General features: G+C 51.7%; 42 protein-coding genes and 1 non-coding gene across 43 annotated transcripts; 21 read left to right on the forward strand and 22 right to left on the reverse strand.

The window, feature by feature from the left end:
• Window positions 1-4,482: 4,482 nt before the first annotated feature.
• Window positions 4,483-5,834, reverse strand: SODALDRAFT_326688 (hypothetical protein). Its single transcript, XM_028610230.1, has 2 exons — window positions 5,559-5,834; window positions 4,483-5,401 (listed from the first exon to the last, which is right to left on the reverse strand). The coding sequence occupies exons 1-2, from the start codon at window positions 5,669-5,671 to the stop codon at window positions 4,942-4,944; spliced, it is 573 nt and encodes a 190-aa protein (XP_028470331.1). The 5' UTR covers window positions 5,672-5,834; the 3' UTR covers window positions 4,483-4,941.
• SODALDRAFT_326690 (hypothetical protein) lies at window positions 5,817-6,336 on the reverse strand. Its single transcript, XM_028610231.1, has one exon. It carries the CDS (start codon window positions 6,318-6,320, stop codon window positions 6,165-6,167), a length of 156 nt encoding a protein of 51 aa, XP_028470332.1. The 5' UTR covers window positions 6,321-6,336; the 3' UTR covers window positions 5,817-6,164.
• Window positions 6,337-10,681: 4,345 nt separating this feature from the next.
• SODALDRAFT_17600 (hypothetical protein) lies at window positions 10,682-11,082 on the reverse strand. Its single transcript, XM_028607025.1, has one exon. The coding sequence runs from the start codon at window positions 10,989-10,991 to the stop codon at window positions 10,761-10,763; it is 231 nt and encodes a 76-aa protein (XP_028470333.1). The 5' UTR covers window positions 10,992-11,082; the 3' UTR covers window positions 10,682-10,760.
• Window positions 11,083-11,174: 92 nt separating this feature from the next.
• Window positions 11,175-13,513, reverse strand: SODALDRAFT_319185 (FAD dependent oxidoreductase; the record flags this gene model as incomplete). The annotated part of the gene is made up of 3 exons (XM_028609436.1): window positions 11,175-12,639; window positions 13,139-13,184; window positions 13,501-13,513. 3 exons carry the CDS (start codon window positions 13,511-13,513, stop codon window positions 11,175-11,177), a joined length of 1,524 nt encoding a protein of 507 aa, XP_028470334.1.
• A 668-nt stretch (window positions 13,514-14,181) lies between these two features.
• SODALDRAFT_354686 (hypothetical protein) lies at window positions 14,182-16,430 on the forward strand (the record flags this gene model as incomplete). Its single annotated transcript, XM_028613752.1, has 9 exons — window positions 14,182-14,238; window positions 14,346-14,409; window positions 14,509-14,566; window positions 14,657-14,734; window positions 14,800-14,865; window positions 14,970-15,019; window positions 15,086-15,142; window positions 15,263-15,791; window positions 16,340-16,430. 9 exons carry the CDS (start codon window positions 14,182-14,184, stop codon window positions 16,428-16,430), a joined length of 1,050 nt encoding a protein of 349 aa, XP_028470335.1.
• A 248-nt stretch (window positions 16,431-16,678) lies between these two features.
• Window positions 16,679-18,338, forward strand: SODALDRAFT_326692 (FAD dependent oxidoreductase). The gene has a single exon (XM_028610232.1). The coding sequence runs from the start codon at window positions 16,875-16,877 to the stop codon at window positions 18,093-18,095; it is 1,221 nt and encodes a 406-aa protein (XP_028470336.1). The 5' UTR covers window positions 16,679-16,874; the 3' UTR covers window positions 18,096-18,338.
• Window positions 18,339-18,377: 39 nt separating this feature from the next.
• On the reverse strand, window positions 18,378-19,258 carry SODALDRAFT_266628 (PEBP-like protein; the record flags this gene model as incomplete). Its single annotated transcript, XM_028607498.1, has 3 exons — window positions 18,378-18,415; window positions 18,477-19,024; window positions 19,122-19,258. The coding sequence occupies 3 exons, from the start codon at window positions 19,256-19,258 to the stop codon at window positions 18,378-18,380; spliced, it is 723 nt and encodes a 240-aa protein (XP_028470337.1).
• Window positions 19,259-19,412: 154 nt separating this feature from the next.
• Window positions 19,413-23,938, forward strand: SODALDRAFT_354689 (hypothetical protein; the record flags this gene model as incomplete). The annotated part of the gene is made up of 21 exons (XM_028613753.1): window positions 19,413-19,529; window positions 19,843-19,959; window positions 20,154-20,277; window positions 20,325-20,369; window positions 20,472-20,535; window positions 20,895-20,939; window positions 21,071-21,262; window positions 21,298-21,492; window positions 21,522-21,658; window positions 21,750-21,874; window positions 21,993-22,018; window positions 22,139-22,231; window positions 22,316-22,353; window positions 22,439-22,455; window positions 22,583-22,681; window positions 22,746-22,912; window positions 23,000-23,098; window positions 23,179-23,239; window positions 23,319-23,399; window positions 23,469-23,543; window positions 23,861-23,938. The coding sequence occupies 21 exons, from the start codon at window positions 19,413-19,415 to the stop codon at window positions 23,936-23,938; spliced, it is 1,995 nt and encodes a 664-aa protein (XP_028470338.1).
• A 5,931-nt stretch (window positions 23,939-29,869) lies between these two features.
• On the forward strand, window positions 29,870-31,633 carry SODALDRAFT_326696 (hypothetical protein). Its single transcript, XM_028610233.1, has one exon. The coding sequence runs from the start codon at window positions 30,355-30,357 to the stop codon at window positions 31,588-31,590; it is 1,236 nt and encodes a 411-aa protein (XP_028470339.1). The 5' UTR covers window positions 29,870-30,354; the 3' UTR covers window positions 31,591-31,633.
• A 3,942-nt stretch (window positions 31,634-35,575) lies between these two features.
• SODALDRAFT_326697 (CMP/dCMP deaminase) lies at window positions 35,576-37,038 on the reverse strand. The gene has a single exon (XM_028610234.1). The coding sequence runs from the start codon at window positions 36,618-36,620 to the stop codon at window positions 35,958-35,960; it is 663 nt and encodes a 220-aa protein (XP_028470340.1). The 5' UTR covers window positions 36,621-37,038; the 3' UTR covers window positions 35,576-35,957.
• Window positions 37,039-38,027: 989 nt separating this feature from the next.
• On the forward strand, window positions 38,028-39,191 carry SODALDRAFT_303916 (hypothetical protein; the record flags this gene model as incomplete). Its single annotated transcript, XM_028608962.1, has 1 exon — window positions 38,028-39,191. One exon carries the CDS (start codon window positions 38,028-38,030, stop codon window positions 39,189-39,191), a length of 1,164 nt encoding a protein of 387 aa, XP_028470341.1.
• Window positions 39,192-39,881: 690 nt separating this feature from the next.
• Window positions 39,882-41,561, forward strand: SODALDRAFT_319191 (hypothetical protein; the record flags this gene model as incomplete). Its single annotated transcript, XM_028609437.1, has 4 exons — window positions 39,882-39,957; window positions 40,018-40,567; window positions 40,634-40,709; window positions 40,782-41,561. The coding sequence occupies 4 exons, from the start codon at window positions 39,882-39,884 to the stop codon at window positions 41,559-41,561; spliced, it is 1,482 nt and encodes a 493-aa protein (XP_028470342.1).
• Window positions 41,562-42,099: 538 nt separating this feature from the next.
• Window positions 42,100-44,770, forward strand: SODALDRAFT_336233 (C6 zinc finger domain-containing protein; the record flags this gene model as incomplete). Its single annotated transcript, XM_028612575.1, has 11 exons — window positions 42,100-42,182; window positions 42,262-42,307; window positions 42,376-42,520; window positions 42,598-42,805; window positions 42,862-43,420; window positions 43,488-43,526; window positions 43,582-43,650; window positions 43,718-43,977; window positions 44,056-44,403; window positions 44,455-44,663; window positions 44,724-44,770. 11 exons carry the CDS (start codon window positions 42,100-42,102, stop codon window positions 44,768-44,770), a joined length of 2,013 nt encoding a protein of 670 aa, XP_028470343.1.
• Window positions 44,771-45,215: 445 nt separating this feature from the next.
• Window positions 45,216-47,030, reverse strand: SODALDRAFT_374852 (hypothetical protein; the record flags this gene model as incomplete). Its single annotated transcript, XM_028614706.1, has 2 exons — window positions 45,216-46,889; window positions 46,998-47,030. The coding sequence occupies 2 exons, from the start codon at window positions 47,028-47,030 to the stop codon at window positions 45,651-45,653; spliced, it is 1,272 nt and encodes a 423-aa protein (XP_028470344.1). The 3' UTR covers window positions 45,216-45,650.
• Window positions 47,031-47,210: 180 nt separating this feature from the next.
• SODALDRAFT_326699 (hypothetical protein) lies at window positions 47,211-48,938 on the reverse strand. Its single transcript, XM_028610235.1, has 3 exons — window positions 48,455-48,938; window positions 48,057-48,327; window positions 47,211-47,958 (listed from the first exon to the last, which is right to left on the reverse strand). Exons 1-3 carry the CDS (start codon window positions 48,555-48,557, stop codon window positions 47,427-47,429), a joined length of 906 nt encoding a protein of 301 aa, XP_028470345.1. The 5' UTR covers window positions 48,558-48,938; the 3' UTR covers window positions 47,211-47,426.
• A 277-nt stretch (window positions 48,939-49,215) lies between these two features.
• On the reverse strand, window positions 49,216-49,718 carry SODALDRAFT_326700 (hypothetical protein). The gene has a single exon (XM_028610236.1). The coding sequence runs from the start codon at window positions 49,524-49,526 to the stop codon at window positions 49,341-49,343; it is 186 nt and encodes a 61-aa protein (XP_028470346.1). The 5' UTR covers window positions 49,527-49,718; the 3' UTR covers window positions 49,216-49,340.
• A 1,639-nt stretch (window positions 49,719-51,357) lies between these two features.
• Window positions 51,358-53,704, reverse strand: SODALDRAFT_326701 (HET-domain-containing protein). The gene is made up of 2 exons (XM_028610237.1): window positions 53,215-53,704; window positions 51,358-53,146 (listed from the first exon to the last, which is right to left on the reverse strand). The coding sequence occupies exons 1-2, from the start codon at window positions 53,573-53,575 to the stop codon at window positions 51,429-51,431; spliced, it is 2,079 nt and encodes a 692-aa protein (XP_028470347.1). The 5' UTR covers window positions 53,576-53,704; the 3' UTR covers window positions 51,358-51,428.
• A 598-nt stretch (window positions 53,705-54,302) lies between these two features.
• On the reverse strand, window positions 54,303-56,803 carry SODALDRAFT_326702 (hypothetical protein). Its single transcript, XM_028610238.1, has 4 exons — window positions 56,215-56,803; window positions 55,885-56,108; window positions 55,556-55,781; window positions 54,303-55,461 (listed from the first exon to the last, which is right to left on the reverse strand). Exons 1-4 carry the CDS (start codon window positions 56,539-56,541, stop codon window positions 54,667-54,669), a joined length of 1,572 nt encoding a protein of 523 aa, XP_028470348.1. The 5' UTR covers window positions 56,542-56,803; the 3' UTR covers window positions 54,303-54,666.
• Window positions 56,804-57,350: 547 nt separating this feature from the next.
• On the forward strand, window positions 57,351-58,727 carry SODALDRAFT_287884 (methyltransferase type 11). Its single transcript, XM_028608583.1, has 2 exons — window positions 57,351-57,470; window positions 57,530-58,727. Exon 2 carries the CDS (start codon window positions 57,691-57,693, stop codon window positions 58,597-58,599), a length of 909 nt encoding a protein of 302 aa, XP_028470349.1. The 5' UTR covers window positions 57,351-57,470; window positions 57,530-57,690; the 3' UTR covers window positions 58,600-58,727.
• A 1,251-nt stretch (window positions 58,728-59,978) lies between these two features.
• Window positions 59,979-61,258, forward strand: SODALDRAFT_326703 (endonuclease/exonuclease/phosphatase family protein). The gene has a single exon (XM_028610239.1). The coding sequence runs from the start codon at window positions 60,137-60,139 to the stop codon at window positions 61,109-61,111; it is 975 nt and encodes a 324-aa protein (XP_028470350.1). The 5' UTR covers window positions 59,979-60,136; the 3' UTR covers window positions 61,112-61,258.
• An 85-nt stretch (window positions 61,259-61,343) lies between these two features.
• Window positions 61,344-64,943, reverse strand: SODALDRAFT_319199 (serine endopeptidase; the record flags this gene model as incomplete). Its single annotated transcript, XM_028609438.1, has 12 exons — window positions 61,344-61,446; window positions 61,590-61,849; window positions 61,935-62,022; window positions 62,095-62,197; window positions 62,251-62,366; window positions 62,439-63,733; window positions 63,807-63,863; window positions 63,936-63,993; window positions 64,066-64,162; window positions 64,227-64,290; window positions 64,359-64,697; window positions 64,797-64,943. 12 exons carry the CDS (start codon window positions 64,941-64,943, stop codon window positions 61,344-61,346), a joined length of 2,727 nt encoding a protein of 908 aa, XP_028470351.1.
• A 2,511-nt stretch (window positions 64,944-67,454) lies between these two features.
• SODALDRAFT_18086 (hypothetical protein) lies at window positions 67,455-68,117 on the forward strand. Its single transcript, XM_028607051.1, has one exon. It carries the CDS (start codon window positions 67,604-67,606, stop codon window positions 67,979-67,981), a length of 378 nt encoding a protein of 125 aa, XP_028470352.1. The 5' UTR covers window positions 67,455-67,603; the 3' UTR covers window positions 67,982-68,117.
• A 136-nt stretch (window positions 68,118-68,253) lies between these two features.
• On the forward strand, window positions 68,254-69,528 carry SODALDRAFT_267866 (hypothetical protein; the record flags this gene model as incomplete). The annotated part of the gene is made up of 2 exons (XM_028607573.1): window positions 68,254-68,688; window positions 68,821-69,528. The coding sequence occupies 2 exons, from the start codon at window positions 68,254-68,256 to the stop codon at window positions 69,526-69,528; spliced, it is 1,143 nt and encodes a 380-aa protein (XP_028470353.1).
• A 2,714-nt stretch (window positions 69,529-72,242) lies between these two features.
• On the reverse strand, window positions 72,243-72,885 carry SODALDRAFT_18100 (hypothetical protein). Its single transcript, XM_028607057.1, has 3 exons — window positions 72,712-72,885; window positions 72,429-72,617; window positions 72,243-72,348 (listed from the first exon to the last, which is right to left on the reverse strand). The coding sequence occupies exons 2-3, from the start codon at window positions 72,605-72,607 to the stop codon at window positions 72,288-72,290; spliced, it is 240 nt and encodes a 79-aa protein (XP_028470354.1). The 5' UTR covers window positions 72,608-72,617; window positions 72,712-72,885; the 3' UTR covers window positions 72,243-72,287.
• Window positions 72,850-74,817, reverse strand: SODALDRAFT_18092 (transcription factor tfb2). The gene is made up of 3 exons (XM_028607054.1): window positions 74,569-74,817; window positions 74,362-74,449; window positions 72,850-74,249 (listed from the first exon to the last, which is right to left on the reverse strand). Exons 1-3 carry the CDS (start codon window positions 74,699-74,701, stop codon window positions 72,998-73,000), a joined length of 1,473 nt encoding a protein of 490 aa, XP_028470355.1. The 5' UTR covers window positions 74,702-74,817; the 3' UTR covers window positions 72,850-72,997.
• Window positions 74,818-75,011: 194 nt separating this feature from the next.
• Window positions 75,012-76,436, forward strand: SODALDRAFT_326709 (thioesterase superfamily protein). Its single transcript, XM_028610240.1, has 8 exons — window positions 75,012-75,257; window positions 75,337-75,377; window positions 75,441-75,456; window positions 75,518-75,583; window positions 75,661-75,775; window positions 75,850-75,915; window positions 76,026-76,104; window positions 76,186-76,436. Exons 1-8 carry the CDS (start codon window positions 75,219-75,221, stop codon window positions 76,256-76,258), a joined length of 495 nt encoding a protein of 164 aa, XP_028470356.1. The 5' UTR covers window positions 75,012-75,218; the 3' UTR covers window positions 76,259-76,436.
• SODALDRAFT_18184 (hypothetical protein) lies at window positions 76,180-78,049 on the reverse strand. Its single transcript, XM_028607062.1, has 3 exons — window positions 77,910-78,049; window positions 77,186-77,633; window positions 76,180-77,047 (listed from the first exon to the last, which is right to left on the reverse strand). The coding sequence occupies exons 1-3, from the start codon at window positions 77,915-77,917 to the stop codon at window positions 76,487-76,489; spliced, it is 1,017 nt and encodes a 338-aa protein (XP_028470357.1). The 5' UTR covers window positions 77,918-78,049; the 3' UTR covers window positions 76,180-76,486.
• A 1,609-nt stretch (window positions 78,050-79,658) lies between these two features.
• Window positions 79,659-81,417, forward strand: SODALDRAFT_354708 (hypothetical protein; the record flags this gene model as incomplete). Its single annotated transcript, XM_028613754.1, has 9 exons — window positions 79,659-79,681; window positions 79,780-79,945; window positions 80,015-80,052; window positions 80,157-80,284; window positions 80,384-80,416; window positions 80,510-80,577; window positions 80,862-80,997; window positions 81,091-81,167; window positions 81,256-81,417. The coding sequence occupies 9 exons, from the start codon at window positions 79,659-79,661 to the stop codon at window positions 81,415-81,417; spliced, it is 831 nt and encodes a 276-aa protein (XP_028470358.1).
• Window positions 81,418-81,605: 188 nt separating this feature from the next.
• Window positions 81,606-83,410, forward strand: SODALDRAFT_319205 (hypothetical protein; the record flags this gene model as incomplete). Its single annotated transcript, XM_028609439.1, has 3 exons — window positions 81,606-82,517; window positions 82,600-82,681; window positions 82,869-83,410. 3 exons carry the CDS (start codon window positions 81,606-81,608, stop codon window positions 83,408-83,410), a joined length of 1,536 nt encoding a protein of 511 aa, XP_028470359.1.
• Window positions 83,411-83,948: 538 nt separating this feature from the next.
• SODALDRAFT_341929 (putative N,O-diacetyl muramidase) lies at window positions 83,949-85,022 on the reverse strand. The gene is made up of 2 exons (XM_028613056.1): window positions 84,776-85,022; window positions 83,949-84,665 (listed from the first exon to the last, which is right to left on the reverse strand). Exons 1-2 carry the CDS (start codon window positions 84,920-84,922, stop codon window positions 84,132-84,134), a joined length of 681 nt encoding a protein of 226 aa, XP_028470360.1. The 5' UTR covers window positions 84,923-85,022; the 3' UTR covers window positions 83,949-84,131.
• A 1,015-nt stretch (window positions 85,023-86,037) lies between these two features.
• Window positions 86,038-88,370, reverse strand: SODALDRAFT_319207 (copper amine oxidase; the record flags this gene model as incomplete). Its single annotated transcript, XM_028609440.1, has 4 exons — window positions 86,038-86,456; window positions 86,560-87,040; window positions 87,115-88,002; window positions 88,065-88,370. 4 exons carry the CDS (start codon window positions 88,368-88,370, stop codon window positions 86,038-86,040), a joined length of 2,094 nt encoding a protein of 697 aa, XP_028470361.1.
• A 1,096-nt stretch (window positions 88,371-89,466) lies between these two features.
• Window positions 89,467-90,892, forward strand: SODALDRAFT_303950 (hypothetical protein; the record flags this gene model as incomplete). The annotated part of the gene is made up of 2 exons (XM_028608963.1): window positions 89,467-90,259; window positions 90,323-90,892. Exons 1-2 carry the CDS (start codon window positions 89,840-89,842, stop codon window positions 90,890-90,892), a joined length of 990 nt encoding a protein of 329 aa, XP_028470362.1. The 5' UTR covers window positions 89,467-89,839.
• A 382-nt stretch (window positions 90,893-91,274) lies between these two features.
• Window positions 91,275-93,528, reverse strand: SODALDRAFT_354714 (hypothetical protein; the record flags this gene model as incomplete). The annotated part of the gene is made up of 6 exons (XM_028613755.1): window positions 91,275-92,428; window positions 92,507-92,611; window positions 92,729-92,812; window positions 92,865-92,959; window positions 93,347-93,389; window positions 93,495-93,528. The coding sequence occupies 6 exons, from the start codon at window positions 93,526-93,528 to the stop codon at window positions 91,275-91,277; spliced, it is 1,515 nt and encodes a 504-aa protein (XP_028470363.1).
• Window positions 93,529-93,774: 246 nt separating this feature from the next.
• Window positions 93,775-95,252, forward strand: SODALDRAFT_354715 (hypothetical protein; the record flags this gene model as incomplete). The annotated part of the gene is made up of 9 exons (XM_028613756.1): window positions 93,775-93,806; window positions 93,878-93,976; window positions 94,090-94,215; window positions 94,341-94,415; window positions 94,569-94,577; window positions 94,711-94,746; window positions 94,822-94,837; window positions 94,941-95,146; window positions 95,222-95,252. The coding sequence occupies 9 exons, from the start codon at window positions 93,775-93,777 to the stop codon at window positions 95,250-95,252; spliced, it is 630 nt and encodes a 209-aa protein (XP_028470364.1).
• On the forward strand, window positions 94,776-94,858 carry SODALDRAFT_t7. Its single transcript has one exon. It is a non-coding gene; the product is annotated as a tRNA-Glu (tRNA).
• A 111-nt stretch (window positions 95,253-95,363) lies between the features above and the next one.
• On the reverse strand, window positions 95,364-96,575 carry SODALDRAFT_319210 (hypothetical protein; the record flags this gene model as incomplete). Its single annotated transcript, XM_028609441.1, has 1 exon — window positions 95,364-96,575. One exon carries the CDS (start codon window positions 96,573-96,575, stop codon window positions 95,364-95,366), a length of 1,212 nt encoding a protein of 403 aa, XP_028470365.1.
• Window positions 96,576-98,470: 1,895 nt separating this feature from the next.
• SODALDRAFT_391760 (MFS general substrate transporter) lies at window positions 98,471-100,509 on the forward strand (the record flags this gene model as incomplete). The annotated part of the gene is made up of 6 exons (XM_028615249.1): window positions 98,471-98,694; window positions 98,766-98,820; window positions 98,886-98,982; window positions 99,065-99,649; window positions 99,756-100,139; window positions 100,225-100,509. The coding sequence occupies 6 exons, from the start codon at window positions 98,471-98,473 to the stop codon at window positions 100,401-100,403; spliced, it is 1,524 nt and encodes a 507-aa protein (XP_028470366.1). The 3' UTR covers window positions 100,404-100,509.
• Window positions 100,510-101,365: 856 nt separating this feature from the next.
• SODALDRAFT_326716 (hypothetical protein) lies at window positions 101,366-103,378 on the forward strand. Its single transcript, XM_028610241.1, has 3 exons — window positions 101,366-101,844; window positions 101,920-102,069; window positions 102,157-103,378. The coding sequence occupies exons 1-3, from the start codon at window positions 101,816-101,818 to the stop codon at window positions 103,145-103,147; spliced, it is 1,170 nt and encodes a 389-aa protein (XP_028470367.1). The 5' UTR covers window positions 101,366-101,815; the 3' UTR covers window positions 103,148-103,378.
• Window positions 103,379-103,419: 41 nt separating this feature from the next.
• SODALDRAFT_303961 (mitochondrial genome maintenance MGM101) lies at window positions 103,420-104,400 on the reverse strand. Its single transcript, XM_028608964.1, has 2 exons — window positions 103,833-104,400; window positions 103,420-103,731 (listed from the first exon to the last, which is right to left on the reverse strand). Exons 1-2 carry the CDS (start codon window positions 104,390-104,392, stop codon window positions 103,467-103,469), a joined length of 825 nt encoding a protein of 274 aa, XP_028470368.1. The 5' UTR covers window positions 104,393-104,400; the 3' UTR covers window positions 103,420-103,466.
• A 272-nt stretch (window positions 104,401-104,672) lies between these two features.
• On the reverse strand, window positions 104,673-105,319 carry SODALDRAFT_326718 (hypothetical protein). The gene is made up of 4 exons (XM_028610242.1): window positions 105,198-105,319; window positions 105,064-105,095; window positions 104,901-104,965; window positions 104,673-104,813 (listed from the first exon to the last, which is right to left on the reverse strand). The coding sequence occupies exons 1-4, from the start codon at window positions 105,263-105,265 to the stop codon at window positions 104,745-104,747; spliced, it is 234 nt and encodes a 77-aa protein (XP_028470369.1). The 5' UTR covers window positions 105,266-105,319; the 3' UTR covers window positions 104,673-104,744.
• A 443-nt stretch (window positions 105,320-105,762) lies between these two features.
• On the forward strand, window positions 105,763-108,363 carry SODALDRAFT_336250 (biotin-protein ligase; the record flags this gene model as incomplete). Its single annotated transcript, XM_028612576.1, has 5 exons — window positions 105,763-105,799; window positions 105,874-106,519; window positions 106,606-107,211; window positions 107,357-107,628; window positions 107,855-108,363. 5 exons carry the CDS (start codon window positions 105,763-105,765, stop codon window positions 108,361-108,363), a joined length of 2,070 nt encoding a protein of 689 aa, XP_028470370.1.
• A 70-nt stretch (window positions 108,364-108,433) lies between these two features.
• On the reverse strand, window positions 108,434-109,858 carry SODALDRAFT_374873 (hypothetical protein; the record flags this gene model as incomplete). Its single annotated transcript, XM_028614707.1, has 8 exons — window positions 109,756-109,858; window positions 109,650-109,672; window positions 109,442-109,533; window positions 109,249-109,337; window positions 109,037-109,164; window positions 108,857-108,904; window positions 108,768-108,786; window positions 108,434-108,675 (listed from the first exon to the last, which is right to left on the reverse strand). Exons 1-8 carry the CDS (start codon window positions 109,826-109,828, stop codon window positions 108,434-108,436), a joined length of 714 nt encoding a protein of 237 aa, XP_028470371.1. The 5' UTR covers window positions 109,829-109,858.
• A 1,951-nt stretch (window positions 109,859-111,809) lies between these two features.
• Window positions 111,810-113,582, forward strand: SODALDRAFT_266803 (hypothetical protein; the record flags this gene model as incomplete). Its single annotated transcript, XM_028607511.1, has 3 exons — window positions 111,810-112,004; window positions 112,134-112,756; window positions 112,850-113,582. Coding segments are annotated over 3 exons (1,551 nt in total), but the record flags the coding sequence as incomplete, so codon positions are not given.
• Window positions 113,583-129,836: the final 16,254 nt, after the last annotated feature.

A 129,836-nucleotide genomic window follows, 5' to 3' on the forward strand; every position in this document is an offset into this window, starting at 1 on the left:
TTCCCGTAACGACTTATAAAAGAGGTCCTCTTATTAGGCTTCTATAATATTATGCTTAAGACTGGGTAATAACGTTATTATATCTTCGTAAGGGGCAGGGATAGTATTAGAGATAGCGTAAACGGGCCTAACCGTAAACTTTTACGTAAACGCTTCTACTAGCTTTTATCCCTCTACGCGAAGGTTAAGACTTCCTGCTATATACTAGGGCTTCCTCGAGAGGCTATCTATAGGGTTACTAATACCCGGTCGGTATCGGATAATAAAGTCGTAGACTACTAATTCCTTAAGCTATCGGGCGTACTAGGCCTTAACCTTAGGTTTTTTAAGAAGGTAGGGGTGGTTTAAGTAGTCCGTTAGCACCTCTATAGGGGTTTACACGTAGGCGATATAGTATCTTTATTATCGAAAAGCTTCTATAATAGCTATAAGCTTTATATCCGAGGTAAAGTAGTTTAACTTAGGACCTTATAGCTTCCTAGAGAAGAATACTATAGGTCTTTACTATTAGTCTACGTTAAGTTAACTAATAACTATACTTAGGGCGAAACTCGATACGTCCGGCTTAATCCGGATTAATAATATCGGGTTAGAATATCGAAGAATAGGCGTTTCCTGAAATTTCTAGTATAATAGCCGAAAAGTATCCCGCTCCCTAAAGGTTAATACGAAGACCCTTACTCTTCCCCCGTCTTTTAATAGGTTAGTTAGTAGTGCTATAATCTTAGAGTAGGACTTAATAAACCGCCGGTAAAAACCCGTGAATCCTAAGAAAACCTGGATTTTCTTAATCGTGTCTAGCTTTTCCTAATCCCGAATAGCTTCTACCCGCTTAGGGTCTATAAAGACATTATAAGGATTATAGATAAACCCAAGGAACTCTACCTCTTAAATTTTAAAGATATATTTCTTCGGATTAGCGTATAGGGACTATTCTTATAGCTGTTATAGGATACTCCGTATATATCGCCGATATAATACCACGTCTAAGCTATAGATTAGGATATTATCTAGGTAAATAATATAAATAGTATCTATAAGTCCTCGTAAAGACTTATTAATATACTATTAGAAAGAGGCAGGCGTGTTATAAAGACTAAAAGACATTATTAAATACTTATAATAACCGTACTTAGTCCGAAATACGGTTTTCTATTTATCGCCTTCTCGGATCCGTAGCCGGTAATAAGCGTCCTTAAGGTCTAACTTTATATAGATCGTCGAATAGGATAGGCGGTCTAAAATCTTATAAATTAGTGGGAGTAGCGTACGGTCCTTCTTAATTACCTTATTGAGTCCTTAGTAGTCTATATATAGTCTTAGCTTTCCACCCTTCTTTAGGATAAAAAGAATAGGGGCGCTTATTAGACTAGATAAAGGCCGGATCTATTATTTCTCCGAAGTATCTTTAATATACTCCCTTAAGACTACGAGTTCCTCCTCGGCTAAGGCGTAGATAGGACTAAAGGGGGGCGATTTACCATCGTTAAGTTTAATTACGTAGTCCTACATATAGTACGGTAGAAGATATCTAGCTTCGATTATATTAAAAACGTTAGTAAAATCTCGGTATAGTTTAGGGAGGGTATCCTTATTAAAGGGTTTAGGGGAATTCTGGGTATCCTCTTAGTAGTCTTAAGGAGGGTCTTAGGTAGCGGTTATAATCTATCCTAGACGCGTGGGATAGACGGCTATAGTAGTCTATGCTATTAAAGGGATTACCGTGGTAGCGCGGTTAATAGCCTTCCGTAGTTAACGGGTCGTGGTAGTAAGGGCTAATTTAGACTTTTAAAGGCGGAAAGTCTATATCTTATCCTTTTAGTAGATACTAGGACTATAGGACTAAAGCTATAGGAGACTAAGGATAGCCTAGGTGCTATTAGGATCTAAATCTATAACGTGGAATATAATAGTTTTGGCTTAGGTCCTCCCCTAACTATCTATAATCTAGTAGATTAATTTTACTATACTATAAGTCTTTACCTGCTAACCTAGTACTAACCAGGAGATATCCTTAGTAGGTCCTAAGGGTTTATAACCGGGTAAAAGGCTAGCGCGGTTAATAACATCTAAGTCCGAACCTAAGTCTATATAAGTATAGCAGGAGGTCTATTCGTTATCTTATTATACACCGCCGTATTATAACCTGAGTTATACCTTTAAAGGGCCCTAAGAAAGAGGTGCCGATATAGATAGCGCGCGTTCCTACTAGGAGGGTTCCTCGGAAGGTATAACCTATACTTAACCTACTATTATGCTTCTTTTAGGATCCACTAGTATAGTATTAGTACTAGGCGTCTTATTATCAGTCTACGGCCTATTAGTATTCTAATTCGTCTTCCTAGGGTCCTTTAAATATAAGGAGCGATAATAGCCTTTCTCGTGATAGTAAAAATACTTGATTTCCTTAATAGGGGGTAGTAGGCTAGTCCTAGGGTTTTTCGGGGGTTTATCCGATATATCCTCGTTTTATCCTTTAATACCCTTAGTGTTATTCTGGTTACGACTATAAGAAGGGCTTAATTATCTTTTCCGCTTATCGTTACGCTTAGCCCGCTAATAGGCAGGTAAGGAAGAGCGAGGCTAGTTATTATCCTTAGTATCCTGAATTAAGGTAACCTAGGCTTAGCCGGCGGCTATATAAAGCTTTTTAACTAACTTCGGTAATCCTCTAGCACGGATCCGGTCTTTAAGGGGCTTTTATAATTTATTAAGAATTAACTATATACGAATTTTATCGTTAAGAATAATAGGAACTTCTATAAAAAGCCTATTTATAAAGTCTAGGAATCTATTATAGGATTAGTCTAGTTTTTACAGTATACGGTCGGAGAATAGTTATTCCGTGATAGATATTTCCCGGGTATTATCGTTAACTAATAGAGTAACGAGGAACTTTTTTATATCTTCCTAAATAGCTCCTCCTTCACGATTTATATATCCGAAGGTAGTCCTTTAATACTAACGCTATAGTGACTTAGTAGTCTATAGGAGACTATTAGAGGAGTAGAAGATTTTAGGTAGTTTAGTACGAAAATAATTAGGGTTTATAGCGATCCGGGACTCGATATCTTTAACGAATATAAGATATCCGTTATAAGATACTCTATCCTACTTAGGGATATCCACGTTAATTTTAATTACCTTATTACCCTATACGGGTATACTTAAAGAGGACCGGGAGGGCTCCTAGGAAATTATGGGGGTAACGGTATTAGGGTCGATACCGCTACGTAGAAGTTCGAGTCGGCGTTTTTTCTTCTTTCTCTTAGAACGTAGTTTAAAATAACGGGTCTTTATTATAAGTTCGGTATTTTAGAGGTCTATTATAAGGAGACTCTAAAGATCTAAATAAGTATATCGTGTTACACGGTAGTCCCTTTATAATTTAGGATTAAGAGTATTAGGGTTAGGGGTATTATCGGAGTAAGGGGGGGTAAAAGTGAAGAGGATTCTTCGTCGTTCTTATCTATAGGTCCTATAGGTGGGGGAACTAGCGGATTAAGGCGTTAAGGTATAGTGGTCTCTTAGTATTCTCCTAGGGACTAATCGTTATAATTCCTATTAGTCGTTATACCCGTGTAGAAGGGGAGAATGAATAAAATGTTATAGATATACTATAAGGAGTAATAGGCGACTACTAAACGATATAAGATTACCTAAGGACTAGTAAGAACTAAAAAGGGGGTATCGTGATAAGATTATTCGTTAAGTCCTTCCGAGACTCTCGGAACTATAGAAGGCACTCCCCTCTTTATACCTACCTAAGGTCTTCTAACTAAGTGGGTAGTAAAAGGCCTCCTTAGGACTAAGTTAGGCGTAAGCTGGTTCTTAAGCTAACTAGCTTACTAGATCTAAGCCGACTTCTAAGCTAACTAGCTTATTTAACCTCGACACGTTATATCTTTAACGGTCTAACCTGACTACGATCCCCCTATCTATATATAAGTCTAGTGCTAGTCCTATAGCAACGTATAAGCACTGTATATTCTGATAGCCGTATACCCGTTATATTTACCGGTTATAAATAGCTTTAATCGCCTAACTAACGTTTTAGGGCGATTAGGGGGTATATCGAATAGACTATAGTCTTTTCGGTTACGTAACGGGCCGGATTACTAAGAGTATAATCCGGGTAGACACCTACAGAATTTTCACCACTAATATTACGGTGGCAGGAATTCTCTGACGGTCTAACACAGTTATAATTATACACAAGTGCCTCAATCAATTTGACCGTTTTAGTGACGATTTTGACTACCCTTTATCTGACAATGCCCACCCGAGGCTCGTGCCAATGCGACATCTTCTAGGTATCAATCAACAACCTCATAATTATACGAGCGCGTTATTTCAGAACCCGGTATTGGACCTTACCGTGGCCCATTGCAGACATACGCCGCCACAATTTTCGGTCACTGTTTATTCGAGATAGGTTTATATTCACAGGCCGCCTTCGACAAGTAGCCATCTTTACATACAACCTCCCTCTTAACGACCACTAAGTTCCCGACGGTGTTATAAAAAGTACCATTTCCATACAAGACTCGACTTGTCAACAAAGATATCATGTTCAATAAGGTAAAATATCCCCCATCGCCGTACCGTTGTGATCATTCCGTCATATGCTCATAAAGCACAAGACGCTGATAGCTGATGCCGTCCCTGTGTTGCTTCCAGAGAGGGCAAAAGCCATTCCTCGTAAATCTTGCCATTCCGGCATTTTCCAGTCCCATATATTATGTAAGGGCATACAAAAATAGAGCCGTTGTTTATATCCCCATCTTGCAGTTTGTTATTTTAATTCATCTCCCTCGTGGGAAGGTCCCCGATAACGGCGAGTGGGCGACAAGGAATAAGACAACAACCCGATGAAAAAACGCCGTGACACCTGCACCATACCATTTCGGCATCCCCCGCGGATACAAGGTGGGCCCGTCCTCACCGGAGCGGCTTCCGCCCATAGACGGTCAGGAAATTCATGTAAGCATGGTGCCGCGGATTGCGAACGTGGTCGCGCACGGTGACGAGCAGCATCTCGATCTGCGGACGGGTCCAGCCAATGGCGGCCAGCGGGCGGGCGCTGAGCCCCCAGATGCCGCCAATGAGCGATTCGGCCAGCAAGCCGCCGCAGACGCGGCGGCGTTCGTCGGCGGCCCAGGCACCGACGGGACACTTGCGGGACAGCTCCTCGACGGCTTCGAAGCCGGCGGCGCGCATCTCCGCGGTGGCGTAGGAGATGCCGCGCAGGTCCGACCCCCCGCGCACGCGGAGCCCCGCTGCCACGGCGTCGAGCCAGGCGCGCAGGGCGTAGTCGTTGCCCGGCGGCACGGTGCCGTCGTCGCAGCGGACCTTGGTTTCGACTTCCTGGACTTCGAAGTAGCCACCCGGTTTGAGGTGTCTGTGGCATGCGGCGGTTAGGGCTATTGGGTGCACAGCGCCAAGAAGAGAAAATCGATGGAGAGTAAGAGGTGGGAGGGAGGAAAGAGATAGTGTGTGTGTGTGAAAAGAAATGGAAAGAAGAAAAGAAAAAAGAAAAAAAAAGGGGAAAAACTCACTCGTATGCCCTTCGGAACAGCTCAGGCATATTTCGAACGGAGTGAAGGGTGTGTCGGAGGTGGATAAAGTCAAACTTATTCCCATCCAAGTTCCACCCTTGCTCGTGTTCCATGTCGTCGACGAAGTAGCGCACATTGGGAGGCACTTCGCCCGACTGAATGGGTGACAGATCGATTCCCTCGAAGGAAGACAGCGGATACCTGTCTGCCACTGCACGGGGAGGACAGAGATGAGTGGTTAGTAAGTGTAAAGTGATTTCTTGGCGTGGATTGATGCGTGTGGCGTTGTGGCAACTTCGGTAAGAGGAGGATAGTTGGGAAGTTAAAGGTGGGATGGGGATGCTGCAGGAAAAAGGGGGTGGGATTGGAACGGGGAGTTGGAACGGGGAGCGACCCAACGGGGTGGAATGGTACCTACATTGTTCGCACCAGATCCCAATACCGGTTGCTAGAGTTGGGACACAAAATCAACAGTTAGCCGGTGCCGCTCCGTCGGGATTTCCTGGGGGTGGGTTTTTTCTTTCTTTCTTTCTTTTTTTTTTTTCCTTTTTTTTCTTTTTCTTTTCCGGGTTATCGAGGACGGGAAAACGTAGAAGTAACGTCCAGTTATGGGACAGTATAAATCCGCGCGGCCAACAAAAAGAGGGATGCAAATTCTTCCCACATACCTAGGTCAAGCACTTGGCCTCCCATCTCCAACTGCTTCTCCACCGGGGCGAGGAAGTGCCGCCCTTCCCAGAAAAGAATACTGAGCTCGTGCATGATAACGTCGCGCTCCTGCTCGGCCTCGTCGTTTGGAAAGGCGTACAGGCCCGGCCGGTAGCCGTGGTACCGCAGGCCGTACTCATAATTATGCTGGCGGACGCTCGGGGTGAGGCTCTCCGTGTCGGCTCCATGGTCGTGGTCGACATGGGAGGCGAAGGCGGCGGCGGCAGCTGCTTCCAGGGCCGAGGGCGAGGCTGCCAAAATGTGCGAGGTGTCAGAGCTGGCCCCGGCGGACGCGGACCCCGACGTGGGCGATGTGGCCTCAACCCGACGCCGCTTCTCGGGCGATTCCTGGCGCGCCATGTTTGCTGTACAGATGTCGGTGGGAAATGGGTAAGCCGAGGTGTCAGGGACCCCTTGGTCTGACTGAGAATACATGGACTGGCTACTTCTGCCTGTGCAGGCAGAGTCGGGTGTTGTGGTTGAGTTCATCTTTGCGGGACCAGGCGTGGTCAGTCAGTTCATTGATCGTCTGGGACACCTGTGCCAGTTTGCCAACAGAGCATCATGAAATGATGGGCAGTGTGCTTTTTGTTGGCCTGGGTTGCGTGGGGTAAGAGCGAGGCCAACTGGTCAACTGATCCGGCCCCAGCCCAGCGACGTGTATAGTCGTGCTATGCACTCAAGCTTGCACTGGGGAGTCGTGTGTGAGAGGCAGTTGAGTTGCAGGCAGTGGGTGCTAATGATGTGTGCATCCACCCATCTACCCACGAAGTTGTTTTAAAACACTTTGTGGAAAATCCAAATCGACGTGCGCCACTGTGACTGGAGCGTATAAGAGTCAGGCAACGAAACCAGGGACCTGAAATGGAGTCAGTCGTATGCAATGATGAACTGTAAGGAGAAGGAGGGAAAAAAAAGTTCGCATTGGGGAAATGAAGAGCCGATAGACAATGGGGTCGAGGACGGGTCGAGGATCGAATGGGTCGAACCAGAGTGAACCAAGCTACAGTATGTGGGGAATAGGTATCCTTAACGTAAGGTAGCCTAGTCTCGTCCTGGTTTCTCCTTTGCCTTCGTTCCCGAGGGGATGGTTGAGGGCACTCCGCACTATATGATACCTACCGAAGATGCTGGATCAAATCAGTGGGGGGTCAAAGGAGGACTTACAGACAAGCCTGGCTTTTTCCGGTCCTTTCTTCCCTTTTTTCCCCCTTTGCTCCCCTTGTTTTCTTTTTTTTTTTTTTTTTGTCTTCTTCTTGACCCATCATCGTCCTGCAGGGTGGGAGTATGTGGGGAGTGAGTACCTTGGTGATGTGGCGCTTTTAGACGACCCCCCCTACCCGTCTCGCTGGTCCCCTTAACCCCTCCTGGCCGAGACGGCACTGGAGGCACCTGCGCTTTTGGCTACCTTACCGTACGTATGTGGACTAATTAGTGCGTTACCACCAAGGACCCATACAGACGGTGATAAGCAAGTAATTACGTCGTGCCCCGGATCGGCAACGTTGCGAACTCCGCTGTGGAGACTACCGCAAGTCTACCTTAAGGTACCTAAGTCTCCCGGCCAGCCTACCAAGGCGACGGCGCCATCTGGCTTATCCTTGGGACGCGTTGACTTTTTGGTACCGTATATGACGAAGCTTTGGGACAAAACAAGACGACCGACCAGCCGGCCTCATGGGGTGGGGGAGGACCCAAGAGAAAGGAACGATGGCGCCTGAACCGACGGACTGACGATTGACGATTGGGTGCTTCGGGTTGGGATTGTTACCCGACTGCATGCATGCTGAGGAGGAAAGTACTCCGCACTTCCTTAAGTCCGAAATACCTTGTATGTACAGGGCACCTATGCAGATGTCGGAAACGTTGAGGTAGCTCGAGACTGTGCCCCACGTCTCGATCGCTCATTGGATTTATACTCTCGATCCGTACTTTGCCGCGTATTTTATAGGAATAGATACAAAAGCATATCTCGCCACGAGGCTAACGTTAGGATAATTGAAGCTATTGCCGGATTCACGATACACGATATTTTTAACCGAAACACTTAGTGCTAGTGGATAGGCAGGGAAGAGCTTAAGGCAGCTAGCTGTCGACGCTGCTTGGGAGGTAACTCGTAGTTGATAGGAGCTTTTGAGAGTTTGGTTCGAACGATTCCTGACCGAGAGATAGGGGAAAACACAGGTTTTCGTTATATTCGGATACATCTATACTCACTAGGGTCCCCTGTTATCCTCAGCCACTTATTCTCGTTTGTATACGACCTAACGTTTCTGACCGCCATAGGTGTACAAAGTAATCAGTATGGCAACCGGACGCTGAGACAACAAGGACATGGGGGTCGTCCGTTGGTGGGGGGGTAGGGAAAGAGAGAAAATGCTGTTGGCTGATAGGTGGGACCAGCTTTCGGGATGGATGCAACCAGCTAGGCCTACCTAAATGCCGTAAATGCCCTGAATGCCTATCCATACAGTGGTGTTGTTCACCCAGCGAACCATACTAACTAAGTATACTATACCGCTTCCGGGGAAATATAGAAAGACGCGAATAAGAAGGTCGTGGCGAAGTAAATTTGTCAGGCTCCTAAGATGGTTATGTCCTAATTATTAATGCACGGAAATAATAAATAGAGGACGTTGTGTACGTCGTGTGTACGTTGGAATCGCGACGGTAGTGACGAAATGAGAAAAGAGGAGCCCTCCCTCCCTTGCATGCGAGGAGGAGCACCACACGGAGAGAGAAATATATGGAAAGTTAGGAGACCGCGCTGTTCATCGGGGGAGCTTCAGGCCTCCCGAGACTGTTCCAGGCTGTTGGGACGTCGATTATTACGAAGTTACTTCTTGTCGCTCTTGCGATCCATAAGGGTCCTCCCTTGCCGCCCTGCCCGAGTAAATGGTGCGAGTAGACAGGCACCTTGGGGAGGTGAAATATCCAAACGGTACGCGGGAGGAAAAGTGAAGGAAACAAAAAAAAAAAAAAAAAAAAAAAAAGGAGCAAAAAAGAAAAAGCCCGTTAAAACGGATCCCGGTATCTTGGCTTACCTTACCCGGTAATTACACTACTGCCCCCCTGCCCGCTGGCCAGCCCCGAGACAGCAACAGACCCTGGTCACTGGGTCACTGCCTTACCTTGTACCTTCTGAGTACCTATCCGTACTTCGTACCGCGAAATCTGCAAGCGGTTTCCAAGAAATAAGATTCTTCTACAAAGTCTTAGCTTACCTTAGACACGGTCGCTCATGGAGGGGGCCGATCAATATGTAATCTATGGATAAGCTTCATACAACGTACCTAACCTACGTGGGGTTTCCGCCGACATTATCGCCGACGGCTGATGAAAACCTCAGTGATCTCATGAGGTCTCGTCTCTCCGTTGACCCGGTTGACCCAGGAGCGAAATTTTGTCTGTGAGCGGGAGCGACAGTCCCGGTGGGATCGCCAGCGGTACCACCCACTGTATGCTTCGGGATATCTGGGAAAAGCATATTGCATGCATGCTGAGCCCCGCAAAGTCACCGGTCACCGTTCATTGTCGGAGAAAACCTAGGTCTACGTCCATGGGCCGTGAACTGAACCGAACGGGCCAACGCCATCACGGGAGAAAATGTGAGAATATGACGCTGATCGTCGAGGTCCCATTGTATGCCGCGGGCGCATCTGCAGGTCAATTCTCCCACTTACCCACCTGCCCAGAACGACGGGGGAGGGTTCAGACCCGTGTGAATAAAATCATTCCTGGGCGGGGAATCCCCCTCAAAAAACCCCCGTCCGGCAAAGTAAAGAAGGGGAAACCATCCTGCTGCAGCATTTATTATTATCGGTCCCAACGGGCGTTGATAGCTGGACAAGACGAATGAGTTCCCGACCATGCATGCATACGAAACAGTTTCCCCTCTTGATCGACTGGGTTGCCCGACCACGTCTTGTCGATGCGATACAAAACGAGTTGCCCAATTGGGATTACATGGTTTTCGACTACTTCGTGGCCTCGTGGCCTCGTGGCCTCGAAGGGGGAGGAGGGAAGAGAGGGAGGGAAAAAAACCCCCCCCGTGAAGGAAGGGGGGGAAACCTCCATCCCGTGCCGTTCCCAGAGGAGATCAAGTCAAAAACGGCCCGGTTATTCGGTTTGTATGAGCGTATTTCCCTGCCACTTCCCCGGCGTACTTAATTGGATGATACCATACCTACGTCGTCTGGCCGCAACCGGCCGTCCCAGAGAGCCCCAGGACAGCCTCCACAGGGACAGACCCAATGGTTTGCTGCAGGCTGGCGTAGGTGCAGCAATGCGTCGAGACAACAGGATGCGTGGATTGCATGTGTCCCGCATGCTGTAAAATTGCTTGCCCGGATGAGAGGAGCAATACGTTGTATGTCGCCATGATATGAAGGATGTGGCGGAACAAGACGGGGAATTCCCCCGGTCAGACATGGATTAGACATGGATTAGGAGCCCGTTGGTGGTGTCAAAAGACATCCCCGCCCATGCATTCATTCATGGCTTGCATTCCGTCTTTTTGTTCCGTGATATTATCGGATCCGAAGCCATCCCGGACCAAACCCGTAGGCCCGTGAATAGACTCTGCATCCACCCCTGCCATGGAGCAGCGAGGGGTTGGGCCGAAGAAAGTGCGACAAGAAGCGATAGTTGTGACACGAATCCGACCCAGCACCGCGGCGTAGGGTGTCCGGGGCCGCTGGTCCGGTTCTCGTGGCAGACCATCATCTGGTTGGGTAGTCCGACAGGCTGGTTCAGCTAGAGGGGGGGGCCAGAGCCCAGACCGGAATGACGGAACCGACAAATCGTGCGTACTTTTGGCGGTTTGGGCGTGCCAGGTGGAATTAATAATCGTGCGGGTGTGAAGGTTACTACCAAGTTGTCTCAAAGGAGAGTCCAGACGACACACCGCTACTCCTCTCTCATTTCATGTCTCGGGCCTGTGCGAGAACCGACTGGCGTATGCTGGACCCCGTCGAATCGTCTCAGCAAACGCTCCTCGCTCACTCGAAAAGCGCTCGGAAACCAAGCCCTCAGCTCCTCGCCATCGCGACCCGCCATCATTTCCGTGAGCGCCTTGCCGCATAGCCAGCACAAGACCATCCCATGGCCCTGGAAACCGGCAGAAACCCATAGACCCGGCCGGGCGGGCATCTCGCCAACGAAGGGGAAGCCGTCAGGGCTGAATCCCATGATGCCAGTCCACTCACTGCGGATACGCCCGTCCGGGTGGTCCTTTCCCCACTTGGACCCGAAGTAGCGAGGCGTGGTTCCGTGCAGATAGTGGCTGATGATAGGATTCAACTCCGAGTCATCAGTTGTGCCATACTCGTCGAGGCCCAAGTCGGGTGCTTTCACCAGCCCCCCGCCCATAACGATGTCGCCAGCGTGGCTGGTTCGCTCTGCCTTGGGCACCATGTACTCGTACCCATCCCGGTAAATGAAGCTGTACGTCGCCTGCAATCCCTCCTTCGGCATACCGGACCCAGGACGGTGGGCTGTGATCTGGCCCCTCAAGGGGACAATGACGCCCTGGAACCGGGGCTCCACTGCGGCGGTGTACCCGTTGGTGGCCAGAACCACTTCCTTCGCGACGATAGAGCCGCGTGGGGTCTCAACCACCCATCGATGCCCCTCATCGTCCGCTTCCTCCATGGCGGATATCCGCGTTGCGGGCGTGAATGTCTGCAGGTTGAGGCCTCTCTCTAGACACAGCTTTAGCACGCCAATGGTAAATCGGTAAGCCGAAATGCTTCCCGCTTCGTATTCCACGCCGCCGCAGACTTCGCCTTCTCCGAGATGGAACCGCTCACGAAGCTCCTCCGGGGTATGGAACGCGTAGCGAGACGCGTCCTCCCCCGGCATGGCTTTCGTCATGGCTTCAGCCGCTTTATGGGCGTGCGCCCACTGGTCCGGGTCGTAGATAGCGTCGACGGTCCCGCAGGACCGGCTCTCGCAATCGATGCCGTGATCCCTGGCAAAGGAGTGGACGGCTCGAATGTTGGCCAGCTCCATCCGCGCTATCTGGCAGGCCGCCTCCGTGCTCCCGAGTGCATCGGCGTGGGCAAGGAAGGAGCGGTAGGACGCCGCTTTGGTATGACCACCGTTCCGGCCCGTGGCGCCAGAGCATGCCTCCCTGGCCTCGAGCATGACGACGCGGCTGGGTTCGTGGGTTTGGTCAGCGACGCGCTGCGGCGTGGCGTGGTTCACTAGCCCGGCATTGTGGCTTTCTTGGTCCGCTGGCTCCACTCGACTAAGAAGATTCCACGCAGCGGCAGCGCCTGTAATTCCGCTTCCGACGATGACGATGTCGGTCGCAGCTGGCAGCTCTGGCGACTGGAACTCGGCGATGTCGGCCGGTGGGGTCTGCCAGAGACTGCGAGTCGGGTTAGGACAAGGTAACGAGACCGGGAGCCGTGCTCGTCGGTCCATATATGAGGACTTTAGATAAAGAGGCTCCGAGGAAATACTCGTTCAACGCCCCACTTATAATCGGCAAGTCCAAACGAACGTAACTAATAAGGTAGTGATTATTATAACTTCGTATTTCCTTGAAGGTTTCAGCCAAAGGAGCCACCGAGTACCTAATACCCGAGATTCAGTGAATTGGTTGCCTAAGGTACGTAATATTCGTACAGCGCCATTCACGCGTAACGAATCGTTTGTTCCCGATTAGGGGCAGTGCTGACAGCTGCCACAGCTGCTGTCAGATGCCACCACACACGTATCGCCGGCATGTTCGATGTGCGTTGTTACCAGGGTCCAGTATAACGTGCTCACGGTGCTCTTTCAAGTTTAAACGAGCCGGCAACGCGCTAGGAAACGTAGGAGCAGGGTCCTATTCTAGTAGTATGATTGAGTTCGCTCGTAGCTACCTACGCAGCACAGGGAGTTCCGCATCCCCTGTACCGTACTTGATATCTATTGACTGCATCAGGGCAGCGTTTCACGACCTATTTACCATACTTATTACTGAACTCAATCAAGGCTGAGTGGTATAGAAGCCCGTTACTGCTTTGATGATATTCGGGTCCCTGAGGTTGCTTATGAATGCGGATACGCTAACACAACGTCTTTCGTCATATACGCGACTTCTACTTCAGTTGCAACTCCAGTCTCTAATTATTCCAGTGATTGCAGTCCTCAACTCCTACATGTCAGTTAAGGTAGGGTAAAGAAATGGTCATCGAAAATACAAAGCTGCATATTCTAAGGTAGATAGTAATTTTATTCGTACCTATTAGCGGCATTTTATGATATTCCTATGTAAAATCTTAGAGCAGATCCCTACGCAGAACTACCGGCACAAAGTATAGAAGACGGAAGAGGCCTAAGGAATCTGAGCATGCACGTTTCGTAGAGGAATACGTACCGTGTAGCTAGCAGGAATGGCCCAAAATTGACAGACAATGCTTCATGTGAGAATGTAGGATCTTTTCGTCTTCCAAGTTCCACAAACAGTATACAGTCGGCACCAAAGCCAAAAGGACTGGGCCGTTCTTCACGATGTCACGATGCGATCGTGTAAAGTACCGTAGAGCGCCACGGTATATAGCAGCGAGTAGACGGTACACCGTACCTCCTTGAGTCCTTCCTTCCCTTCGCCTGGCAGATACTATCCGTGGCATACCCAATTGCCCATTCATACGTAACCTAACACTGCAGGATGGACTGTAGCTTACGTGTTGCTTTTGGTCCCATTTATGTCTCTTGTATTTGGCGTTGTTAGGGTATCTGATATATGATGGAACCAATGATTCCTTATGCTGTGAGGGTGTCTCGGTAAGACTTTCCCGAGTGATTTCCCGCTAGGAGGGGGTGGAATGAATGTACGCTCCGGGCGACTCTCTCGTGCGGTCTCTTAGGCCCCTTAGGCCTTCACTTGCCAAGTTACCCTACTGTGTCTAGGGAGATCCGGATGACAAATAAGGATGCTGTAATCAGACACGCGGCGGCCAACACGCCATACAGCATCGTGAACTCTGATAGTCTGACTGCTACCTTAGGAACTTAGTGCTGTCTCGCCCCGGACCCTGTCCCACAGCGCTCTAGTCTTTGGTACTCTCGACTCCCGTCCCCTAGTACTCTCACCCCATAGATTCATACGGCCCCTCATCAGGCAGTGTAAAGCCCCACTGCCTTCGAGGTCAGAAACCACTAATGACGAGACGGCGAGGGAAGACAGACCTTGTTCGGGTCCAATAACAGCATTCTTCTAGTAAAAATGTGCCTGCTTGTTGCACAGGTCTCCGGCTCGCACACACCCCGCCTCCCGGGTTGTTATGCATCGGGAATCGGATCGCGTATCACGCAACCGGTTCCCATACGCCTCGAAGTTTAACTGCCGGGGTCATATCAGTATCGTATAATATACACGGCAAAACCTGTACTAGTCCCCGAGATATCAATACACAAGGGCACTCGACGGCACCGGATAATCCGATGCGTTCAGTCCATGCACCCCGTAAGCTGTATGAAACTCGAATTCCATGAATTTCCATCCACGTATTAGACTCGAAGCCACGATACCCACCAGACCTTGGGGAAAGGGTTCAGACAACACTTATGCCGGCACGAAGAGCACCCGGGACGAAGGGGGTGTGTAAGATTGGCACGAAGTAAGCACGCAAGCCGACGCCATACAATTACCCCGGCCCCCATGTCAAAGCCACCTAGATGAAGGCCAAACCCGTGTCCGGCCTGTAGCCTGAAGAGGGATTCCGGCTTTGCGAGGCCCGAACCACTGGAGCCGATCTGTTCTCCTGGATAAACTATATGAGAAGGCCCTCTCCATCGTAGAGCGCTTGATCTTTTCTTCCCAGCAGCCAACCTCGTTTGGACACTTCCGCTGCAGTCAGTCACCAGGCGCAATCCACATAGTCAGACTCTTTTGATCTCTTGCTCCACGGCCAGAGAGAGCCAAGTCAATCAATCACTTGAACTGGTTAGCTGTCTTCCCACGGACACACACTCTCTCTCTTTACTCCCATATTCCCCAGACCCATTCCTTCTCAACAAAATGTTATCCGACGGTCATTTCACCCCTGACTCCGCTTCTTCCACTGCAGAGTTCAGCCAGCCCCAAAAAGAACGAACAAAGACAACGATCCAATCGCACAAAATGGCCGCGAAAGTCGAGGCATTAGGCTACCTGGCTCCTGGTCCCTGCGTGAGGTGCACCTACACGAACAAGAGCCACTTGTGCTTCCAAGACCCAACCAGGCCCAATACCGCTTGCAGTCGGTGCAAGAAGTTGAAGGAGGGTTGTTCCTTCACCAAACGCAAGGCAATCCCGAGGTCACCACGGCTGCCAGCGTCCTCGCATAACATCACGATGTTCACGAAAGGGGAAAAACATGACGTGAGCTCGTCGCCGCAAGAGCCGTCGTCGCAAGAGGCCTGGCCTAACATCCGGTTTACCCCCATCAATAAGAACTGGCTTGGGATTAATCGAGATATCCAGAGGAAGGAGAATCGGAGAGCGAAAAGGGAAATCCAAAAACGCATAGTGGAACGGACGTCGATTGGGTTTTTGCTTAATTAATATGGATCAGACGGATAGGAGGGGTTATTATCGAGTATTGTTATTGGTACTTTTATAATGCCGGTTTACTTAGCTGCTTGAGCGTTTCCCTTTTAATTGTATTGCCCCCAAGCGAATTCTATCTCTAACAGTAAGGTACTTTAATGGGTTGTGAACTTGTGATAATGTGGGTGTTGTTTTGGTTGAGTGGCGACTGCCTTTGGTGTCCTTATTTTCGACTGACTACTATGTCGACATCTCCCATCATCACACTGCTATTATGAACGTAACTGCCCACTCTGTGATTCCGGGCGATTCTAAACGTCGTTGATATTGATAATCGTAACTTGGCCGCTTACGGGGAAAGACTGAAGATTGCTGCCGCGCATGGTGGCGCGGGGACTGAGTTGAGGCGTAGAGTTTTATTTCAACTTTATCATATGTTTGTTCTACTCCAGTTGTCATAAAGTTCAGAAATGAGATTCGAAAGTTGAACCGTCTCCTCTATCAACTCTACTACTCTTGTTCCACCATACACCACAGCAACCCTCAGGCTTCAGCCCGGCCTCGGCCCTCAATACCAGTTTATCTGGGGCCTGTTCTGGACGGTTGTTAGACAGAGGATGAGCAATATCAAGGCATGACTTGACATCAAGTTTGGGACTCGATTAGGTGCTTAGGTAAGTAAGGTAGCTTAACGATGAGTGGGTTGGGTCGGTAAACAAGTTGACGTGACGTAATCATATTGATTCTAAGAGCCAATCAATATACCAGATTTGATCTTATCAGATTCCAGCTACGCCCCACATATCCGCAAATCCTTGTCAACGGGTAATTATTTGCGGGGCTGAAAACAACTCCCCTCCCCCTCTTCTTCCATTATCAGTGTCGAAAGAAGCACCAAACAACGGATTTGCTCGACGTCGGCGCAGTCACCCCATAGCCATGGTCGACACGGTTTGGGGCAATGTGCGGCCCCACGCATGACATCAAAGGCGTGGGCATAATCGAACCACCACAGGTCCACAGCTCACGAGTCACAGCTACTTACTCTACATCGGAGCGAGTCAGGTTACAGGTAGTGCACCATGTCAGCCGAAGCATCCGTTCTGATCATCGGAGCCGGCATCGTCGGCTCCGCCTTAGCACACTTCCTGTCGTCGTCCAGCAAGAAGCGATCCATCACCGTAGTGGACCGCTCCATCGACACGCTTGTCGGATCAACCGGCCATGCCCCGGGCTTCATCGGCCAGTACATCGACTCCGAAGTCCTCACACACTTGGCCAGGGACTCTGTTGCCGAGTATCTCAAGGTCCCCGGTTGTTTCAGCACCGTCGGTGGGCTCGAAGTCGCGTTCGGCAGTGAAGGGATACGCCGGCTCGAACCACGATGCGAGCTTGCTAGGAAGCGTGGCCTCTCTGCGGAGATTATTACCGTCAATGACGCGGCCGAGCTGGCACCGCAGCTTGTCAAACCCTCGGACTCGGACGCCGCCTTGCATTTCCCCGCGGACGGGACGGCGGATGCTCCTGCCATTACCAACTATTACCGAGACGAGGCGAGGAAGGCGGGCGTACGCTTTCTCCAGGCAGAGGCCAAGAGGCTCTGTATCGACGAAGGAAAAGTGACCGGTGTCGAGGTCGAGGTCGGGGACGACTCCCGCCTCCAACATCTTGTCGCGGATCGCGTCAGCTTGGCGACGGGCATATGGGCGCAGGAACTTGGGGCGGCTTTGGGATTCCCCCTACCCGTAGTGCCCGTTGGCCATCCGTACATGTACGGTCGAGTCCGGGGTCCGCTCCTCCGTCGGCTGCCGTTTGTTCGGTGGCCCGAGCACCATGCCTACGTTCGGGACCACGGGACATTCTACGGAATCGGAACGTACGACCACCGGCCGCTGCATTACAAGCCCATCGACGGCAGTGCGATTGGGAATTGGGTGGGGGATTTCCAGCCGGCTCTGGACGCCGCGACGACGTTGTTTCCAGATCCGACCCGGGAGGAATTCCCAGGCGCGGTTCGCGCGGACAAGATCAACGGCATCTTCTCCATGACGCCTGACAATGTGCCGCTGGCTGGAGAGGTCTCATCGGTGAAGGGACTGTATGTAGCTGTGGCCGTCTGGGTTACTCATGCCTCCGGCACGGCGAAGTTTATTTCCAAGTTGATCGAGGGAGAAGAGATTGATACGCGACTGCGCGAGGCGTTAGATCCTGAACGTTTCAAGGGGAACTCCCTCCCGGATCTGGAGCGGCAGAGCTTGAGAGGGTACAATGATATTTACAAGACAGAGGAGAACGGGCCTTGATCTGGTTTTATAAAACCGACGCTCTTGAGCCTTGCCTGCCGTCCATCCACGTTTTCTTATCTCGTCCTCGGTCCCTTACACTGCAAACTGGAGCCAATTTCTTGTGTCAAATGAGTTTGTTGCTGTCCTTCATGGGTCCTTATATTATTCTGCCCTTCTTTGCCATTGGCCCATCGACTACCAACTTATAAGCCCTATGTCCAAACCCAGCCGGCCCAGCTATCGCTTTCCAGTATTATAAACCACGCATATCAAAACACCTTGCTCCTCCCTGGTGCAGACTCACTGTTTTTCGTTCTGCGCGTAGATGAAGTTCGCCGCTGTAATCAGAGCATCAGTCTCACCTTTGATCGTTAGAGGACCTTGCAGAATTGGACCTACCGATCGGAAGAAGTCCATTGGTGTCGGCCCAGTCTTTGACCCCATGCCCTGCCTTATCACCGCCCCAGTGCTTCCGGGCGCCGGGTTTCGACAAGTCAAGGGGCTCACTGGTCCCGTTCGCCGGAACAAAGACGAGGAAAACATAGCGATGCTTGCCTGTTTCAGGAGGCGGGGATGGCGGCTTGTACGACATCACGTCCTTCAGGTCGGCGAGGGGGAGGGACGAGGAACTGGCAGACGAGGGAGGCACAAGGCCAGACGCGATCCAGTGGCAGAACTCGGACCATTTCGGATCATCTCGCGAGGGAGCATCGGGGTCGGTCAGGGTTAGAACGTAGGTCATGCCTGGGCGTAGGATGCTCGCAGTTCTGGAGTCCCCTTCTGGATCGGCCCTTTCGAGGCGAGCTGTCGGGGAGGACTGGAGATGCGAGGGATCCAGGGTATTTCCTAGGGACGCCGCATCTTTCGAACCTCCCCATTCGACTGATAAGCCCATAATGGGCTTGAATACGTCGATGACCGTGGGAATGATTTCGGCGTCGAAGAGGCTGTAAGGGTGTAACCATGTAAGTCAGGTGTAGGGTCACGGGGGAAGTGCACTTGCTAATCTTGACTCTTCAGTTCGTAAAAAAGAGCGGGACTTACCGCTTCTGGACCTCGACCATGTCGTTGTTCTTAGAGGACATGATGTGCTGATCTGAGGGAAAGAGTGAAGCAACAATAATGGGCGCGAGGGTTAGTAGGGCAAGGAGGACCAGGAGCCTCTGAACAGTGCCCTTCATGGTGTAATTATATCCAAAGAATCTGGTCTCGGAAAGCAGTTAATATGAACAGACCTCTTTTCTCAAATGGATCTTGGATGAGGGAAGTCATGAGCCGGGAAATGAGTGAAGAGTTCAATGGTGGAAAGCCTCGTGCCTACTCGCAGGGTCCATGATGTCACGACTTGCGGGTTGCATGGAGCCATGGACCTTGAGGGACTCCAGCACCATCTCCAACAAGCTTACATCACCAATTCACACCGAACACAAAATATTTCATGCCAAGCTAGCAGTGGCCTTCGGGGAAAGAACTTTAAAGTTCGATTCTGATTCCCAGTCTTACAGGTAAGGTAAGGTAGGTAAGGTAGTTCCATCTGTCTTCCTTTGCGTGTGTACGATAAAGTACATTTACTCAAGGATGCATTCGTACTTAAGGCAATGTAAAGTATGGGTACTACCTAGGTACTTACTTGCAGGATAAAAGAGACTTTGTTCTTGGACTACGTGCCTCCTCATACACTTCCTAGGAGAAAGCTTTATAAGTTTGAAAGTCATCTTATTCACATTCCAACAACTCTCTGAAACTTGAAAGCGTATGAACCCAGACAGACCTCTGCGGGTTTGCCTTGCCTTTGACCCTCTATTTGCAACACAACGCTGCCTGTACCGCCACTTCAGACTCACCATCACCAAGCTCTCTCAAGTTTCAACGCTACTCTCATGTTGAAACAGTCCAGCTTAACATTACTATAAACCTTTTGGATGACCTGTAAGTGTTTGCCTACCAATAAGGCTAAGGTTCTTCAGACACTGCATTCTTTCACTTGTCCATCCTCAAACCCCTTTTCAAACTTAATCTCCCACTCGATACATTTAGGTTATTGTTTTCGGTCTTTCTGGCGAACGACATTTCCAGGGGTTGAGCGTTGAAGACCAAGCTGAGACTACATCATATTACGCTGCCTGGTGGTCAGAGCCCGGTATAGGTCTCGGATCAGCACATCAGGCGACACAGATCCAGTTAATAAACGGCGCTGCGTGTATGATAGCATATGTTTGCGTTCTAATGCCAGCCTTCCGTGATGAGCCAAAGTCATTTTCTCCCAATCCATGGTCGAAGGGGAGATCACTGGTCTCTGAGATTTCCAGGCATCTTCGGTCTTCTAATTCAAACCATGAAACCCCAGTGCCCAGAAGAGATGACTGTTGATTTGCCGCCACGGGCTGTGACTAGCTGATACAGACAGATACAAGCCTACCCAAGAGCACTACCTCGGAGCAGACAACCATGTTCCCTGGTTTGGGGGGAGACTATAGTTAGCTGTACCGCAGTCGTGCTGCATTTCTACTTCTCAAGCCGTAACCCTGGGCTTATAAGCTACGGGGCACCAGGCTTCCGAATCGACACCGAGTCGGATTCTATCAGTTCTTTCTATGAGCTCCACCGAACGAATAGAAGTCAGTCCAGTCGTACTAGACTACAGTCTACGGGCCGGTAATCAACACTGACCCATTTGTGACTTCATTGAGTATTGGTTCCAGTCTATGATTAGAAGCAGTCTAACTTGACAGTTTGAATAGTGGTTCCGGAAGCAGAACCCTCGCAGTTCTGTCGCGATCAACGTTGTAATTTGAAGTTGTTTTATCCATGTTACAGTATGGTTGTCTCCGGCGGACTCCAGAAGCACTCAACTGCTGAGAGGTCAGTTGACGGAGCAATATCAAGTGCCCCATGTCAGCCAGATTATCGATATCTCTAGATAGGATGAAGCACGCTCCCATTCACTGCCATCAATAATAACCTAGCGCTGTTGTCACTGATGAGTACACAAGACCAAAGAACCAAGCGACCCCCCCGGGGGGAGGGGTGGAAATGTCACGCCGTCTGAACCTTTCACTTACCAAGTTCGCCGAAGTCGGCAACCTTGCCGGCTTCTCTGGGATCCAGAGTCATATTGATGGTCTCCTCCTCTTTGCCCAAAATCGAATGGAGCTATGTGGTTACTTCACACAAACAAACCCTGTGTATTGGAGGGACAAACATGTGTCAATATTCCAAGTTCCACCGAAAAAGTCACTGGTGTCATCCATGCCCGCGGATCGAAGTCGTGCAGACAAGACAATAGCGAGGCCTCCATAACCCAACTGGAAGCTCAGGGTGAGATGACTTCAGTGGCAAATGAATCAAGCGCCAGTGCATGGACAGACGGGAATGCCCTCCAAAGAAGCAGCCCGGGACAGGCAGAGGACCGCTTGTAGGCGGAGCGGCACCGCTTTGACACAGCCCCCGATCCCAGCCGATCCCAGCCCGCTCGCCGTTGACTGGGCTTCTATGTCTACGTGGGCTTGAGTCACTTGGCTACCTGATGCCAGACAAGTCGCGGCCGCCCAGTCAGGAGACGAGCAATACGAAGCTGCAGAGTACTAAGTAGGCCAAGTCAGGATTTCCCAAGCGACCAACGTCTCGTAAATAGGTGCCTTGGTTATCTTCCCGTCTTTATCACGGCCCAAGACAACGCCATGGAAAGTCATCAGGCTTCCTTTATGCCCACTACCCCCCTTGGCCCCCGGGTGAAGGATAGGAACATCAGTCATACAAATCAGATGCTCGATTTCGTTATCCATGAGCGGAGGAGGGTGAGTCACCACACCCTCGTGTACCGTCGAGTGTACAGACGAGGTAATAATCTGTCCAGCCTTTCCAAAGGCAGTCCCAGTCGCTTTGTCCGTAGCTCTCTTCAACCGACATGAATAGTACCCCGAGTTCATTCTGTCAAATCCGTGCAATAAAAGTCGTGCCACCAAGGAGGGAGGGGTAGAGGTGCGAAAAAGAGAAACAGGAACTGGAGGGGTAGGGCCAATTCGCGATTATTCGTTCCCCTTGATGCCCGACGACCGTAGCCACATCGACCACATCGACCACCTCGCCAAACCAGCTGCAAGCTGCATGTTTAATGAGAAAGTCATGCAAGCTGCTGCACTCATGCGTCACTCGTTGAGATAATGATTTTGAGTAAAATGGCAAGGAGGAGGGTGTAGATGTAGATATGCAGAGTTGTTGAGAACCGTTCTTTGAAGGTCGTTCGAGAAGACACAGCCGGAGATAAGGTCGAGAGGTCCATGGGTCGAGTCACATGATGGGGCGACATGTTCGGTTTTGGACTCGTGAAACGATGATGGAAGCATCACGTGCTTACACAGCCACGATCATCACCCCGGTACGTGGCTTTAGGTGGCTTGCTCTCACCTTCGTTGGGGTTACCTTTTGTGTTACGGTTGGTGATAGGTAGGGCTATTTTTCTCGAGGACAAGCGCTTCCGAGCCTTGCAAGACCCGCACCGACAGCGGATCAACAAGATGCGCAATCGGAACAAGCCCTTACCTCGAGACTCTGGTCTTTTCCAAGGCGGTGATAGCTTCTTCGTCCTGGAGACGCCCTGTTGTGTGTTTAGTTTCAGCATATAGCTCAGCTACCAGGGTATTTCGTGACTACCATTTGCTGGAATAGCGCGCCGGATGCCTGGAGAGACTCAACAGCCCCATCAGGGCACGGCGCTCGTCCAGCCCTATCCTGCGAGCTGCCTGTTTTGCAGTCTACGGAACCCACGGAGACCAACCCAATAGGCTGGGCTCATATGCATCGCTCCTCGCAAAAGAGAAGAGAGAGGCGTGTGCGTGAAGGTGAAGCGGTGACGGGAGTTTATCGGTCAGTAGGCGTGTGTCCAACGCGACCCAGAGGCGTGTAACTGAGAAATGCGAAAGGGTGGACGGGAGGGCAGAGGAAGAGGAGGCCCGCATTGTCGGCCGCCGGGTCCTCCGCTGTGACCTTTTCCATTATCAATCGCTTGCGCCCGCTCGTCGGTGAAAGTGTCTGCGGTGTCAACTCTGCTTGATGTGTTGGCGATGATGCTCTCCCACCAACTCCTCGACCTCGTTGGTAGGACTCGAGCTTTTGCGATAAGACGGTCCCAGCCGGCCGATCAGCAAACAAGTCAAGAGCCTGTGAGGCCGGACCATGATGATAACCAGAAAAAAAAAATCGAACTTGAGCTTTGAAGATATTGTGTGGTTTGTCTGGCAGGGTTTGGTCCCTCGTCCCGAATGGGGCGAGCGGGTTAGAGCCAATAGCTGTGTGCTCTTTAAGTGTCCGAAGATGCCATATGTGCGCCATGCCTGCCGCCATTGTACTCCGTAGCACGCAGGCTGCAGGCTTGGACGATGTGCGTTGCAGGTTTCCCTGTCGACGCCTCTGCTGCCCAGAAACCGGGCCGAAGCCGGCCCTGACAAGAAGGATTTGGTGTCCGGGGTTTGTCATCGTAGTGGTCTTTTCTGCCCGTGAATATACTGCTCGGGCCGCCTCTCCTGCTCCCTATTCCCGTACCCTTAGTCTGGATACTTATTTGAGGGCTCAACTACGCTGCATTTTGAAGGACACATCCGTTTCGGTTCCCATTGCAGAGAGAAATTCGATGTCAAGTCTCCCCTTTTGTCCCGTTATGCTCTGTTTTGAGGTATGTATGTGTGTGTGTGTGTGTGTGTGTGCCCATGGGCGCATGCAAAGCTTTACTTCACTGAGCCCTAGCGTCCTGGTGTCATCTAATCCCTGCGATAAATTTGGACGAGGGTGTGCCTCGTCTCAAGTTGCAACTCACACACGCCCACCCGTACATGGCAGCATGCACGCTGCAGACCGCAGGATAAGCCGGGCGGACATTTTGATAGTGTAAAGAAAGAAGCAGGACCCCTCCTCCGGCTGCAGGTGCATTCTCGCCCAGGAAGACCGGCTATGCGACTGGATAGCTTTGGGTTAAAAAAAGGATCGTGGTGGTAGGAGTGAGTCGATGAATTTAAAACAAAAAATCAAAATCGAGTCGGTGAGACGATGGAACCGGCCCTAAAGAAAAGAAACAAAGGTGATCTTCGTGACAAAACAGCGAAAGATGGACCACAGAATGTCATATTTGTCTTGGCTGAAAATCCTCTTCCAGTAGTTAATGCCGTGATAGGCACATTTATAACAATCAAGACCCAACGAGAAGGTGCCAACGCAGTTGTAAACGCCAAAGCGTATCGTCGTCCGAGTTGAAGGAACCATGGGGATGGATCATCAGGAAAGAGATTACTCTGTGCTATCACCACCATCACCATTACGACCACTATCGGTAGGCATCAGCCATCTCCCGTTCCTTTCTTCCTCTCATCTGCAACGACATCACTGCGCAGGACCATAAGCCAAACCGCGTTGCGCTTGTGCGTTACACGTGGATCCCATTACCAATGATACAACAGCTTCCCCTCCTATTTTGGTGAAATCCACGAAATATAGCAACAACCACGACGAATAGTGATCTGGTCGCTAAATGCTGAATAGTCTCAAACCTGCCGTGCGACGTGTTCAAGATTCTACCACAGGGACCAATAGGCGTCGACAGAGAGTCGCTGAGGTCGTCCGATTCGCCCGCAACTCCCCTAGGGTGTGTCGACCAAAGATTGGCGTTGGACAGCGATGCAGCATGGCATTGGGACGAAATGTCGTCCCCCTGGAAATTACTCGCCATTAATTATCATTTCCCTTCTCTGGCAAACTCCCGCCAAATCCATGTGATGTGAGTCATAATAGCGATAACGCCTTCTCCTCGGGTTTCGGTGCGAGGACAGAAAGTGGTCGGGGCACTGAGATAGAGCGAGGCTGGAGACCTTGAGTGAGAGGTAATTTCGGCGAAGATTTTTTTTCCCTCGTTTGCCATCCAGAAGGAGAAACAGAAACACAAAAAAAAGAAAAAGAGGGAAGGAAAGACAAAGGGAGCAATATGGCCGACGGAAAAGAAAAGCGCTGGCGATATTCCGTACCGTGCGTGTGTGGACAGGGGATAGGAAACAAGCCACTCCTGGCCTTCCGTCCTGAGGGATTCTGGAAAAGACTTGGAGCGTTCCGTCTGGGATCCACTTAAAAGGTCGGAAGGCTGGAGCAGGGTGACGCCATCATTCCAGAGTCTACAGGGATAAGGGGGTGAAAGTACGAAGGCCTCGAAATTATTTTGGCCGTCCAATTTCTTTTCTGAAGGAGGGCTCCCGGTCTGGTCCACAAGGGGGTGGTGTATCGCTATCGAATATCAGACACGGTAGCAGGAACAGGAGTCGTGCCAGCAGTGGATTCAGGGACCCGAAAACAGTCTGACTACCTCTCACCCGTACTGTACGGCTGGTAAAGACCTGGTGGGCAATGGAGAGAAAGAAGGCCTGGAGAAACACTCCGGTCCGCCCGCTGAAGGGCTGTGTCTTCAAAACTTATGTACCGACAGCGTCCCTCGGTGTACCATAATCTCTTTCCACCGATGCTGACCGAGGCGTGTGCCAATAATGACGAAGTATTCTGTAGAAACATAATAGGCAAGACCGCGGATGCAGATGCATGACAGGGTGCCGGGCAAAGACCACATCTGTCCGACCTGTTCCAGCAATGTTCTGTACGAAACGCGCGCAGTGCCGGTAGGTGCAGAGTTGCCTAGGGCTGGTGAAGGTTAGCGGCGCTCTCGAGCTTGTTAGTGCATGCATTAGGTAGCTTCCTCTATACTTTATACTCCTGTGGCTGGTTGTCATTTCAACTCTTGGGAAACTATAATTCCGTGGCTGGGAAATGAAATACAGACACAGTATTGGGGGGTTTTTTTTTTTTTTTTTTAAGAACACCAGACGGAAATGAGGAAAAGGTATAGATCTCTCGCATTTCCGCTTCCTCAAATTCAATACTCGCCTCGTCTACTCCATAGAGCTACTATACCAACCATACAAGTTCTTCACAAAGCAATGTCTTATAAAGCAGAGGGTTCGGTCGTTGCACAAGGGCAGAAAGTAGCAGGGCAGAGAGTGACGGCCGGTGTGCAAGACTGTATTCGCGACTATCTCATTCGTACAGGATGTAGGGCCTCTACTAATCTCAAAGACACCCCGCTCTTCGGGCCTCGCAGAACAGTGTATGCTGGGAGAAGCCTGAAAACGTCGTCGAGGGACTGGGGCGAGGCTTCTTAGACGGGTCGATAATGCTACTAACGACAAGGGTGTACCGGTGACCAAGTTAAAGGTCGCCAACTTCGTTGGTACGATCAATAAGAGGTCCACGGGGCCACACACAAGCAATGTATCGCAGAATCTTCGTTACAACGCCGTTATGGCTTTGATGCTGTTAACGTCAACCCCATTCGACACCACAAAATAAGAGGTGTTAAGCTCTGGTGGTCGATTGACCCGCCCCCGCCCCCGCCCCCACGACGATGGACCGTTGGCGTCTGCGAAGTACAGGTATACGACGCTCCACAAATCCTAGTTGGTACAGCAGCATGGCATGTGGCCGACCATCACAAACCCCAGCTGATTTAAACCAAGTATGGTAAAGCTACCCGGCGAGATGGGACGAAGGCAAACACAGCTAAGGGCTCTAATTATCAGGAGCAAAGGTATCGTGGCATGAGGTGTACCGAGTCAACAACAGTAACCTCCTGAAATCCCCCTGGCGCCTGCTTCTGTTGCCAAAAGCAAAGAGTACTAAGTGATAAAACTTGTGTCAACGATAGACAAACAGAACTAGAAACATCAATTTGGGACAGGACGGAAAGCCTACTATCTTCTTTCTACTGCGGTTCTCGTACGTTTCGTGAGGAGAAGATTGGATTGCTGGTGCTCAGGTACGTATCTGGGGCCCATGTGACTACTTTTGAAAGGGTCCTTAGCGGTTAGCGTGCGTAAGGTAGCCGCTGCAAGTACCCCAGGTTATTCCGTCACCATGCACAAGCGTCCTTGTGATTGACGAACTCCTCCAATCAGTCTGTGAAAGAGACAGACCTGGCCTTAGGGATATTGAGATGTGTGCTCTTCCACGAAATGGGATGTAAGCATGCAATATCACCTAGGGACGTATGATTCGACTTTCATGAAGTCCTCCTGTCACGCTCTTTGACAAGCCTTCAGAGCTTTGGTTGCATGATAACAGGCAGAGCCCGGTGCCTGGTCCACGATGCAGGCTCTAGAAGGCGCAACTACGGTATAGGAACCGTATCAAAGTTTGTACGATCGCATGTCACAATATCGTAGTCGTTCATGCAACTCTGGGCACAGTAGCGGCGCTGAGTGACAGGAATCAGTGCCGCAGCAACTCACGTGGCAGAGACGAAGTGGCAAAGTGTAGTACGTACCTATGTACCTGATCTATCGAAGGGGGGCGGGAAGCGGCTAGTCGTCCATGACCCCCCCTCAGATTCGGACCGTGCCTCTGCCGCCGTAAAGAATACAAACGTACGTTGTATGTACGATGTCGCCGAATCATGCTGGAAGAACAAGGTATGTACGTACGTAGGTACGTACGTACGCATGTACGGCCTGGCCCCTACCTTAGGTATCTGATACCGGCAGCGAAATGGGGGAACGCCGAACGTCTCGTGAAGAAGATCATCATGGGCGCCGCCCATACTTACCTACCCCTTCCACACCCTGCTATCATCCATCCTATATCATGATCATGTCAGTCAATCACGTCGTCACACTTTCCTAATTCCATGCTTGTTCAGGCCGACGCTTTACATAAACCCCTCATCCCCTCCTTCTCCACCAACCATCCCCCTCCCGCTGCGCGCTGCGCTACGTATGCGCCCTCTCTGAACATTTACTCCGTTCCTTATTTTGCTTCATAAACGTGTAGGTATTCCGCGTATTAATTACTGTCCTTCATTCTTGAGCATCGCCCGGGCCACCCAAATCCCTACCCCGCCACCGTGACATCTGCGAAGTACGTGTACGTCGGCGTCAAGTTGAACTGAAATCGCTCTCCCGTCGTCCCCTGCGTGCGTGCGTACGTAGGTATAAGGTGGACGTCTCATGCCGTCCCTACTGATAATTACCAGCCGCATCGGGTTTTCTACTCTTGTAGCACGGCACAGAAACGTGAGGATCCGGATTTTGCATGGTTGGTGGTGTGAATTAGGGCAAGGGATCTGAAGGTGGTACCTCCGGGACCCATTCGCATGCCCTCTCGAAAAGTACCTCACGGAGGATCGCAGGCCGCTTTTTACACGAACCTGGTGTTGTGCGTGCAAACAAGAGTTTGTTCTCCCGTTGGTGGATAAGAGGCGACAAGGATTCGTAAGAGCACAACTCGGGCGACCTTCGTTCTCTCATTTCATAGGAACTCTCGTCGAGACGAAGCAATTCGCAGGAACCGACCCAAATAGAAACCCCCTCTCTCCTCCCGCCCTCCCACTCTGCTGTCCGTGGACAAGGCAGCGCAGATATCGTGCCACTGCCTTCATCTCTTGTCGCCGTGCCGAGTTTGAATCATATTCCGCATATTACTCTCTCCGAGTCCACGAAATCCCTTGCATGCCTGGGCCTCAATTCCGTCGGCGCCAGCTGATTGGGTTTAGGTGACGCTTTTGCGACCCAGGGAGGGCATTTCTTGCAATTGCAATCGATATGCCCCCTGTCCAGGGCCGTGTGATTGCGGCAATCAGAAGCGTCGCTCGTCCTTGGAGAAAATTTTTCAAGCGGCACTGGGACGTGAGATCCCGCTCTGGTGATGTTGGGGCCCGTGTGCTCCTCGAGGCACCTTATTACAATCTCGCTTATCCCCTGGGACCCGGAGTTTTCGGTGGACCAACCTTCACCGGGGGAAACCCCCCTTGTCCACCCAGCCGCCCCTCGTGTTGCAGTTGGGAAAGCCGAGGGGTTGGCAACGGATAAAGGAACGAAATAAAGGAACGAAATCTCGCAAGACCGCTCAGTTCATTCTTGATGACGGGAATCCTCTTCCGACTTTTTGTGTTATCTGGGTCAAAATTAAAAGGTAATATTTGATGAATTGACGCACGCAGCCTTTCCCGACTCCGGGGGAAAAGATGACCAACTTGTGCGCGTATTTCACATTCCTATCGTAGACAGGGGAGCCACACCTCCAAAACGCACCGGCCAAGTGCTGCCCATTCCCCTCATTGGAACTACAGTACCTAATTTCGGCGAGTCAGCTCGCATTATTCATATGATATTACACCACCACGCAGACCGACGAGCGTAAGGAATAGGATTCGTACGTCGTAGGAAGCTGAATGTCAATGTCTAATCCACTGGCATCTCGCCCTCCGTTTTAGAGAATCTTCTGGCACCGTGTGGCTGAATCGGCAGAGGCTTACGAAAACTCTTCCTATCGGGTCTGTACGAACCGTTGTAGACGTTCCACCGTAAAGGGGGGAATATGTTGATACGTTCACCCCACCTTGTCTCCGGGTAGACGGGAGCTATCCGTACACATTGCAGCAAACCTGGCCGGCCGAGTAGGTGTTCAGGACGAAGTACCTAGGACCCAGGCCTGCAGTCACCCCTCCACCCCTCTGGCCGCCTCCATTAGGCTGTGCTCCGTCTGTTTTTGCCTTGGCCCCTTGCCCCTGGTCTCCCTTGGCGTTCCCTTCACACCCCTTGTTCGCACACCCATGTTAGGCAAGACAAATTTCTCTTCCTGCCACACCCCACCCCCCATCAGGAGGCGCTGTGCATCGGTCCGGCACCCACAAATCTGGCGACAATATTAAAAGGCCTCGCCCTCACAGAACCCCCCCCCCAACTTTTACTCTTCTTTCGCATAATTTTTGGCTTCTGCCAACCCAACAACCTCTTCCCAATTTTACATCGCACCAACTGCTAATCGCTTCGCGCGTTAGCCCAGACAGGCAAAGCAGAAACAGAAGAAGACGGAAAAGAAAAAGGGAAGCATCATCGTGTTGGCCGCTTTCCCGAAGCATCCAGCACCTTCCAGCATCATCGAGGAGATTTTCGGCCTCGTTTGGTGCCCACCTTAATCCTTCCAACCCCGGAGGATATCGACACAAAAATACATCTGGACATGTCCGGCAACAGACCACAGTTTTTGATCCCTCCTTTCTCAGACCACATACCAAGGTGACAGGTGTCACTATTCTAACGCGCCTCGACATCGGCGCGACTGGACTGGACTCGAAAGCCACCACATAAATAACACGACGTTTTGGGGAGAAGTCGGGCGAGATTTTTCGCGGGTGTCGAGGGACATCGCAAGAGATTAGGAAGAAAGAAAGACGACGAAAGAGGATAAAGAGAAGATGGCCTATTCGCCGTACACCAGTTCGACTCCCGGCGACGAGTATTACTACGGCCGGGAACGTTTCCAGTCCGCCACACCAACACCATCGCCCCGGGCATCGCACTCCTACTACGCCCAACAACAAGCCACACCACAACGACCAGCGACCCGGGCACATTTCCGCAACGCCAGCACTGGCTTCAACGAGTACAGTCCTCGTCCCCCGACGGCGTCGCCTCGGTACACGAGCGATGGCTACTATGCCACGGCCAATGTGAGTAGTGGTCATCATTCGCGCAAGCCTTCGTGGTCCACTCCGACACGTCCCAGGGACGAGCGCCGGCGTTCCTTCGTCTACGTCCGGTCCTCCACCCCCCATGGAGATTCCGATGAAGACGAGATTATCGAGGTCGACGGTCGGACCTACATCATCCCGGCAAAGTCGCGTCAGGCGGGGGGCAGGACGTACCTCGAAGATTCTTATTTACACGCCTCTCGTGGACGTTCCACTGATTTCCACTCGTACCCGCAGGGCGGCTACACGTTCCAAGACCGCGACGCTGCCTACGAACAACCTCAGCCTCGCCCCAGAGCAACCCCCACCACCCACGCCCGGCGATCGTCGGCCACCGTCCCCCAGCGACCTGCCACGGCACGTCCCACCAGCTCCCACACCGCCAAGAAGACTGCTGCCCCAGCACCAGCCAAGGCAACAGAGGCTGACGCCAAGCGACACCGCATCCCTCCCGGCTATTCGCTCAAGAACTGGGACCCGGCTGAGGACCCCATTCTCCTCTTGGGCAGTGTTTTCGATGCCAACTCCCTGGGCAAGTGGATTTACGACTGGACCGTCTACCGTCATGGACCATCTACTCCCATTGCGGAGGTGGCTGGCGATCTCTGGCTGCTTCTCATCCAGCTGTCCGGCAAGGTGAAGCGTGCCGAGGAATGTGTCGAACGAGTTCGCTCCAAAGAGAACCGGGAGATCATGGAGGACTTTATCGACTCCGGCGAACGCCTCCAGGACAAACTTCGCAAGCTTCTCAAGGCCTGTGAGCAGCCCATGCTCAAGGCTGCGAGCACCAAGAAGGGTGGCTCCCAACTCGGCAAGAACGCCGGTGTCGAGTTCGTCGAGACCCTTTTCGGTCGAGAGCGGGAATTGGACAAGACGGAGCGGTTCATGCAGGGTGTCCGTCTCTTCAACCTCCGTTTCGACGCTAACTGTGAGGACATTATCCGGAATCCCACTAAATGATGAGCCCGGTTCATTTCACCTTTTTTTTTTTTTTGTCTTTGCCTTTGCCAAGGTATGGCCCAGGGATTTCAATGTCGACCCATTGCCCTCTTGTCCGAGGAAAACACTGCCCCAAGGACCGGCCTTCAAACCCGCCATTACATCCATCTGAGTATTACCAACAGAGACCAGGGGACCGATTTGTACCATTAGGACTATTTTCCGGATTTACCCAGGGATTTTTATTTCATCGTCGTCGCGTGGGGCTTTTCAGGGTTCTCTCTCTTTTACCTATAAACATTAATCATGCGCAAGCTACCATACACCGGGGGCCCTTTTCTTTTGGAGGAATTTCCTTTATGATACCCGGCCGTCCGTTGCAGAGCCCCACGGATTCAAGGAGGAGGGTGCGTGAAAGCAGGAGAGCTACCGTCGATATACGAGGCCATGGAATTCAGTCTTCCCAGCGATTTTTTATCATTTGCGAGGCGCCAGTCCACAAAAAGTACAGGGCACGGAAAAATGGGAGGCCAGGATTTTGATTTATCTATTATTCTCTTTTCCTTTGTTTCTGATTTCAGCGAAGATATCAAGGGTTGTTTTACATCGCGGCCATCAGGTTCTCGGTTTTACCTAGTACAGCTACCATCGCAAGATGACCATTTGCGAAAGAAGGCACAAGAGTCAACGTTCGTTGACCCGGCCTTGGAACACTTTCTTATTTTTCCTTTGTTTTTTTTTTCTTCCTCTTTTACTACTCGCACGGGTGGCGTTGTCAAAGACCTTCTTCTTCTGACTTGATGAATCGAGTCCGACAGGAGGTTGGGGGCAGATTTGTGCTGGCATGGATATACCCTTCCTGAGCTCTTGGTTTTGTTATCGCGGGGTAGACGCAAGAGGGTGCGTGTTAGAAAGACACATGATAGATAGAAGGACAATATACATTCTTACTCCGAACACCACAGTCATCCCAGTCGCATGCCTTTCCGCGTTCGTTTACGCTTCTGGTCAATAATCAAAATGCGCATCGTTCTCTCTATGCGCACACCCTACTTCCTAAGTAGAGATGTGGTTGTTTACTTGTTCGTAGTGACGGCTTCGGGCGCAAAGCGGGATGATCTACCACACAGTAGTGGCAACTTTCCTGCTTGTGAAGGGTCCGTCTCGTGTGATGATGCGTGATGAGGGGTTTGGGTGGGCTGACAGGGAGCTGCTGCATTCCCGCGGTACCATGTCACGCGGTATTCTGCATGACTTCATGGACAAGGGGGCTCACTGCTTGGCGAGGAGGGTTCCCCGATACCTAAGCGGTTGGGGTTCCATGTGATGTGACAGGAATCGTTGGATCATTATAATGAAACAATAAATCCCAGATGGGATGACTTGCAATCTTCATTGTGTATGTAGTTACGCGATGTTACATGCCCCCCAAAGGATCGGAGGAGAAGGGGTGAAGGAGTGGTGGGTTCAAGTCCTGATCGCGACGTGAAGTCCCGGGGGCTCACATAAACTTCCATTGGTCAGAGGCTCTAGCAGAAGATAGACAAATGATAGTCCTAGCTTTTTACTTCAACTTGCAGTGGATGGTGTGCGAGACAAACCTTCGAAAGCAAGATTGTCGAGGAACAGAATGTTTCACCGAGACTCACCGAACCCCACCTCTGTCGTACGGCGTACGGACACTTCGCTCAGGTTCACCCGAGTTGTCTGAGGGTACGGTACCTAGGCAATGGGCATAACTCCGTACTGCATATGTCAGGGGCGTGTGCATAAATGTCAAAAAAGGAAGAAAAAAGCAATAATAATCTCATCTTTGCTGCGTCTTACCGAGTCGCACAGAAAACGATAATTCTGAACGATCTGAGAACCAAAAATATTGGATTCTCGGACTCGTATCTCTTGCTATGACCAGAAACAAGGGAAAAGTAGACCGACACTAATTTATCGCTCGTCCCATTTTGGTCGTTACATCCATTGCCCCATTTGTCTCTTCCCGCCTTCCTATCAAAAACCGGGTTGAACATGGAAGACCGTACGTACAGTACCATGCAGTTGTATCCATATGCTTTTTCGGCCCTTGGTGATGACGGAAATGGGGGAATACAGTAGATACCTTAGGTAGTATTGAGAACAAAGGATAAATTCTAAAAAGGGGACCTGTACTCAGCCGAGTACGGTTACTGCATATGCATGTCTTGGCCATTGGTTCCGAAATGCCCAGCTTTTGGAACATTCTTGTTGTGGCTGGGAGTTTGCTTCTTTTCTGTTTTAGTGCGTCGCTGTTTTTGGACTCGAGGGAAAAGGGAAAGCAAGCCTGAAAGGGGTTGGGGGGGCGTAGGAAATCAGTCACCCATCCGATGTGACATTCAAGTCAAGATGCCGTACAGGGTTCATGGTAAAGACATTCGGGCGTGTTCTTACGCCTATATTCCTTCCATCCTGTCATTATGTATCTCGCATGATCTTCGACTACCGTAGGGTGTGGTAGTGGGAACCTGGGTGCGAAGGAATGACGGGATGGGGAGGTGATGGAAAGCCCCCGGCGCTTATTTCGGCCTCCTCAACGGCTTCCCGTTCCAATGGGTTGCACACCACCAGCCACAATCTAAGGCTCTACCCGACCAGCTTCCCGTCGACCACCTTTTTAGCAAGACATGGCTATGACAATCTCGGAATGTCTAGGACGGTTCCGTCGACGATACGGGGTGGAACAAAGATATCATCTATCTGTACACCCTCCATGATGAGGTACGAGCCCTATGATCTGTGAGTGTGTAATCAGTCTGAAAGATCTGACGGGCGCTTCAATGACCAATGGGCTGATAGGGTTCGACAGTTGACCGCATCCCTTACTCCTACGTGTGGACAAAGGATTTTTTTCTCTTTTTTCTTTTTTAATAAAAAAAAAGAAGAAGAAGAAGAACAAGAGGAAAGGACAGCTGAGTCGGTCACAGACATAATAGAGACGAGGAGACGAAATGGCACGCACGGGTACTCTGTATGGTTGGTATCCCAGTGCGGGCTATTCAAGTGTGTGGTAGGTAAAGTATTAAGGGTTTGGATAGCGGTGGCACATAGCTAAAGGTATACGCGATGCCGAGAAATCAAGAAAAAGCTACGAAAAAGCTACGATCTATATGATGATCAGAAGGGGTTGGTTAGGTTATTGGTAACGGCAAGTCATCGCGATGATGGAAACACAGGCGAAAAAAACCGAGAGTTGAAAATATTGGTACGACCAGCCATTAATGTCCTCATAGGTAGTAAAGCCAGGTATTGTATGGACTCCGCGGTTCGCACTCCCTCCGCGATAACGAAAGAGCCGACAGCCTCGCTCGGTCTTCAAAGTGCACTTCGAGGGTTAAACGCACAGATGTAGTTAGGATCCGAAGGGAATTTTGGGGGATTCATCCACCAACAACCGTCTGACGCATCCAGAAAGCCACTTAAGACCCGGGAGGCAAAGGTAGAAGAAACCGAAGCTCGATTTTATCCAGATGATTGGGAGGTTTGGAGAGAGAAGGGGTTTATGGATGACTTGTATCTGGATACCAAGGGAGGATTTGGGGGACCAGGGGCAGTGTCCGTGCAATGGAGGGGTAAGCATGCGGGAACGGGAACAGGACATATGTACCTAACTACCTTATGGCAGAATATTCCGTACATATATATACTTGGTTGAAAGAGGGAAGCGTGAAGTGTGGCCGGTGAATGCAGTGCGATGATTGAGATGCCACCATCACACCTTCAAAAGGTATGCATCCCACGGAAGGAAGAAGCGTCTCCTCCTTTCCAGGAATAGGTAGACAGATTGATGACGTGACGCTGATCGGATGAGGGGCTGACCTGTTTGCGGTTGCCGATTCGCGTCACAAGGCAGCTTAGTAGTTGTCAGACATCTACCTAAAGGTAGGTGGTAGTAGAACCCATAACAGCAGGGAATGCATCTGGAGTGGTGTGGTACTTGCTGAAAATAGACATCGTGAATCTTCAAAGCAGGTTGGCGTAGTTACATCTCTGCTCGGTCATTGTAGGATGGGAACCATAGGATAAAATGCGATATTATTTAGGGAGGGAATGGCGCAGGGACGAAGGCCAATGCTCGTTGCACACCTGCTGCTTTCGTGTTACCCCTAACTCTTCAGTCCCTTCGCCCGACATGCGATCCCGCGTGCGCATCCTGGCAGTGATCGTCACATCGCACGCAGATTCGCCGACGGAAAGGTACGCTAGATGGTAGTCTATCATCACAACTCCCGAGCCATCCAGGCCTACATACGCGGGCTGCTGTTTCCAGCTTGCATCCCACGCCTTCCCATGTACACACCCCCTCCCCAACCGCATCGTCAACACAGTGCGCTCCTCTTCCCGTAGAGAAAATTTGGGGCCTACTTCCACACACTAGAGCTTTCGACGCCCTTGGCCTTGCCTTCCTGATATACTTCGCTTAAACCATCGTAGAGTCCCTTGACTCTCTCTACCTCGGCCCGCCAGCGCTCGCGCGCCACGGGGTCCTGCACGGCCTCCACCAGCTCACCGAGGCTGCGGGCCTGGAAGAACTTGTTGTCGCGGTTATACAATGCGCGGCGCTCGAGAGCGTCGTCAGCCTCGCCCTCGGCGCGGACTCGGAAAACGGACTCGAGGATGTCGATGTCGTACGGGATCGCGAAGCGGTCGCGGCTGTCCTCGTATGTGAAGAGGAAGTACACCTCCCGGAAACCCGACCACGCGATGCCGCTCAGGCAGAGACTGCAGGGCTCGTGGGTGGCGAAGAAGACGCAGTCCCCTCGGGGGTCCGGCCGGTTGGTGGGGTCCGGGAAGAAGGAGGTGTAGAATTTTTGGATGCAGTTGATCTCGCCGTGGAGGAGGGGCGATGCGCGTTCGTCGTTCGTCGCTACCGTGTACGGTTTGAGGGACGCCGAGGAGAGGATGGCTGCGCCGAAGACCTTGCTTCCCGAGCTGACGCCGGCGTGGGTAAGGGGGATAATGTCGGATTCGGTGGTGCCGAGGAGGGCACCGAGCAGGTCTTCGGGAGGGTGAGAGGGGGCCATTGCGATTATTCGGTCGTTCATCAACAAGGCGGTCGGTTTCCTTCTGGACGATTGGTCGTCAGGTATCACGTCGTTCGATTCGATTGTTTCTTCGCGTGGCAGGATTAAGATTCGGGCAATGAAGATAGGACCCTCGGATCTAGCATGTTACGTCGACAATCCCTGGGGACCATCGCCGCTATCGCTGCCATCGCTGGTATCGGAGCTGTCCGCGTCTTCGATAAAGCGCCGTTGCCCGCCGGTTGCGGAGACTTCCGACGTGGATCGATTGCGTTGTTAGTCGCAATCGCTGGGAAACGGACGATAGTGAGATACGACTAATCGGGTCGAGTGCTTGTGTTTTGAGTGATTAGTCGTACCTCACTATCGACCGTTTGACCAGTTGCGAAAGAGAGAAAGAGGAAGAAATACCAGCGAGGAAGACAACGAGGGAAGATTGGGTTGCTCGATGCTCGAAACGACAGCTCGGACCCACGTCAAAAACTTGATGACTAACCTACCATAATTCGGCTCGGGGTCATCGTTGCAAAAACTCCCGTGGTAGCACTAGTTTACTGGTGACCGACTACCTTATTATTAGGCCCCGTTCGACAATTTCATAAACTTGGTGAAATCTCACCACGATTTTTGTGAAAGTGATAACGCTACTAAGGCGCTATTTTAACGCCGTCGCTTAGCCTCGATATATCTGTTTATGCAGAAATAAGGGAGCTATATCGGAGAACTATTAAGCCGATTCCGTAATGCAGGATTAAGTCTTTCGTATGTAAAAGACACTACTTTTTGCTAGTGTAGAATATCGTGAATACTACTACGTATATCGATATAGCGGCCCTGGGTTCTATTAGTATAGAGGATATTATAGAAGGGTTACTTAGTGATATACTTAATAGTTCCGTTATCTTAAGTAGCGATAGTATCGTTGTTAGCCTTACTACCTATACCTAGGGCCTTATTACTACGTAATTACGGCGCGGGTAATTATAGACCCTATCTTAGTAAAAAAAACACTAAGTTATTAGCGTGTTTTTGCTTTACTAAGCCCTCCTATATAAAAATCCTACTAACATAGTAAAATCTACAAGCTAATAGGCCCCTGCTTAGCGTGGTACCTGGATAATAGGGGGATAATAGAGGAATGCATAAAAAATGCAGTTACACTAAAATAATTATACAAAAGGGGTTCTTATGCTATCGGTGGGTCATGAGTTATGCATTTTTTCGCCAACTTAGTGGGATTTACCAAGTTAGTGAGATTGTCGAACGGGGCCTTAGTAAGCGACTGAGATATTTCGTATTTCCACTGCCTAATTGTGGATTCCATCGCCTGCGATCCGGTTAGACCCCCTCTCAATCGACAGTGGTCGCGTCCGATGGATTATATCGATCCCTGACTATGGTACCGAAATGCATTACATCCGCTTCCTTCGCCCACCCTCGCTCTCGCACACCCGGGGCGATGTGTCAGCCGTGAGCATATCCTTCACCATAACTACCGATCTAGGTGATTCATTCCTCAGTCCTGAGGACCCCATCAAGCTCAAAGCTGGCATATATGAGGCGGCAGCCGACGCGGGCGGCCGGAAACCAGGCCCCGCCGACATCAAGGCTTCCCGAATCCTTGAATGGCACCCGGGTACCAGAGTCCTCAAGTCAGACCTCAATCTTCCCAAGACATCCGTCTCTCTTCGCGTGTTTGTCTTCCCAACCGCTCAGTCATGGGCCGGTAGCACTTGGGACGTTGTCAACTCCCTGAACCATGCCGATTCTGGCAGAATCATGCCCGCATGGGCCGACGTCCATAGCCCGGGAACGGATTCTCCACACGTCTCTGTCCGCCGTCTTCGCATCGGCAGAGAGGACTCGTTGATGTGTCTTGACCTTGAGGAGGACATCGGAGAGAGTATTGCCCGCCATATCTGGGACGCAGGTTTGGTCGCAGCCTCGCTTCTCCTCCACAACGAAGCCCCCCCCGTGAAAGATCCATGCCTGCCCAGGTTGCGGCAGCGCCTCGCCTCTGGCCAGCCGCTGAACGTCCTCGAACTCGGATGTGGAGTCGGCATTCTCGGCCTCGCCATGGCATCTTCCCTATCCAAATCTGCACGGCCGCGGTCCCTCGTCCTCCTGACCGACCTACCTGATGCGCAGGAAAGGGCATTGGCCAATATCTCTCGCAGATTTCTGCCGTCGTCCCCGGGAACTACCTGTCCGACGGAATTCGAGAGTCTAGATTGGGAAGAGGGACGGCAGGGCACATTTGGTCCCCGAGTCCGCTCTCGCCCCTGGCCACTTATCGTGTTGAGCGATTGCACCTACAACGTCGACATGCTGCCGGCTCTCGTGGGGACGCTCTCTGCACTGCATCAAGCCAACACGACATGGCGGGACGTCCTGGGCAGTTCGTCAACGACGTGGGTTCTTCTGGCGACGAAGCCGCGTCATTCTTCGGAGGAGGTCTTGCACGGCCTCATGGCGAGCCAGGGCTGGTCCGTTATTGAGAAAGAGGCCTTGCCGCTTCCTGTCATTGGCCAAGACATGGTGTCTGTCGAACTCTATGTTTTGGAACGGTGATCAGGCAGGTCCAACACACCAATGGTTGTCCATCTCGATTCCTGTAGGCTGGTGCACGCATGCGGGCTCATGCATCTCTGCAATCTTCGGTGTCAGAACTACGTCGGGTTGGTCTGAAGGATGATTGGGGTATTATGGCACGGATTGGCCAAGTTTCCATCCTCATCTTTCCCGACCAGATATGCAGGCTGACCTCAAACTGCACATCTCACGATTCGTCCTTTATCCTAAGCTACTCGCCAGCTGCTTGAATTATCGCCGGCATCGCCATTATCGCTGCGGGCATTATCAGATCTGGTAGGTAAGTAGTGCAGGGGAAGAAAGAGCTCAATGCGTGTTCTTCAAGCTCCCTCACTCTCCAACCTATTACACATAGGTGATTGTGCCATGGACGTAACACAGCGTCTGCCTCTCGATGCCATTCATCAGCACGCTGCATGTGGTCGGCCTCCGGCATATGTACCCCACTTGCGAACCAGGATCACACGGAATTTGCGATTCGCCATCCTTTGGTTGCCTACCTACGCATACCACCATTTCGCAAACGGGGCATTGAATGTTCAAGAGAGATAAGAAGGGCAAGATCCCCCTTCCATGGCAGCGCTCCGCTTCTGCAGACAAGGCCTTTGAAAGATCGCGACTCGAGGGACACACGACGTTCGACAGACAGATACCTACTTGTCACACATCATGCCTAGAGTTTCCAATCATGCTATATCCGAGGCACAGGAGGCCAAAATCAGGGAACTGGGACAGAAACTGGACAGTGCACGGAGATACAACGCCACTCTTATGACGAATTTTTGACTGAGATTCGCCCATCGAGTAGCAGTCGACAGTGATACCGAGCCACTATATACGCTTTTTGGCAAGCTCCAAAAGCACTTGGAGACATTTGAGAAGGAACACAGCGAACTTTTGAAGGGTTTTAAGGACAAGGAAAAGGACCTGCACAGCGTAAGACAAGAGATTGCCGAGCTCCAAAATCGGTTAAGGGTGTTTGAAAAGTTCAACACCGAGCTTCACAAGAGTTTTAACGAGAAGGAGGGGGAGCTGCGCAGGGTAGGACAAGAAAAAGTCGAGCTCCAAAGTCGCTTAGGGCGGGTTGAAAAGACCAACAACGAGCTCCAGAAGAGTCTTTTCGAGAAGGAGAGGGAGCTGCACAGGGTAGGACAAGAAGAAGTCCAGCTCCAAAGCCGCTTAGGGGGGTTTGAAAAGACCAACAACGAGCTCCAGAAGAGTCTTACGGAGGCTAGGAAAGTGTCTGAGCTGAACCATGCGAAGCTCGATGTGTCGCAGTCCGCGCTCAAAAGATTGCAGAATGACGTGGGTGAGGGACGGCTGCAGGCTTTCAATGATGACGATAGGGAAGAACTGTGAGTTTGGTGGAAACACTCTCGACTCTCGAGACACCTGGAAAGATACTGACCAGTGACTACTAGACGGAATGATTTCGAGGCGTTGTCCAAGGATTGTGAAGACGTGGTCTCTCTGTTTCTCCCTCGCACAGGCAAGGTGGTAAGTTCAGTCCAACTAAATCTGTCTCCGGGTTGCTAGCCTTGTCCTAACAAACATAACATCTCTGTCCAGTTGTACGATCCTCGCGACTTTTTGACGCACCCAGTTACCGAGAAGATCCCCTTGCCTCCCATTCAGAACGGGAATATCCAACTGGATTCAAGTACATATCCGAGTACCACACATTTGTACCGCGCTGCTGTCCGAGTTCGCCTCGTGGACGCTCTGATCAAATTCGTCTTCTGCTCGTTTTACATCCCCGAAAGCGTCAAGCAGTCTGCTGAGAATGTGCTCAGCCACCTCTCTGGACGAGGCGGACGATCCATGGTCATATTCCGATGTCTGATTCTCGGATTGACTGGCACTGATAGTTCCGTCCGGGATTCTGTGGTGGAGCGGGCTTTGGACAGCATCTATGGATGGTTGTTACCTCTGGTAGCGCCAACACACATTGCCGACTTGAAGGACAGGGTCCGGGTGTTATTCCAGAGGGCATTTGAGATCTGGTGCCGTGCACAGATATCCAAAGACCACATATCGACCGAGTCCCTATCTTCGGAGCCCAATTTTTACGGCGAGAATCCGCCTCGGGAATGGGACGAGCTTGGCAGAAACACACAGAGCCGAACCGGTTTGACTCGGAAGCCCTCACCAACTGCAGGCCCTATTATTGCTACGCTTTTTCCACGGATAGTCGATGACGCCGGTGCAATTTTCCACCCAGGAATTGGCCTTTGGTACGATCAAGCTGTGGGTCACACGGCAAGCAATGAGATCAACGTCGCCTCTGCGTCCCAACGGTTCCAGCAGTATTACTGCTCTGGGTTCCGAATTTCACCCGCGAAGACATAGGGTCTTTTTTATCGGAACTGGAATGTGAGATGGTTGGCGACGAAGCGCGTATCCGAGTCTGTGGAACTTCTTAGTACCTAATGAATACAGGACGGAGCGCGAGATCATGTGATGTAACATGTGACTGGTTTCTTTTTTTGGTCGTCCGAATTAGTAGATGGTAGATGATGAGTAATCCACACACCATGCCCTGTCGGGACCTGCGTCGTATCATCTGCTACTTCTTCTCTGAACTCACCAACAGCAAGGCCATGTCCCTCTCTTATGCAGCAGTGTCCGTCGCTTACCTACTTGATTCTTGAACATTTCCTTGGCATCTCTCGAAACTCACTTCGACGCCTCGCATTTTCACTACAAGCTTTCCCGGAGACGAGTGAAGCTCGCGTGACTTCTAGGCCGCTGCGTTGCTACTCACTCACATCCCTTGGCCCGTTGCGAGTCGCGACGACCCACGACACAAGCGCGGCGTCGGAAGGCCTAGACACAACGCACCCCGGTAGTATCAGCACGAAATAGAATGACGAATCCCATAACGGAGATGGCGGCGCAGTCGGCTGCTGCACCAGGCGTAAGGAGGAAGAAGTTCGCAACCCCGCCTGTGAAGAATGCGTGCCTCGCATGGTATGTTTTGTCTTTTCAAACCGCAAGACCGAGCCTCTGGTGCTCACGTTTTTTTTTACCAGTTAATAACATACTATAGTCGAGCATCTCGTACTCGCTGCGATGGTGGTCAGCCATGTGCCAATGTATGAGCAAGTCGGTCGTCTCCTCAAGGCTAGAGTTGTTCATACCGACTGACACAGACCTTGGGTAGTGTCGTATCAGGAACCGGCAGTGTCTGTACAAGCCCAGCAGGAGAGGAGGTGCCCGAGTACGGAACAAAGCAAAAGCAGGAGATACGGCACAGCAACAACCGAGCATCTCTCCGACTTCTGCGGACGAGGAAGTGCACCAGCATCGTGGGCTCCACCTCCCAGTCAAACGGCTTCGGTCGGTCCATCAGCATCCGGCTAACATTTTTTTTTCTTCACCGCAGCCATTTCTCTGCAGGACTACGTCGACCCTGGGGCAGGTCTGAAGCAGCTCCAGGATATCTTCCCAGACAGCGACTTCATCTTCGACGACTTGTTCATGCCGGGCGTTTCAAGTACAATTGCCAATGGCGACGGTTTTCCCCACGCTTCTCTCGGGTTCGATAATCTTCCAATTTCCACAGTGAGAACATACAAGAGCGACCATGCGATGTAAGTCTCACTTTGGTTTGGGTGCCGGCCAAGTTCTCGTGCTCACTTTACCCAAGACTCGATGCCTACTACGTCTTTATCCACCCCTACTTCCCCATTCTGCCACCTCCGACAAGCATACCCACGGACCAAGCAGTCCCGAAGCTCCAGACAGACACAGACCGCTTCGAGCACAGCTTTGCTCTTTCAAGACCCATCAGTCTGGCCATATCAGCCATACTGGCTCTCATCCCGTGTGCCAACGACCCGAACCCTGCAGCTCGAGAAAGCCTACTCTTTCGGCGAAAGTATGCTCAGTATCTTGCGCAGTGTACCATCGAGGCCATTGAGGACGAAAATGAGATCCTCGAGTCCTCCGTTGCGCCTCACGAAGCCCTAAACAGGTTACCAAGCGAGAAGGTCCGCGACCCATTTCACTCGGCTGTTCCGGCTGAGCTGGAGAGCATTGTCGCCTTGGACATACTCAGCATATACGAGTATGCTCAGCGCGGTAATATCAGAAAGATGCAGGCTAGGGCGGGCCAAGCCCTCCTATCAGCTATGGAGTTGTCTCTGCATTGCTCTACTGAAGAAGATGAGTACACAGAAGCCAGAAGCAGAGTTTGGTGGATGACAGTTGGTCTTGCCTTGCCCCCCTAGAGGTGTCATGAATCGCGGACTTTGGAACTGACGGGCCTTAAAGTACATCTGTGCCAGTCAAAGCGCCATCGTCGCCAGCGTTGTGAGTCTTGTTTTACACTCGGGTGAAATGACGTCTTGCGCTTACGCTGCCGTAGGAACCAAGTTTCGTCGCCCTCGCACCGAGCTTCACCGCCAAATACCCGACATTAGCATCCGATCCAGAGGTATTTTGATGCCCAACTCCTACGGAGTTCAGGCCGCTCCCAGTACACCACTGCTAACGGGTAATAGGGATTCGGGATCCTCATTCAAGCCCAGCAAGCCATCCTCAAGGCGACTCAATTTGTCCGATGCCTCAAGAAGACTCTCGCCGATCAGGGCGACATGAATCACATCTACGAACGAATGCATGAGCTGGAACTTTCCCTGGAGCCGCTGACCAACAGGGCCGATAGCTGGATACTACCCTCTTCTATCGGATCACCTGTTGACCCGACAGAAGAGGTGGTTTCACGTGCCATTCGGTGTATCGCTCGAATCAAGCTGAACAGGTAGCTGCTTTGACCGTGCCGCATCTAGTTCGTTGACCGCGGCATATTCACAGCGGAATCACTGACGTCCATTTATAGTGCCAGAATCAAATGCCACCGATATTGCGCCTTCTCCGACGCCCCGGTGTTCAGCGGGAAGCACTGCGACCTCGAAGGCAAATCGGATGGAGCCGGTGGTGCTCCTGAGCTGCAACATTGGCCGTCATGTGCGTGCAGCGCCTTGTCTGCGCAAGCCATGTGTACGTCTTCCGATGCGAATTCTGCATCACCGCACTCGCACCTATCACCGCATTCCGATGTTCTACCCGGAACCGGCATTGGTTTTCCTTTCACGAGCCATCAATCTGCGCAGATCTGTCTCAGAGCGGCCCTCAACATTGCCCAATCGTTTGATGATATCCCGTATCCCAACCCTTCCGGTCAGCTGTGTCTTGCTCCTTGATTGCTGGGTCCGACGTCGGACATTGTGGCGTCGAGGACCATGCCGTCTTTCGCCTGCTGCGCAATGCAATCTGCTTACGCACTACTCATGGTGCACGAGAAGACGAAGACAATGTATCCGCAGAGTGGAATGGGCGGGCCCATGGTGCAGAGCCTGCTAGCACGGCTTCAGAGCGGACTGACGTCCGTTTCTGCCGCGTTGGAGAACTACGCTATGGCTTTTGAGGCGCTGGGGGGGATGCGAGGTGAGCCTCGCCAGACTCGCCTTTGAAACGGGCCGTATCTGTGACTGACAAGAATGACAGACCAAATCCGCGGGGCAATTTCGCCGACAATGGTATTTGCGACCTGATCTCCTTCGGTCTGAAAAACCAAATCGAACGGACATAGTCTCCCGCCTGCGATCCCATTCTACACACCACAAGCATGCGTCCCAACGATGGAGTTAACGGGCCGATGACCACAACTCAATCCTACTATTCACAGCCGCAGCAACTGGATAACAAGGATGGCTTTGCAAGCTGAGGAAGGCCCTCGCGACGTCCCCACCCACCCGAATATCCCGAATACAGATTCCACCATTCTCGAAGACAGCGCAAAGACACCGGGAACGTCCCAGCAGAATCGCCTGGAAATATCTGCTCCAACCAGGACCGCCGATCGTCCCAGGAAAGGTCGCCATGGATCACGTCAACAGCTTGCGTGCAGCATGCAGTGACACTCTAGGAGACGATTTCTGTGTGGCCTCGGTGGAGGATCAAGTCCATGGCGCATCGTCAGGCTGCATCACGAGGTCTCTGAATGCTACCAGACTATAAGGGCTTGGGAAGAGATTTTGCGGGAGATGTGCAACCAGAATGGCACAAGTATAAGAAAGGGGTGAAAGGTAAGTGGAAATGGGTGAGGAGCAATTGCGCTACGGTCAGCCTTTATACTAATAACCAAGACTCAGAGCAGGCTAGGGGAATACGTGATCCCGCGGTGGACTGTACGCTTGCTACCGGTCCCTTTATACCGTACCGCATCATTAAACGCGAACTTAGTCCTAGTTCGTCTCATAAGCCTAGATTGCAATGATGAGTGTTTCCTTTCAGTCCCTTGAGGCCCGCGGCTCTTGATATCAGATTCGGTGATTTTAATCAATGTTGAGATGTGCAGCTTCTCTCGCAAGGCTTACGGGTTGACACACTGACACAGACATACAGATATACCGACAACCCATGTTGATCGTATCAAGACACTGGTACTCTGGTGTTACTCCTCCTCCCGGCCCATCGGTTCCAAAACAGTTCCACATCGTCCGACGCGTCGCGTTGCACCCGGCCAGACGCCCACACGTTCCCCAAACGGTCGACAGCGTCGAGCCACGCAGTCATGGAGGCTTCCCTCTCGGGATCGCCGGGGAAGTGGGCGAGGAAATCGCCGCGACGGGCATGGTAGTCCCGCAGCTTCAGCGCCTGCTGGGCCTCCCCGTCGCCGGCGTAGCCGCGGGCGGAGGACGGGCCGCTGGGGTCGGCGTAGGCGTTGAACCAGGTCTGGGGCACCTCGAGGGCGCGGGCGCGGAAGCGCGGGTCCTCGGCGATGAGGATCTCCATGGCGGTCTGGTCGAGGTAGTCGAGATCGACGGTGGGGCGGAGGAAGCGGAAGCCCAGGACGGCGGTGAAGAGGTTGACGGACCAGGTGCTCACGCGGAGGAGGAAGACGCCGTTGTTGAGGCCCAGCATGTCGTTTGTGTATAGCAGGTGGGGGAGGCCGTCGTTTTCCGCTTCGGCGTCGTCGTCGTCGTCATGTAGCTCTGGAGGGAGAAAAGTGGAAATGGGCCGGCAGTGGTCAAGGATGATGGTGTCGGCGTCGGCCCAGAGGATCCAGTCCAGCCTTTCGGGTTTGGGTTTCGCCATTTCGGAGAGGAGGACGGAGAGGACCAGGGCGGGTTTGTTCCAGTAGATCTCCAGCCGATTGGCGAGGGTATCGGGTGCGCCTTTGGGGGCCTGGATGGTCGGGGCGCAGAGGAGGTGGAGGTTGGTCTCGTGGACGAGGGCGTGGACGAGGTGCGTCTGGATGGCTTTTTGGTAGTAGGCTTTCGGGTCGCCCCATTGGGTTGTCAGTGTTGCCACGCGGGGGCGGGGTCCTCGATCGGTGGTAGCGTCGCTGGCAGGAAGGAGAGCAGAAAAGGGAGAAGAGGCGCGGCAGGATTCGCGGATGGAGGAGGCCTTGTTTAGCAGGGCGGAGCGGGATGCCGAGGGGGGAAGGCACGGTCCTTGGCCGTGGAAGTGGAGGTTGTGGAGGGAAACGGGGGAGTCTGATGCGACAGTTGATCGGGATGCGCCATGACTATGGGTTGAAGCTCGATTGAAGGGCCAGCGGATGTGGGTTAGGATGAAAAGCAAAATAAGGACGGCAAGGAGCTTGCAGGCGACGTGTCGGATGAGCGAAGGTCGTGGCATGGCGACAGCCGACAGGGGGATTTGATTCTGGATAAGTGGTCGGGTGTCATGTTGGTTGGTAAGAGAAGAAGAGTCTGTTGTTATATGAAAAGATGAACAATTGGAAGGATCTTAGTTCCCAGTGTGGTTCTTGACTGGCGGATGATGTTCTAACAGGAGCCTTGGCATTCTGCATTTGGTTGTGAATAAGGGGTCGGTGAGTCGTGAGATCCACCGGTCAGCTTTCTTCACCGAACGGCTGTCGCCAGCTGTATTACCTTTCAGGTTCGTTCATGCTTCTCTCCACCTTGGAGTGAAGTCCAAGAACAAGTCATATGAGGATGTATTCCTTCGGGGATTTTTTTGTAAGGGAGATTAATCCAAGGAGGAGGGACTGGTGGACATAATAAGGGATTCAAGTTCCAGATGAAATTACAAACTCCAAGCCCAGAAACAAGAGAAAAGTAGCTTTGATCAAAATACCCCTGAATCCTGAATCCTGAAGACAAGCGATATGCGGCGATGTCCAACTCATACCCAAAGAAAATCACAACAAAGGGCGGTTGAACTTGATTATTTCACACTTTATGATGCAGCCTCCGCTTGCTCCGTGCGAGATACTTCGACCCTGGGTGTCTCCTCAGCCTTCAACGTCATGCCCCCGACCCCCTTGGCCAACCCACTAAAGGGACAGACGCCACCCGATGTCGACGACGGCCTTGGTAACCTGGAAGGAGAAGTGGGCGGGCTACCGCTACCACGATGCCCTGCCTCCCCTGTCTCGTTTGACTTTTTCCGATCTGGCGTCGTCATCTCATCGAGCTCTTCAAGGATCTTTTTGCCGTGGAGATACCCTTCCTCCTCGACGACCACCTCCTCAACACCGGCCGTAACGAACTCGGCCCCGTCCTGAACGTGCCATTTTGCCATGAGGTCGTTTTGGATCCATATGACTTTGCCGAGGGCCTTGACGAGGGCGATCTTGCGCTGGAGCTGCAGTCGCGGGTGTGCTAGGATGGCTTCGGTCATGATGTCTTGGATGAAGCCTAAACATATGCCCAGGTGGACGTATTCAATGTGGAGGGGATGTGCTCTTCCTAGGCCAACATGCATCATACTGTTCGGGAGCTCGTTGTCAACTTGGAAAACGAAAGCAGAATATTGAGAGGGGTGGAGGATAAGACGAAGGGAGCACAGGATGTTGGATGTACGCACCCTACTTTGTCGAGGTATTCCCAAAACTCCATGCGGCTGGGGTCCGAGCAGAGTTTGTTAAGATAGGCGCGAAGGAACTTCTTGCGGTGGAGGATCTGTGGGCTGTCTTCGTCGGGTTGTTCGTCCATGGGACCTTCGAAGCTCGTGGATCGCGTCGTGAAGGCGCGGGCTGTGATGTCGTATTGGAGAAGTTTTTTGTATACAATGTTGACCACAGCGGGGATGAGTGCTCTGACATATTTGGCGCCGGTTATGAGGGCTTCAATGTCTCCTGCAGACCAGGTTTATTAGTTGAGAGATGTAAGATGGTCAAGGATCATGGGGCGTCCCGGAACGATGGAAAAAAGGGGGGGGAAGGGGAAGGGGGCCCTTTCAAGTAGAGAACAAGAACCACGTACTGCTGCTGAAATCTATAAAAGAATGGAGATACCGAATGCGGGCTTCGAGATCTGTGTAGAGATCTTCCCGACTAATGTGCGTTATATGGCGATGGTTCTTCATTTCAGCCCTTGGTGTCCACGATTCCAGTGTGGTCTGCTATTACTGTATTGCCTAGTGGAGGAATTCCGACGATGGAGATTCTGTCTAGGTAAGTTTCGAGAAATTTTTTCAAAGAAAACCTAGAGAAAGGGAAGTCGACAATTCGAGCGTTCGATGGTTTGCCTTGCAGTACGTCGAAGAACAGGGTGTTACGGGGGGAGGACGGTCAGGAGTCCAGGACGGAGCTTCGAGGTGGACTGGTGGAGGAGTATTTGAGGTTCTAACTTCTGATCCTCCCCCTCGTCCGACGACGTCATATGAACTTGGGAAATCAACCATCAAGCCATTGGAGTTAAGGTGAGCTGATGCTGAAGCTCAATCGCGTCGCGCTGTGCTGTGACTGAAGACTGAAGCAACGTTCGATGATGGCCTGATGGTGGGGCCAGGGCCCGGGTGCGGGTGCCAGGGTCAAGCTTCCAGCGTTGCGGTCCCGGCGACACCCGATCCGATCAGGAGGACAATGGATAAGCTGCATACATGTTCTTGTGCATATATGTTCTTGGAGGGGCTCATGGTTGACCGTGCTGTCTTTCTTTTCTTCTTCTTTTTCTTCTTCTTTTCTCTTCCCATTGTATATCCTCATCTCTTGGGCTACTTTCCTAACTGAAGCTTAACATGTCTTGGACTCAGGGGCTAGCCTAGCAATGAACACAGCTGGTCAGAGAGGCAGAGCCCCAGCCAACCCACGTTGCTCACAAGAGCCTCTTCATTTCAGATCCCACCGAATGTTTCCCCAGAACTCACCTAGCGTCCTTCCGTCTTCTGTTTCGCCATGCGTTTCTTGGACGGAGGTGTATTGTCATCTGGAATGCTCTGCGGCCCCGCGGAAAGGCCTGGGTTCTGGACCTTCCTGTATTCCTTTCTATGACCATGGCTAGCGTTGAATCCAGTCCAAGGTCCGATATTTACGTGGGGTTGCTGCGTTGGCATAACTTGAGCTTGGGGATCTCTCGGCGGCAAGGCATGCGCCCTAGGCGTTGGACCTAGACCACGCCGTCCTCCCCGTCCACGCCAAGTCGAACCCCTAAACGAGGTTCCGGACTGCTCAGACCAGGAATGGGGTTGAGCCGGAGATGCAGCATCAGTCCCATAGTTCCATTGCCGTTTATGATTTCCCTGCCAACCTTGTCCCTGTGTGTTTGTATTTCTATCGTGCGTAGTTGCAGGAAACTCCGGAGCCGGCTCTGGTCGCATCGATGTATGAGAGGATCCGTAAGTTCAAATTGCTTCACAGCCTCGGCGGCGTGGGCAAGGGTGGTCGCGGCTTGCTCTGCCTTGATCTTCTCTTCCGTAAGGGCTCGAATCGTCCGCTCGTGCTCGGCCAGTAGGCTCCTGAGATGATGCATTTCTTCCTCTCGCTGAGCAAGTTGTTCCTTGCACCTCTGCAGCTCATGGTGCAATCCCTCCGATCTTAGATGAGTGATCTCTCGGGAGAGCTTCACATTGTGACTGCTACTGATGTTTCTGCTGCGCCGCATGCGCTCTTTCTCCTTATCGTGTTCATCTCGCTCCTCCTTCAAAGCAACGTTCTGTTGCCGAAGCACCTGGTTGACGATCTGCATCCGCGCAGAGTCGAAAACCTTCCACTTGCAATTTTTGAAAGGACCGTCACACTCGGCTGTGCAGCAGTTGATGATATTGCGTCCTCCATTTGTAACCTTGATCCAACGAGGCCGAAAACCGCTGTCGTGACCATTGCTATTGTTGTTGTTCGTAATATAAGCAGGAGGGCCAACCTCGCCTTCCAGGATGGTCCCGTGGACGCGCAAGACCGCGTAATAACCCAACCGGCACGGGTATTGGAGCTCTTGCCAGCCTTGGAGATAATGGTGATGGCAATAATGTCGACAATGGAATCCTCTTGACGGATTACGTCGAGGATGAACTTCCACATCTCTGTGTTGACGCGCAGTGTGCTGCCTGGACCAGTAAATATGGTGAGGTATCCGTTGACTGTCTCAAAAGTACGAGCTGGGAACTCGAAGTTGTCGGCAAGATCCTCTATCACAGCGCCCCAAGTGCCCCAGCACTCGGATGTGATGGCGAGAGGCATTTCGGATACAGCTAGAGACCGGTCGGTATGGTTATCATCTATAACGTAAGAAATCGGGAAGCAGTAAGAGACTTGAAGTATGGGAATGGTGCATCCTTACCTAGTCAGGCGATTGGAAAAGTAAATGTGCAGAAAAGATAGGATAATTTCGTGAAGGTAGTTGGAAAGGTAGGTGCGGGCTTCGCCCTGGGGGCTGTGGGTTTATGTTCTGCAGTTTCCCGGGCCGTATATGTGTGGTTTCTTGTGAGGCTTGCTTTGTTACTCTGCTTGATGTAACAGGAACAGGCGCATCCCTCTTTGTTTCTTGAATAGATAATAGTGTATTAAATTGATTACATCAATAACGTCTTGCGTTATATCAAATATGAGTATGGGTAAGTTAAGGAGTAATAGAACTAGTAATGTCAGTTGATAGTAATATTAGTTAGCCAGGTCTTAGTTATCACATAATACATGTCGCTCTTGACTAAAATTGATTCATCAGATACTATCATACTGCGAAAAGTTTCGATTTTCGAAACTACCTCGTATAGCATAAGCATAGTCTTATAATTAATAGAAATGGTTATCTTAAGCTTGAAATTTATCGCATTTGAGACACCTAGACTTCGCATTTGTACCAGGAATATAGGATAAACTAGAAGTTTAAAACAGCCGGGCTTGATTTGCAGTACAAACGAAACTATATACATGGCATACTTACACAAAGGAAATGCTACTAGACTTACTCTTGTCTAGTCTGATTAACTACGGCTCGATAAGTTGCAACTTCGCCTATATTAAATAACAAAAAACTCCTCAACCTCGCCTCCTTCAAAGTGAGAAGTGGTAATAGACCCCTCGCAATAGAAGAATCCTACTCTCTGATAGCGGCTTGGAGGTTCCCCTCGGGTATGGCCTAGAATGATGCCTCGCAGTCGTGGCTTTTCAAGATAAACCCACTCAATCAGGGGAAGACAGAAAAGCCTACCATCCCATTCGTGCGCTAGCCTTGCAACACGTCTCGTCGTGTCTAGAACGGCGTTGTCTAGCACGTCCACGGCAGAGGTGTCAAGGCTCGACACCACAGGCCAGTTGTCACTTGTGAACTCGTCCAGGCTGGCCCCCGTCGTGTCATCATCTCCGTCAGTGACTCTGTTCTCATCTTCGGCGGACCCTTTGATGTAGCCGTAATCGCCACCCTCATCCGGAACAGTCAGAAATTGTTCTCTGATTTTGACCGGAAACAAGCGGCCCCTGAGTTGTAAATAACCCCCCCTCAAATCTCCAGTAGGACTCGGACCTGCCTTGACGGATTTAAACTCGAGGACTTCACAAACGTGGACGGTGTTGCTTCCATCTGCATCGTGGGTGTTGTGTTGAAACGTCACGTCGCCTTCGACGGACGCCCAGGACCACGATGGTGCTCTGTACTGGGATGGCCGGTACACCTTAGGGCGACTCAAGTACGGAAAGGTATCCCAACAGAGAGACTGGGGCAGCTGAGATCGCCAATGGCCTGCAACGTACTCGTCGTCCCCCAAGTTGGGCTGGAAATAGCTGGCAAGACCCGCCATCGCGATCATCTTGTCCGAGAAAACGGTAAGTCGGCAGCTCATGTACTTCTCCACGAGATTGTACCAGAGACGATGATAATAGGAAGCCCCGTAACCCGAGCCTCCTACCCCCTGTAGCCCTTCTCTGTGCAGTTCCTCGCGCGTTTGGTCGTCACGTACTGTGTGACGCAACCTCTCTGGAACCCCGTTCGGCCACGATTCGCTGTACATTGTCTCGCGGCATTCCCACCAGATCTGGGAGCGGGTTAGACTTAGCGTGCGTGAAGATAAGTAATACTCTTGAATAACCCAGGAGCGGCGGCGTAGTGGAGAATGTGCGATTTCATCTTGGTAGAGATCCATGCTCGCTAGAACATATTGCACTTTCGGAATGCCGTTCCAGGTCGGGTTGACTCGGATATGCTGTATACCAGCGGGATCCCTCCGCCGGAAACTGGCTTCAGAATTCTCCGAAGCGGCACTTGCGGCTATTGTGAGCGAGGCACTGTTGTACACGTCCTTCATGGTGGCCGCTTCGGCTCGCCAGTCGTCCAGAGAGTCCTGGATGATGCAAAGCGAGTCAATCCAGATGTACCTAAAGCCGAACCTCATAGCAACTTCAATGCCCTCTTTGTAGCTCCGAGGCAACTCGTCGATGTCGATGCTGGTTTCCAGCCGGGCCTTGTTTTCTTCGAGGAGCTTGAGGGTTTCGGCGCGGCCCCAGCAGTGGGAGAACGCTACATAAGGCCCCGATGGTCTTCTGTTGTTACAGTCGAGAACCCGAAGGGTGCTGTGGTCGATGATCTCAACGAGTCTTGTTGGGTAAAAAGTGGGATTCCGTGATTCTGAGCATTTTGCATGACCGCTCCGACATTTCTCGAGCCATTGTTTGGCTAGAGACCACATCCGAGGGTCCTGAGGGCTTGAAGGAGGCTCATATTGTATGTCTGCAACCGCAGGATCTGAAAGATGTTGATTAGAAATGAAAACTTCAGCTCGTTTCTGTCTGCTCTCCAACAGTTCAGCCTACCCGTCGCTGGAATAAGGGTGAAAGCCCATGCCGGAGGCGAGCTCGGTATATCCGGGTCTCTTATATCTGCCCCCGATTTGGGCAGCCGGACATGTCCTTTCTCATCGACATCCTGACACCGTTCAGGCAAATCAGTTAAATCGTTCTCGGTGTCGATTATCTCGTCGTCTTCGTCCATCGCATCTATAGTCAACCGAAACCAAGGGCAAGTCGAACTCGAATCATGGTGACTCTCCGCGTCTTGTAGGGGCGAGAGATACCACACTGCTTCCAGTGATTCACTGGACTCAAGGTGCCCAAATCCCAGGCTCTGGGTGATGACTTTGCACAGCCGACACCCTTCAGCCGCCGCCGCAAGCATATCATTCTTGGACTGGTGATGAGGCCGAGGTTCCCGAAGCACCTTCTCGCCTATGAATATGCCCCGGCACACTTGGCAGAGTTGGGCTTCCATGACTTCGCTGGAGGCATTCAGATCGTATGTGGAACATGGGGGGAAACGAAACAGTGGCAAGGTAGACAAGTCAGGCTATGCCCCTCTTCTCCTTAAAAAGCAGCGAGAAATCTCCTGCGGGTACCAAGACAGAAGCCAATCAAAAACACGACTTGTTTCAGTCGATATAAATAGCATAAAATAGTCTGCGACTCTGCTCTCAACTTGGAGTAGTCTGATGATCTGATCATTGATGCCTGGAGCCTCACCTGAGTTACCTCAGTATGCCGGGTCCCCGGAAAGAGACAGTCCAAGTTAAGTTCGTTGAAACTTTCGGCCGATAGTAATATAATGTATAAGGTAAATAAGTGGTTATAGTCTGATGGTTCTTATCAGGTGCCCCTGCCTAGGAGGTAGAGGCCGGGGCCAGGCCAGGACCATATCAGGACCACGACAGGTTCCTATACTAAGATAGCCGTTACTACCCTAGGCCGATACCGCCGCCCGGAGCCGTAGGCTAGACTAGGGCGTAGGTATCTATTCACGATATCCGTTTAACTATACCGGCAAGGGTATAGGAGCTTAAGAGCTAGAGTAATATATCCTTCTCAGTAAAGAGGGCGAGCGATTATTCTGACTTTCTAGGGAGTCGGGAGTCGGGACTACCTATATTTATACTAGTTATAACTACCACTTAATCCACGCCTACTCCCTACCCTCTCGCTACTACCTTTCCACTCCTCGTGACTACCCACTTAATAGTTCTCTATACAGAATTGGTTCGCTAGCTAATTGGCTCTCTAGCTCGTAATAGAGCGAGAATGGCCTTTCATATTGATTCCGAGATGTTCATGGGTAACTTATTCAATTGAGTGCTGCAAGTCTTGGCTGAGCTCATCGGTATTCATTTTGCTCTGTTGGAATACCCCTGCGGTAGGTAGACAAGGAAGATCTAAACATCCCAAAGGTCTAACAACCGTCTTATCGTACTGCAAACTGGTGAATTAATCATCATAACATTAGAAGAAAGGGATAAAGCGCTCATGGCCAAGGTACACAGCCTCGGGTTGTTGTCTAAGGGCGATGAAGTCCTCGGCGTAGAAGTAAAGGCGGCAAAAGATATACAGAAAGGTCGGTATGAGGAAGGGTACCATCCATCGAAGCGGTACCTCCATATCGGGGTCCTGGTCAAGCGAGATATTCCTCCAGCGGGCAACCCACGTTGTGAACCCGGTCTTCGCACGCCTCAGGGGCTTGACCGCCCCTGTCTTCGCACGGAGGGCTCCAAGGCCATTGAGGGTAACGTCGTCCTGCACCAGCTGTGACTCCAAGTCGGAAGACGAAGAGAGCTCCGTATGGTTCTGCGTCGCGCCAGAGTTGACGTCGCTTTGACTCTTTACCAGGCCCCCCACTGTCCGGAGGCTGATGAGCCTCTCGCCCCTGCCGCGAAGTGAACCGAACATGAAGTAGACGGTGCCAAGGAGAGAGTAGGCGGCGTGGAAGATGCTGCAGGCCCGCCAGGCCCACATCTCCCCTTCGGAGGGGAAGTGCATGTCCCAGCCGGCGAGGAAGGCAAGACTGAACGGGATTTGGATGAGGAGACCAAAAGGAATGATCCAGCCCTCTGGAGCAATCCAAGTATCGGAGGGGAAGCGGTCCCAGGGGACGGTCCTGACCTCGCGACTGAAGAACGGCACGCCGACAATGTGCGTCAGACGTGAATAGTACTGCCAGTGCTTGTCTATGTGGAAGTTACGGCGTGAGATGAAATCAAGTGGGGTCCGGTACCACTTGATCGGTAGGTTAGGGTGAGTCTGTTGAATGAAAGAAACTCAATATTAGCCGAGTTGAGTTGCCTTGCAAAGAATCAAAGATGAACTCAGGGAGGAATTGAGGCTTCGGTCTCACCTTGTGTCGAGCACAGTCTCGAATAAAAGCGACTGTTCGCCCTTCCCTCGTCTCAAGGATTTCTGCGTTTGCGATGGATGGCTTGAAATACCAGACTGCCGAAGTCGCGACCATGACGCAGGCAAATGTCAAGGCCGTCAACTCCAGGGTAGTAATGGGGTGGCCGTTGGCGATGCGGTGGAACTCCGTGGCACTAAACCAGATAACTTGCCATAGGACAAGGATTCTGAAGGGAACACAGAACATTAGAACGAAAGAGGACGAGGAATCGTTACGAGTCTGACACTAGTTGTAGGCGCCGGGTGCGCAGGTGACCATCATGTGCTTACCTGGAGAGCGTGTCTGCCTTGCTCTTCTCCTTGATCCTATCCAGGGTCAACCGTGGGAAGTCCAAATGGCCGTGTTTCACGAGGTAATATAGCTGCTCGGCATCGATGGGAAATCCCAGTGGGTAGTCGGGACTGGTGAGTATGAATCCCCCCATATCAGCATAGAAGGCGTGTGTCAGAGTCCATAGGCGTCCCTCGAGCAATTCGGGACTGTCGCGGAACATCTGCAGTTATGCGGGTCCCATATTAGCAACCAGGTTACACCAGGGGAGAGCCTGGGAGGGAACAGACTACGAGAGATGTGAGTTGGGCGACAGGGAGCTGACTGACCTTAACACTCCTTCTCGCGCTCGTTAACTGGCCAATGGCGATACCGAATAGGAAGTCGGGGCCCAGGAATCCGATGCAAGCAAGATTGAATTTATCCCTGACTTGGTGATACCAGCGGTCTTGAGGAGATGGCACGTTGGGATATGTTGAAACCCAGACGCAGAGAACGATGGTGAGGCAGCAAGAAAACAGAATGTCGACAGTGCCGCGATCATCACTGGCCCTCACCCAGCCCACAATGGCAGAGCCCGGTTCGATGTCAGAGACGCCATTGGAGAGTGCTGCCGAAGTATTGTTGATGACTGTGGTGTTGCCGAAAGCAGGCATTTCTCTCGTGGGTTGAACACGGAGACTGCCCGATAATAGATATAGTGTTGAGAACTTGAGAGTATTCGATACGGGAGATCCCCCTGAGGTCCAGCCTGGGGAATCAAACGACCAGAGACGGAAGGAAAATCAAACGAAGGACTAGAAGGAGAAGATTCCTCTCTCCGGAAGAGAAACCGTAACTGTTCGCTGCTTTCTGAAAAAGCGAATGGCGATGAAAGCAAAACATCGGGAACATAACTCTCGCTTGTCGCTCGGGAAGGGGAACGCTGATGCTTTGAACCCAGAGTCAGCAGGGGCCCACACAGCGCCCAGAGGTTAAGATCGCTGTTTGCCATGTTGGCCGCGTGGTCGCATAATGTCTGAAATTCTAAATGTAGTCTTGCAGTACGATATTGGAGTGATGTATTGTGTCGTTGGTCCTTTCGGTATCATGAAACGAGCGCGATGCGTCTCCAAAAATCGTATCGATTACCTGATTTATCTGCCGTTGTTGCCATTGGTCTCCGGGTGAGGTCGACGGAGTTCAATGCGGAGTCGGTCCCGCTTAATTGCGTCCGGGCCGGACCCCGCGGGCGGTAATGGGCGGCTAAGGCTTGCCGTGATTAGCGGGAACTGGCTGAAGCGACCAAGCCTTCTTGACGCCTCAGCGTTTGGATACTGCCTCGCCCCAATTCTAAGGCAGCCATGCATGAGTGGTGTGTACTAAGGTATAGACAAAGGTACCTAAGGTACCTTAGGTAGGTAACTATTCTTATCTTATCTCCGCGGCGGATTCGAGATCCCAAACTTGCTGCCGACTCGGGGCAATTCACCATTTTCTCCCTCCCAACTCGACACACCAACCACTGCTGAATCGCCGCCCTTCCACCCTACCGAGACTACGGCGTGCACAGCCACCTGCGTACTGTCGAGAATCAATTTGAATGGCAGGTATAAAACTTCGTCAATGAATCTTTACACTTGGCTAACATCTGTTTCTCTTCAGAACACACAGTCGCATTTGTAGTCGCTCTTCGCCCCCCTTACCCGGTCGTTTACTCGATTCTGTGTCCGATCGCGTCCGTCGTCCATTGCGCCCTCGATCGATCGCTACAAGTCTCTGGGAGGAAGAGAGACAAAACTGCAGATACGCAGACACAAATTACCATGAGCACGGAGTCGACGACGGCGGATGCGCCTCTGATTAACCACAACCCCACGCTTCTATCATACTATGGATCCCTCGAGTCTCGCATTGGATACCGCCTGGTGCTCGGAGGCACTCGACATTTTGGATACTGGGAAAAAGACACGCGATGGCCGTTCCCTATTCGTCGGGCTCTCCGCAAGATGGAGAAGAAGATGCATACCCGTCTAGACCTACCTCCCGGGTCGCAAGTCATCGATGCCGGGTGCGGCGTGGGCCACGTCGCCCTGTTCATGGCCAACAAGGGCTTACGCGTCACCGCCTTTGACTTCACCCCACACCACGTCGAGAAGGCGCGTCGCAATGTGCAGCGATCAGGCTTGCCCAAGGGCCAGGTCACGGTGTCGCGCATGGACTACCACCACCTCGAGTCCATTCCAGACGAGTCCCACGACGGCGTGTACACCATGGAGACGTTCGTCCACGCTACAGACCCGGCCGCCGTGCTGGCTGGTTTCTACCGCGTGACACGCCCCGGTGGCCGCATCGCCATGTTCGAATACGACCACGAGTACGAGTCGGAGGAAGTCCTGGGACACCTGGCCCGTCCCATGCACCAGGTCAACGAGTTGGCCGCCATGCCCATGAACATGGTTTCTAAGAAGGGCTACTTCAAACAGCTGCTCGAAGAGGCTGGCTTTCGCGACGTCGTCGTCGAGGATTATTCGGAGAACGTGCGACCTATGCTGCGGCTCTTCTGGGCTTTGGCCATCGTCCCCTATTTCTTCGTCAAACTGTTCCATCTCGAGCCCTATTTTATTAATACTGTGGCTGGTGCACGAGGACTGGAGGGCCAAAAGTACTGGCGCTACGTTGCCATCACCGCGACAAAGCCGGGGCCGGAGGTCGAACCCCCGAAAACCAAGTGATCAGCCATATCATCTGTACTACATGTATTACATCGATCCTCTGAGGTTGGATGTGGATACTTCGAAGTTTTTAGAATACCAGCTGAAGGGCAAACACTAGATACTTCCTTAATGTCATCTGATTTCCCAATTTCGCCCCTTCTAACGCCATCCACTTGTTTATACTAGTGGCCGTTTCTTGGGAAGTCATCGGCTCTGAACATACGAGACAGTATACAGAGGCCAGGCCCACGTTCCCCGAAACTTTGATGGGTTTACGTACTTACATTGCTACAGACTTTGGTTTCCCAAAGAGGACTTCATCAAGGCGCCATCCAAGCCGCAGGGAAAGTGGAGTCTTTTCTTTCGGAGAGCAGCGATTCGGAACGGTCATCGAAATATTCACCGAGACTGTAGACATACACCGCCGCCATATACGGAACCAGGATCCAAACTGCACGCCCTCAAAAAGCCCTCCATCTACGATCAAGCTAACCCCAGAACATCTTTTACCACGCCCTCGGGTAATCAGAGCCGTGGTCGACTTATAGAGGTCCAAGTTACACCAGCACAAATGTCGGCTATATTATCCTGGAGAGCCCCAACATCTGGTACCGAACATCGCAGCAAATCCTCCGACGGAGAAATATCCTTATTTATGGCAAAACATATTGCTCGATACCAGAGATCCGATACGGTTTAGTAACACACGTGGTTCAGTCCCTGATATACCAAGTCTAGCAGTCTTCCAGGTTCCTTGGCTTCGCCTACATTCCAGAAGGCAACGCCAATGACATGATACAGGGCAGTTTTCCCATTCGACTAATATAGTACATGCGCCACGCTAGAAGAAGTTCTACGCATGCAAGAGTAACAAGAGTAACACAAAGTGCCAGAAATCCAAAGACCATGAATAATGCATATATCCCACATCTGGATGTCATCATGTCTCCACTGAGTCGGACCCGCAGCCCCGGGATTGTGTTGGGTGTTCGGACGAATGAGCACCGGCCATAACCCCACGTGAGCCCCGAATCCCGCTCCGAAGGTTGCAAGTTGCAACCACCAGTAGCTCTGGCTCCATATTTTTGACTTCCTGGTTCCTGAACCTTCAGTCAACACTGTTCGATAGCTGTGGCTTCAGCAACACGTGCGCGTGGTTTCGGTGTCCTATGACGAAGAGGCCTATCTTACCGTTCAGTCTCACCCTGTGGACCGTGGTCGTGCCAAGAAAGACCTACCCCGAGTGATCCGACACGCACGTTTTGATGTGACATGGAGTATGTAGGAATTGCAAAGGAAGGGGGGGGGGGCGAGGGAGCGAGACGAAGACCACGGTAAGTATCCTTTTCGTACGAATGGCGTCGACGTAAATATCTGTCCTTCCCCAACTCTGGATCCCACGAGTTGCAAGTTGCAACTGCCAACAGAGGCTACAGAGCGTCCTAGTCCGTCATCAGGCTAGGCCCATGCTCTCGCAGCCCACTAGACAAGACAAGCCCCGACCGCCTGTTCTAACTTCTCACAAGGCAAGCAAAGAAAAGCGTCAAAAGTCAAGATGAAGACCGCCGCCCTCTTCTCTACGGCCGCTGCCCTCATGGCCACCGTCGCTGCCTGCACCACGCAGCTGAGCGTCAACCCACGCCTCATCTCCTACAACATCCGCCTGGCGACCAACAACCCGGGCGCCGCAGAGCCGCGATGGCGAGACCGCCTCCCGGCGCTCCTCTCGCAGCTCAACTACGAGACGGCCGCGCGCCCCGAGTCGCTCGTCTGCATGCAGGAGGTCGTCCCCACGCAGCTCGCCGACGTCGCCGCCGGCCTGGGTCGAGACTGGAACCACGTCGGCGTGGGCCGCGACGACGGCAAGAACTGCGGCGAGTTCAGCCCCATCTTCTACCGCCCGGACACCTGGGACATGCTCGCCAACACCACCTACTGGCTCAGCCCGACCCCGGACGTCCCGGGCTCCCGGGGGTGGGACGCCGCCCTGCCGCGCATCGTCACCGTCGCCCACCTGCGCCACATCAAGTCCGGTCTCCCCTTCGTCTACATGTGCACTCATTTCGACCACGTCGGCCAGGTCGCCCGCGTCGAGAGCGCGAGGCTCCTCGTGCGTCTTGCCCGGAAGTATGCCCGGTCGACCAGCAGCAGCACGGGCGCCAGCGAGGCGGATGCGACGCCCGTTTTCCTCGGCGGTGACCTCAACATCCGTCCCGATAACCCTGCTTACCTCGAGATGATTGCCCCGGGCCACTACCATGACGTCCGCCACGTGGTGGGCGAGAGCCGGATCCATGGCCACTTCTACACCTTCACTGGCTTCCATGCCGGCAACCCCCCTCAGAGCTCCCTGAGTCGTATCGACCATATTTTCGTTTGGAGGAAGGAGGCTCGGAACATGGACCTTCTTACGTACGGTGTCGTTGAGAACCGCTTTGACGATGGTCTTTGGATCTCTGACCACCGCGCCGTTGTTGTCGACGTCAACTTCCAGGTGACCAAGGAATGCGAGCCAAGGGCCGAGCTCTGAACGGTGAACCCACACGGCAAGCCACCAATTCGGGACATAAAAGACTTGAATGGTGTGAGGTGTTCAGCTCAGATCGTCCAGTCCACCCATAGTTATTTATCTCTATACGGGCAGGAGCCCTGCTAAATATACGTTATTTCTAGAAGACATGCGCAATATTGTGTTGCTCCTGTTTATGAATCATTGCCTCACCTCTCCGTGACTCCGTCTGTTCAACCCGCAACAATGACGCTCAATAATGCTGACCCGTGACCTCGATCTCAGGAGTGTGGAATACGTCCCAATTATCAGCAGCATGAGGGTTGCCAAACGGTTTAAGCGTGGCAAAGCGCATTCTGCACGCTCTAGTCAGCGACACAAACATCCACCAGAATTATCTTTGTCGTTCTGAATTTGTAGAAGAAAAGGGGGTGAGGGGAATAGGGGAATAGGGGTGAACAAGGGGAGGATATAGGGAAGGAACAGGGCCAAACCATACTTGTATCGGCCGTTGGCAATCAGACTCCCGTTGCCGAGCTTGCCAAACCAGTAGTATCGGAACTCGATGGCCGTCGTTTCGGCATTGCGGTAAACGTCCGTGATCGGGAACGTGAAGGTGGTGTTCGGGTTGTGGATGGCCGGGTTAAACACGGCGACCGATCCGGCGCTGCTCCATCCCGCCGCCGGGCCGATGTAGCCGTTCTCGCCTTCTACGGGAGGATACTTCCAATTGCGCTCTCGCCAACCGGCCTCGAAGATCTGGAAGACACAGTGTTACTTCAAGTCACAACAAGGTCTGCCAAGCAGGTTCAGGGGATGAGGAGGGGGATTGATGGCAACGCACATCCCAACGAACTTGGCGGCTGCCCCAGTTGATTCGGTTGTAGACCTTGGGGAAGTCCTGTGCATCGACGCTCAGGTCGAAGGAATACCTGGTCCAGAATGTCAGCCCCGAACGCGTAACGGTCCACCCTTCGGATCCCAAATGGGGAGAAAGAACGTACGATGAATCCTGGTTAATGTCCACATTGTTCACCCCCGACACAGAGAATGGGTAACCATTGTGGTAGATGGGGTCTGTCTGACGCTTCAAATCGGCACCGAGACCTAGCATACGGTCAGTGGACACCCTAGGATGACGAGGCGGTCGAGATACGAACCCAAGAAGGGAACAGAAAGTCGCTCGCCGTTACTGCCCGAAACGATGACCTTGCCACTATACAGGGGCAAAGCCGTGGCGTTCCAGCCAAGTGTGTCGGGGTTCCTGAAGTTGACCCTGCAAACCTCGTGGTCAGTACGTTGTTACTCCGCATCACCACGACTGTGAAGCCAAACCGAAGCCACATACGAAACGGTCCTGCTCTCGCCTGGCTGGAGAGTAAAAGCCCTCGGAAAGCTGATGTCCACTTCCAAGTCGATCGGCACCAACTCGACAAAGCGCTTGAGGCGTTTCGTGAAACCCCCAGTTACGGTGGGAAGCCACCCAACAGTCTCGACACCAGCACCATGCTCGGCCGAAAAGGTGTACGTGACGGCTTCTTCGCCGTTGTTCGTGACGGTGACATCGTGATAGCGGCTGAAGTACCGCGTGTCGTTGAGCGCAATCTTGTCGAACCGGAGCGCGGTGTCGTATTTCAGCACCTTGAAGGCGTTGACGAGGCCGTTTCCAACTTGGGCCACAGGGGCAATATGGCCGTAGTCGGTCTCCGTACCGTCGGACCACGGGACGGACGTGCCGCTAGAGATGATACGCTCGCCCAGTTCTTTGGCGTAGCCCTTGCCGTGGACCTCGCGGCCGCCGTATGCGCTGATCCAGAGCGCTGCAACGCCGGCCACGTACGGGCATGCCATGGAAGTGCCGCTGGTGACGGCATATTCGCCATTGGGGTAGGCACTGAAGATGTCACCGCCGGGGGCAGCGATGTCAGGCTTGATCTGCAAATCGTACAGGGCGCTCCAGGAGGTGAAGGTGCTAGGCAGACCGCCCGCGGGGTACTCCAGGCCGACAACCTCTTCCGGGTTGACGGAGAAGTCGGCCGTCACGTTGCCGCCAGCCAAAATGGTACCGATGATGGCTCCTCCAGCCTCGGCCGTGACCATACCAAGGAGAGTGGTCTCATGGTCGGTCGAAGGGGTGACGATGGGCCTGTCGTCGGTGTAGATGAGAACGTACTCGGCGCCCAGAGCAGCGACGTTTTGCTGCTTGACCGCAAAGTTGCAGGTGCCACGGCGGACCAGCGCGACCTTGCCGGTCAGGTCTGGGCCGTCTTCGCCGAAAGGCTGGCATGCGTCATCGACGACGGAAGTGTCCAGCGTCAAGGGTACGATGGGCCAGCCGGCCACGGATGGGGGGAAGTAAAAAGTGGCTGGCAAGTAGCCGACCTTGGTGGTGTTCGATTCGCCATCGAGAGAAAAAGTGGCTTCAAACGGCGAGGCCGGGAAGAGTTCGGTCCGGAGGGAGGCCACGGTGACGACGTTGCGGCCAGAGCCGCCCGAGGTACCGAAGAACGGACCGGCTGCGCCGCTGTTACCGGCGGAAATGGTGACGACGACGCCTTCTTCCACGAGACGCGAGGCCACTTCTGCCCAAAGGTTGTTGGACCAGCCGTTGGCGCCGCCGATGCTAGCGGTGATGATGTCGCACTAGGGTGGGAGTTGAGAAACCGGATCGACCAATGTAGAAAGGAGCAGGAAGGAATGTCACGAGGGTGCTTACACCATCTTCATAGGCACGAAGGAAGGCTTCGATCAAAACGGACGTTGTGGTGCTCGGCTTGATGGGAGTTACTAGTTAGGAATTCCGAGTCAAGGGTGAAGACGACGAGTAAGGGGGGTCGGAACGCACCGACTGGGAGAAAACCTTGTAGGCATAGAGAGTTGCCTCAGGGGCAACACCCTTCCAACTGTATACATGTCAGAGTCATGTTATTATAGGAGGCCACTATCGTCAGGGGAGGTGCAGCATGGAAACTCACAAACCGGTCTGGCCGGCGATGATACCAGCAACATGGGTACCATGACCCCCATAGTCGAGAGGGTCATCGCTCGGCTCAGCAGGCTCGGAAGGCCAGACTTTTTGATCCTCGCCGGTTAGTCTCTTGACATGGGCCCAAAAGTTCGAGAACCAAATACTCACAGCCGTTGCCAACAAAATCGTAGCCACCTTCGACCTTGAACCCAGGACCAATACCCGAGCCGAGCTAAGGAGGTGATTCGAATGCATCAGCATGCCGAAATAGAAAAGTCGATAAAGAGCACGGCAACTCACAGCTTCGTGAAGGTAGTAGATGCCCGTGTCAACCACGCCAATCTTGACCCCTTTGCCAAAGTAGCCCTGGTCATGCAGCTTGGAGACTCCGGTGGCGTTATGTGTGGAATAGTCGGCAGCGGCAGCGTCGTCGCTAAATTGTCGGTGGACCTCAATGGGGGCGAGACGAACCTCCTCGTTCAGCCATACGTTGACGACGTCGGGGAGACGCAAGAGACTGTCGATGTTGTGGGTGTCCGTTTCGACGCTGATGCCGGAAAAGATATCGGTCTCGAAGGTCTTGACGACCGTGATGTTGTCGTCAGAGGCCAGGCTCTCTTGTCGCCTTCTCACGGCTGCCTGAAGAAGAGAGTAGGTGGGTCAGTACGGAAGCGTGAACGGATCGGATTGCTAGTTGTCTTCTCTTCTCCGCCAGTGCAAGGAGGCATGCGTGCATACACGGGAGTACTCGATGATGAAACTCTTAGCCACAGGCGCTGTACCCTCGTCGCTTTCTCCAATACGGGTAGATTGTCGAGGGTCGAGGTTTGCAGCCAGGGCGCTCCCCGCGAGGGGGAGGCCGAGGATGAGGCTGTTCAGACGCATCACGATGCCGATGTCCAGGTATGGCCGACCGACTCGTACTCGTACCGCAAAACGGGCATGCCGTTCCTTCAGCCGCTTGCCATTGAGGGGGGCACAGACGAGTTTATACAACGGGACGGTGCAGGCATGCTAAGATCGCGTGCACTGGTTAGAACTTGGGACCAATTTCTCCCTTCCACCCGGACGAAGGCGTCGTTCATGATCTAGCCCCCAAGGCTACTCTGGTCCCTCCGATGATAGGGATGTCTCGGCTCTCATGACGACTTGAGCCAGCGAGAGGATCGCCGGTGTAACGTCTCGACCGAAAAATGGACGTAAGTGGAAGGAGGGCGCGACAGTCTAAGACGCCAATGTTGAAGTGTTTCTGCAAGGGTCTGGTGATGGGATCGTGAGATGAAGGCCAAGGCCCCTTGAGCTTCCTTATTGGCACAAGTCGGAGACATACACGGACGACGGAGGGGTGGTGCGGGCAGCCCTAAGGCGAATCGGAGGTCAGCAGGGGTTAGCAGGTGGGTTTCGGATGATATACCGGATTGACAAGTCGCGCTGGATATGGACCTGCCGGGTTGGGAGCTGAGGGCGGCACTTGGGCGACCGGGGATGATGAGATTCACGGTGTGCCGATCCAGATGTTGGCAGTCGTTGGGAAGCTAACGGATCATTTGGCTAGGGTCTTTGGCATGCTGGCGTGCTCTGCTGTTGCACTGGTTGCGGTGATCACGGTGCGCCTTCTGGTCAACGAGTCCGTCATACGAATAGAATTGGTGATAGGTACTATGCCAATTGCAGCGTCGCGGCAGGGTGAAGTTTGAACCACCGAAAAGACAGAGGGGATCACGATGGGTTGATCCTTTGCTGACTTGGCAAAAATACGCTTTGACAGCTGGTGGTGATGATGTCTCGGTTCTGCTGCTGACGTACGTCTTGGTTGATAAATAGGGGGTAGGTAAGTTGTAGGTAGGTATGTTCCAGACAGGGCCGTGATGCGCTATAATCCCTGAAAAGGCAGGTGTGATGAGCCTAAAGCGCGGCAGAATACCCCTGGTCTTCTGGTCCCAGGTTCCCTAGTCCCCTAGTCCCCTAGTCCCCTGGTGATCACATCAAGGCGGTCTAGAACCAGAGGACTGGGATGGGAGAGAAGATGATGGTGAGAATCCCGAGAAAGGACTTTGGCACAGCTCCATCGGGAAGAAATACAAACCTGATAGGATGACGGATCAGGGAATGCGCACCCGACTTCATCTTTCTGCATAACTTCGCAGAGGATAAAAGGCGTTATTGGTCGTTTGGTGTCTTGCACCGTGTTCATTTGCTTATCGTCATTACCCTGACAACTTCCCGAAACGGCTGAGAATGATATGGCCCCCAGCAAGCAGCAAGGAGCATCAGTGAAAAATAGTTCGATGAGGCAGGGCGATAGGAAGCAACTGAAGCCACAATTCAGGATGCGCTGGCATCGGATTCTTCAGTGCTTGAGGACGTTTTAGGTGCCCCTAGAACCGGAACTATCGGGATGGTGCCGCGACAGCCCCCCCAGGCTAGTCAACGCCTTAGCGGTCGCCTGGGCTAACAAGTGCCGGGGCAAATCGTAGGGCGGGGAACGGAAACGAGTGGGACGGCATTAGAATTGGGTTTTCAGAAGTGTAAAGTGTAAGCAAGGCAAGGTAAGTCGGGTGAAAAAAGGTGGTGATGGAGCTTGTGAAGCTTATCAGGGACGAGAAGAAAACGTTGGGGTGGCGTGGCCGTTGTGGCTTGTGGCTTGTGGCTACCTTGGCTTGGGTGGAGACGCAACTGTTGAGCCCTACCATTTCTTACGTAATACAGAATAGAGGCATGTGATCGTCTGCTCGTCATTTTAAGCTTCTCCATTTTTTCTCCATCTTCAATAGCCGTCGGGTTTGGATTTATATCTTTGCGCTTATTAACTACCTACAACCTACAATAAATCATGATTAACACACCACGGAAGCTCACTGGGTTCTATTTCTATCCTTCTTGCTGAGAAATGAGGCTTAAGGTAGTACAGAATCCCCACAATGCCTGCCATTTATTATGTCCACAGTCGTGTACATATGTACTCCCGGTACTCCGTAAAGTGCATCATGTTGCGTGGTTGCCTGCAGGCACCACCTGTTGACGGGTATATCTAGCCTCCACAGCTACCCTTTTGGGCTGGGATATTCTTCCTTCTACATCTACACATCCACACACACTTTCCCCACATCACTGTTCGACCTTCGATACATCACACCTCGTGATTAGGTACTTTGCAGAATCAATTTCCCATATTTCGTACGACTTTTACAGCGCTCCTCCAAAGTCTACAACCAAAACTTACATGCTATCTGGTCAAACCCACTAAGCATGCTCCCTAAAGCGAATACGCGCTGGATTCTCCTGCTCCACGGGACGCGACGTATAGAGTAGAAAAGTCATCCGTGCCCAGCCCAGCATTGGTCCCAAACAGTTGGGTGTCACCGCCTCCCGGTGACAAAGATTACACTGCACATGGATAGTGAATTTTTTTTAATTTTTTGGACATTCTCGTCTTCTCCCACCCGTCGCCCCCCCGTCGGACGAGGCCGGAGTCGGAGGTCCCATGGCAACACGTCGTCCGTCCTCCGTCGTCCGTAGAACCCTTGCCTAGAGCTCGTTCCCTGATGACCATCGAGTGGCCAGTCTCCTGTGAGATCCGGGATGTGCCACAACGTCCACGCATGGACGCACGTCCGTTACATGAGGTCACGCATCGACTTTTATTGGATTCGGCTTGGTATCGGACCACGATATTTGAAAACCAGACGGGTTGTACGAGGCGGATATATAGCCCAGACCCCTGGGATTATGTCTGGACCACTGGTGGGCTGATTGAATGGATGGCAATGTTTGTCAGCCCACTAAATTTTCTTTTTCTTTTGCAATTGGTTTTCCTTCCTGTAATAAAAGACGGATTGGAAAAGCTTCGTCCCCACGCCCACGTGGAGTCCCAAAGTTCTCTCATAAGAGGCAAATACCTGGAGAAACCAGAGAACCGCTAACGCTTCATAACACAACCACAACCACAACCTTTACCCCTCGACATCATTCATTCATACGAGTCAGCATTCATCGGCCTGCGGCCTCCTATATTCTCACGAGACTCAATCGACTCAATCTCCCCTAACCCCGCTTACTCTCACGCAAAACTGCCATTCATCCTCTCAACGACACACCAATATACCCCTTACCCCGCAGCTTGGGATTACATCATCACCAACGGCCCAGACGATTCGAGCATTGACGACGTTCGACCAGACACAACCCGCCGAAAATGTGCATCGTACTCCTCACGACAGCTCATCCGGACTATGCTCTCATCGCGATAGATAACCGGGATGAGTTCATCCTCCGACCGACTAGCCGCCCACACTGGTGGAGGCACGAACCCTCGGGCGCCAACGTCTTGTCGTCGCGAGATCTCCAACGCGCCGAGATGGGCACCTGGCTAGGCATCACCGACCAGGGCCTCTTCGCCGTTCTCACAAACTATCGCGAGACGGACCCGACAGACGCCGATCATCCCGTCTGCGGACAGCGCAGCCGCGGCGGCATGGTGACGGCCTGGCTGGGCGCCGACCCGGATGCATCCGTCGCCGACAACGTGCATCGGCTCGTGCGGGACCAAGGCGTCAAGGGCGTCGGTGGCTTCTCCATGGTTGCCGGGAAACTTCGAAAGAAGCGGCAGGTGCGCTCGCACCCACACGCCGTCGTGATTAATGGGACAACGACGGAGGAGGAGGAGAAGATGGAAGAGGAGAAGCCGACGGGCGAAGCGAATGCGACGGCCGCCACGAACGGGACGCACGGGACAACAACAAACAAACCCAATCGGGACGAGAACCCCCTCGAACCCATTGCCATCGTCTCGAATCGCTGCGCACACGTCCACGACGTGCCTTGGATTGCTGACGTGCGGGGCGAGGTGTACGGCCTCAGCAACACGACCTACGATAACCCGGACCCCTGGCCCAAGGTCGCGGACGGCAAGCGACTCCTACGAGAAGCCATCGACGACGCCATCGCCAACCATCTCGACGAAGACCAGTTAACGGCGCGACTTTACGCGATCCTCGACCGCGACACCCTGCCTCCGCCGGCGACACCCGAAATGGGGTTCGCCGACTACGTGACGGAACTCCAAAAGTCCATCTTCGTCCCCGCCATCGGAGATGCGAGTCATAGGGCCGAGATGGAGGCGGCGGTGGCCAAGGGGAAGGGCGAGGTCAAAGATATGAGGGCCGCCGAAGAGCTGACGCGGCCGGATGGGCTGTCGACGACGACGACGACGACGACGACTTCCCAGGATGGCCAGGCGGGTCCAAACGTCAACACCGGCGTCGGGTTCGAGACGGGTCTGTATGGAACGCAGCGGCAGACCATCATCATGGTGGATTGGGACGGCAATGTCTCGTACCGGGAGCGCGCATTGTGGGATTCCAACGGCAACCCGATAGAGAAGGGGCAGGGCGATGTGCTGTTTCGGTTCAAGATACAGGGTTGGGATGGTGAAGATGGGCAAGAGGAAGGAAGAGAGCTGATGCTGTGATGGGATGGAAGCATAAGGTACCTTGCATTAGAGAGATGGAAAGGAAGAAGATAAAGTTCGTGACATGGGCTATCATAGATGGTTGTCATGAGACCACAGCTGCTTGGAAGTTGGCATCGTGGCTTGTGGCACTAGCACCTAGAGTAGAAGCACGTTGTGCTAATAGGTAAGGTAGGTAGATACACGACCAAGACACATGTATGAGGACCCCGAGTTACTTTTTTACTGTTTTCAAATCGAGCAAGTACATGGGCAGAACTTACCAAGATCAAACTGCAAGGTACCTTAAAGTAATCTTGGTCTACCTTATGTTAGGTGTATCTTGATGTACCTTATATTACTTGGTGCCAGTCATGACTTCCTCATATCCGGCAGGGTAGCAGGAGTAGGTGCAACAGAGACAAGGGATTCTAAATTTTAAAATGGCAGTGGCAGTTCAGTAGGAAGGAAAGACCCCCTCGCTTCCCGCCATGCGAGGAAGCTTCGACCGTGGTCTGTGGGTGTCTGGGTGATTGTCCCGAATCCCAGAACCCTCTTTTCTCTTCGTTCACCTCTGTTCATGTTATCCAGTTCCTCCTCTTTTCCAAAATAAACATCGTCACCATCACCATCAACACCACTATCTATATCTCAGCAACAGCAAATCCCAACAAGCCCCCCTTATTGCACTCTTTTTACTCTGTTCATAATTGCCACCCGACTGGCTTTTCTCCATCTGCGTCCAGGTAAAGTGACGAAAGGTCAGGACTCAGAAGAAAGACGCAAGTCGGTACACGTATCGGAGGCTCAGCACCTTCATTCCTTCCCAATGAAGGCCTCAGTTACCTGCTTCAACGCAGCCCTGGCCGACCTTCACTCTGTCAGAACCGTCACCTGGCCCATTCTAGTCACCCTCGTCCAACTGTACATCTGCTTCTTCCTACGCCTCCTTAACCTTCTCCCTTTCGTCTCCATTCCTCCCTTCTCTTTGTCCTTTCGGTGGAAGCTCAACAGGCCACTGCCCATCGCTCTGTTACTTCTCCTGTACAGAGCCAGCTTCGGTATCCACGCCACTGTGCGCTCTGGATAGTACTTCAACTGCGCCCTTGGCTTCTTGTTCTTCGAAATATTCGGGGAACTACTCGTCGCCGTTCACGACTCCCTAGCTGAGATACTGCCGAGGGGCCTGCAACCATGGCTAGTATGGGCCCGACGTTGCCCCTTGGTGACGCACTACCAAACAACGATGGACCAGGCGTCCAGGTTAGTACTGCCAGTGGCCGAGCCGCCCGAGCAGCCGCCCGAGCTACCCCCGAGACCGGAGCCGCCCAGAGCGACATGGCTGCCTCCTCCCCCTGCCCGTCTACTTGCCACCCCCAGTCAGGCCTCTGTCAACCCCCAGTTGGCGACAGCAAGTCCCAGCCTGGTTACCCCGCCAACACCCATCGGCAGGCCCATACTGTCGTCGCCGGAAAGAAAGAACTTGCAGATTTTTTTCGACGAGGTCGCAGCCCTAGACGCGCTGGAACGACCGATTTCGCCGCGAGCAACCCGGGTCTTATCTACTCGGGACTTCGAGCCGGCGGAAACACAGAGCCATCGTCCTGGCTCATCGACGGCGGCGGGAGCGGGGGCGGGAGCGGAGGCAGAGACCGACGCCCAGGGAAGCCCCTCCCGGGCCTCCCCTCCCTCCTCATTCACCAGGCCAGATGTGCCGGGAGTTCAGGGCACACACGTTCAGCCGGGCGATCCCCTATTCCCACCCAGCAGCCCAGACCTGCCCCCGGCAATAATAGGGGATCAGGAACAACCCGACCCGAGTGTCAACCACTAGGAGACGCCTCCGGAGAGCGTAGCCGCTCCAACCACGGCCGACTCCCAACAAGCTTCCGAACCGGCCACCATCCCACAAGCGAACACATCGTCGACGCCAGCGCACCTGAATCCACCGATGGTAACGGTCACCCCTCCGGACACATACCTGGATTAAAACGACTACCAGCGCCCCCGCCAGCCCCGTTGAAGGGTCAGTTGGACTTCGCGAAGGACATACGGTCCGCGACGCAGTCCATCAAAGCCAAGATGAACTACCCGCATGGCCCTCCTCCCAAGCAGCGCTTGCTACCAAAGTCCCGTACCCTCGCAGCAATAAACACCCTGACGGCCCCCATATCTTTGTCCTCGTTGCCGCCGTCTATGTCGTCGTCGGAGCGCAAGATGAGCTCCTCGTCGCGGTTACCAATACCATTGGCACCACCCGTGGTTTCGGCAAGCCATGTCCCAGAGTCAGCCCCGAAAGAAATTTCTGCGGCCCAGCCGTCGCCTTACTGGACGGGTCGCTTCATCGCGTTGGAAGATCACCTTCGATCCACGTCATGTCTGGCTACTGAGTCGCTGCACGAACTCCTCAAAGCAAAGCGCGCTGCTGTCACATCGCAGCCCAAGACCAGGCCGGCCGGGATATCGCACAGCAACACAACCATGGCACTGACCACGCTTTCTCAATTCCCATCTGCCTGGTCTCCGCACTTGTACCCAAAACCTATTTCGGTCTCGAACCCGCTTGGCAACGCGACATCCCGCCATGTCTCTCCACGGGAGTCTCGCGACGAAGACGATGTACGGGCACTCGCCGTATTTACTCGGCTCGAGAGTTTATGCGTGACAAACGAAGCAAAGCAGAGCCTCTAGGAATGGCAGCAGTCGTTTGCGCGGAAAACCCAGAAAAAGATCATGCTCCCGCAAGGCGGGACCATGCCTGATTCCACGTGGGGCTCGGGTCAGGGGGTTGTCGCGCGCTTTCTCGAACGGAGCAATATCGCTGCAAAGCAAATCGAAGACCTGGGACGCAAATTCAGCGGAGGTGTTCATACAGAAAACAACCATGGCTGCGACAAGGACCAGGCTAGTGCGGGACCAACAAGAAAGGAGAGGACGAGCGTCTTTTGAAGGGACATAAGTTTTTTTGATTTTTCGCCGAGAGGGGTCTGTACACGGAGAACCAGCGTTTCTCAATAGTCAGGTAGCCAGCACAGGAGAAGTTAGGACATGAGAGTCGTGGGACGGAGCGCCAGCGAGTACGATGTAGTTTACTTGCCATCGTTCAGCGTCTGTAGAGTAATCAGTTTCAGTATTTTAATGAATATTGAGGGCGGCCTGCAGCCGTCGGATGCCTATATCGTCCGCAAAACCGGGTACTCCCACCTCAAAATCGCAACGCCTACCCGTCACAGAATTATGCTTGATGTCATGTCTGATGCAAAATCATACACCTTTCCCAACTCCGTGATGAAGAATTAAGAGAACACTTTTGGACATCCGCCGCCTCTTCATGCTCTCCGTTCAGTGTTCTCGTTTGCTCAGTGGCGATATTCCCCCCCGGGGGAAAAGAAACGAGAGAAAACGGAAAATATGGGGGAATTTGGGTATGCAAAGCTATGGGTAGTGGCCCCAGTACCCACTGCCGCGCTTTCCGGGCCCTTTAGACCCGCTAGGCCTTCTTGCGGAGGCGAAGGTAGTCGCGGATCTGCTCGTGCTTGGAGGCGAAGAACATGCGGCGGCGGTCATTGCGCCAGACGAGGACGCCGATCTCGTCGGCGTAGGAGGCGATGTCGACGTACTCCTTTTCGTCGACGAAGTCGAGGAAGAGGAAGCCGGAATGGGTCTTCATGCGCTCGTTCTCGAGCTGCCAGAGGCGGATCTGGTCGACGACGGTGGGGGGCAGGACGGGCTTCGCCTGGGCGGCGGCGAAGGCGTGCATCTCCGGGTGGGCGTGGGCGGCGAGGTAGGAGATGATCTGGTCGCCGGTGATGCCGAAGGTGATGGCGCGGCGGACGGAGTCGCGGGTCAGGCGGCCGGAGACCATGTCGGGGAAGCGGGCGGACATGCGGCAGAAGAGGGAGAGGACGGCGATCTGGAGGACGTTTTGGGTGTAGGCGTAGAGGCGGAAGTTGGTCTCGACGATGATCTTGCCCCTGCTTGCTTCTTCTTCTTCGGCGCCGGAGCCGGAACCGGAACCGGAAGCAGGGGCGGAGGCGGCGGCCCAGGCGGCGCCGAGAGAGCGGGTGGAGATGGAGCGGCTCGTGTCGGTGAGGTCGGTGGCGAGGCGGGTGGGGAAGTACTGTTGCGGCTTGTGTTGGGGCACGTAGACGAGGCCGAAGTCGGCGAGGCTTGGGAGCATGTTGCGGCGCTGGTCGGTGAGGGCGCCGGTGTCGTAGGGTTTGCCGAGCTCGAGGGTGGCGAGGAGGAAGAGGAAGGAGAGCATCTCGGTGGCTTCGAGCCCGGAGGCGGGCGAGTGCTCCATGGCCTCGATCCAGAGGAGGAGCAGGGTCCAGACCTGCGCGTTCTTCTCTTGGAGGAGAAAGGTGAAGCCGGTTTGCGTGATGGAGGTGACGCCGCCTTGCCTGCGGACCATGCCGCCTGCGAGGAGCAGTTCTTTCACGGACGACTTTGGACCGCCTGCCTCTATTAGCCCCGGCGCGACGCTGTGTACGATGTAGTGTAGTATGGCGTCGAACTTCTGGCGGGCGTGTTCGTCGAGGAAGGCGATGGTGACTTCGGGGGGAGGGGGAAGGTCGGAGGGTACGCCGAAGGAGTTGTGGCTGCCGCCGCCTTCGAGGGCCAGTTGCATGGAGCGTTTGAAGTTGGTGGTGAGTTGGATCTCCTGTGGCCGATCCTTGGATGGAACCGAGTACTGAATCATGTGGAGAGTTCGTAACACGGCGAGGGCGTGGTCTCTGCTTCTGAGCGTAGGGAGCGTGGAGGAGAAGCACAGGTCTTAGTATTCGCCCGACACGGAAAGGCAGAAAGGACTGGACGGGGATAGGCCAGGGAGGGGAGGGAGCAAGAGCGCACTGTTTGAACTCGGGCTTGACTCGGGCATCGAGGTCTTCCAATTTGTAAGGATGCGACATGTAGAGCATCCACATGACAAACGTTTTGGCTGTTCCGACAACAAGTCAGCTCACTCTCAAAGCAGTTCGGGCGGGGGCCCATTTGGCAAGCGCGGCACGAAGAGAGCCAACAAACAGAGCTTAATTAAAAACGAAAGAAATTGCATACCGAGACTAGGAAGCATGCGCCGAAAGATGGAAAAGGCCGAAGAGGGCTGCTGGTAGAGTTTCCGAAAGGTGGTGCCCGGCAGCTTCTCCAGGTAGTCGGCCAGCTGGAGCGACTGGCCCATGCCGACCGACATGGTGGCGGCAGGAGGGCCAGTGAGACGACAGCCTGACGAAGGGAAAAAGATTCGAACCGAGATATGAGACGCTCTCGGGAGCTAGGCGGGTGACTGTTTCGTCGATGGTAGTTGTTGTGAGCGAGTTTGAAGCAGACGTCAAGCTACGGTACGGAGAAGTTATCGATCAGGTGGTCCATGCGCACTTGCATCTTATCGTTATCAGTACCTTATCACCACTCTTATCGCAGCTCTCCAGTTCGACAGCCGAGTCGAGCCGGTCCGGTTCTCCACCCACCCTGCTCACGTCCCCATGTCGCATCGTCATCCCCGACTACTTGTGCCGAGGTCGGGTCCAGACAGACGGTGATGCAATGGCAAGATATCGACTCCGAAGCTGAACGGGGCGCTTCATCTTATCGCGTCTTTGAGTTGGTTTAGTTGATTGAATTGCTATGCATACTGTCACTACATTTTGCTCTCAATTTCTCCTGTGTTAATCATCCAGCACCGACGACTCACAAGCACAACTCACGAGATGGCGGGCCGCTTGACCCCCCTTCGCTTTGTGCGATCTGTATGGTCCTCGGTCCCCCGAAGATGCATGCGAACTTCCCGTCCATGATACAACCAACTGATTCAATTCACCAACTTAGGTTCTGAGGTCATTCCAGAAAGACTCCGGCCTCGAGCCAAGGTGCGCTCAATGTCTTCTTCCATTCCCCTCCCCCCTATTCTCAATCACTGACGCCCTGGCCAGGTTACTTGGGAATAACGTGAGTTGGTCGAACGCTTTGGCCGTGGTTGAATCCAAGTCTCACTCGTGCCTCACAATAGTTTCGTGTGACGGACGCATCGAACGGCATTGTCAAGTTTGAACTGGACATCAAGAAAGAGCACACTGTATGTTCTCTGGTTTCTGCGCACTAATTTGCGACCTGTCTTCCATATCCCCGACATAACCGACTCACTCGTGGTAGAACCGCCTCCAAACAATACACGGCGGAACGATCGCTAGCCTCGTCGATCTGGGCGGGTCCCTAGCAGTTGCGTCCAAGGGACGTTTCGCGACAGGTGTATCGACCGATCTCAATGGTCCGGCCCCCTTGTTCCCCCCTACCACATTCGGTATCCTCATCATGGGTCTGGCTGCTAACATATCCCCTCAGTGACATATCTCAGCCCTGGCGGCCTCGTTGGAGATCGCATGACAGGTACAGCCATTTGCGAGAAGAGTACGTGTCCCCCCTTCTTCGCCGACGTAGCCCCCGACCCTGTCATTGGATATGGCGCTTGGTGATGATGCGAAAATTGGCGGGTGCTGACATTCGATCCCATCCGTCAGTGGGAAGGACGCTCGCGTTCACGGCGGTGAGCTTCTATAACAAGAAGGGTGAGCTAGCTGCCCGCGGCAGCCATACCAAGTAAGTCCCACTCCTATGAAGCACTTCTCATGACCGCCGCGAAAGTGAGGGTTGTGACTAAACAGCCTGTGCGTTATGTAGGTACGTCGCCAAGACGTGGGAAAACGAGGACTTTGTGGCGCCCCAGGAGTACGTGGATCCGGAAGAGAAGTGATGACCGCACAAGTGATGACCGCACAAGAGGCTTCACTGTCCAGTTATGGAACTACCAGCCCTGGGACCGCGATCCTCTGCAAGTAACGTTATGTGATATATTAGAGATTAGATGCTGCATCTATAGAAACCGACTGTATGCTGTAGTATGGTACATATGAACCGTATCGTTATCAAACTTGAGCGCCCCCTCACCTCTCCTTGCTTCTCCATCCTGGACTTACGACGGTCACTTCACATAACTTCCGTGCTGTGCCGATTCGTCTTGTTGCGTCTGCGAATACAGGTGCGCATATTGCGGCGCCGGCGAGCTGGTCATCTCCCACGCCTGCGCGTTCGACCCCAGCTCCCCCGGCCGCTGGTATCCGCCCAGTTCGTTCACGGGCGGCACGGCGTTCAACTCACCGAGAGGCGTCGGTGACACGGGCATCATGGGCTGTTGCCAGGCCGCGGGGTGCTGGTTCTTCTGGTAGTTCTCCACGAAATTGTATGTCGGCTGGGTCCCATAGGCGTGGTATCCTTCTTCCGGAACAGCATGCCCGAGGTATGCGGGCTGGGCCCAGGGAGGAATTACCGTCCAGAGGCCGTCGGCCTTCTTGGCACCGAGGGCGAAGAGCATGGTGAGGATGATGAAAGTCCACACGCCAAGGAAGATGGCAGTGAGGAGGATGCCCCACATGGGACGTAGGACGTAGACGCCGGCGGGGTTGGACCACAAGGCGGCTTCGACGAGCATGTAGAGACGGCCGAGGCACCAGAAAATGGCGGATGCCAGATAGATAGAACACGCCTATATGGTTGGAAAGGGGGAAAAAATTAGTCTCCTGCATTCGAGAATTCTGGGAGGATAGAAAAGAACCCCTAATAAGAATAAAAGAGGGGAAAAAAGAGAAAAAAGGAGGGGCCGGGGTTTTCGAGTTGCACTCACATAGCGCACATGCGGCGGGCTTTTCCGTGACTTAACCGTGATGCACACGGCCGCCACTACCACGGCCAAAGAAAGAACAAATAAGATGCTGATGAAGGCTAGGTCTAGCCGGAGGAGGTCGTCCAGCAGAATATAGAGTTCAGGGACGGTGTACTGGTCGACGGCAGTGAAAACGCGGAGGAGGATGCTAAACGTGGCCAGGGCCAAGGCCCAAAGCGGCACGGTGACGATGTAGGACACCTTCTTCGCCACTGTCGCCCTTCGACTGAGACTCCCGTCACGAGCGAGCGTGATTCCAAAGTGGAGATGAACGAGCACAAGGAAAATCAAGACGGAGGCGACATCGATGCTCAAGCGGGCGATGCTGCTCATGTATCTCCAGGGGTCGTTGAACGCGACGTAGTCTATCGCGTATAGTGCCCATGCCGCGGGGGTCAATAATGACCAGCTACAGAGCAAGAGTCCAAGACAAATTAGCCTATCACTGTATTCCGGACCTGGAGATGTGGGTGCGGAAGAGAAGAGGACGGCGAGTCGGTGACAAAGAGGCACGTACAGTACGAAGAAGGGAAACGCGACGCGAAGCAGAATGAGCCATGTCCTCGCTGGGTCGCTATGCACTTTCGATACGACCAGAGAACAGACGAAGAGGGAAAACGAAGCGAGAGCCGTGAGACCGACAACCCCCGCGGCCGCCAAATAATAGATGCTAAACTCCACGAACCTCGACATGTTGCTCTCTTCATGAAAATGCAGTGGTGGCAGGACGGGGAAAGGAAAGAAGAGGGGATTTGTGATAACAAAGTCGGGGGATATGGGGTAGTTTTGTGTGTTTCCACCAGTTTGCCCACTTTGGCTGAGCGTGGACTGTCCGAATCTCCGCTCTTAGAAGATTCCTTCCTACCTTTAGATGGCGGCGTGTTCTCTGGACAAGGGTCCTGACATGCTTGGGAAGTTAACGGCCAGGGTGCCCCGGTCTGGGCAAGCGAAGCACAGCCTTACTGGGTTTGGGTGATTGGTTGATATAAGAGGCATTGGGCAGACTCGGAGAGGAATCAACCCGAATAAGCCTCAGAGCGGATGCTGGTTCATCCTCGGCTAGATTCTCTCGTACGAATAGATAATTACTCCGCGTGAGGAAAGAGGAAGGAAAAATGCAAAAATGAAAATATACCGACATACAACTGTACTCCGTACTACCGTAGAATCTCCGACTCACTGTGGTGCGGCTCTTTGCAGTTTCATACGCCCTTGTCTGGTGCGTGACTGATGCCTCGGTCGACAGGAAGGGTTGTGGGAACCGTGATCGTCAGGCACGCATCGCATCTCGACCGCAACCCGTCAGTTTTACGCGCCGCAATACGTGAAACGTCCAGGGCGGCGTAAAAGGAGGCCGAGGGCGAGGGCAACGCCCCTGGCCCAGGTCATAGAGGCGATCTAGTGATTCGGCGAGACTTACATAAACCTGGACATCCGTTTCTTCGGCGGCCAGGAGACGTAGGTAAGGCCTAGAATGCTGATCCCTTGGAAGCATTGGCGCTGGGGATTAACGTACATGGTGAAGAAGCCAAAGGCAACTTCGTTCACCAGACGGGAAAAATGGGGTTTCTGCGAGCGAATGGATTGGAAGACGGATTACCTTATGCCGTAGGCTGATAAAGTTCAAAGTACACTACAGTGGGGCTCCACAATAACATTGCGGCGTTGCCCTTCTCTGGGTAACAGCACCCAATGTGCTTCGTCCGTACTTTGTACCGATACTTACTGGGTACAGCGCCCGTTATATACCTTAGGAGAGTACCTACCGTACCTTAGGTAAGGTATATAAGGCACAAGGTATACGCGTACAGTACCTGGAACGTACGCGAGAGGATCGTCAAAAGCACCCAAGGAACGAAAACAGAGATTTGGCTTATGATGCTGGCGGAAAATACAGAAGAATATGCGATTATAAAGAGGCAGCGAGAGGGCAGCAAATATAGTGGAACTATGATATTTCTCGACGATTTAAATCCGTTCACGACGTCTTAAGTGACGGTCTCAGGACGGGCAACTCGGATTCGATTTTCAGTGTTCGGGACGGACCGAGTTCCTCGCGGTTCCCCTTGACATAAAGCCGATCGTCCCTTTACAAATATGGACCACCAATCCACAGGCATTGCGACAGGATTGGCATTTTGTTTCAATCAGAGGACACGTGGGACTACGGCGGTTAACCCGCGACTGTGTTTCATTCGTATCCGTGCATCGTTTACCTTTCGTGGATTCCTGTGTTCTGTCTCGAGTCGAAGGCTAGGTACACAAAGACACCAGGACCGCGCAGGCGGGTGGGTTCCTGAAGCACAGGGTCAACTTTGTTTCGACACTCAGGGTTCACAATGGACATGGACCCCTATGCACTCGCTTTCCCCGAAGCAGGATTATGGCAATTCGGATTAGAAGCAAGTGGACATCCTGCCCGGAATAGGTGGCCATGGCCAGCGGGTGTTTGCAAATGTATTGATTGGCACTTCGTACTCCCATGTGCAAGGCCCATATGCTAGCTATGGTTGGGCAATTTCAGTGGGACAATGACGGAGAGACGAATGAGGCAGTGAGAATGAGAGGGGACAAAAGAGGCCCTGCATCAGCTCTCTGCTGAACTCGACGTCATATTGCACGGAATTTCTGGGCGTTATCCACTACCACTACGACTACAAGATGCACGGGCATCGACCAGACTCCAATGGCGGCAGTGGTACATGTCCAGCAAGCCAAACTGTCTGCTGAGCTGTAATAAAGACGAACAAGAGATCAAACCGTCGGACACGAATGAAATGCCATCGGCAGGGCTTCGTAATGCTGTTCGGTCGGTTGGATTTTGATCAGTACCAACACTAGGTGCGTTACGGAGTGCCTATGGTGTACGAAGTTACAAATTCGAAACCCGATACACTAAGGTACATAGGTACGGGACACATATGGGGCGCAGCGCCGTCGAGGAGCCCCAACGGTTACTGTTCCATTTCTATCCGTACTTCGTAGTGTCGAGAAATGCCCAACGGACCGTCGAGCCCGGTCAAGGAGGCTTGAGCCGCTGCGGCTACCACCATGACGATCGTGGGTTCGCAGGAAAATGAAACAGACGAATGACTAAAAGGGACCCCGCGAAGAGGAAAAAGAGGAAAAAAGAGAAAAAGGTTCTTGTCACAAAGAAAGGTCTGGTCACAGCGTCGGAAGAGCCCACGAATAGTGCGTAGGGAAGCGAGACAAGCGTGTTAGGCGGATGATGGTTGGAGCGAGATTATAATATTTTGGGGCGTACTGTAGGAAGTACGACGTCAGTCAACCTGCCCTGGAACTTGGAAGAGCCCTCTAAGTTGCGTACCACTCTAAGGGACATTGCGGGGGAGGTGACTTAACAGCGAGCAATATGGGCTAAGGTAGGTAACAGATCCCTACCTTATGGCGCCCCTGCTCGTTGTACATAGGTGCTACGTAAGGTATTCGGTCCCTCGCCCTTGCTACTTGGTCCTTGGTCCCTACCTCGAGTCGTTTCGTTTCTTTGATGCTCTAGTACAAAACTCTCTTTTACCAACCGACCAACCCCTCCTCTCTTCCCTTTTTTTCTTTTTTTTTTTCTCCCTTTTCCAAATTGCTCTGTTCCTCTCTTTCGTTCTTGCTGGGTTTATTAAAGGACCACCCAGGTCTCCCTTACCCCTCTCCTCCCATCGACCTCTTCCACACTCCCGTCCTAAGACAAACCCGCAAGCTACGCAGTTGGTGGGCGACTAAAACCCATCACCGGATCATCTTGAAAGGGTCACAAGCAAGTGAAAAGCGAAGCTGATCACATTGCCTCGGCCCATTATCGACTTCGAAAAGGTGTCGGCATTTTTTTTAGTGTTTCGTCTCGTGGCTCCGAGTCTCCAACTTGCTCACGAGAGGGAAGTCACGAACCTATACCTGGCTCCTGGCTCTTTTCGGTTTCAACTTCCAGCTGGTTCCCTTTATGCCTTCACGTAAGGGTCCTCTGGAAAAAGAGAACCAAAAGATAACCTCGTCGAATCAGATCCCTGCTCAACGTCCAGACCCCACGGCTTGTCAGCTCGTACCCATACAAAGCCCCTAGATATACGGACAGCTCCACTTCTTCTCAGCCAGTTTGCGTCATCGCCTGCTTGGACCAGCTTGAACGTCCGACTTACGATATCCCGATTACCGCCCCCCCCCTCGGCATCCACTACCGTTGACGACGACAAGAACACCATCAGATCTGTCGACCATCTCTTTTACTTCTATCTTTTCTTTACCTTTCCACTATATTCTGTGCTATATATTATCTCTTGGGTTCGTTTCACACGCATTTGGTTCGTCAAGTGATACGTTTTGATACCCTTCGATTCAATTTCTATTCGCATCAAACGTTTCTTCTCCCATAATGGCGTCCAGGTGGGATCGTGATCGATTCGCCTACGAGCGGGATCGCTATCCTGATGACCGCCCACCTCGTTTCGACGACAGAGACGATGACTACTATTCCCGCCCCCCTCCCCCAGCTCCCCGGGCTCCCAGGGAACGATCCGCCGAAAGCTACAGCCGAAGCTACCGGGGAAGCTTTGACGATGATTTTGTGCGCGACCGCCGTCACTACGATCCTGAGCCCCGTTATCCACCCAGACGTGAACCTGAGAGAGAATTCGACCGCCGCGTCGTCTTTGAGAAGGAGCGCGATGTAGATCTTCGCAGCCCCTCACCTCCGCCGGCCCGTCGTCCCAACGTTTTGCTTCGACGTCAGTCCTCACTTGACACTTTCGACCGCCGACCGCCCCCTCTGCACTTCCTCGAGAAGGACCACGTCCGTGAGGAGTACGGCCCGCCTGCTCGACGAGATGATTTTCGCCACGAACGCGAAGATTATCGACGCGACCGAGAGGAATTCCGAGCGCCGCCCTATGTGCCAATCCCGCTGCCGCGGAGTCGGACCCGAGAGCCCCCTCCGAATCGCCGTCACTACGACGAGATCCAGGTGGCCGACCCGGGCCATTATGGCGATGAGGAGTTTCGCACCATGCCCATACCCATGCCCATGCCCATGCCCGAGCGTCTGAAGGAACGCGAGGTCTACCGGGATTCCCGTCGCAGGAGAGGTCGCGATCGCAGCCGCGAGTCTCGCACAACCCGCGCCTATTCGGCCAGTTCCCGCTCGTCCAGTACCTCGACCCGCTCGTCGAGTGCCAGTGGTGGCACCATGATTCGGAACGAGTATCCGAAGAAGGGCAAGACACGCATCCCTGCTCGTCTTGTTTCCAAGCGTGCCCTCATCGAACTGGGCTATCCTTATACTGAAGAGGTGCGGATATCGCCTTTTTGTTCCTTCTTCCCGAGCCTTTTCCCCGTCCTTCTTTCCAACGACTGACTAGTTTGATTGCCAGGGGAACACGGTTATTGTACTGAAGGCCTTGGGTCGAGAAAACATTGACGAGTTGCTCAAGCTGAGCGAGGACTACAGAAAGAGTGAGTGACGAAACCCCTCACCTGGCCTTCTCTCTCTCCTTTCCCCACCCCACCTAGGTCCCCAGCCTTTCTCTCTGCTTCTCAGCACACCTTCTACCCCTCCTACTCCTGCTGTGCAACAAACCCCGTGTACCCGTGCCACCCCACCCCTCGGGTCATGGACTCATGGCTAACAAAACGACACCAGCCGAACTGGAATTGGCCGCGGCCCGCTCAGCGGCAGGTAACATCATGGAGGAACGCCGCGAAGAAATCTTCACCGCCCCAGCTCCAGCACCCGCTCCTGTCGTCGTAGACGCCGCCCCTCCGGCAAACGTCGAAATCGTCAACAAGACCGTCATACGGGAACCTTCTCCTGCGCGCACCGTGACGTCCTACACCACCAGCGCCACGCCCACGACATACTACGAACCCTCGGACGACGTCTCCGTCGCTCCCGTAGCCGTGGTGCGCCATCGGTCGGCCTCACGCTCGCAGCGGGACATTCGCCGCGAGATCAAGGCGCTCGAGGAAGAGCTACGCGACACCAGGGTCGGCCGCCATCACCACGACTACAAAATTGGCAACCGGGACGCGGGTGCTCTCGTGAGGGCCGAGCGGCTGCCCGACGGCGCGCTCGTGCTCGAGCAGGAGAAGGTCGAAAAGGTCGAGGAAGGTTACCGTGGGACGCGGATCGAGAGGGACAGGAAAGGTAGGATGTCCATCAGCGTGCCCAAGTACTACCGATGAGGTGCGCCCCGTTTGTGTTGTTCTTTTTTTTTTTTTCTTTCCTTTTTTTGCCGACAAAGCCTTCGTGCTGGGGAACAAATAAGTTGCTGATGCTCTTCTTGCAGGTCCTCCTCCTGCACTTATGCGGGCCATGTTGGCTACTCTCACTTAAGTCTCCGACATTCCGCTTGCTACAGCCGATTCTTCGCTTCTTGCTATGTTCTCTTCTTTTCTTTCCCTTCTTTTCGAGAACTTTTCCCGACTTTTTTTCTTCTTTTAAGGGCGACGTAACGAGTCAACAAGTTATTCGTGTCACGAATTCGATTGACCACTGCAATTGCTTTTTGTTCCTGGAAGACTACGATTTGAAACTTCTCCTTCCCAAAGTTTGGATCTCTGTGGGATAGTAAGAGCCCAGGGGCAAAGGGGATTGTGTCGAGATTTACTTCACGGATCAGTACGGGCAGGTAGGCGCATGGAGCAGGTTGATACTTTTACATGTACATGGAGAGACAAGAATTACCATTGGTTGACATAACTGCCCGTATAATAGGTACTTGTGTGTCTCTAAGTATGTCTGCTAGTACATCACTGGTACTATGATAGGTGATATGGAGCCTGAAGGGAGCCTGAAGACCCTGATGAGGATCTCCACGAGCCCCCTTGCCCACAAGCCAGGACAACCAGCCGAGCGAGCACTTGACGGTGCGCTTGACGGTGCGCTTAATCTCCGAGTGCAGGCCTATCCGAGAGCGAGAGCCCTAAGACGGGACGCATCGCCGTTGAACCAGTTCGAGTCGCCGCCCTGGGGATACCGGTCGTTATACTGCCAAAAGGTGTAGAAGCCCCAGCCATTGGGCAGGGTGCCGACGGAGCTAGCGTAGCGGGCGACCCACAGCGGGCAGCGGTTGGCGAAGCGGTTGGAGTTGCCGGTGCACTGGGTCCACCAGTCGGTGGTGGTGTAGATGACGGGCCAGCGGGAGGTGAGGCGCTGGTAGGTGGCGACGAAGTCCTCGATCCAGTTGATCATGGCGGCGTGGGAGAGGCCGTAGCAGGTGGCGCCGTTGGGGTTGTACTCGATGTCGAGCACGCCGGGGAGGGTGATGCCGTCGCGGGACCAGCCGCCGCCGTTTTGGGCGAAGAAGGTCGCCTGGGCGGCGCCGGTGGAGACGTGGGGGTGGGCGAAGTGGTAGGCGCCGCGGATGAAGCCGTTTTGGGTCGCGCCGGTGTATTGGCGGCTGAAGGCGGAGCTCCTGAAGGTCGTGCCCTCGGTGGCCTGGTGGTGTTGGTGGTATACTGTTAGTCTCTCCGTGAATGCAAGCGGTAGAACGGGCGGGACCTTGCCGGATGGCTGGATGGCTGCCAGGGGGTTTGTTCTTAACATACCTTGATGTAGACAAAACGATCTCCGTTGGCATAGGCCCTGGCAAAGTCGGTGGTCGGCTGCCAGCCCGAGATGTCAAAGCCGTGGATTTGGGCGGCGGCGAGAGACGCCAGACTGGCCAGTCCCATCAAGGAGGTAAGAAGCTTCATGGCTGCGGTTTTGGATTTGAATCCTCTGATAGAAGTGTCTCAATGACTTGAGTTACGTTCTCTCCACCACAACAAGACGGGTTTCCAACCAGCCTTTTATACTTTTTCTGTTGGAAATGCATGGCGGAATCGGTCTCCCCGGTACCCTCCATTCGAGGAGCAGACGGGATTGCGTGCAGAGAACGAAGATCATGGTGTGCTTCTGCAAAAGACGGTTCGGCAAGACGATCATCACCTCCTATTCCGACTCTAGCGTCAGGAAGTGACCTTCCCCAGAAGACAAGCAGCGGGAACGTGGGGTGTTCCGTGTTTCGGGCTATCTGTTTATTCAGTCTCCCGCACGTGTAACCGTGTAACGTGTGGTGGTGAGGTCCTCATTCATTCCCACATTCCTCTTCGAGACAAAGATCGGCCCTTCGTGTGCCTGTAGTGTAGAGGACGACAATTGAATGGCCAAATGGGCTACGAGTTCGCCGCAGCCCCACGACCCGATTGCAGACGGAGAGGGTTGCTATGCACCTTATCGTCCCGGAATGTGGGCATGATGACATTGTTCTTTTCAGAATGGTGGTGAGGCCGTCAGTGAGTTAGGTCTTACAGTCTTAGACCTACCGCTGTACGTAAGTGACCCCCAGCCAACCCACGTAGGATGCGGCAGGCGATGGATGGTAAGTTATGGAAAGCGTTTTGCATCACATGTAAACTTGTAAGATGGCGCAAACGAATATGCAGGACTGGGCCTCGGCATCCTCCCTGGGAAGTAGACCTGTTGTCTCTTTCCTCTTCGAAAGCGAAAGGACGGGTTTGTTGTGTGGTGCCAGCCCATGCAACGTCCCCATTCTGCGGGACGATCCGCTCAAATGCCGTCCATCCCGTTGCCAAGAGTCAAGACCGCCGGGGGTTGTGGCTAGCACAGAACAGAGTCGAGTCACACCATATCCTGAGCTTCAAAAGTATTCAAGTAATAATCATTGTAAAAGCTCGCTAAATACCAGTTCCCCCGGTGTTAGTTACATCGTCATTGTGTTCATTCTGACACTCAGCCCCTCATCAATGCGAAATCAATATCCCAGAAGCAACGGACCCCTAATCTTCGAGAAGGGCCAAATGCAGAATCAAGACCAATTCGTCCCATTGGAAGCATGCCCATTCGCCGCCCCATTACTACCACAACAAGCGGCGGCGCCATTCGTCTCAAAGGCAAGCCGACTCATCCGATCCGTGGCATCAAGTGCTCCCGCACCTGCGGCCGCAACCTGGCTGGGGGTGCAAGCGTAGCTGGGCGGGACGTCGAGCACCGGGTTACTGAGGAAGAAGTTGCGCGGGCGCAAGAGCAGGGTGATGGGTTCGGCGGGCATGACGGGGAAATCTTCCGGGGCGGGGATGTGCGTTACGCCAAAGGTGTGCCAGAGGACGATGTCCTCGTCTTCCACCGACTCGGATCCGTCGCCGATCCACTCGGGGATGCCCTGGGACGGTTCGCCCGATGTTTGGGGGACATGGCGGCCTGCGGGCCAGAGCTGATCGTCGCGGTCTGCGAGAAGAAAGGTCAGGGGCAACGTTACGAGAGAAAAAAAACCCAGAAAAAAAAAATTCGACAGGTCAGCTAGGGCGATGGGAGAAGAAAAAGCACGTACACTTTGTGACATAAACTGCGTGGCGCGCAAAGCCAGCTCGTTTCCACACGAGAGACCCCTCTTTGGGCAACAGACCCGGCACTTCGCGGCTGACGAGCTTGTAGCTGGCGGGCTTTCCGCTATAAGGGTGGATCTTGCTGGGGTTGACCATGTCCCAGGTCCGGCTGGTCGCACCGTTGTAGTCGGTCGCCGCGTTGCCGGTAGTGTCGAGTTTGGTACGCTTGGCGCCGAAGCCATTGCCGTAAAAGTTCTCGGCACTCCCCACGGGATGCTCGGAGGGCACGGCGTCGACGGCGAAGACTGTGTTCCGAGGTCCGTCGACGTTGGCGTCGATACGGAGACAGAAGAGGTGCTGGTGGTTATGGGCATTGACTCCGGGGTAGACTTGAGTGCCCCAGCCGTCGGTATCCTCGTCGGGGTTCAAGGCGTAAGTGTTGAGAATACCAGTGAGCTTGATATCGGGTTGAATGGTGCCGTCTTGCTATCATGTTATCAGTATGACGAGAAGGTACGCGAGGGAAGAAAAGGGGGGGGAAGGGGAAGGGCGAAACATACGTGAAAGATCCACTGAATGGCGTACTCATAGTTGGCGGCGGTGAAGATTTGCTGAATGATGAGCTTCCTCGCACGGGTGACGATGACCGAATCGTCCCTGAAGTCGGTATGCTTGAACAGAATGCCGGCATCTTCCTCATGGATACAGATGGCATTCTTGATGGTCCTGGTGCCGCCAGACCTGGTAGGAAATTCGGCGTCGAGGTAGTGAATGGCACCCTTGCAATCGCAGCCCAGGGACAGGCTGTTGGTCATGTAGCCAGCGCCATATTCGCCCAGATCGAAGGCGTGCTTCCTCTGGTGGGGGTGCTCCGGGTTGCCGTAGGGCACGACCATCTCGGCGAGGGACAGGCGGTAGAAGATGGGACGGACGGTGCCCTTGTCGTTGAAGGTGATGTTGTTGAGCACGATGCCCTCCCTGTAGTTGAAGCCGATGTGGAACTTCCACCTCTGCCACTCGATTTCCCTGCCTGTGATTTGGAAAGAGACGCCGTCGGGCTGTGTGATGTGGATGGGCTTGATGTCCTGGCGGTAGCCCCCGGTTGCCTCGACGGCGGTCGGGTGGTAGTCGATGGGCTTGGTCTTGCTCAAGGGTCGCCTGACCTTCGGAATGTCTATGTGGATGACGGCCTGCTTTTCGACGTCGAAGATGGGACAGAAATCGAGAGGGTATTGGTATTGGCACGTGTCGACGTCGGGGCGGTAATACATGAGGGCCTGCTGAAGACGGACTTGGGAGCCGAATCGCTCGTCGTAACCGATGGTCCAGGGGTCGCAGTAGACCTTGTGCATCTCTTCTCGGGGGACACCGCTGAGCTCGCATTGTTCAATGACTTTGGGATCCTTGCGACAGATGTGTTCAACGGCGATGAGCTCTTCCATGGTGATCTAGACATTTTCGGTCAGTGATTCACTCATTTTGTTCCCCTCTTTAGGAGTTCCCATCTTACAATAGGCTGAAGACCGTTGAGCAGCTCCCACTTCGTGATCGTGCCCTCGGCCAGGTTTACGAGACCATCGTATACTTTTCCACCCTTGGCAATGGCCACTACTTCGGCCACACGGGTGGGTCGAGGCGCGGTGTCCGGGTTGGCGAGCCATGCGGTCATCTCGGCCTTGCGCGGCTCCAGGAGGGAAACGACGTTGAAGAAAAGCTCGCCATGGGCTTTGGTGACAATGGAAATAGCTTCCTCGATCTCGACTGTGCCGAGAGGATCGAAGGGGTGTGGCAGCGCCACATCCAAGGTGGACGGCATGGCTTTAGAGATGGCAAATGGAGTCTGCCGATGCGAGGTGGTGGGAAATGAGACGGAGTCGGGGAAGAGATGGTTTGGTTACAAGAGATTGAAAACTGATCACTTGCGACCTCAGACAGCGCAAGTCAGATAGCCGACAGGTGTTTTATATAGGTATGTCAATGAATGGAAGACTTCTCCGCGATTGTCGTCTTGACTGGGGAGGAAGTTTGGGCTGTGATCGCAAAGAATTCGAATCCGAAGCCGGAACCCCAGTCTCACCACCTCTCACCACCTCGCCGGGATATCTCCATTAGCCCCACGGCAGTCGATAAGGAGGACACCATGGTTGAAGGATAACGATCTTCTCGAAAGATCATTGGCGCAGTGTCATGCCTCAGATTCCTACTGTCATTGGCGTCCTGTCAGTACTGATAAGAGCTCTCAAGCCTCACCCCGCATCAGTCCCGATAAGGTGTCGTGTGGGCAAATGCTGCATGACGGGGTGTTTCTTCACGTAGGGAGCAGGTGCCTGAAAACCGAGCTGGGTCGTAGACTCATGAGCCAGGCTAGACACTGGGATTATCCGCGACGGAGATCTTTCGGACCTGCATCTGTAGCGACGATATCCTCCTAGTCATCCAAGTGTTCGTCTTGGTCCTAGTCTGGGAGATAAGGTCATGAGGTCTGATGATCAATGGTCCTGACTCCTGGCCATAATACCTCGTCGTAGAATCCAATGACCGGGCCTTTATGCGGGGTGATTTGCAATTGGGATTACAAATGTAGAAGCAGGTTTCTGGGGACAGACGCCGGATGCTAAAAGTTGCCGGCATCGCGACGGGAAGTTGTCGGGATGGGGACGCGTCTGTGAGTGAGGTCGAGAGTCGTGAGGGAAAGGAGGCAACAGAAGGGGGAATGCATTGGTAACTGTTATTACCCAATCGCTTTGGTTTTCCGGATGAATCCGGGTCCGAACGGAATACGTAGACATACGGTAATTAGTCGCGGTGGGGTATTGGATGTTTATGTAAGCTCTTCTGGTTACGTCATCAACGTCTTCACATCCACGCATTCGCTCTTGATTCTTCCTCCGCTTGCCCCAGTCACCAGACCAGAGTCGCCAGACCATGCTGCCACAACCTGGCTTCGAAGTTTCTTATGCTGACGCTTTCTTTATCCTCCCTTTCATCGTCGCCTTCTTGAGCTACGGGTAGCAAATTGGAGGAACGGCCATTTTAACCGAGACGCGCACCATTCGCATTCCCAGAATTCGGCCTCGCCGCCTCACGACACGGAGACTAGAGTCGAGTTGAAGCAACCCAGGATCTCTGACTCTGACCGCCCACAGGCTACAAGCCGTGTATCAACACCGATAATAGCAACGTCAAAACGATTCTGACACCTTTTCCCAGAGACGGATATCATTTGTACACTGGGAAAGACATCCAGAGTGCTTCGGACCGGCTCGTTCACGGTTCACCACTTCCATGCGGGACTCTCTTAAATCCTCATTTGCAACTCCCTTGCCGCAGTCCTCTCGATCTGAGGTTCTTGAGTGGTCTTTTCCTAAGCCGTATCACCAAAATGTCCTCACCGGCAAGTCCCGAGCGGCATGGCACACCTCATTCGTCATTCCCCAGATGAACCTCCTTCTTGACGCCGGTCTCTGCGTGAACAAGCTGCGCCCGAAACACATCTTCGTGACCCACGGTCATAGCGACCACACTCTCTTATCCCCGGCCTTTACGAGTCGGGAGGACCCTCCAGATATCTTTTGCCCCGCCGAGATGGCGACCGCCTTTGACGACTTTATTCTTGCCAGTGCCATGCTCGACGCCGGCGGCCTCATCGGCATCCAAGACGCCGCGAAGCGCGGACTCGACGTTGAAGGGGAACACGAGTCACATGTGTCTGACATCCCTAACGGCCATAACGGCGAAACCCGTCTCAACGGCCACCACGCCCGCCAGCACCGCTCCCCGTCCGAGAGGGCATGGCTCAACACCCACGTCACCCACGGCGTGTGTCACGGCGACGTGATACCCCTCCGCAGGCTCAAGGGAATCACGGCCACGGTGTTCGACTGCGACCACTCCGTCCCATCCGTCGGCTACGTCTTCAGCACCACCACTCACCGCCTCCGCCCCGAGTACTCCGAACTCGCCGGTTCGCAAATTCGCGACCTGCGCCAATCGGGTGTCGAGATCACTGCCCCCCATACGGCTCCCATATTTGCCTTCCTGGGTGATACCACAGTCGCCACCCTGGCAGCTGACCCTCCGTGGCTGCGCGACGATGGCATCCCTGTCGTCATCACCGAGTGCAGCTTTCTGTACGAAGAGCACAGGGAACAGGCCGAAAAGACCAAGCACACGTACTGGGGTGACTTGGAGAAGGTTATCCGAAAGTGGCCCAAGACGACTTTTGTTCTCATGCATTTTAGCATGAGGTACAGCGACAAGGACATCTGTGAGTTCTTCAAGGGGCTCGAGGATCCTCCAACCAACATGGTCGTCTGGATTGACGGCGAATCCTCATGATTATGAGTGACGTCTGGAGTGTCTGTCTCTCGGGCAATAGTGAAATTGCCCTTTGCTAGGTTTGCACGCCACCATCATGACTGAACCTACGAGTTACGAGTTATGAATTACGAGCATGATCTAACAACACATGAACATCCACCTCGACTATCGTTACATACATGAATTTCCTGCGGGAGAGCTACTGAAATTGGACTTGAGGTCTAGGCTGGAACCATTCCATGTGGATAACAGCTTTTATATTGGATATGCTATTTCTTCTAGCCCTTCGAGGTCGACTCTGGTTCAAGATTAGGACCATGAAAAAATGGGAACGAAACACTTACCTTCAATTGGCAGCCTCGTCCTGAGGCCAATACTAATTACTCACTTACCTTTTCGTCTACTGGGTCACCACAACCTTGACCTCCGAAGGCCTGCCAACCCGCTTCAAGCGGATATCATTCCAATCACGGATGATCTCATCCATGTCATAGTGCCAGCGGGACTCGTCGCAACGACACCAATACACCGGTGTGAACCCGGCGATTCTTCTCAACAATTCATAGGCCTCGTCGTGAGCGAAGCGGCAAAACTCCGCTCCGGCAGAGTCGAAGAAGGCTCGTTTCAAATCTTCGCACTGGGCCTGGGAATTCTGGTCGCAAAAGTTCATCCCGCGAGTCCAGTACAGCTCGGGCGGGTCACACGCCGTAAAGGCGGGCTCCAGCCTCGCCTCATCCCAGTCCAGCACGCCCGTGATGGAACCGTCCTCCGCGACGAGGACGTTCGAAGGCCACAGGTCAACGTGGCGCATCGTGACGGGCATGCCGTCGAACAAGCCGTCGTTGTGCGCCTCGTGGATCAGTGTGGTGAAGGCCTCGACGTGCGCCAGGCGGATCGGCTGGCAGGGTCGGCACAGACGATTCGCCAGAGTCGCCAAAGTAGTTTTGCTGGTTCGGTAGTTCCTGAGGAGGTAGTCCCGGATCGCTGTCGTGGAGGAGGGCATGACGCTCGGGAGCGGGACGTGGCGCGATACCGTCCTGGTGCCGTACTCCCGAACCCCGACGCGGCTGTCCACCCTCGGGACGCCGGTCCCGACAATGCTGAAGTCGCAGACGCCGATGATCTTGCTGTGGACTTGCAGCAGTTCGCGGAAGACGGCGCCGTAGTCGGACCAGAAGCGGAGCTTGCGCCTATGGTCGCGCCAGAAGGGGACGTCGGCGGCAGGCGTTCCGGGGAGTCTATTCTGGACGAGATAGGGTTGTCCGAAGGGATTGCGGTCCCCGAGGTCGAAGTGGATGGTGCTTGGCGTCGTCAGTTTCGTGTAGCGGTCTGCAAAGAGGAAGGCGGCGACCGTCTCTCGGAAGCCGACGTCTATATTCGGGACCCGGACAACGAAGCGGTCGGGTTTCTGAGCGTCTCCCCTGGTGGACGGACGGGTGACGCCGATGATGCGGTTGTTGGCGCCGCCGCAGACGTGGCTTAACTGGATGCTGTCAGGGCTCACGTCCCGCCATAATGTGGTCAGGGCCTGGCGGGCTTGGGCGTGGAAGATCTCTAAGGGGATGGGGTGGTCGCAGCTGCAGGCCAACAGGCTTGGAGCATGCGTTAACTTGGAATATTCGGATGACTTACCTGGACTGTTGTTGTTGTCCATCGGGGTGGTGGATATGAAGAAGATAAATACGGATGACTTGTATATGCTGCGGATGTGATTCTGAAGGCTGATGTTGATGCACTCTGGTCACAATCTCCAGATGGGCGGGTCGGGATGCAATATATAGTATTTTACCGCCGGAATATCATCCATGAGGTCAATCTATATGTGCAAATACATGGCATTTGGCCATCATGCACTGTCTCCCTCTTTGAAGACAGTCAGAAACAAAGGACCATGCTCGGACACAATGTGGTGATAGAAGGTTTCCAGAATTCTAATGGCTTACTGTGAACAAAGGCAATGTTCCAGTCTCTTTCAAAACAGCTTAACTACTCGGCATGGCCGGGACCAAATCATAGGGGTGCCCGGCAATATGAGGTAGAGAACTAGAGATAGGCTGATAGCCCAGCTCCTTCGAGTCTTTGACACTTGCATGTACTCCAAGTCGTCAGTCAGAATACCCAACTGCGTCTTTAGACACAGAAAGAGTGAAGCAGTTAACAGTGAACGAAAAAGTCGCCTATCATAATTTGTAGATTCTTTGAGGGCCACAAGGGATGTCCAGGTGTTCAGGTAACAGGTTGGCAGAGACCACAGCACTCTTATACTGACTTGGGATAAACTTGGAGTCTTAGACCAAGCCTAGGTGGTAACAAAAGCATTTTTTGCATTTACTGGCTCGGGCTTTGTTCTCATGGATTCTTCCCCTGCACACATGTAATTCTGCCTAACCCTACAACTAGCTTCACTCTCCAATTCTATCAGAACCCCTCTTCATGATTCATGGCTTCGTCTGGGATGAAGCTGAGGCTGACGCTTCAGCATTCTCACGGTACTGGAGACTGGACTTCTCCTCTCCTTGAGTTCCACAGTGGGCGTTTCGCGTCTCTCCGAGAATTTGGTGACTGCCAGCGAGAGCCCTCCGTTTATAGTACTTCAATATTCTTTTATGGTTTGCATGACGTTCATGACGACCTTGGGCATTCTCCAACGGCATTTTGTCCTTCTCATGTTAGCAGAGTGCGAGTGGTACGAGACTTGAGCAGAGATAATACTTTAGGTTGCGTAACTTGTGTTTCGATCGAGATGATCGTACGGGTAGAGCTTGGACGTCGACTTGGAAACAAAATTGTGTATGTGTAACTTGTAAGTGTAGACAAGAATTTGTATTCTGTAGTCACAGGACAACGGCAGTCCCTATTCTAGGGAGCCTGATGATCTTTATATCCACTTTGTACGAACTATGAATCACATTCATAAGCCCATCCTTGCGACGTGCTTAATAGAGTACGATGTAGAGATGGGGCCGCGTATCTCATAGACGCAGAACAAGATATGATCTAGAGAGAAGACGACGGGTCCGCCGCCTGTTCTCCTCTCCGTCCCAACCAGACGCCAATGCAGCTTGAATTATCTGATATTGTCGAGATCCCTATCAGTTCTCAGTTCTCAGCAGAGGCCTCAGCTCTTATAATTCTTTATTATGTTGCTCTTATACACAAGATCCTTAGTGAGTTACAGTAATCATCTTGTTATGCCAACATCTTGTTGGTTCTAGTCTCGTTTGTAATTCCATGAAACAGCACAAAGAATGGCCTACAAGTCGAAATGAATCCAACCACTTGCCGTACAACCATGATGCAGTGCACGCTATCACTTCTCACAAGGTAGACTGTACATGTAAGTATGATAACCAGCCCTATTATGTTATCGAGACAAAGACGAATCAGAAAAGAAGAAAGACGAAAGAAGAAAGAAGAAAAAAGCAAGAAAACCAAAAGCACTTTGCAACTCTTGCCCATGGACTAGCATTGTGGGAATAAACAGTGGTGTTGAGTCAAAGAAGAGACAAGCGCCCAACACCCTCTGCCGCACAACACAAAGGTGCCACCTCCCCTATATCCGATGCTTCAGCATTTTGTTATATTCATGCAGTGGACTTATGGGTCATGGCGGAGAATAAGGGATGGCCATGCCGCCTATGCGGGCCATGCCACCATGGAGGGACTTCAGCAATTCAACTGTCTCTTTTTCTAGGTCAGGCGGGTGAAATTCTTTGTCCCCTTCTTAAGAAATCAACGCCTCTTAATCATAATCGTAGTAATTTTCAGGGTTATTTGAGTTGCCCGGAGTTAGAGTTCCGCTAACTTTCCTGGTCTTGCCGCGCCACTTGACGAAGCCCATTCTTTGAGTCTACAGACCACTTCACGCCAAGGTGCCCCTGAATATACTTCAAAGCTTGTGTCCGATATAGTGTAACGGTTAACATATCGCGCTTTCATGACTGAAGTGCCGCGAAGCTCCGGGTTCGATTCCCGGTATCGGAACTCCACAGACTTTTTTTTTCCCTTCCTCCACCTTCTTTTTTTCTTCTTTGGCCTCGGGTAAAATCCATGTTCTTTTTCTCAGCGCGTAGCTCTCACCTCCAGCTATCCGTGCCACGCCCCACATAAGCATCTTCCTACTTTCCTAGATTCCGACTTCACTCCCAACGGACCTTCCAACAGATCTTCCAACCAATCCTCAGGTGAATCAACGCATCATTCCAGGTCGCAAGCACATTGGCTGGAAACCGGACCAGCTACGCCATTTTGGATTGAGCATTGCACCTTGAAGTACAGGCCGATCCTTTAGCTTCATAGTTTTGACTATACCCTTATATCGTTTCATAACCCCCAAGTCCAGGTCAGCGCCCAAAAGAACCATCACATCCAGACCTAATCACAACGCATAACCCCCAAATTCCCAACATGCAACCAACGTCCATTCCCAGAACAAACCCTCCCCCAACAGTGTCCTTTCCCCTCACAACTCAGAACCGAAACTCATGATTCAGTCAAGGCGAACACGCTTGTTTGAATGCGTAGCTGAGGTAGTAGGCCCCTCCTCTTGGCCAGGGAGATCCGCCAGAAACTCCACCAGAGGTCTGGCACGGCTCTTGAATGCCTGTAGAGACTTCACCTCCTCCCTAGCGGCCTCAAGCTCGCTAGTATTGGCCGCGAGGGCGGCCATGGTCGTTTCGTTCTCCCTTTTTTGTGCCTCAAGCGTCTCACGGAAGCGGGTCAACTCCGACTCATGAGTCTTGCTCTGGCGCTCCATCTCCTCCTTCAGAGCCAGAAACTCCTTCTTCAGCTTGTTATACTCCGCCATGAAAACGGTTTCCTTGTCGCCTTCCTTGGTCTCGGTCTTCGGAGCCACGGTAACGGCTGCGAAGTGGCTCTCATCGTCGTCCTGGCCGTCATCAAACTGAAAGCCGCCCCTCTCGGCATTATCGGCCCGCTCAGAGCTCTGCAGGCTGCTGTACTCGGAACTCTTCCCCTCGAGAGCGCTTTTCAAGCTCGTATTTTCGGCCTGGACCTCGAGGAGGGTGTTGCGAACCCGGTCGTTCTCCTGACGTAGACGGAACATCTCTTCGGCGTCCAGCTGACTGGAAGAACGGCGACGGCAGTTCGCCTCGGCGGCGAGGGCATCCAGCCGGGCCATCTCCCGCTGGACAGGCGTAGGCGAATGATCTTTTTCGTACTGGCTCAGATTCATCGTGGCGTCCGAACGCGCATCAAAAACCTCCCAGCGGGGGCAGCATCTCTCAAGAACGGACTGCCCCTTGAGTGCACCCAGGACGTTCCAGTGGCTGCAGACGGGCAATGGGTGGCCCCCATCCGTGACTGCCTGCGAGGACCTCTTCACCGACTCGTTGGCGTGGGCCAGGGAGCTCCGTGTCGCGACGAGAGAGAGCGTCCCGGAAAGGAGAACGACGGAGAGAACCATCAAGGGATTTCCCCGCGTAGCCATCTTGACGAATTCGATTCGGACGGTTGCGCGAAGGCTAGAGAAGGTCTCTTCGTAGTTTCCGTTGTTTCCCCTCGCGACGTTACGGAGAGTCCGCGCGAGGTTGACGCGGCTGCCTAGGTCGTGGAACGACCAATCGTTCTTCAACTCGACAAATATCGGCTCCCAGAGCTTCCAATGTTTGATCTGGACGCCGGGCATCTTCACTATACGTTTGGTGGACTTGATGGTGATTATGACGATGATCAGCTTCATGGATATGAAACAAACGGCGATGGTTTGATGGACTTACTGCGATAGTCGTGACGAAGATAGGTAGGTTGATGGTGGATGGAGTTGTAGAAAAGACTTGTTGTTTGATACGGTAAAGGAGAAATTGTTTGTTATAAAAACGGAGAGGCAACGTTTGGTTTTCTACAAGATATTCACGTGTGTGTGTGTGTGTGTGTGTGTTCACGTGTGTGATAGGAAAGAGCCAGAATGGGTAGGGTTGAAGGTAGGAAATGTGATTGTTGATTATTCGTGACGTTGTGCTGATAATCCTCCATCAGTAGGAAGGTTACATATATATACTAAGAAATTCTAGTTATCGGGAGAGGTGTGCATATGTGTTGGGTGGAATAGGAAGGCGAGGGCTTGGGTAAGGTGATGCAGTATGACTGCTAAAACCTACTATTATTGTGTGCTCTGTGGTTAATATGTTGAGTTCAAATGAAGAAAAGGGTGTGAATAGCTTAGCAATAGAGAGAGGACTTTAAAGATTGTGTGTATTGCGTTCTCTGTTGTTTGTTGCTTCGTCTCTCCAATTCTCGATTTTATTATGCTACTTATTAGCCAAGCCCAAAACACGTCTGAGAAATTTGGAAAGCTTATTAGATGTCTTACAACAAGACAGTCACTATTTCTTAGATTTGATCTTGTGAGATGCTTCCGGAGACACAACGATTTATGGGGTTTGTGACGGGAACTGGTACTTGAGAGGAATATTTTCTAATGGTATTCTATTGCCTGGTATGAAGTTGACCTTCGCGGATGGGCATGGACGCCAACGGCGTTACGGCAGCTTCAGTTTGTGTGACTTGCCTTATGGCGTACTGCTTTGCGAAGTATAGCAGCCCGAGGTGTTTCGAGGATATCGGAAGCCGAGGTGTCATTGCTTCTTGACTTCGGGTCACAAGTCTTTATATGATATAGTGGATGCCTGTGAGCCTTTGAGGTTGCTTTTGCATATCTCCAAGCCGGTTAGACTATTCGGTGTGCTTTTACTGAACCTCATTCTGGCGCCTTACTACTTAGCCAGAGCTCAGGAGCCGGGAGTCGTCGGTCGGGGTACTCTGGAGTCTGGGAGTCCGCGGCATCTCAGTCTAACTCTAGACTCTAAGTCTAGAGCAGCAGTGAGTAAACTTTGGAAACAGAATGTATTTTGGCACGCTCAAGTTTCGTTCTTGTTAGTCGTATGTTTTCATTCGCTTGTTCTAGGTATTGAATGGATCCGGGCATTTTTATGTTGAATACGCCCTTTTTGCTTGCTGCCCCTGAATGTCGTTGTTCGAGGTCTAGCTGCGCCACATGTGAGGCCGTGACGCCACAGTTGGTACGTACCAATTCAGCCTCAACGAAGCTGGTGTACCTTACATAAGGTATACTAGGTAGGTACCTAATACACCCCACATTTCACGGTAGAATCTTTCCAGAACACCGTGATGAAGTATTTCGTACTGCTAGCAGAACCGACTACATGGATGCATGCGGCACCGAGGGATCAGTCATGTTTGAGAGATGTGAGGGAACGGGTTGGCTAGACCACGGAAGATATGCATCATCCCCGCAGGTCAGCGGAAAGAGAACCAAAATACCGTGAGCCGCTGTATTCCCGTGCCGAATACGCCATGTGGGCCACTTATAACGAAAGCCGAAATTTTATATGAAGTAAAACCTACGTTTCGCAAAGGGAAAGCCTTTGTTCCATTTCGATTCCCCTATTAATCCGAGTCGGTACCGTTCAATCTCCAACCCCCAGCTGTTGGACTTGGACTTTCCGACAGTTCACCCCATGTTTGTTAACGTCGAAGGCGGCGGGTCAAAGGTTTGTTTGGCTTAGGCTTAGGCGTAGGCCTCTCTCTATTCCAAGTCCGGGCGTCCTATAAGTCATGACTATGAATTCATCACGGGACGTGCGCCACGAAAAAAATGGCGGCGTCCGACCGGCGTCACCACCGCCTGGCAACGGCGCGTCCGATGCAGCCTATGCGAAACCCCAGAAAACCGAACGCTCTGAAGAGCCCGTTCCCGGACCCGCTGAGACGGATAGGGACTCTGGCTCGGGGTCGGGTGCGGATACTGAGGAAGAGTTCAAGGAGGGAGGATATGGATGGTGAGTTTCGAAATTCGGTCTGCCCAAGAACACAACTCAATCATTCTGAATTTCCGACCCTACTGTGTTAGGGTTGTTGTTCTTTGCGTGTTCCTCATCAACGCTCATACATGGGGTCTCAACTCGGTAAGTCTACCTTCCCAGTCCGATCATCGATGAGTCCAACGACAGATCCATTGACCATGGCCAAGTCCTATGCCGTCTTCCTCGCATATTATCTCAACTCTGGTGCCTTCCCCGACGATCCCATCACCTTCGCCTTTGTCGGCGGTCTCTCATTCTCCATGGGCAAGCAGAAGCTATTCCTCTTCCAACCCCCTTTGTCACCTGCCGGGCAGTATCATCTGACAAAGAAGAAAACGAAGTACAGCCCTTCTCGTCGCTCCTCTGGTCACAACATGCGTCCGAGTGACCAGCACGCGGAAGACCCTAGCCTTCGGCGTGGTCACCCAAACCGTAGCCCTCGTAGCCGCCTCCTTCAGCACCGAGATCTGGCACCTCCTTCTCAGCCAGGGCATCGCCTTCGGCATCGGCATGGGCTTCAACTTCAACGCCACCGTCGGAATCGTGCCCCAATGGTTCAACCGCCGCCGTTCCTTCGCGAGCTCCCTGTCCACGGCCGGCTCCGGCTTCGGCGGCCTCGTCTACTCCCTCGCCACCAACGCCATGATCGATTCCGTCGGCCTCTCCTGGGCTTTCCGCATCCTCGCCATTCTCAGCTTCGTCGTTAATGGCATCTGCTGCCTCCTGTTTCGCGACAGGAACAAGGCTGTCGGCTCCGTTCTCGCTGCTTTCCGCCTCGATTTGCTCCGGAGGAAAGAGTACCTCCTCTTTCTCAGCTGGGGGTTTTTCACCCTCATTGGCTATGTCATCGTCCTCTTCTCGCTGTCTGACTACGCACAAAATGTGGGATTCAGTGCGAGCCAAGGGTCCATCATCCCTGCGGTGTTGAACTGTGAGTTGTCTCGTCCACTGATTCCCTTCCCTGCCCCCTTTTCTCCCCTCGAACCACCGGGAATATTAGTGCCCATTGGACGTTGCTGATACTCCCCCCGCCCCAGTATCCCAAGGTATAGGTCGTCCCCTCATCGGCCTCGCCAGCGACCGTTGGGGTCGCATCAACGTCTGCGGCATCAGCACCCTCCTGGCCGCCCTCTCCACCCTCCTCCTGTGGACATTCGCGGGGAAGTACTACCCGGGCATCATCGTCTACGCCTTATTCGGCGCCTTTGCCGGGTGCATCTGGCCCACCGTGGCTCCCGTGGGCGCAGAAGTCGTCGGCCTGCAAATGCTCCCTTCGGCCCTCTCCATCTTCTGGCTCATCCTCGTCCTCCCTACCACGTTCGCCCAGCCCATCGCTCTCGCCATCAAGACGCCCGGCCCGGACGGGTATCTCCGCGTGCAGCTGCTGGCCGGGTTTATGTATATTGGTGCTTTTATATCCAGTGAGTGTTCGCCCTGCGCCTTGTTCCCCGGGGACGTCGTCGGTTTCGCTTGTTTTCGCTTTGTTGCTGACGGGGTGGTTTATAGTCTGGTTGCTGCGTGCGTGGAAGCTGGAGGAGCTTGAAAAGGCCAATTTGACGGCGCCGGAACGACGCGCGGGTGAGGAGGACGATGATGTTGTTGCACGGGCTACCTCCCGCCGGAGTACCAAGACGAGTCGACCTCGTATGATGCTGAGGGGACTCTTGTCTCTCAGCCATGTATAGTTGCGGATAGAAAATACAATTGCTTAGAGCTGGTGGAAACATGATGGCGTTGTGTCCTTTCTTTGTTTGCTCTGACAGCCATGACACGGAAATGTATGACAAGCCGCAAAAAGAAATGTAAACAGGAAGAGAAGGAAAAGAAAGATTGGGACCAATATGTAGGAAACCAGAAACCACCGGTGAGCGCCACTGTCATGCCCCAGAGCTGGGGATGCTTCAAATATCATGGCCAGATTGGCAAACCGTACCAAAAGTCAGTTCTGCTCGGCCATGGACCTGGAAGAACTGTTTGACGGTGCCCAGGAACTACACCATCTCGGACCAGGACGACTGCGGCGCCTGGATACGGCAACAGTGGCCTGACATCTACATCTGCTCCGTTCACGGCAGGAACCAGTACGCGAACGCCACCTGGATCGGCATCTCGGCCGCCCGTCCAAGGTGAGTTAATATACGGGGTTCAACCTCCGGATTGGGCGTTTCGGACCGTGATCAGGCCACAGATCATATGATGGCTCTGCTGGTCTAGCACTTCCTGGTTGCCTAGAGGTAAGCTTCTCGTGTTTGATGGATATTCAGGGCAGGCAGAAATATTTTGGTCCTTGGATGCCTGCTGGCTGAATTGGACACCTGATCTTCCAGCGGACGACGACGCGTAATAGTCGAACATTGTAGTGGAAAGGACAGTTTTCTTGGTACTCAGTACGTCGAGGGATGTCGAAATTGTCCTTTGGTTGACGAGAGTCAAGTATGGCGGTTGTTCGACTTGTTTCGTGACGAGAGACGAGAACCAAGAGGATCACTTCGTCGAACGAAGCTTCACCCTTTTCTTCAATCCCGCTTATCTAATCATGCCTGTCCGAGTCACATGAGAAGCGCACGGTTCATCCATGACGTATCGCTAATGAAGAAACCGCCCGCGTGACGGACCGTGGACGAACTCCCCCCAAACCTCCCCCCCCCGGCCAGAAACCCCTCCCCTCCTGCAAGGTCCCAAGGGTCCTGTTAGTGTTAATGCAGGGCTGACTTTGGTGTGCACTATCAGCTACATCCCGAACAAGCTCCCCCGGCCAGTCTCGGTCAAGCCCAATGAGAGAGGCAAAGTTAAGACCCCTCTCTTCCCCCCCATGACCACCCAAGACAACTGCAAGACTGAAATCTCTTCCATCATCGGACGCGTCCACAGGGCGATCCCCCCCTCTCTAAACGAACCCTCCCCAGCTCTTCGCCTCGAACACCTCTACGAGCTCCCTGGTTCAAAGAAACCGTCTTCACGCTGACAGCACTACCACTGACTGTCGTTCGACTACTTTCCACCTTACCTTGGCGACTTCTCGCTCCCGACTGGACCGAACCTCAAGTTCTCTACCCCGCCTCTGCGATCCCCCCAAGACTAAACTAACTTGGACACCATGTTTGGTCTCGTCCCCCATCTCCTGTCGTATGTGCAGGAAATCCTCTGGAACAAGCTCCGTCCCCTTTTAAAGTGTCCGTACGCTCGACTAACACGTTTCAGCTCCATCGCCGCCTTCCTGTTCCCCGTCTTCGCTTCCTACAAAGCGCTCAAGTCGTCCGACCCCGCCCAGCTGACACCATGGCTCATGTACTGGGTCGTCCTGAGCTGTGGGCTTCTCATAGAATCCTGGCTTGACTGGGTCCTCTTCTGGTATTCTCCTCCCCATGCGTCCCTCCCCAGCCACCATCACTTGTTCCAGATTTGAGAGCCGAGTCTAAACATGGTATGGTCGCGCAGGGTTCCATTATACTCGTACGCTCGTCTCCTCTTCCTCCTTTACCTCGTCCTCCCGCAAACCCAAGGAGCTCGCTTCCTATACGAGTCCTACGTCCACCCGTTCCTAGAGGACAACGAAACACACATCGAACAATTCATCGCCGACGCCCACGACCGACTCAAAGCCGCCGGCATGTCATACCTGAAGCAAGCCATCGAGTTCGTCAAGACGAACATCCTCGGCATGCCCCCCTCCGAACCCGCCCCGGAACAACCTCCCGCCAGCGCCGCGCCGCAGTCCTACACCCAATCTCTTCTGGCGCGGTTCAACGTCCCCACGGCTCGCACCAACGCCGGCGCATCCGACCTCTACAACTTCCTCGCCGGTGCCGTCGCCGCAGCAGCCTCAGCAGCCAACGCGGCGACCAGCTCCTCCGGCCCTACTGCTGCTGCTGCCGGTGCTGCTGCCGGTGCTAGGGGTGACGACGCCTCGTCGGGGGATACGGTGTCTGCCGCGACGACGACGTCCGGGTTGAACCTCTCCAGCTTCGTCCCGTCCAACCTGACCGGCGCAGGGGAGAAGGTGGCCTTCATCGCAACACAGCGGGAACGCCTCAACGCCGTGCTCGGCGCGCTGGACCGTGAAGCCCGGGCGCTGGACCGCGAGGCGACGGTGCGGGAGGATCGGGACGAGGATCGGCACCAGGACCGGGACGAGGGCGGCTTGGGGGTGCGCGAAGAGCCCAGGACGCGGAGACCCTCGAGCAGCTCGGGTGGATTTGGCGAGATGAATCGGAACCGGAGCGAGTCGGAATTCGAGAAGGTCGAGGCGGAGAGCGGGGCGGAAGACGAGGATGGCGGTGTTCGTCGCCGGCCTGCGCCTAGTGGTGGCACGGGTTCGTGGTTGCCGTTCGGATGGCGCGGGGCTGGAGATGGTGGCAGCGGGGGTGGCACACCCACGGGCCAGGATGGGCGGCAGGGGAGGAGTTCGGGGATCGATGCCGACTTGTAGATCTGGGCCTCCCTCTCTGCCGGTCGATGGCCGTTTGATCTTATTGTGAGATGTTGAGATGTGGAAGAGCGTTGGGCAAAAATTTGCCGTGACGGAAGGCTACCAACGAGACAGCTTCAACACCGGGAGCTTGGCCCTCAACGCCGCGCTATATTTCTTGCTAGTTTATACACAGGACTAGTTTATACACCGGACAACACTATATCCTACACCGGAGCTTATGGGATGTACAAGACGCTCACGTATCTATGCTCTATGTCACATCGAACCGTCCCTCCCCCCCCCCCCCACGTCCTCCATCATGGATCGACCATACGGACTAGGCCTTCTTGTAAGGGTAGGCGACATCAAGGCCCTTCTTCACCCAGAGCTGCCTCTTCTTCTTGGTGGTCACGTGCTCGACCCAGACCTTCTCGACGTACTGCTTCTGGAATTCGCGGATGTAGACGGGGTCCCAGAGCTCGGACGCGACGCCGACGTCCTTGCAGCAGCGCATCAGCGCGTTCGACTTGCAGCCCTCAACGGCGGACGGAAGGCCTTCGAGAGAAAAGTACTGGTTTTCGCCTTGGGCTTGGGAGATGAACCTGTGGCAAAAGAAAACCACGCAACCGTCAGTCAACGATGATCCATATATATATATATATATATATACCCCCGTCCCAGACTGTCGGGCGATGGTACATACCTTCCCTCGGCAACCAGGGCGTACTCCCTCGTCACAACCTTCTCCCCTACGACGGGATCCCCCTTGGGCACCAGGCCCCACCCCCCCGGGCCGAAAGCGGCATTGAGGATGCGGCGGTACTTGATCTCGGGCAGGTAGATGATGCCGTCGGGCTTGACTTCGACGTCGGCCGGGTCGACGGGGCGCGTGAGCACGTCGGCTACCTCTTTAGGGAAGGGCCGCTCGCCGAGGCCGTGGAAGGAGCGGGACCAGTCGATTTCCGTCTCCGGGGCGCGCGGGCTCGGGCGGGAATGGACCAGGCTGCGGGCGGCGTTGATGTTGACCGCCGGGGCTGCCGCGGGGGGTGACCGAGAAGCAAAGGTCGAGGCGGGCGCGGGCCTGGAAGGCGTTGCGGGAGGTGGACGGGAGGTGGTGGTGGTGGTGGTGGACGACGAGGAGGGTGAGGGTGGTTGCTGCGGTTGGTTCGCGTGGAGGATTGTCGAGGTGGAGAGCTGGTTGCGGCTGGGGAGGAGGGCTGATCGCGCCCTAAGGATAGGGCGCATGGCGGAGCGGGAGGACATGTCGGCGCAGATATGCTCGTGGAAGGGGTGGTGGGTGAAGTAGGTATAGACGTTGACAGGTCTAAGGGTGGGTGAGAACCGTGAGATGGGTCAATGGCTGCGTTGGGTTTTTCTCGATGCGAAAGAGCTGGAGCTTGGGCCACCTCCAGAATCTACAGTGTCAATATAGAACAGTTACACCGTCCGGGGCATCATTTCTGGGCATTCGTCGAGAAGATTCATGGAGCTCGGCTCCGATATGATACAACGGACTAGTCGGTCACGGTTCAGGTACGAGAGTTGAGGGATGGAGGGCATTTGGGTATATATACAGCGAGCCAAATACGTATGTGGAATCATGTTTTTCGGAACCCTAAACATCCTTCATGCTCGTCCGTTTATCGTTGCCTTTGAGCTTCCAACATCTTTTGAAAACCTCCATCTACAACATCGAACCAGACACATCCGTAGTCAATAATCTGTCTGTCGGTGGACTGCATGTGAGGTAAAAAAGCGCTGTGCTGCTTACTTCGGCTGTACACTTCCTCCAGTCCTTCTTCTCGAAGTAGCAGTCAGTTAACTTGGAATTCTCGTCTGGACAGTTGGAAACCCTCAGTCAGCAAGCCAAGGCCATTGTACTCTGCCAATGGGATGGCATAGATTGAATTGCAGAGCGTCGAGTCCCGTCATACCTGCACAGCCGGTGCTGAAAATGCGCTTGTCCCTGTATTGTAGAGTAAGATAGCGAAGATGTCAGCCCACCAAAGGTCGCAAATGCGTGAACTGAACTGTGGCTTGATGGAGAAATCGAAGGGCTAATGCGCACCATTCGTCTGGCTCATCGTCAGCATTCGTTGCGGCTGTCTGCGCAGCATTGCTCTCGTTCTTCGACATGATTGCGCGACGTTGCTTTTTGGTATGGGTGCACGTTGAGTGAGAGGGTGTTTACTGGTACGGTGTACCTTGGCGAAGGTAAAAGTTCCAGGTTGGTCACTCCCGAATCTGGAGCTCGGTGTATTTATTTGTCGGTGTCTGTCGGTATTCGGTGAAGCGGCAATTGAAGGGTTAATGCTTCGGCATTTCAGTGGCCCGATCTCCGACCCTCGGGCCTCAACAACTCGGCTCCCAATTGGTGAGATACAGAGATACATACGGAACTCGCTCACTTTATTCGCTACACGACTCCTCCGTCATCTCAAAGACTCAAGACTCACGGTCTCACCTCACATACCAGACCCTTAAACGTCTACTTTTCACACATCACCTCACCCGAATAGGGCTGAGCCTCGTCTCACTCCCTGAAATTCTTAAGAAGCTGGGAGACAAGGTCAGGCTCGGCTAGAAATACCAGGTTGAGACCTGGGCACCTGGAGGCTGGCCAAACGTCAACCATGGCCTCCCGCAAGCTCAACGTCCTGGTCTATACAGGTCCTACCTCCTCCTCCAATCGAGTCGCCTCAATGACTCTGGCCCCGCGAACCATTATCTCACTCTCTATTTAGGTCCCGGCACCACGACCGAATCCGTCCGCCATGCCATCTGCACCCTCCGCCGTCTCCTGACTCCCAACTACGCCGTCACGCCCCTCCCAGAAGCCGTCCTCCTCAACGAACCCTGGCCGCAAACCTGCGCGCTTCTCGTCATCCCCGGTGGCGCCGACCTCCCCTACTGCAGATCCCTCAACGGCCCCGGAACTGGTCGCATCTCCGACTACGTCCGCGGCGGGGGTGCCTATCTTGGCCTCTGCGCCGGGGGTTACTTCGGCTCTGCCCGCTGTGAGTTCGAGGTGGGGAGCCCCGAGAAAGGCATGGAGATCGTCGGCCCGCGGGAGTTGGCCTTCTTCCCTGGCACCTGTCGCGGGGGCGCGTTTTCCGGCTTCCGGTACCATTCTGAACACGGTGCTCGGGCGATGAGGTTGAGGATAGAGCGCGAGGCCTTCGCTGAGGAAAAGGCATTGCCGCCCGAGACGTTGTCGTACTACAACGGCGGCGGCGTCTTCGTCGATGCCAGGTCGTTCAAGGATCAGGGAGTCGAGGTTCTTGCGAGTTACGATCGGCCCATGGATGTTGATGGAGGGGATGGCGAGGCTGCGATTGTGTGGTGCAGAGTGGGCGACGGAGCTGCTATCCTCATGGGTCCTCATCCAGAGTGCGTATCATCACCCACTCCCTGCGAGGAACCCCACCCCCCCGGGGGGCGCTGGACTGACCTATGACCATGACCCCATTTCACAGGTTCGCCCCCGAGTATCTCTTTCCCCAACCGGATGTGCCGCAATACGACCAGTTGATTAGGGACCTCGAAGCAGAGCATGCCTCGCGGACGGCCCTTCTCAGGGCCTGTCTTCGCAAGCTGGGCCTCGACGTACCGGATACCGACGCTCATATTCCCTCCCTGTCGAGCTTGCATCTCTCATCGCTCCACCACAGGGAAGTCGAGGACCTGCTTCACGAGTGGGGAGGCATCATCACGCTCGAGGACGGCAACGAGTACGTCCGCGCCGAAACCGACACCTTTCGCATCGATCGCGAAGGCCGATGGTCACTCAAAGACTTGAAAGAAAAGAATCTCCCGAGCACGAAGGACGACAACGACGACTACGATGACGACAAGGGCAGGCTCTCGGCGGACGGGTCGGCCATCGACTATAGCCATGTCGTCAAGGACATCGTGCCGCACGACCGCGCCTGGCCTGACGAGGCAGCCACGCCTGATTTCGACCACGGCTTCTTCTACCAGTGTTTGCGGGCCTACCAGCTTATGGAAGACGGCGTCGGCGATTGGGGTCGGCTCTTGCTCTACGGAAAGGTGGTCACTAGTACCAACACGCTCGTTGACAAGTAAGACTTTTTTTCCCCCTCTCTTCCCTTTTTCGGTCGTCTCCTTGATGAGGCCTGCAGCCAACAGGTCCCAAAGGAGCGGAACTGTGAGCGGAGCTAGGTGGCTTCGGTGTGTTAGATGCTAAGCTGAACTTGTTCATGCCAGGAACCCGAAGCTGCTCGCGACGCTGCCCACTGGTTTCACAATCACTGCGACACACCAAGTCGCCGCCAGAGGCCGAGGTGCCAACGTCTGGGTTTGTCCGGTTGGCAGTCTCCTCTTTTCCGCCGTCATCCGCCACCCGGCCCATCTGGCCGCCTCGCGTCCCCTCGTTTTCCTACAGTACTTGGCGGCCATCGCCGTCGTCGAAGCGATTCAGACGTACGATCAGGGGTACGAGGAAATGCCCATTAGGATCAAATGGCCGAACGACGTTTGTAGGTTGTCCCTTTTTTTCCTTTTTTTTTTCTTTCCCTTCCTTTCCCCCCTTTACATACCTACCGCGCAACCCCACTTAAACATATTCCTGGCCCCCCCTTCCCTATTTACCCGATTCACGCACCGAGGAATTCACCCGCAGCCCCTGAATCTGGGTTCCTGCATCGCGTTGCATACGTTGCGGTGATAAGAGTGCTTACCCAATCTATCGCCCTGCACCCCCAGATGCCCGTGACCCTAGCTCATCCCCCTCGAAACCGTCGTACGTCAAAATCGCCGGCATCCTCTCCACCTGCACCTACACAGCGGGGAGCTACACGTGTGTGATCGGCATCGGAATCAACGCCGCGAACCCGCGTCCGACGACCTCCCTCAACGACCTCCGCCCGCCCCACCTTGCCGCCTTCCGGCTGGAGAAGCTCCTGGCCCGCCTGCTGACGCGCCTGGAGTGCCTCCACGGCGAATTCCTGCGCGACGGTTTCGCGGGCAGCATCGAGGAACGGTACTACCGGCACTGGCTGCACGGGGGACAGCTCGTGACGCTCCAGGACGAAGAGGGCGGCGAGGAGGGGGGTCCGGCGAGGGCGCGCGTGATCGGTATCACGCGCGACTGGGGCCTGTTGCGCGCCGTCGAGGTGGATGCGGACGGACGCGCGACGGGGAGGGCGTGGGCGCTGCAGAGCGACGAAAACAGCTTTGACTATTGGAAGGGGCTCATTCGGAGGCGCGGTTGAGGGGGAACGAGGAAGAAACAAGAATAATATTAAATAAAAAAAAAAGAAAAATAGAAATAGAAATAGAAATTCAAGGAAGAGGAGAAAAGAAGCTAAGCAGAGCCGTTGAGAGGAAAGTATGGTCGCGAGACGGGAGGGCGGCCGCAGAAGGGGTGCAGTAACTATGTCGATGAGCGAGACCAGGCGGGAGAAGGAAAGAGGCAACATAGAGACCGGGTACGCGACTGGCCGAGAAGGCAAGGGGAAATGAAACGAATGCAAACGCTGTCCCGTCTGGCTGGGACCTGGTGGCCTGTCTCCAAGCGTCCGTCGCTGCCAACGTACCTACAGTTAGGCTTAGGCTTACGGGGTTTATCGGGAAATCCGGGGAATCCGGGGGCTGGTATTGCTTTGGGATTATCCACGGTTAAATGCCGCCGGTGGCTTGGGTTTTTGTCGACGATTTCGTTAGTTTGACGAACACCTACTGAAACCTAATCGGGCGATACTATACCCCCGAGACGGCGAGATCCGTCAACCTGCCCAAGGCTGGCTTTCTAGACTTTCTGTCGCACAAGTCAGTCGTAGTCCAACTGCTTAGGTATCAAATTACCAATTGCCTAGTATCCATGACCCCAGTCAAGTGCTCGCGTGGGCTTTATTAGTGTCTGATGTGGACTGTATGTACTCGTACGGATGGCTTCTGGGGTTCGAGGACACGACACGGCAGACGCACGCACGAAATCATGCGCCTTTTGCAGACGTCAAAGTGGCAAGCGAAGAGGGAGGGGCATCGACATGGGATGCGGATAAACTTGCGGTCTCAGCTCCATGGGACCATCAGCCAACTACATACGCTGTACTTATACGCCCCCTTTGTGGAATAGCGTGAAAGGCCAAGTCCACCATACCCCGGCTTTCGTACCACCGGGTCGGATCCAGCGGCGGAATACGGCCCGCCGCCCAAAAAGGGCACGGACGAGATCCCTTTACCCCTGAACGCCACCAAGTCTGACAGGAGGTACTTTGTATTAACCGTTACGTTACACTAAGGTCCCCTAGGTACCTTGGCTAATTCCAGAGTACGTATGTGCTCCACTTCATACGCCAACGGCAGGCAATTCCTAGGCTCATAGTCCGCCTTTTGCTCACTCGGGAGAGGCGGGGAAGTTCTTCTAGCGTTTGTTGTGGCTGCACATGTGGTGATGGAAGTTTCTTGAAGAGCCGGAGCCCGCACGCGGGGAATTTACATAACGCGAGCGGTGTGGTGGTTGGTGGTGACCGGAGGAGAAGAGTCAGAAGATCACATGGGAATGCCGGTCGAATATACCTACAACGGATTATGGACAGACAAAGAAAACGGAGAGATGGGGGAAAGGCGGGGGAAGGTCTTGGACAGGACGCATTACTTACACGAAAAAGAAGTGATGGCAGTCATGGCGATCAAGATGCGACCGCGGGGCAGGAGAATCAAATGTCCAGCCATGACAACATCAATGCAGCAGGACAAGCACAGACATACGAAGACATGTGGCATACGTAACAGCACATGCGGATCGCCAAATTCATTCCCAACTCGAAAAGAAAGCACGCACCGATTGATGAAGAATAAATATTATGATTATAATAAGAAAGCTGGGGAAAGCGGGGACGCGGGACGGGATGGAAAGGTCGCCGGCTTCGCTTCTCAGTACCTATGCCCCAATACCGTCCTGACTCCTCCGTACGTTGTACTCCGTACCTAACTATTATTCTTACCTATTTGACAGCTTCAGTTCCCTTCTCCTTCTTTCCTGGTTGGCGCAGGGATCTTTGACCCAGGTAAAATCTCGCTTTACCCGATCTAGTGGGTGGGACTTCGGCCCTGGCGCTTCTCGTTCCGAGGTGCCGGCTGCCTAGCTGCGGTACGTACGTCGTGCATGGCGAAGGAGCTGCAGAAATCCCATCACGGAATGACCGCCTTCGTAGGGTGGGACACGGGACTTACCGGTGAAGGAAACGACGCGAGAGACCTAGGTATTTCGTCTGGTTGGAGGAAGAGAGGTGGCGTTTCTTCGTCCTGGGAAATTGGGAATCGAATCACCGATCTGGCTTCTGAGAAATTGGGCAAAATACCCACCTCTGTAGGAAGCACTAGTACGGAGTAATTAGAGCCTTCGTCGGTTGGAATGTGTGGGTAAGGGTAAGTAAGGGAAAGGGGGAATCAGTACTACCGACAACAAAGAAAAAGACCAGCAACGGGAAATGGCCGTTGGTGTACATATGTAGACTGCGGTGAAGTTTGAGACTAATGCTTCAGCCGAAGGAAATGGAGATTTTTCCCGGTGAAGTCTCTTGGCGGGAGACGAGAAGAAGACGTCCGTAAAGGCGGTTGTTGGTTAATAACAGGTTCATGATCGATGGTTAGTGGTTAGTGGGTAATTAGTGGTTAGAGGTCAGTGGTTAGTGGTCAGTGGTCAGTGGTTAGCGGTCAGTGGTTGGTGGTTGGTTGGATCGGGACGAATCAACGGGAATCTCCCCCAACTTTTCTGCGGATTCTAGCTTCTTGCTCTGGACTGTTTTCGGACTTTGAGGCGTAGACACACGTGAGCTGTGAGGGCCGGATAAACCGGGGAAGACTTCTTCACATCATGACCGTATGCTGTATGAGACCCTACCCTTACCCTCCTCACCCTCCTCACCCTCCTCACCCTCCTCACCCTCCTCACCCTCCTTACCCTACCCCTCCAAGTTCCAACGCTTCGGCCGGGGTTGACAGGGGTGAACAGGAGGCAGGGGATGTTTCGTTCCCCAGCTTGGTTCGGCGCATCAGCTTGGATCAGGCAAGGTAGAAGAACGTGATGGATGGGTGGGCATGGCATCGCATGGCCCGCCGCCCAGCCCCAGCCCACACATCCCTCCTTCTACGGCATGGAAATGGCATGCATCCGAATCTGGGGATGACTAGGTATCCCCATAGCTCCATCAGCTCCATCTGCCTGCGTGTCGGTTCTATTGGGTCCATGTAAGTAAGATATATGTAGATGAACAGATGCCTCCAATCCAGGGCCCAAGGGTTTCGTCATTTTTTCTTTTCTTTTCTTCCTCTCTTGCTCCTTGGGCTTTGGCAACCTACCTAACCTAACCCATGCCCAGGTAATGTAATGCTACCGGCGACACGCAAGGGGTTTGCCATGACCACAGTCCATCGGCGTCGTTGAACGGGAGAAAGAAATAAGAAGAACAATATAACGGCCTACGGGGACGAACGCCACACTTTCCAAGTGTCCTCACCATCGTTCCATATTTCCCCCCTGATATTTCTTTCCTATCTCCCCTCTCCCCTCTCCCCCCGCCCCACCCCTTGCCGAAGACACTCACATCATGGCCGACGCGACCCCCAGTCCGGGGAACCAGGTCGGTGTTGATCTCAATCTATCTACTGTGGTCCGTGGACTCCGTGCCCACTAACATTGATACCCCCGGGTTCTCAGGCCAGTGATGTCGTCGACACGGGACTCCCTCTGGCCCTCCTCGGCCTGGTCATCCCTCACGGTGTATGCACGCTGTTCATTCTCGGCCGGCTATACGCCCGCGTCGTGCTCCTGCGCAAGTGGTTCCTCGACGACACGCTCATCCTCCTCTCGTTCCTCTTCTCCACCGCCGTCTGCGTCGTCTACAGCGTGGCGTCCCGGCGGCCAGACATCCTCCACGCCGACGAAGAGGCGCTCCAGTCCAGCCTAGGACCGGGCAACCAGTGGGCCGTGCACCCGTACATCCTCCGGACCTACCTGGGCCTCATCTTCTACCAGATGTGCCTCTGCCTCAACAAGCTCTCGATCCTCTCGTTCTACCTCCGCATGTTCAGCTCGCGGCCCAAGGAGCGCATCCTGGTCCTGTGCACCATCGCCTTCGTCATCGCCTTCGGCCTGCCCATGCTCTTCATGAGCATCTTCCAGTGCCACCCGACCCAGGGCCGCTTCTTCGGCCGCCCCATGTACTGCTTCGGCTTCGCCGACCTCCTCATCTCCAGCGCCACCTTCCACGCCCTGACCGACACCTGGCTCCTCCTCCTCATCGTGCCCGTCATCTCGGGGCTCGACATCCCGGCCAAGCAGAAGGTCGTGCTCTCCATCGTCCTCAATCTCGGCATCTTCGTCATCTCGGCCGGCGTCGTCCGCCTCATGCTCAGCCTGCGCGAGAACTTCCGCCCGGACCTCGTGGGCGTCACCACCACCCTCGGCTTCTTCGTCATGACCATCCTCGAGTGCGACCTTGCCATCATCTGTGCCAGCGCGCCCACCCTCCGCCCCTTGTTCGCCCGTATGTTCCCCTGGATCATGCGCGACCCGCGCCGCCGATCCATGCGGCCCGGTTTCGTCCCCGGCGCTGCGGCCGCCCTCGCGTCCCCCGTCAGGAGGCTCACCGCACGCCGGTCGCCAAACTGGGAGAACAACAACAACACCAATATTAACCACCACCACCATCGCAATAACAATAACAACACCCCGAACCTGACCAATGTCAGCTACGACGGGTACCCCTGGACCGAGCCCATGCGGCCGACAACCACGACAACAACCAACACCAACTCCCCCCTCGTGCTACACAGCCGCGACGCCAGCGACGGCGGCCGGCTCAACAGGCTATCGAAGAAGGGAATCGGACCCGTGACGGCCCCGGCTCCCGTGCTGAGGAACAGCAGCACCAGAACAGGCCACGGCCGCACTGCCACAGCAACAACAACAACAACAACAACAACACCAGCAACAAGGACGACGACGACGACGACGATGATCCCCCCGCTGAGACTGCGGAGCATGGCGTCCGTCATTGGCGTCGGCACCTCGGGGAGCCGGAGCCGCGAGCAGACGAGGACGGGGGACGGCCGGCCCATCTTGGAGAACAGCCAGACCAGCTCGGTCATGAGCGAGATGCAGTTCGAGGCGGGACGGGACGACGAGAGGCCGTCGCCGCCGCAGTATCAGCAGAGGATCCCGCTTCGGGTGAGGTGGAGGCAGAGCCGGGAGAGCCTTGTCGTGGGAGAGAATGACCCGATGGGCCGCGTGAGTCCGCCGCACTTTGGCTATGAGGCCCATGCGTGGTCGCCGAGAACGGGGGGGCGGGATGGCAGAGACATTTGGGACGGAAGTAATAATGGGTGGGACGGGCGAGATAGGTGGGGTGCAAGGGATCAGTGGGAGGAGAGAGATGTGTGGGATAACCCCAGGCTAGAGAGAGACAGGGGAGGCGACGTCTAGACACGGAGTAGTTGTCTGGTGGTGGTTCGGTGATGTTACCTTTTTTTTTTCCTTTCTCACTAGCGGTTGCTGTTTTTCTTTTTGTATTCCATCCTTTCTCTCTCTCTCTTGCTTCCTATTTATTCCCCCCACGGAGATGGCATGGCGAAAGGCGTTGGCGAGATTTGGCATGACCAGCGCAAGGAAGACGAGAAACTAGAAAAAGGGCATGTACCTATGTAAGATGGAAGGGGAGTCTCAGTCTTCGGAAGAGCCGCTGCCGGCCCTATGATGGAGTCCTAGACGGAGATGGGGGCTTTGGAGATGAAGAGCCCCGTGGTGTATGGTGAACCATCTTGTGGTGATGGATCGATCTTGCTTACCGATAGCATCGACTCGACTTGGACGGCGGAAATATTTGCATGATTGAAATATTCGATAAAATATGACTGACTGATCTATGTGGTGCTGTTCTGATGCCTTTGGAAAGTCCGGATCGTGAGGGATAGACGGTGAGTTGTGAGCACTGAGATGCAATGGTTATCGAACAGACCACAGTCTTTTCGGTTACGTAATGGGCCGGATTGCAAAGAGTATAATCCGGGTAGACGCTTACAGAATCTGCACTATATAAAATACGGTGGCAGCGTTTCCCTGACGGTCTAAGACAGTTAAAAATATATATAATTGCCTTAATTAAATTTTAACCTATGTTATAACGATTTTAACTACGCTTTATCTGATAATTCAGACTCTTACTTACTAAGTGAAGATATACCTATTTTACCTACCCTTTTACCACTACTACCGATTTAAGAAGCTATCTAGCTACGCCGATATAGCGTGTTAATCTATATTAAGATATCGTATCTTAGCCCTATTACATATAAAACCTATAAGAATTAGGAGCTCTGGCGACGCCTATACGAATAGGTTACCATCTATAATAACGTGTAGAGGTTTCTCTGCCTAGTCGATCCGACTTAGTCCCCCGAGGAGCCTATAATACCGGATTACGGCTTTTTCCTATCTATAACACCTAGGCGTACGCCTATATAATATCTCGACCTTACGGACGCCGGCCAGAAAGCGTACGACGTCGAAATCGCGCGCTAGAAGATCCTATAAGCGTAATACGATAGCTACCTAAAGGGGATTAACGCTATACTAACCTAGCAGGTTAATACTATTAACTAAAGCCGTAAATAACTACTATAAGGAGGTATACCTCGCGAGGTATATAAAGCCGTTAAACGCGATACGGATTAGTACCTAGCCACCCGTTAAACCGATACCTATAAAGAGTATATCGAGTATACTTATTATCCTACGAATAGCCTTAAGAAGCTCGGGGAGTAGTTAGATAAGTAGTAGTTACTACTATAAAGCTATAAAGATACCGGTTCGAAGCCCGCCACGTATATATAGGTTATAGATTTCTTTAAAGGTATACGCCCCTATACCGGCCGCGATTAGACTAAGGCTAAGGGACGCTTTATAGATAACTAAGTAGTTATACCCGAAGACCTTTATACCCTCGGCTAGAAGTATATTAATACTAGACTTAAAGACTAAGGAAAACACGGTAGCCACCGCGCTATAGTATTCCCTATACTATATACCGGAAGCGAAGAGGGTGAAGATACCTTAGAGGCCACGGCTAAGCCCCGTAAGAAGGGCGGCCGTGGGAAGAATAAAGGTAAGAATCCTACTACCGCGGTATCTATAGCTATACCTTTAGCTGCTTTAACTAACTATTTCTCTTCTAAGCGCCGCTAATCTGCTTTATAGAGAGGGTAGATCTACCGCGTATACGCTATACCTAGCCACGATATTAACGCCTGCTTTTATTTATTCCCGGATACGGTATATAACGATTAGATACCTTTTAAGAGCACTAAAATAACCGTCTAACGGATCCTTAAATACGACCCCTCGCTGCGCGCGGAAGTGGAAGAACTACGCGCCGTAAAGAAGGTGAAGAAGGATATAAGCCGGGACTCTATATAGCTTAAAGAGGCGTGACTTAACTATAGTAGCGTCCGTAGCGGTATCTCCTACGCCGCTACCTTTACAGCTAGTACTACTACTAGCTACCCTCTTCGAACCTCTGCTATCCTTAATTCCGGTACTACTATTTATATTTTTAACAATTTTTCCCCCTTTTCGGATTTTATACTCGTTACGCCGAGAGACTACGTAGTCGTAGGCAGTTTATCCCTGCCTATTAAAGGTTACGGTAACGTGACTATAAGATTAAACGGACTAATAGGAGGCCTTGATTTTAGGCTATTAAACGTCGTATACTACGAGAATTTTATCTATAATTTAATCTCTAACTAACGCCTATATCTTCGAGGATACTAGTGGGATCAGAAGCCACTAAATAACTATATTCGGCGTTCCGATAGATCTATACTATACTAGCTAAGTCACCGCTTTAATTAAACCGTTATTGAATACGTGCCCTCTAACTAATCTACGGCTGCTTTTCTAGGCTTTTCTTTCTCTTCTACTACCCGAAAAGGCGTCTATAAATCGACGATATAGTATTTAAGCACTATAAAGGGTATCTTATAGTATCTACGCCTAGGGTATATAGGCCCTAAACCACTTCGGCACCTAGAAGAGTAGACGCAGGGGGTTCAAATCAAGGGACTAATAACTATCGACTACGAGGCCTACAAGCTTATAAAGATAAAACGGTATGTTAGCAGGCGCCCTTATACTATACCTGCCTATATAGGGGAGCGATAGGCGATTAATTTCACGGATTTTAAATAAACGTCCGACGGGGACTTAAGGTTTATATTTTTCACCGACCGTTATAGTGGTTTTACGGCTACCTACGTTATAAAGAGTAAGCTAGTAGTGGATATCCTCGTAATAATTAAGAAATTCCTCGTTTAGGTGGACCGCTAATTAGACTATAAGGTACGCGTTTTCGAATCTAATAATAAGCTAACTTAATCCCACGATATCACCTAATTCCTATATAGCGAGGGTATCCTTTTAGAGGTATCTGCTACCGATACTTAAGTATAGAACGGGGGTACCGAACACGCTGCTGCCGTGGTTATTTTAAAGGGTTATACGATAAATATCCACGTAAAACTACCACTGTTTATATAGCCTAAGGCTATTCCTATAGCTACATACGTCTATAACCGCACGCCACGAAGGCAGTATAATAAGGAATAGAAAACGCTATATAAGGTCCTCTTTAAAAGGAAGCCGATTTTATTATACCTTTAAGCCTACGGCTATAAGGCGTACGCGATAATAAAGGACGCCTAAAAGGCTGTTAATAAGCTAGTAAATCGTATTGCTCCTCATGCCTATATCGGCTACCTTATCGGCTATAATTCCACTAATATTTTTCGTATCTAGGTGCCCAGCCTATACCGCTATAACCGCGTTATTCGAATACGCGATATGGATTTTAACGAACGCGTCTTCTTTAACGGTGATATCGCTACCTTTAAGGATAACCTCTATTAATTAACCGAGGAGTAATTAGAAGACCTAATTAGTTAGATTAAGTAGAAGAGGGCTAGAGATTCACGGCCGTTTACGGATGTATAAGCTAAGGACCCCCCCTTTATATAACTGCTTATTTTGAATTATTAGATCCGGGAATAAACGCCCCCGGATCCCTTTCCTTAACGGCTTTACCATTAAGGTTATAGTCCGTAATACCCGGCCGTAAAGGGGTAGAGGAGGCTATCTTAAGGTAATTAGAATAAGATTTAGGTTATAAATAGTGTGATTTAGCCGGTATAGCGCCTGATTACCGTTTATTTCCGCCCGATCCACTACTTCTTACTCTACTAGTAACCCCGCTATCGGTTATAGCGCTAATAGTAGCCGTTCTATTAGGAAACCGTGATACCCCTATAGCCATAGGGTTCTAGGATAACGGAACACGGTACTATAATACCCCTATAGCTACGGCTATAGGGCTCCTATTAAATAGAGGAGCGTAACTAATTCGGTAAGGAGATAGCTAGAAAAGAGACTATTAGGTTATTATATTTAATGCTAACCGCTACGCCCCTAATATATATATATTAAATACGAGTCCGCTAACTAAATTACGGTTAAAAAGGTCTACGCCTATAGCGTTATAGCGACGTTTAATAATACCCTACGAATTCACGGCCCCGGTAATAGCTACCGGAAGTATATCCCGGGAGGCTATCTCGGGAAATATAACCCCGGCGGTTACTTTAGCGGGTACTCCGGCGGTTACCCCGGCGGCTATAAAAATCCACCGTAAAGAGCTCCCTCCTCCTCCGAAGAACCCTCGCGATATACCCTTATACCCTTACGGCCACTTATTCCGATAGGCATAAGAAGATTACCTGCGGAGCTATAAGGAGATAGGGTTATAGATACGGGTGCCGGCGTCCGTAGCAGATAGATATTAGATTCTTAATTCGATATAGGTAATAATATATAAGTTCGATAAGTATAGGTTTCTATATAAATATAAGGTAAGGCTTATAGTGCGAGGAGATTAGTAGTATTAATCCTCCCTTAAGAAGATATACGTAGTAACACTAGCCGGACGGTTATTCCGCGCGTTAATAGCTATCACCGCCCGATTTAACCTTACGCTATTATAATTTAACGTTATAAGCGCGTTTATACACGCGCCCCTCCGCTATAATATCTTTATATACCCGCCGTTAGGCTTTTTAGCTCTTAGGAGTCGTTTACACCTAAAAAAGGCGTTATATAGACTTAAGGAGTCTTTACTACTTTAGTAAAAGCACTTTTCGGCTATCCTTTTAGCGGACGGCTTCTAGATAATGCCGTAAAAACCGTATTATTTTCTACGCCGCGGTTTAATTCTATTCTTCTACGTTAACGATATCGCTATAGCTTATAAGGAATAATATAAGGCGTAGATAGAGTAGACAGTTAATAACCTATAACGCTACTATAACCTATAAGGTAGTGTAACTGTATAAAGACGTAGTGGCACCAGATCGTCAAGACAAAGATCAGATAAAGAGGTTAGTCTAGTAAAACCACGATGCATAACCAAAACATAACTAACAGCGCTATAACCTTCTGCGAAGAAGTAGATCGGTGGTCACTATTCTAATCAGGGCAACGTAAGTTAAACTAGAAAGATACCTTAAACGTGGAATAAGTATTATAAAAGAGGATGATAATTATGTCTTAATTCCTTAATAGGGATATCCCGAGCCTGTCCTTAATATATATATGGGTAGCGGATCCAGCGGCCTTAAAAGGGGGGTTATATAACCGTCTGCCGAACCACTCTAACGCCGTAGCTACGCGGTTATAATACGGCCCTAGTTATCTCGATTACGCTCTTATAGCGTAGATAACTCCTCAAAATAAGCAGGTATAAGTAAATAAACTAAGTAAAGAGCTATTATATACCCTTATCCCTTTAATTACCCCGTCTTCCACGTATACCTGATTAGGGATTCTCTTAGTTCCTATTCCTCCATATATACTATTCTCTTACTATCTTTATCGACTATATCCTTAAGATATCCTTTATCTAATCCTCTATATATACCTCTACTTACGCTTTCGTAAAGTCCTTCCTCCGACTATATAGTCTGGTTTATTAGCTTTTTTAGCCTCCTGATTAACGGTAGCTTTATCTGCCTCCTATTTAATAGCGGTATTATAATAACGCTAGCCTCCTTACTCCACTACTCGCGATAGCGGAAGATACTTACTACTATTAATAGCGGTATCCTATAAAGCGGCTCTATAAGGGTTATTAAATAACTAGACCTAATCCTCCTAGCTATAGTTACTCGGTCTAAACAGTACGTTCTTTATCTTAATTAGCCTATAGAATAGCAGGCTACGGGATATTTCTAGACCGTGGTCCTGGTATACTTAGTCCTTCTCCTACTTACTCTATATATCTATCCTTATAGAAAACTTAACGAGGTCTTCTCCCTCGTGCGTATAGTAACTAGTGGCTAAGCTAATCTTAACTAGGGCGGGCTACGGCTACTATATCTACTCCTTAGGCTTAGTTACCTTTTAATTAGAGGAACCCTTAAAGATATAAACCTTAGGGGCTTTAGACGAGGCTATAGGTATAGGCTTAATAATCGAGGGAGTACTCTCGCCGACCTCCTTAGCCTTAGGGGTAGTAAGCTCGAGATTACTTAGTTCCGGGAATATATCCCTATTATTCTCACTAAGTGCTAGTCTTTTAGTTACCCTTTAATTAGGGGAAGAGGACTTCGGCTTAGTAGGTAGGGGCGTTTTAGGAGCCTTCGGAGTCTTCGGACCCTTAGGCGGGTTAATAGGCTTCTACTTCTCATTAATAGGCGCAAAACTAGTTATCTTAGGCGGATTATAGGAGGGAGTAGTAACGGGAGCGGTAGTAGGAGCGGGGTTAGGGGATAGGGTAGACTACTTAGAAGCTAGTTTAAGCTTAGGTTAATAGTCGAAGCCGAAGAATTCGCCTACGTAACTTAACTAGCTATATCTAATATACCTAGTATAGCTAGTTACGTCGTTAACGTAATAGCGGCTATCTTATAGTCGGTATAGCCGGGATAAGGCAGGGAATAAATGCCCCTCCTAAATAATATAACGAATCTATTTACTAATAAATAGGCTATACGAATACTTATCCTTCTATTAAGGGCCTAGAACGATATAAAACTTCCTAACTAAGCTATCTATAGCCTTTTTAGGGGCTTTAATATACCGTAGCTAACTTATAGCTCCCCAGAAGCTTTCTAATAAACGCTTCTTAGCTCCTCCGTCGTGCTATATACTTATTACGACGGCTTCCGGTCCTCTATAGTGTAGCGGACGATAGGGGACTAGCGTCGGGGTTTTAGTTTAAAATAAGAAGAGGATGTTAACTAAAGAGCAGTAACTATCGTTCGTAGTGTCTGGTCGTAGTTGCGTCGTAAAGACTAGGCGTCTTCTTTATAAGGTAGAGTCGAGCGTAGACTAATAGTCCAGGTAAAGACTTAGATTAATCGATGTCTTGTTCTCTAATAGAAGTAAGACCTAGGATATGCTGGTATATATATCTACGGGATCACGGGTATCCTAGTAATCTCCTGGTTCGGGATCACGCCGGATCACTTCTCGGACTAAGTAACCCCTGGTGATCCCAGTGATCCTCCTATGCTAATAGGTTCCCTGTGCGGGTGCACACTATACCGGTTATCCATCACGTGACTTAGCACGTGACATTATCCTGAGTCATCTTCTGGTTACGCCCTAGTGCGCTGACCGCCCCAGTACGTTATATACTAGTATATTCTTAGTGCATATTAGGTCTGCTAGCCGTAATAATACTATCGTATACATATATAACCCACGTCTCCTAATCTAAGATTAGGCTAATAAAGTGGTTACCTCTAATATAGTATATAAAGGGAATTAGCCGGGATATTATAATCCTAAAAAGATTTCTCTCGCTTACGTTTAGATAGTTAAACCTCTTCTTCTTAGTATTATAGCCCTACGAGTTAATATTATTAATCTAGGCCTTAGGCCTAGTATCCCCGATCTATCTAGTGATTATTACCCTAATTAGGTTTTCTATAGTAGACTTTTCTAACTACTTACTTTTAAAGAGGTTATTATACACTTTTTACGTAGCTAGTAAAGCTATACGGGCAGCCACGATACTATCTCCACGAATCTTCACTAAGGGGGTTAACGGGGTTATATTATCTATAACTTCTCCGCCTATATACTCTCTCTTTATAGATCCTAGGAGCTATTAAATTACTTACTAGTCCTTTATACTACCTACTGTAAACCTAAAGAAAAGGGGGTCGTTATCGGATACGTCGAATAGGCGGTAAGGGAGACTTATCGAGGGGAAAGCCTATCTACTTTTCTTAAGGACGTATTCTATACGGCCTCTAGTATAAGAATTAATAATGGCGTGTGCCTTAGGGTGAATATAGCGCTTAAGTAAGTTCCTTACGGAGGTAGTGGCCTAGTAGTTAGTTATAGCGAGGGCGGCATGCGCGGCGGGAGAGGGAGAGAGAGAGGGGGGGGGGGGGGTAAGAAGCCGTGGCAGGTTAGCCTGATTAAGTATAAAGACGTCGAAAAATAGTTAAAAAGAAATAGGAAAAGCTATCGTTATAAAATAGCGGTTAGTGGCTACGGGTAATATCCGAGAGCGAAGGGCTAGTCGAAAACTAAGGAGCGAAAAAGAGAGGAAAAGAGACCCTTAGAGCTTAAGGTCGAGGGATATTTATCCTCCTCTAATAAGCTCGAAAGTGCCTTCTTCCGTGATAGTCTTTATCTTAAGGGTTCCTTTATAGTAAGCGTTACTATTTAGTTACTGCCTATAAAGGAGTCTTTTGCTTAGTTAAAGGAGACGTGCTTTAGTTATAGCGATAGTGACTTCTTTAACTCGGCGGGAAGGTTCCCGATGAGGAAAAAGACGTTAAAATCTAGGCTCTAATTAGTCGAAAAGATTAGACGAAATAGCTCCTACGTTATTTAGTTATAGGCGTAGCCGTGACTTAGGGATAAAGGATCTAAAAGGGGAAATAGTGAATTACTCCTCTTTTAAGCCGTAGTAGGTAAAGGCCCTTTTATAACTACTTTAACTAAATAGCTGCCTTTATAATTTATAGTAGTAACGAGGCTCGTAGCCTCCCTTAATCGCTTAATCCCTTAAGTATAAAAGGCGAGCTTTCTAGCGGTATCCCTTCTTTTCTTCCTTTTTTCCCACCGTAATATCGAGGTAAATATAAACCTAACCGCTATCTATACTTATAATAACTAATAATAGTAATTATAGCGACTAAACGGCTGATTAGTATACTCGATAAGACCGAGTCTTACGAAAGGAAGAAGGCCGTTACTTATTAATAGTCTATTAAACTAACGCCGTGGTTCTGGCCCGCGGCTTATTTACCCCTTAGGACCTATAAGCAATACTCTTTCGGAGTAACCCCCGTGGATATAGTGGTACGCTTTTATCGATTCTATATATAGGTTACCCTAATTAGGCTATTTAAAGACTAATAAACCTATAGGTAAACTCCTATCTTAGCTAGTATAAAGTAGCTAATAAGGGCGGCTTATTATACGTTAAGTTAGACTTCCTATAGTCGTTAATTCCTAGTAAAAGTAAGGCGGCTATTACTAGGCGGGTCTAGGATACTCTTCTTAACCTTAGGGATATTAAGGTCGGCTTATTTATAAAGATAAAGGCTAGTAACGGCCCCCCTCTCTTCTGTCGTCGAATCTTTATAGCGAAGGATATAGCTAGCCCTTAAAGGGAATATCTTATAAAGATTATCTCGAGGCCTTATACTACTAGGGCGCTTTTAATCTAGGTATACGGCACCGTTAATAAGGTCTCTTACTAGTACTACGAGGAATATTAGATAGCTATAACTAATCGAGTTAATAATAAGATTTTATACCTCTTTTTCGAGTGTGTATCTTTCCAGGGGAGTAAGGAGTTCCCGGACTATACTAACTATTAATTTCACGAGTCCGCTTATATATATCGTGACGATATCCTCTGAGGATAGTTTTAGTAGGGTAATTAGAAGGTATCCTAGCTAGACGATAAATATCCGGGCGTTAATTACCCCGATCCTTCTCCTAAGTAATATATAGTACTACCTTAGTCGATTTATAACGATAGTCACCGACCTTTATAGTCCCCTCGGCATAGCGTATATATTATTAATATAAAGGCTGTTTATTAATAGGTGGCTCGCTAGTAACGCGATACTTCGGGAGGTTAAGATCTCCTAGCGCGAGATAGCACTCCGGCTATAATTCTAGCTCTAATATATCGGTATTAGACTAAACTAGATAGCTACTGCTAGAGGGTTAAGGATAGCGCTTAGTATTAAAAAGGGGAGACTATTAAGTATTATCTAATCTCTCTTCCTGTAGGGGCTTATATCTAGCGTAGGGAGATTAAGGTGTATATCCCCGAGTATAAGGACTACGAAGAAGGACCGGGTTAGAAGTAAAGAAGGGGGGGATATAGGTATCTTTTATAGTAATTAGGGGAATAGGAGTATAGTTATAGTTAAATAGGGTAGCTAAGGCTAAGAAATAGGAAGGGATCGGGTAGTAGGTAGTAAATTATAACGATATAAGCTTCCGAGTCTAAGTCTCTAGCGTAGTTAAGGGGAACAAAGAGCTATTACGTGGGAAAGCAGGGTAGGGTAGTAAGATTAGGGGAAAACGGGTATAAAAGGAGGTCTTCTTCGTGGCTTATCTTCTCCTCTTTTTCTTTTCTTTATAATAATCCGTTTTTTACTCTATATAAGTGGACTCTACGGGACTATCTACTAATAAAGCCCTTATAAGAAGAATAAGATTTATAGGCAGCGGCCGGCAGTCGCTTAATTAGGCTAACAGAACTAGGGAATTCCCGGGTTTTCCGGTTTTTATTATTATTACCGCCGTTATCGTCGTGATATTATATTTTTCTTTAATAGGGGTTTTTCGAGCGGGGCTTTTAACGCCGTTGACTTAGTGTCTTGAACTTGCTCTTCTAGTGATAGGTATAGTGTTAGTCTTTTCTTTCCGGATAAAGAACTTACGTATAGTAGGCTTAAGGGTAGTATATATAGGTGTGGTCAGGGGAATAGGGGTATAATATTAGTTATAGGGAGAGCGATTAGTAATAGAGATTAGGAAAAGGGGCTTTAAGTAGTAGGAAGGGGGGGTGGCTTTTATACTTCTAAAACCGGCCTTTAAGATTAACGTAATAACTTAATAAGTTATTAGTACTAGGGTTAGTAAAGAAGGGATTTACGGTTTACGGCTTATAGCCTTTAACGGTATTTCTCTCGATTATATTATATCTTTTAGTAACCGTCCCTATACTAGTTATTCCTAACTATAACTCCCTTCCGTAGAATAGGTAGCTTATATTAAACTAGGTGTAATTTAGCTTAGGTCCGATAAATTATACAGTGATTAGGGGAATAGAAGTAAAGAATTTAAGATTATAATAAAAGAAACCTATACTTATTATAGAAAAGAGAGTGTATAGTGGTATATCTCTATAACGTCCACGTAGTTAGGCTTACTTATAAATATAATAAATAATAAATATAGGGAAAAGTCTTCTAATCGGGGAAATAAGTCTAGGCAGGTTTATAGTGCCTCTGCTTAGGGTAATAAAGGTAAAAGTTTAAAAAAGAAACGGACTAGGGTGGTGGCTAGAAAGATTATTTATAGGTTTACGCCCTTTATACTAGCGTACCTCGCGACTCTAGGTAGATAAAAGACTTAGCTCTATTTACCCTCGGCCCTAAGACTACACGCTAGCCTCCTAACGAGTATAGGCTTTAAAAATAAAGGAAATTAGGGGAAATAATAATAAGGAATAAAATATAGCTCGCTAGTATAATCCTCGTACTTACTCGGGTTAAAATCTAGGCGCTATAGAATCTACACCTTAATAGTACTAGACTCCCTTACCTTTTTTAACTCTTCTTCTAGCTTCTTATAATACTCCCCTAATAACTCTCTTAGTCTCTCGGAGCAGTGTAAAATATCGTTAATAGTATAATTAAGGGAATTAACGTTATCCTCGGCCCTAGTATCTTTCTTAGGGTCCTCGCTAGGTAAAAGGGGTGCTTCGGTGACTTTTTCGGTGATAGGCGCTCCTCGGGCAGGGTATATAATCTTAAGCTCTTCGCTATAGTCCCGTTTAAGTATAGTCTAGTCCTTAGGCTCCTAATACCTATCGTTATTTTTAATAAGCTTCTTTAGGCGGTTAGCGGTAAAAGTAATCCCTTTTAGTTCTTCCTTAGTAAGAGTCTCGAGGATAAAGGACGTATTACCGTGATTAGCCTTCCGGATACGATATAGGCCGTTTTAGCGGTAGTTGAGCTTAGCCTTACGGCTTATATCGATAGCTTTCTTAGTATTATAAACTAGTATAAGATCCTTAACTTATAGCCTTTACTTACGGAGTACCCGGACACGGCTAGCGTTAATATAGGCTATCCGTCGCCCTTATTATTTAGTAATTATAGTAATAATAGCTTATCGGTTAGTATTAAGCTAGGTAAAAGCCCTTAACCGAAGTATTATCTTATTCTTAGGGGTTTTAACGCGGCCTTAGTCTAGTACTTTCTAGGTTAGCCAGGTCGTCTTAATCGGGGTAATAGTCTTATAGCTATATAGAAGGAAGAAAGGGGTTCGGCTAGTGGAAGCTCTTACCGTTATACGGTTAGCGAAGAGGACTATCGGGAGGATCTTATAAAGGGCTTTAGGGTAAAGCTTCGACTAGATAGATAGAGTATAGGTAATAGCCTTATATCCGACTTCGTTAAGGCCATTAGCGCGGGGGTAGTAGGCTAAGGCGAGCTTTTAAGTGGTCCCGTAACGATAGTTTAGCTCGATTATATAACCCTTATTCTCTAGACCTTTATCTATAAGGAGGATTATATAGAGCCTATACCTATAGATTATATCTTTTTATAGGAACGAGGTAATAGCCTTAGACGTATTCTTCTTTAGTAGTTAGGCCTTAACCTAACCTATAAATATATAGCGGGCCTTTATAAGATACTACCCTTAAAGATATTAAATATTTAGGCTGACTTAGGTGAAAGGGAGGGCGGTTTCGGGCAGGCTTATTACGATTAGGGGGTCCTCCTAGGAACGGCTACGGCGGTCCTAATATTTAGAATAGGACTCGATAAACCTCTAAACGCTTTTATAGATACTATCCTAGAAGTAGTTAGCAGCGAGGCGATAGTAGGTGCCTTACCTTCCTCGGTATCCGGATTCGTTATAGGCTCTCCTGATTAGGTTAACCTAGGTGTCCTTATCATTAATCTAGCGTTTAGGAGTTAAATCGGCTTTAGTTACTCGGGTCTATAGTAGTCTATCCTTAAAGAATACACGGGTAGCTCTATCTTTAACTTTACGGGCTTCTTTAGGATTTATTCCCCTAGGCACGCGAAAGGTCATTAAAAAGGTGGCTACTTATCGGGAAAACTAACTCTAGGTAAGGTCCTTATCGAGGATATTATTAGCTAAGGTAGGGTTATCGAACTACTTCTCTACTTCCGTAAGGAAGATTCTATTATCTATAAAGTCGTTTAGGTCTCCTTTAATATCGTCGTTAGCCTAATTAAAGGGTATTCCGGGTATTCGCGAGAGTCTATCGGCTATAGTATTCTTAGATCCTTTAATATACTTAACGTTAAAGTCGAAGAGCCGGATCTAGGCGAGTTATCGAGTGATTAGGGTATTAGGGAGGTTAGTAGTAGATCCTTTTAACTAGGATAAGAGGGCTTAGGTATCGGTCTTAAGGATAAAGTAAACCCTATAAAGGTAATTACGTAGGCGCTAAAGGGTTTTTAGGACTCACCTTAGCTTTAGCTTACTAGTATTATAGATCCTCTCTATAGGAGACTAGCGGCCGCTTTCGTATCGTGCTATAGCTCTTTTATTCTTAACGTATTATCCGAGGATTCTACCCTATTTATCTATACTAGCGTCGACGATAACGTAGATAACTCCTACGCTTTTGCCGTACTAGATAGTGATTAGGATAGGGGTAGTAGTAAGGGCTTTTTTAAGGGCGTCTATAGCGTGTTATTAAGGCTCCTCCTACTTAAAGGTAGTATTCTTCCGTAGTAGGTCGGTTAGGGGTCTAGCGATAATAGCGAACTTATAAATCCAGACTCTATAAAAGATAGTAAGACCGAGGAACGAATAAACGTTAGAAACCGTGCTATACCTCTCTTACTCTTAGACCTTTACTATCTTAGCCTACTTAGGGGAACGACTATTAGTGCTATAGATATAGCCTATAATAGTGGCTACTTTCTAATACTACTAGCTTTTAACACCTACGATAGTACTTCTAGCTAGCTCCACGTTAAGGAGTATTTTATCGATATTAGCGATATACTTAGCTATAAAACGGCGAATTCCTGGTCTAATTAGGGTATTCTTATAAGTAGTTATCGGTCCTTTTACTATAATATCGTTAATAAAGGGTCTATAGTACTAGGGAATAAGGTCGTAAAGAATACGGGTTATAATACGTATAAACTAGGCTACTAAATTAATAGCCCCCTAAGGAAGGGTATATATCCTAAAGAGTCTAATAATAGTCGTAAAGGTAGTTAGATCTCGAGACTCCTTATTAAGGGTAACCTAATTATAGCCGGAAAAGAGGTCTAAGAGGGATATAAGCTTATATATAGCGAAATCCTCGGAGAACTCGTCGGCCCTAGGCGGTATAAAGGTATCTTAAAGGGTTATTACGTTAATCTTAGTAGCGGAGTTAATAAGCCGTATATTATCGTCTTTCTTCTTAACTAGGAACTAGGGGTTATAATAGGCTATATAGGTCTCCTCGATTATACCTTTCTTAAGGCGGTCCTTTATTATCTGCACGACTATAGACTCTAAAGCCTTAGGGATAGGGATCCTTTTCGCTTACCACGCCTTATAAAGAACCGCTTAAATCTTCTATAAAGGGGCTAACCGTTCGTTAAGGCGGCCGTACTTAGTTTAGTCCTACGTAATAGCTACCTCGCGGTTTAGGAGGACCTTTATAAGGAGCTCCTTTTCCTTAGGGGTTAAGTGGTTAACGGTTGTTAGGATAGCGTTGAGTCTTTTGGGTATAAGGCGCGAATAGGGTATAATTTTAGAAAACTTCGGTATAATTAGACTAATAAACCGCTTATCTTCTAGCTCCTAGTCTTCCTCTTTAATCTCTATAAGGATATTCTTCTTTTAATAGGGGTCTTTATCGGGGACACTTCTATTAAACGGAATATCGTTAAGAGGGTAAACCTTAAGAGCCTTAGGCTTCTATATAGTAAAGACGCCTTTAGAATTAGGGGGATAGTATACTTTTTTAATAAGATCCTAGGACTTCCTCCTCTTAGGCTACTATAGCCTCCTTATTATAACCGCGGCTATACTAGTAATACTATCCTCCTCTTTCTTTAAAGCCTCGAGCGCTCTTATCTAAGAATTATCCTATAGTATCCGGTCCTTTCGAAAATATAAGACTAAAAGGCTATTAGGGTGATTAGGCTAATAGTGGTATAGAAAAGTCGAAAAAGATAAATAGTTAGTGTAAATTAGTTATTATTATATAGTCGTACTTATTATATAAGAAGCATCCGCGATATACCTCTTATATCCTTAGCCCTAATTTCGTGGTATCGCCCTTAAGGCTATATAAATTCTCTTTGTTAGGGGCTTTACCTCCTTTATAAATAGGAAGGTGTTACGACCAACGGGCCCAACACATAATATGCAGGAAGGATGCCCTGGTACGTGACGCCGCACTAAGACATAACTAGAAGATAACTCAGGAAGGAGTCACGTGTTAGGCCACGTGATACAGGGAAAGGATACTTTAGAATAATATAGGGAGTGATCACTAAGGGCCTAGTAAGCAAGAGTGAATAACACACTATATATACCTTAGTATCCTAGGTCTTACTTCTACTAGAGAATAAGATATTGATTAATCTAAGTCTTCACCTAGACTACTATTCTACCCTTAAACCTACCTTATAAAGAAGACGCCTAGTCTTTACGACGTAACTACGACTAGACTACTACGAATAATAGTTACTACTCTTTAGTTAATATCCTCTTCTTATTTTAAACTAAAACCTTAACGCTAGTCCCCTATCGTCCGCTATACTATAGAGGACTGGAAGCCGTCGTAATATTTTAATCGATCCTGTTCGGTAAGTAGACCTTAACACCTAATAAGCAGTACTCTCTCGATAAAAGGTAATATATCGAATAACGCTAATACCACGGGTAACGCTACTAGTAATGCTAGAATATCGGCCACCACGGCCGCCGACCTAATATAAGCTATACGTAATGAAATTATATAACTTTATTAAGAGAACCAGTAACTCCGAGCTTAGATTAAGGCACCACGTCCTAGTAACCTAAGGTATAAATACCCAGAGCCACCTAAGTACGATAAGACTCGGGGATAGCTATAAGGCTTCCTAACCTATCTCCGGGGGTATTTCTTATTCTATAAGGACACCCTTAACACGGAGGAGGCGAAAGTTCTCTACGCTATAGTACTCCTCACGGGAGACGCCTATAGGTGGTTTAAGCCTATCCACAGGGACTATTTAGAGCACCTTAATAATCCTACTAAGAGGGAGGACAATACTACGGCTATCTTCGGCGACTTCGAGGTCTTCGCTTAGCGACTCGGCGGTATCTTTAGATAACCCGATAAGAAGAGGGTCGCTACCTAACGACTTAGAAAGCTTCGATAAACTA

This window comes from Sodiomyces alkalinus (assembly GCF_003711515.1).
Source record: "Sodiomyces alkalinus F11 unplaced genomic scaffold SODALscaffold_1, whole genome shotgun sequence".
Classification (NCBI taxonomy): Eukaryota; Fungi; Ascomycota; class Sordariomycetes; order Glomerellales; family Plectosphaerellaceae; genus Sodiomyces; species Sodiomyces alkalinus.

Bases quoted from the DNA above. Each gene is read 5' to 3' on its own strand.
- SODALDRAFT_287884 (XM_028608583.1), top strand. From the start codon at position 57,691: ATGAGCACGGAGTCGACGACGGCGGATGCGCCTCTGATTAACCACAAC.
- SODALDRAFT_326718 (XM_028610242.1), bottom strand. From the start codon at position 105,265: ATGTCGAAGAACGAGAGCAATGCTGCGCAGACAGCCGCAACGAATGCT. The intron at 105,096-105,197 runs GTGCGCATTAGC...TCTACAATACAG, and splicing joins GACGATGAGCCAGACGAATG to GGACAAGCGCATTTTCAGCA. The intron at 104,814-104,900 runs GTAAGCAGCACA...TCGATGTTGTAG, and splicing joins GGAGGAAGTGTACAGCCGAA to ATGGAGGTTTTCAAAAGATG.
- SODALDRAFT_326688 (XM_028610230.1), bottom strand. From the start codon at position 5,671: ATGGAACACGAGCAAGGGTGGAACTTGGATGGGAATAAGTTTGACTTT. The intron at 5,402-5,558 runs GTGAGTTTTTCC...CGCATGCCACAG, and splicing joins CTGTTCCGAAGGGCATACGA to ACACCTCAAACCGGGTGGCT.
- SODALDRAFT_326692 (XM_028610232.1), top strand. From the start codon at position 16,875: ATGTCAGCCGAAGCATCCGTTCTGATCATCGGAGCCGGCATCGTCGGC.
- SODALDRAFT_326701 (XM_028610237.1), bottom strand. From the start codon at position 53,575: ATGCTTGCGGCGGCGGCTGAAGGGTGTCGGCTGTGCAAAGTCATCACC. The intron at 53,147-53,214 runs GTAGGCTGAACT...AACATCTTTCAG, and splicing joins CACCCTTATTCCAGCGACGG to ATCCTGCGGTTGCAGACATA.
- SODALDRAFT_326696 (XM_028610233.1), top strand. From the start codon at position 30,355: ATGGCCTATTCGCCGTACACCAGTTCGACTCCCGGCGACGAGTATTAC.
- SODALDRAFT_326699 (XM_028610235.1), bottom strand. From the start codon at position 48,557: ATGAAGAACCATCGCCATATAACGCACATTAGTCGGGAAGATCTCTAC. The intron at 48,328-48,454 runs GTACGTGGTTCT...CCTGGTCTGCAG, and splicing joins TTTTATAGATTTCAGCAGCA to GAGACATTGAAGCCCTCATA. The intron at 47,959-48,056 runs GTGCGTACATCC...GCTCCCGAACAG, and splicing joins GAATACCTCGACAAAGTAGG to TATGATGCATGTTGGCCTAG.
- SODALDRAFT_18086 (XM_028607051.1), top strand. From the start codon at position 67,604: ATGACCATCGAGTGGCCAGTCTCCTGTGAGATCCGGGATGTGCCACAA.
- SODALDRAFT_326703 (XM_028610239.1), top strand. From the start codon at position 60,137: ATGAAGACCGCCGCCCTCTTCTCTACGGCCGCTGCCCTCATGGCCACC.
- SODALDRAFT_326700 (XM_028610236.1), bottom strand. From the start codon at position 49,526: ATGCCAACGCAGCAACCCCACGTAAATATCGGACCTTGGACTGGATTC.
- SODALDRAFT_326702 (XM_028610238.1), bottom strand. From the start codon at position 56,541: ATGCCTGCTTTCGGCAACACCACAGTCATCAACAATACTTCGGCAGCA. The intron at 56,109-56,214 runs GTCAGTCAGCTC...GCATAACTGCAG, and splicing joins GCGCGAGAAGGAGTGTTAAG to ATGTTCCGCGACAGTCCCGA. The intron at 55,782-55,884 runs GTAAGCACATGA...TGTTCCCTTCAG, and splicing joins AAGGCAGACACGCTCTCCAG to AATCCTTGTCCTATGGCAAG.
- SODALDRAFT_18092 (XM_028607054.1), bottom strand. From the start codon at position 74,701: ATGTCGGTCGGCATGGGCCAGTCGCTCCAGCTGGCCGACTACCTGGAG. The intron at 74,450-74,568 runs GTATGCAATTTC...TTGTCGGAACAG, and splicing joins GCGCATGCTTCCTAGTCTCG to CCAAAACGTTTGTCATGTGG. The intron at 74,250-74,361 runs GTGCGCTCTTGC...CCCTACGCTCAG, and splicing joins GTCAAGCCCGAGTTCAAACA to AAGCAGAGACCACGCCCTCG.
- SODALDRAFT_18184 (XM_028607062.1), bottom strand. The intron at 77,048-77,185 runs GTGAGTGCAACT...CCAACCATATAG, and splicing joins GCCCGCCGCATGTGCGCTAT to GCGTGTTCTATCTATCTGGC.
- SODALDRAFT_18100 (XM_028607057.1), bottom strand. From the start codon at position 72,607: ATGGCAAGTAAACTACATCGTACTCGCTGGCGCTCCGTCCCACGACTC. The intron at 72,349-72,428 runs GTTGGTCCCGCA...TTTGCGTCCCAG, and splicing joins CGCTCGTCCTCTCCTTTCTT to GTCTTCGATTTGCTTTGCAG.
- SODALDRAFT_326716 (XM_028610241.1), top strand. From the start codon at position 101,816: ATGTTTGGTCTCGTCCCCCATCTCCTGTC. The intron at 101,845-101,919 runs GTATGTGCAGGA...AACACGTTTCAG, and splicing joins CTCGTCCCCCATCTCCTGTC to CTCCATCGCCGCCTTCCTGT. The intron at 102,070-102,156 runs GTATTCTCCTCC...ATGGTCGCGCAG, and splicing joins CTTGACTGGGTCCTCTTCTG to GGTTCCATTATACTCGTACG.
- SODALDRAFT_326690 (XM_028610231.1), bottom strand. From the start codon at position 6,320: ATGCACGAGCTCAGTATTCTTTTCTGGGAAGGGCGGCACTTCCTCGCC.
- SODALDRAFT_303961 (XM_028608964.1), bottom strand. From the start codon at position 104,392: ATGTCCTCCCGCTCCGCCATGCGCCCTATCCTTAGGGCGCGATCAGCC. The intron at 103,732-103,832 runs GTATGTACCATC...CTTTTGCCACAG, and splicing joins GCCCTGGTTGCCGAGGGAAG to GTTCATCTCCCAAGCCCAAG.
- SODALDRAFT_326709 (XM_028610240.1), top strand. From the start codon at position 75,219: ATGGCGGGCCGCTTGACCCCCCTTCGCTTTGTGCGATCT. The intron at 75,776-75,849 runs GTCCGGCCCCCT...ATATCCCCTCAG, and splicing joins TGTATCGACCGATCTCAATG to TGACATATCTCAGCCCTGGC. The intron at 75,916-76,025 runs GTACGTGTCCCC...CCCATCCGTCAG, and splicing joins TACAGCCATTTGCGAGAAGA to TGGGAAGGACGCTCGCGTTC.
- SODALDRAFT_341929 (XM_028613056.1), bottom strand. From the start codon at position 84,922: ATGAAGCTTCTTACCTCCTTGATGGGACTGGCCAGTCTGGCGTCTCTC. The intron at 84,666-84,775 runs GTATGTTAAGAA...CAACACCACCAG, and splicing joins ATCGTTTTGTCTACATCAAG to GCCACCGAGGGCACGACCTT.
- SODALDRAFT_326697 (XM_028610234.1), bottom strand. From the start codon at position 36,620: ATGGCCCCCTCTCACCCTCCCGAAGACCTGCTCGGTGCCCTCCTCGGC.
- SODALDRAFT_17600 (XM_028607025.1), bottom strand. From the start codon at position 10,991: ATGATGGTCTGCCACGAGAACCGGACCAGCGGCCCCGGACACCCTACG.